The 143327-nt window shown below is 33.7% G+C and overlaps 14 protein-coding genes and 1 pseudogene across 17 annotated transcripts; 5 read left to right on the top strand and 10 right to left on the bottom strand.

Moving 5' to 3' along the window:
• The first annotated feature begins 3741 nt into the window (after window positions 1-3741).
• Window positions 3742-5574, top strand: LOC148578886 (uncharacterized). Its single transcript, XM_088500252.1, has 2 exons — window positions 3742-4504; window positions 4592-5574. The coding sequence occupies exons 1-2, from the start codon at window positions 3742-3744 to the stop codon at window positions 5572-5574; spliced, it is 1746 nt and encodes a 581-aa protein (XP_088356378.1).
• Window positions 5575-14125: 8551 nt separating this feature from the next.
• LOC107642105 (uncharacterized) lies at window positions 14126-15966 on the bottom strand. The gene is made up of 3 exons (XM_016345426.3): window positions 15732-15966; window positions 15523-15652; window positions 14126-15290 (listed from the first exon to the last, which is right to left on the bottom strand). The coding sequence occupies exons 1-3, from the start codon at window positions 15865-15867 to the stop codon at window positions 14342-14344; spliced, it is 1215 nt and encodes a 404-aa protein (XP_016200912.1). The 5' UTR covers window positions 15868-15966; the 3' UTR covers window positions 14126-14341.
• Window positions 15967-22500: 6534 nt separating this feature from the next.
• LOC107642117 (kinase superfamily with octicosapeptide/Phox/Bem1p domain-containing protein) lies at window positions 22501-28472 on the bottom strand. 2 transcript variants are annotated; one of them, XM_088502270.1, is made up of 10 exons: window positions 27910-28428; window positions 25383-27705; window positions 25132-25236; window positions 24850-25002; window positions 24315-24478; window positions 24066-24213; window positions 23737-23859; window positions 23553-23640; window positions 22839-23359; window positions 22501-22698 (listed from the first exon to the last, which is right to left on the bottom strand). In XM_088502270.1, the coding sequence occupies exons 2-9, from the start codon at window positions 27639-27641 to the stop codon at window positions 23193-23195; spliced, it is 3207 nt and encodes a 1068-aa protein (XP_088358396.1). In that variant the 5' UTR covers window positions 27642-27705; window positions 27910-28428; the 3' UTR covers window positions 22501-22698; window positions 22839-23192. The 2 variants fall into 2 exon arrangements, with proteins under 2 accessions (XP_088358396.1, XP_016200919.1); XM_016345433.3 differs by having other exon boundaries at window positions 25383-28472.
• Window positions 28473-29217: 745 nt separating this feature from the next.
• Window positions 29218-36239, bottom strand: LOC107642135 (FGGY family of carbohydrate kinase). 2 transcript variants are annotated; one of them, XR_002350780.2, is made up of 15 exons: window positions 35859-36186; window positions 35485-35564; window positions 35087-35204; window positions 34826-35004; window positions 34250-34332; window positions 33951-34135; window positions 33584-33645; window positions 33268-33370; window positions 33061-33180; window positions 32014-32133; window positions 31362-31482; window positions 31086-31276; window positions 30609-30681; window positions 29879-30006; window positions 29218-29646 (listed from the first exon to the last, which is right to left on the bottom strand). XR_002350780.2 is itself a non-coding variant. In XM_016345447.3 (15 exons), the coding sequence occupies exons 1-15, from the start codon at window positions 36013-36015 to the stop codon at window positions 29524-29526; spliced, it is 1809 nt and encodes a 602-aa protein (XP_016200933.1). In that variant the 5' UTR covers window positions 36016-36239; the 3' UTR covers window positions 29218-29523. The 2 variants fall into 2 exon arrangements, 1 of the variants encoding a protein (XP_016200933.1); XM_016345447.3 differs by having other exon boundaries at window positions 31120-31276; window positions 35859-36239.
• An 11170-nt stretch (window positions 36240-47409) lies between these two features.
• Window positions 47410-48305, bottom strand: LOC107615652 (uncharacterized). Its single transcript, XM_016317700.1, has 3 exons — window positions 48226-48305; window positions 48042-48136; window positions 47410-47879 (listed from the first exon to the last, which is right to left on the bottom strand). Exons 1-3 carry the CDS (start codon window positions 48303-48305, stop codon window positions 47410-47412), a joined length of 645 nt encoding a protein of 214 aa, XP_016173186.1.
• Window positions 48306-53560: 5255 nt separating this feature from the next.
• On the top strand, window positions 53561-59661 carry BIO1 (adenosylmethionine-8-amino-7-oxononanoate transaminase). Its single transcript, XM_016345462.3, has 14 exons — window positions 53561-54266; window positions 54587-54757; window positions 54927-55188; window positions 55501-55581; window positions 55880-56000; window positions 56330-56478; window positions 56796-56890; window positions 57173-57288; window positions 57364-57501; window positions 57904-58037; window positions 58133-58264; window positions 58502-58636; window positions 58806-58918; window positions 59173-59661. Exons 1-14 carry the CDS (start codon window positions 53602-53604, stop codon window positions 59351-59353), a joined length of 2493 nt encoding a protein of 830 aa, XP_016200948.1. The 5' UTR covers window positions 53561-53601; the 3' UTR covers window positions 59354-59661.
• A 533-nt stretch (window positions 59662-60194) lies between these two features.
• On the top strand, window positions 60195-65267 carry LOC107642175 (Calmodulin-binding protein). 2 transcript variants are annotated; one of them, XM_088502271.1, is made up of 9 exons: window positions 60195-60694; window positions 61002-61153; window positions 61669-61744; window positions 62208-62269; window positions 62681-63174; window positions 63281-63441; window positions 63514-63717; window positions 63953-64187; window positions 64349-65267. In XM_088502271.1, exons 2-9 carry the CDS (start codon window positions 61056-61058, stop codon window positions 64921-64923), a joined length of 1905 nt encoding a protein of 634 aa, XP_088358397.1. In that variant the 5' UTR covers window positions 60195-60694; window positions 61002-61055; the 3' UTR covers window positions 64924-65267. The 2 variants fall into 2 exon arrangements, with proteins under 2 accessions (XP_088358397.1, XP_088358398.1); XM_088502272.1 differs by having other exon boundaries at window positions 60350-60694; window positions 61011-61153.
• Window positions 65268-65602: 335 nt separating this feature from the next.
• Window positions 65603-67247, bottom strand: LOC107642164 (xyloglucan endotransglucosylase/hydrolase protein 22). The gene is made up of 3 exons (XM_016345472.3): window positions 66795-67247; window positions 66514-66707; window positions 65603-66182 (listed from the first exon to the last, which is right to left on the bottom strand). The coding sequence occupies exons 1-3, from the start codon at window positions 67056-67058 to the stop codon at window positions 65783-65785; spliced, it is 858 nt and encodes a 285-aa protein (XP_016200958.1). The 5' UTR covers window positions 67059-67247; the 3' UTR covers window positions 65603-65782.
• Window positions 67248-69574: 2327 nt separating this feature from the next.
• LOC107642186 (putative xyloglucan endotransglucosylase/hydrolase protein 23) lies at window positions 69575-71096 on the bottom strand. Its single transcript, XM_016345491.3, has 3 exons — window positions 70703-71096; window positions 70431-70624; window positions 69575-70198 (listed from the first exon to the last, which is right to left on the bottom strand). The coding sequence occupies exons 1-3, from the start codon at window positions 70976-70978 to the stop codon at window positions 69817-69819; spliced, it is 852 nt and encodes a 283-aa protein (XP_016200977.1). The 5' UTR covers window positions 70979-71096; the 3' UTR covers window positions 69575-69816.
• A 2231-nt stretch (window positions 71097-73327) lies between these two features.
• On the bottom strand, window positions 73328-74578 carry LOC107642196 (putative xyloglucan endotransglucosylase/hydrolase protein 23; annotated as a pseudogene).
• Window positions 74579-80924: 6346 nt separating this feature from the next.
• On the bottom strand, window positions 80925-82152 carry LOC107642218 (xyloglucan endotransglucosylase/hydrolase protein 24). The gene is made up of 3 exons (XM_016345516.3): window positions 81736-82152; window positions 81446-81639; window positions 80925-81356 (listed from the first exon to the last, which is right to left on the bottom strand). The coding sequence occupies exons 1-3, from the start codon at window positions 82009-82011 to the stop codon at window positions 80936-80938; spliced, it is 891 nt and encodes a 296-aa protein (XP_016201002.1). The 5' UTR covers window positions 82012-82152; the 3' UTR covers window positions 80925-80935.
• A 1044-nt stretch (window positions 82153-83196) lies between these two features.
• LOC107642206 (xyloglucan endotransglucosylase/hydrolase protein 22) lies at window positions 83197-85274 on the top strand. The gene is made up of 3 exons (XM_016345510.3): window positions 83197-83529; window positions 83614-83807; window positions 84760-85274. Exons 1-3 carry the CDS (start codon window positions 83236-83238, stop codon window positions 85163-85165), a joined length of 894 nt encoding a protein of 297 aa, XP_016200996.1. The 5' UTR covers window positions 83197-83235; the 3' UTR covers window positions 85166-85274.
• Window positions 85275-94478: 9204 nt separating this feature from the next.
• Window positions 94479-96295, top strand: LOC107642230 (CASP-like protein 2C1). Its single transcript, XM_016345527.3, has 3 exons — window positions 94479-95011; window positions 95113-95254; window positions 95830-96295. The coding sequence occupies exons 1-3, from the start codon at window positions 94848-94850 to the stop codon at window positions 96079-96081; spliced, it is 558 nt and encodes a 185-aa protein (XP_016201013.1). The 5' UTR covers window positions 94479-94847; the 3' UTR covers window positions 96082-96295.
• Window positions 96296-119078: 22783 nt separating this feature from the next.
• Window positions 119079-120177, bottom strand: ZFP2 (zinc finger protein 2). The gene has a single exon (XM_016322588.3). The coding sequence runs from the start codon at window positions 120128-120130 to the stop codon at window positions 119579-119581; it is 552 nt and encodes a 183-aa protein (XP_016178074.1). The 5' UTR covers window positions 120131-120177; the 3' UTR covers window positions 119079-119578.
• A 16013-nt stretch (window positions 120178-136190) lies between these two features.
• Window positions 136191-141140, bottom strand: LOC107642241 (4-coumarate--CoA ligase CCL1). Its single transcript, XM_016345535.3, has 4 exons — window positions 139872-141140; window positions 138470-138665; window positions 136904-137117; window positions 136191-136608 (listed from the first exon to the last, which is right to left on the bottom strand). The coding sequence occupies exons 1-4, from the start codon at window positions 140994-140996 to the stop codon at window positions 136383-136385; spliced, it is 1761 nt and encodes a 586-aa protein (XP_016201021.2). The 5' UTR covers window positions 140997-141140; the 3' UTR covers window positions 136191-136382.
• Between the last annotated feature and the right edge of the window lie 2187 nt (window positions 141141-143327).

Here is a 143327-nt window from a genome sequence, read left to right on the forward strand (position 1 = left end):
TCTATGTGTGAAGACTATGAAAATAAAAACTGTTTCTTGTGAGGATATGATTCTTCTTTCTTTTCTTTCCTCTTTCGGAAAAAATGCTGAGACTAAAACTGCTATCTTTTTGTTGTTTTGCAAAAAAGAAAAACGTTTGCTTTGAACTGTGTTGTTTCTTACTGTCGTCGTGGGTGTTATTGCCCCCCCAGATGGTGTCGTTGTTATGCGACGATGTTGCATATAAGGGACACCATTTGATTGTTTCAGAGAAAATGTGAAGAGAATGGATTTCGTTGATTTTGTTGACTTTGCTCGACTTACTTTGGACGAGGTTCGACTTCTTTTAGTAATAATTTTTTACTTTGCATCTATAGGTATTCGCTCTATCCTTTCGAGAATGTCGACCAAAGTCCCTCCTAGTCTTCGAGTTTGGGTAGATACTACTGTCCTTTCTTGTGTCCCTGTAACCAAGAGAGAGTATTGTCAGGAGTTCCGTAGGCATCATAGTATATGCAAGAACAAGGAAGACGAGAGAAACTATGAATTAGTGGCGCCCGATCCAGAAAAGAGGGTGTGTTTCTCCCCCTTAGAGGACTCTGAGCGACCTTTCTTTTATGTCTACGACTGTTTCTTTACCCAGCTAGGTATCCGATTTTCTTTTACCGCTTTTGAAATTAATGTACTGTGGTCTTGCAACCTCGCCCCTTCTCAGTTGCACCCTAACTCTTGGGCCTTCCTGAAAATATGTCAGCTCCTATGTCGGGAGATGGATGTCCAACTTTCTATGAATGTATTCTTTTATCTTTTTGTTGCGACCAAACCCTATAGTTCCACAAAGAAGTCGGGTTGGATATCCTTCTGAGTTGTTCAAGGTTGAAAAGTTTTTGCCATTTTTGATGATTCTTTTCACGACTTTAAGAATCAATTTTTCAAAGTCCGGGATGTTGAGGGAGTCCGTCCTTTCTTTTTAGGTGAAAACCACGAGCCTCATTTCCCCCTGTACTGGCAGGATACACTAGTTGCCCTTAAGCCCGATATAAGTGATTTAGATGAACTTGAGAAGAGTGTAGTGGATTTCTTTCTGGACACTTGGGGCTAGCTCCTTACTTGAATACGAAAAGATTTTTAGGAGACCCTAACCTTCTGAAGTCCGAGCTGGGTAGCTCTCTTTCTTTTTGCTTTTTTGAATTTGATTAACCTTATTGCTGTCTTAACTTTTTTCTTTGTTTCTGTAGAGAGTATGGCTCAGAAATCTGCTCATATGAGAACACTTAGAAACGCAAAAAAGAGTGTGGTAGCTCAGAACCTCCAGTTGCAGAAAGAACTCGGATCCTCCTCCGCCCGATCTTCTCCGAAGAAGTCAGAGTCGAACCCCTCAGATTCAAAGATAATCATCCCGACCCCTGCTTTCTGGCTTATACCCCATGACCTTTTTCCTCAGTCTCCCTCTTCTCCGCAGCTCTCGTTCTGCTTTTCATTGTCGCTCAGCCTCGTGTTCGAGTTGTTCCAGTCGATCTCCCTGACCATGAACTAGGTCCAGGATCTCGGTTGTATGAGGGGAATCTTCGTCTTCAGGATGGTGGATTTCGGAATGGATCCTCCTTGGGTGGAGATTTCTAGACGTCCCTTTCCCATGAGGCCCTTGAGCAGGTGGTGGCAGTGGAGAAAGCACAATGGCTTGACCTTTCGGCTGGGCCTCAGGTTTAGATTCCGATGCAGTATGACCATCTTTATACTAGTGGTCAGCCATTATCGAGAAGTGAGTCCCAGGACCCCGGCAACGGCGCCAATGTTTCGATGGTTACCTGAAACGTTGATTTAGGTTTGAACGTGGGGTCCAGATCCCTTTAGGTGGTAGCATCCGACTTGTTTGGTGCTGAGGTGCTGCCTGTCCGAGTTTCTCGTGAGGATGTGGGGGTAGTACCTGCAAGAGACTCTGATGCTTAAGTTAGAAAGGGCTTTAGGTAGAATTTTAGTAGATTAGAACGTGAATATACCTAAGAGGTGTCAGCGTATTTATAGTATAGCTAATAAGTACCTTTGTTAGAGTAGTTCCATCTTTATTGATGGATGACCGTTCCCTTTATCTTAGGAGTCTATTAAGATCTCCCTTCTAGATGTAGTGGAAAGATTTGCGGGGGCAGTTACTTGTTTGGACAAGTAGGATTGGACCCCTCTATTGGTGTCCGACTTCTTTAAAGAGATCGGACATGGGATAGAGACCACCTTTTAAGGTTGGGACTTTTATCCTTATCATTGGGCTTGACTTTATGTTTTGGATCAGAGTATGAGCAGTTATTTTTATCATAAAAGTACATTTTAATATTATAATAATATTTTTTAATTTTTTGATGTATTCAACATATTAAAAATAGGCCAATGAGTTATAACTCAAATAACATAATTTTTCCATACTCATTTAAGAGGTCGCAGGTTCGAATCTTCCTTATAAAAAAAATATTAGAAATAGTGTAAAAGGTTCTTTTTTTAGTAAAATATTTATTTTCTTTTATAGTAATGGTAAAATGTGTTCTTAAAACACATATTAGAAGACCTTGAGTTCATAGTTATAAATTGAATGTAATAAAATTGAATAATGTTATATGAATCCTATTTGTATTCATCGCTCTTGGTATTAAAGTCATTAATAAAAAATGAAACAAAATAAAAAACTTATTGTTACGGTGGGTAACCGAAGATGAATGGGCCGGATGGCGTTGGTTGGCCCAAACGTATGAAGGAGGTGGCTTTCGAGTGGACCTGGTACTCGGTGTTCCTCCGTCCGACTTGTATGTGAGAGAGAATGGGGGGTGGTACCTGCAAAGACACTCCGATGTCTAAGTTAGCAAGAGTGTGAGCAGGTTAGAGAGTATTGGAACTTAGTGATACCTGAATGATGTCAGTGTATTTATAGTGGTGAACCAATAACCACCGCTGAAGTAGTGCCACCTTTTTAGGTGGATAACCGTTCCCATATCTTAGGGAGGTTAAGATATGGCTCTATGAAGTGGTTAGAGAGTTTCTAGGGGCAGTTACTCATTCGAATGAGTGTTATCTGCCAGCTAACCCTCGTATCCGACTTCTTTGGAGCAGGTCGTGTTCAGTACCGACTTCTGGGGATGAAGGCTGGTACTGGGTGAGGGCCAACCCTTTGGGTTGGGCCTTTTTGCTTGGATCCTGGACCTTTATTATTGGGCCAGGGTATGAACAGTGCCCCTACTCGAGCCCAATTTCTTTTTAGGATTTGGGTTCGAGTATTCAACTCGGGGTCGTAGCCGATTTTCAAGAGGACCGACGTGATGGTTTAAGAACCGACGTGATTTTTCTTGACCTTTCGGTTCTGACAGTTACGTCTAATCAAGCGTCGTGTCCGTTAGGGGTGTGCGTAAGGATTTAATGGCCTTGGTATCGGTACATCTTCATTAATGATTGCCCCAATTTTACCATTATGCCCCTAACGTTCTTATAAATACTTTCCCTCTCTTTCGTTGTTTCGTTTCTGCGATCTTTCAAATTTCCCTTGCATTCGTTCGTGCTGCATTCTTGCGTTTCGAAGGCTTTTACTTCCTCCAGTCTTGATTTCAGACTTAAAGGTTAGCTTTTTTTTCCCTTCTGTAACATGCTTTCTATTTGCGTGCCTTTATTTTGTAGGTAGACTGGTTTGTAGGCTTTAGTTCCGTACCCCCTCCCTTTAGAGACCGTGTGTTGATTTTCCTTTTCTTTTTGTAGGTTTCTTGTCACCCCTTTTAAGAAAAGAAAATGGCTTCCGTAGATGTTCTTTCTCAGTGGGTTGATGTCACGGTCCTAGGGGAGGAGCCTTCAGTCGATACCGAGTTTATCACCCACCTTCGTACTCACCATAGAATTTGTACTTCTGAAGAGGATGAGCCGAAGTATGAGTTGGTAGTCCCGGGTTCAGAAGACCGGGTTTGCTTCGGGAGGGCCGACGAGGCGGCCCCTCATTTCTTTTTTATGTATGAGAGTATGGTCACCCGTTTGGGCGTTTTTCTTCCATTTTCAGAGTTTGAAATGTCTGTGTTACGTCATTGCCGGGTTGCTCCCACCCAGCTTCACCACAACTCTTGGGGTTTTTTGAAAATTTACCAATTTATCAGCCAGGCCTTAGAGTTCCCGACTTCTCTGAGGATTTTCTTCTATCTCTTCCATATGACCAAGCCCTTCAGTGGGCTAAATAATAAGCAACAGTGGGTGTCCTTCCGAGCCATACAAGGTCGGAGGCTTTTTACCCTTTTTGACGAATCCTTTCACGATTTTAAAAGCTATTTTTTCAAAGTTCAAGCAGTAGAGGGTCACCACCCCTTTTTCTTAGATGAGAGTTCTTCTCCTCGCTTTCCTCTATACTGGTTAGAGGCCTCCCCCTGTGAGAAATATGGTCTGGACGACCTGGACGAAGTGGAGGCGGCCATCGTAGGGTTCCTCCGAGAAGTGTGGGGGAGGGACCCATACTATGATACTAAAAAATTTCTCCAGGGGTCGCCGGCCTTTGTCCAGTCACAACTAGGTAGCTTTTTGCGTTTCTCACTTATTTCCGACTTGCAATTTCTTTTACCGACTTGTCTGACTTTTAGCTACCAATTTGTTTTTGCAGAGATGGCAAAGAAAAACGCTCAAGAGTCTTACCAGAGGGTTCAGGAAGCCAAGGCAAAGTCTCGTGCCAAATCTGGTGGTGCTAGGGCGGTTGTCTCTCCTCCTCCTCCTCCTCGGAACGTTGGGACTCCCTCCCAACCTATTGTAATTTCTTCCTCTGCTTCCTCTCTGACACCCCCTTCTGTCCGACCTACTCCTGAACCAGAGCCGAAGAAGCGCAAGACCTTAGAGTCTGGCGCTTCTGGTGAGGCGGACGCTCTTGCGTTCGTCCGAAAGAACATTTATCCTCATGCTCGTATGAGTATGGATGATGTTTCTGTTCGGCACTACCTCACCACTATGGTTGAGGAGAGTCTCAAGACGGCGGGGGTTTGTGGCAAACTCTTAGATATATTTGAGAAGACTCCTATCAGCTCTTTAGGGACGACCTCGAGGGTCGAGGAGCTGGAAGGCAGGCTTCGCATATATCAGGAGCATGAGAGGGAGTTGGAGGGGGAAGTTGCCAAGCTGAAGGAGGAGAGGGACAGCCTCCGGGAGAAGGAGAAGAAGTTGCAAGCCCAATGCAACATGGAGGTGGATTTGAGGAAAGCAGCACAAGCCAGCTACAACAGTTTATTTGCTGATCTTGTGTCTGTAAAGAATGACTTGCTGAATGCTCGGAAGGCCTATACCGAGTTGGAGGACTCTATTGCGGATGGTGCTGATGAGGCTTGGAGGGTTTTTAAGGAGCAGGTCGGAGTTATTGCTCCTGACTTGGACCTTTCTCCTTTGGACCCTGATAAGATTGTTATTGATGGTGCCATCGTGGATCCTCCTGTCCCCGTGGTGGAGTCTGAGTCTGATTTGAAGACTCGGGGGCAGAGGATCATAGAGTCCCCTCCTCGCTCTAAGGACGCTCCGAGTTCTTCTGCCGCTCCTCCGACTTTCTCTCCAACTCCTGGTCCTGGTGGTGGTGATCCTTCTACTCCTCTTGCTAAGAAGTGATTTTGGCTATTGGGGCCCGGCCTGTAGGCCCCTCTTTTTAAACTCTTTTATATTTATTTGTTGATGTTTGCAACAATTTTTTGCCCTTTCAGGGCCGTAAACAAAACAAATTTTCGATACCCTTTTTAATAAGGGTTTAATTTAGCGTTTAAATAAATGCCCTTTTTTTGGATAAGGGTTTTGAGTTACCTTATGCGCGCATGCTTTTCTGTTCGTGGTTCTTTTGACTCTTTGATCTTTTCTGGAAAAAACCTTTTCTTTGGGGCTTGCCTGCTTTTCTGAATCTCTTTGATCCTCAAGGCAGCCTTACAACTTTTTCTTAGTTTTTTCCTATCTCTTTTTGTTATTCCTAGTACTCAATTTTGTTTTATTGAGTTTTTCGTGACTTAGGCTACTTTTGCGATTCATTTTAATTTTACTCGGTTTCGCATTCCGACTTATGAGTCGGACTGCTCCCGAGTTTATCATGATCGACTTCTATAGCCTCTTTACGCCGACTTGTACCTCGTCGTTTTATCCTGACGACCATCTAGGTCGGTTCATGGGATTTTCACGTTTTGTCGAGCTTAAATTGGCGCGTTTCGTAGAAAGAGAATAAAAAGGAAATTTAAAAGAGATATTTAAACTGAAAGAGATCTTTATTAATTGAGGAGGTACCTTATTGCTGCTAAGGGCTTTTGATAATTTATTTTCCCTTAGCCCCTACTATGATGCCTCGTTAAAAACCCTTTTCAGAAAAAACCCTTTGATTTCGGGAAAAAATCATGAAATTGGGAAAAGAGTACATCAGGGAGTAGGGTTCGCTTTTAGCTGTAGTACCTTTTCATATTACAAGCATGCCATGATCTTGGTAACTCGTTGCCGTCGAAGTCGGTTACCCTATAATAGCCCTTTCCTAAGACCTCGTTGATCTTGTATGGTTCTTTCCAATTAGCAGCGAGCTTTCCTTCCCCTGATTTGTTGACTCCAATATCGTTTCTGATTAGGACCAAGTCATCTGGGGTGAAACTCCTTCGAATGACTTTTTTGTTGTATCTCGCGGTCATCCTTTGCTTCAACGCTGCTTCTCTTATCTGGGCTTCTTCTCGGATTTCGGGGAGCAAGTCGAGCTCCTCTTTGTGCCCCTGTATATTCCCGATCTCGTCGTGGAAAATCACTCTTGGGCTTTGCTCATTGACCTCTATTGGGATCATGGCTTCTACGCCATAAACTAGTCGGAAGGGTGTTTCTCCAGTGGCGGATTGGGGGGTTGTTCTGTAAGCCCATAGTACTTGTTGGAGCTCTTCAGCCCAAGCTCCTTTCGCATCTTGTAATCTTTTCTTCAGCCCTGCCAGTATGACTTTGTTGGCTGCTTCGGCTTGCCCATTGGCTTGTGGGTGTTCCACTGAGGTGAACTGGTGTTTGATGTTCATACTGGCTACTAGGCTTCTAAAGGTGGAGTCGGTGAACTGGGTTCCGTTATCTGTGGTAATGGAATGAGGTATCCCATACCTTGTGATTATATTTTTGTAGAGGAACCTCCGACTTCTTTGTGCAGTGATGGTGGCCAGTGGTTCTGCTTCTATCCACTTTGTGAAATAATCTATTCCCACTATTAGGTATTTGACTTGTCCTGGCGCCTGGAGAAAAGGACCTAACAAATCCATTCCCCATTTTGTAAAGGGCCATGGGGAGGTGATACTGATGAGCTCCTCTGGGGGGGCCACGTGGAAATTTGCATGCATTTGACACGGTTGGCATTTTTTCACAAAGTCTGTGGCATCTTTCTGCAAGGTTGGCCAGTAGAATCCAGCTCGGATCACCTTTCTGGCTAATGACCTTGCTCCGAGATGGTTCCCGCAGATTCCACTATGTACCTCCTCTAATACCTCGGTGGCTCTTGAGGTCGGTACACACTTTAATAATGGTGTTGATATCCCCCTTCTATAGAGAATATTTTTCACCAAGGTATAGTGTTGTGCTTCCCTTCGGATCTTCTTGGCCTCCTTTTCCTCCTTGGGGAGGATGTCGAATTTCAGGTATTCGACCAAGGGGTTCATCCATCCGAGATTTAATCCGACCACTTCGAAGACTTCTTGTTTGTCTTCCATTTTTACCACTGAAGGTTCCTGGAGAGTTTCTTGGATCAGGCTTCTGTTATTTCCTCCTGGCTTGGTACTTGCTAACTTGGATAGGGCGTCTGCTCTGCTATTTAGGTCCCGAGTTATGTGCGTGACCTTGGTTTTTGCAAAACGCCCAAGGTGCTCCAGAGTTTTTTCCAAGTATCTCTTCATATTTGGGTCTTTTGCCTGATATTCTCCACTTATTTGGGAGGTCACCACTTGAGAGTCACTGTATACCATTACCTTTGTAGCACCGACTTCTTCTGCCAGCTTCAATCCTGCAATCAAGGCTTCATATTCTGCCTGATTGTTTGAAGCTGGGAATTCAAACTTGAGGGAGACCTCTATCTGGGTTCCCCTTTCATCTACCAATATTATGCCTGCGCCGCTTCCTGTTTTATTGGAGGATCCATCTACGTAGAGTTCCCATGTAGTTGGTTTATCCTCTTGATCCCCTGCATATTCTGTAATGAAGTCGGCGAGGCACTGGGCTTTAATCGCCGTCCGAGTTTCGTACTTCAAGTCGAACTCGGAGAGCTCTATTGCCCATTGAACCATTCTTCCTGCAACATCCGTCTTTTGGAGGATTTGCTTCATGGGTTGGTTCGTGCGGACTCTTATTGTGTGAGCTTGAAAGTAAGGCCGTAGCCTTCGAGAGGCTATCACTAAGGAGTAGGCAAACTTCTCTAATTTGTGATACCTTAGCTCAGGGCCCTGTAGAACTTTACTGATGAAATAGATTGGGTGTTGACCGTCCTCGTCTTCTCTTATCAAGGCTGCTGAGACAGCCTTGTCTGCCACGGATAGGTATAGGACGAGGTCTTTTCCGGCTACAGGTCGGGTCAAAATAGGAGGTTGGCTCAAAAACTTTTTGAACTCCTGGAACGCCTCCTCGCATTCGGGAGTCCATTCAAATTGGTGTCCCTTTCTCAATAGGGAGAACAGTGGAAGGGATCTTAGTGCTGATCCTGCCAAAAATCTGGAGAGAGCTGCTAGTCGGCCATTCAGCTGTTGGACCTCTCTCAAACAAGTCGGGCTTTTCATTTCTAGGATAGCTCTACACTTGTCGGGATTGGCTTCGATCCCTCTTTGTGTTAGCATGAATCCTAGAAATTTTCCTGCCTCCACCGCGAAGGCGCACTTTGCAGGATTTAGTCTCATCTCGTGCAACCTTATGGTGTCAAAGACTTGTGAAAGGTCAGACAAGAGGTCGACTTCTTTCTTGGTCTTTACCAGCATATCGTCGACGTACACTTCCATTAAGCTCCCTAGGTGAGGGGCAAACACCTTATTCATCAGCCTCTGATATGTGGCCCCTGCATTTTTCAATCCAAATGGCATGACCACGTAGCAAAAGTTAGCTCTGGGCGTGATGAATGATGTTTTTTCCTGGTCTGGTTCATACATGGGGATTTGGTTATACCCTGAGTAGGCGTCCATGAACGACAAGTATTGATACCCCGAGCTAGAGTCTACTAGGGCGTCAATGCTTGGTAGTGGATAAGGGTCCTTGGGACATGCCTTATTTAAGTCGGTATAGTCGACGCACATTCTCCATTTACCATTTTGTTTTTTGACTAGCACTACCTTGGCTAGCCATGTTGGATACTTGACTTCTCTGATGAAACCGGCTTCTAGGAGCGCTTGTACTTGCTCCTCTACTATTAGAGCTCGTTCTGGGCCGAGCTTGCGTCTTCGTTGTTGTACAGGTCGAGATCCCGAGTAGACCGAGAGCTTGTGGGACATGAGTTCTGGATCTATCCCAGGCATGTCGGAGGCCTTCCAGGCGAAGAGATCGGAATTATCTCTTAGGAGCTTAGTCAATTCTTGTCTTAGGGTTTCCCCCAGGTTGGTTCCTATGTGAGTGTTTTTTCCTTCCTCTTCTCCGACCTGAATCTCCTCGGTTTTTCCTCCGGGTCGTGGTCGCAGCTCTTCTTTAATCCTTGTTCCACCGAGCTCTATTGTGTGAACTTCTTTGCCTTTTCCTCTCAGGTTTAGGCTTTCATTGTAGCATTTCCTTGCCAGCTTCTGATCTCCCCTCACCGTTGCTATCCCCGCTGAGGTCGGGAATTTCATGCAGAGGTGGGGTGTCGATACCACCGCTCCGAGTCGATTAAGGGTAGCTCTGCCGATTAGAGCATTATAGGCCGACCCCACGTCGATGACTATGAAGTCTATACTCAGAGTCTTTGATTTCTCCCCCTTTCCAAAGGTGGTGTGGAGGGGCAAAAATCCTAGTGGCTTTATTGGCGTGTCGCCTAATCCGTACAAGGTGTCGGGGTAGGCTCTTAACTCTTTCTCATCTAACCCTAGTTTGTCGAAAGCGGGCTTAAAGAGGATGTCCGCTGAGCTTCCTTGGTCTACTAGTGTTCTGTGTAGATGGGCATTTGCCAGGATCATGGTAATTACCACTGGGTCGTCGTGCCCAGGGATTATTCCTCGCCCATCTTCCTTTGTGAATGAAATGGTTGGAAGGTCGGAGGACCCCTCTTCGACCTGGTAAACTCTCTTGAGATGTCTTTTACGAGAGGATTTTGTGAGTCCCCCTCCCGCAAACCCTCCTGAGATCATATGGATATGTCTCTCCGGAGTTTGTGGTGGTGGGTCTCTTCTATCCATATCATCTCGCTTTCTTTTTCCATGATTGTCCGACCTTTCTATGAGATATCTGTCAAGCCGACCTTCTCTGGCCAGTTTTTCTATCACATTTTTAAGGTCGTAACAGTCGTTTGTGGAGTGCCCATATATTTTATGGTACTCACAGTAATCACCGCGGCTCCCTCCTCTTTTATTTTTAATGGGCCTGGGAGGAGGCAGCCTTTCGGTATTGCAAATTTCTCTGTATACATCCACTACAGGAACTTTCAGTGGAGTATAAGAGTGATATTTTCTTGGCCTATCGAGGCCGAGTTCTTCCTTCTTCTTAGCTTCCCTCTCCCTCTCTTTCGTTGAGGGAGGGTGACCGGGTCGCAAACTCGGGTCTCTTAGCCTAGCATTTTCTTCCATATTGATGTACTTTTCAGCTCTTTCCTGTACATCACTTAAAGAGGCGGGGTATCTTTTTGATATGGACTGTGAGAAGGGACCTTCTCTAAGACCATTGACTAGCCCCATGATGACTGCCTCGGTGGGCAGGTCTTGAATCTCCAAACATGCTTTGTTGAACCTTTCCATATAGGCCCGTAAGGACTCCCCGATCTCCTGTTTTATTCCCAGGAGACTTGGTGCATGTTTTACTTTGTCTTTCTTGATGGAGAACCTCATCAAGAACTTTCTTGAGAGGTCTTCAAAACTGGTAATTGACCTCGGAGGGAGGCTGTCGAACCACTTCATCGCTGTTTTTGACAAGGTTGTCGGAAAAGCTTTGCATCGCGTAGCGTCAGAGGCGTCAGCCAGATACATCCGACTTTTAAAGTTGCTCAGATGATGCTTTGGATCAGTGGTTCCGTCATAGAGGTCCATATCGGGGCTTCTAAAGTTTCTCGGAACTTTTGCCCTCATTATGTCCTCGCTAAAAGGATCTTTCTCTCCTAAAGGCGAATCTTCTCTACCGTCGTGGGAGTTCTAACCTTTGAGGGAGGATTCTAACTTTAAGAGTTTTCTTTCTAACTCTTTTCGTCGCTCCATCTCCTCTTTTAGGTTCTTTTCGGTTTCCTTTTGTCGTTCCCGTTCCTGTTCTAGCTGCTCGAGGCGACTGTGGACTAATCCCATGAGCTCAATTGCGTGGGATGGTCCTTCTTTTTCTGATTCGCGCCCCTCCGAGGAATTTACCTTCGGGTTTTTGATTCCGGAGGTGCCTTCCCTGTGTTGATCATTGGCTTCCTGGTGAAGGGTCTGGTCTGCCTCATTGTTTCCAGTGTTCAGATTCTCTTGTTCAGAATCTGTCTCCACATGACCCTCTTCAGGGGATCTATCTGCCATCACTGGTTGATCTCTCGGGTCCCCGGCAACGGCGCCAATGTTACGGTGGGTAACCGGAGATGAATGGGTCGGATGGCGTTGGTTGGCCCAAACGTATGAAGGAGGTGGCTTTCGAGTGGACCTGGTACTCGGTGTTCCTCCGTCCGACTTGTATGTGAGAGAGAATGGGGGGTGGTACCTGCAAAGACACTCCGATGTCTAAGTTAGCAAGAGTGTGAGCAGGTTAGAGAGTATTGGAACTTAGTGATACCTGAATGATGTCAGTGTATTTATAGTGGTGAACCAATAACCACCGCTGAAGTAGTGCCACCTTTTTAGGTGGATAACCGTTCCCATATCTTAGGGAGGTTAAGATATGGCTCTATGAAGTGGTTAGAGAGTTTCTAGGGGCAGTTACTCATTCGAATGAGTGTTATCTGCCAGCTAACCCTCGTATCCGACTTCTTTGGAGCAGGTCGTGTTCAGTACCGACTTCTGGGGATGAAGGCTGGTACTGGGTGAGGGCCAACCCTTTGGGTTGGGCCTTTTTGCTTGGATCCTAGACCTTTATTATTGGGCCAGGGTATGAACACTTATCTTTTATATTATAAAAATAATATGAAATGTATACACCAAAAATTATGCAGAATATACATTTCTATTTTAATGTATAAATATCATTTAAGTTGTATGAGTTTTGTTTTTTGTTTTAAAGTCGGGATTTTATATGGTATATTTTTTATTTTTTATAGCAGAAGTTGCTAGTATGTAAGACTATTTATAATAACTTGATTTTTGGTCTGAGACTCTGAAATAAACTTCAGCCCATTACCAAGACCCAAAACACCTGCCCATTAGGTAATAAATAGTTCATGGGCTTACATAATTACATTTCCATTTTACTAAAAGAAAAAGAAGAAAAGTAGAGTCTATTACTAAACCAAAATAATAATAATAATAATAATAATAATAACTAATTATGACAAGTAATCTAAACCACATTCTAGCACATAGATAAAACAGTTTAACTTTAACGTCTACTCTTGTCTAGTTCGAGATCAAATAGTAGAAAAAAAAGTACATTAATTATAACAAGAAAACTAAATGAATGGACATGTTTGTCAAAAAGTTACAGAGACTAAGAGACAGAAAGACTGAGAATTGAGAGACAGAGACTAAGAGATAGAGATTGAAATAAATTTCAGTATTTTGTTTGGTGTAAAATAGGAGACAGAAATTGAAACAAGAATGAAACTCTAATTTAATTTGCATAAAGGATAAAATTAGAATTAATTAATTGAAATGAAAGTATTTTAGGTATAAAATGTTATTAAAGTTTCAGTCTCCATCTTTAAAAATTTTAGTCCCATGTGTCCCTACTTTTTGAAGGTACTGAAATACTGGAATTTTGGAGACAGAAATAGAAATTTTAATACCAGTCTCTGAACTAACAAACATAATACTGAGTCTCAGTCTCTCAATCTCTGTCTCAGTACCTCAAAACAAACGCTAGACGAGAGAAAATGAATTTGTATAAAACAAATATCATTTTCATTATTGAATTCTTCTAACGTCTATTGAAGGCAGCAAAGCTAGCAAGCTACAATATAATTGACCAACAACAAAAGCTTCTCGTAGGTAACGCCAAAAATGGATAGTTAGGCTACGTTATAACATGACCTACAATATAAGAAGGGCCATTTTCAGCTTCATGAATTATTCTTCGGTCATGTTCAAGTTGTACTAGAAAAAGAAAATGTTTACTCAACACGCTAGCTTACATTTCTAGCGATGATGATGAAAAATTGCTATAATGAGAGTCATGTTTAAATATCTTTGATTTTCAGTGAGAGTTCACATTAATTTGGTGACGTTTGTTTTTTCACATTATGTAAAACAAAGAGAATATATTGACTTTTGGATCCACGAAAAACGCATAGCTTTTAATTTGTAGCTTTCAACTTTTTATTACTATGTATATATATATATATATATATATATATATAGATCATAAATTCCAATTTCTATATATTCTTTTATATTATATATAAAAATTCATCATGAGTGATTGAGTGTATTAAACCTATAACAAATGGAGTTTACGATCTTTCTTTTTGCATGAGGAAAGGAATCCTTTTGTACAAATGAAATTTTCGAAAGGCTATACAGAAATATGTATATAGATTTGTTACGTATTTATATTGAAATACTATTTCAATTCATTAATTAATACACTATTCGAAATCCCTATTTTTAAATCCTTATATCACAAATAGAAAGATGTATTACAAATGAAAGATGTGAATCAAATCAATTCCACATGCATTTATAGTAGGAACCTAGAATAATGAAATACAGTAGTTACATATGTTTGGTTACAACATGGATTAACTAATTAAAATCTTCATATAAAGTTGCAGCAAATTCAGCTCATTTACAGATTATTAATTACATAGTTTCTTCTGCTACTTGTAAACAGTATACATTTTCATTATTAAAGATACACGAGATGATAGTATAATATACTTATCAAGTTCTGTTCCAGTTAATTTAGGAACAAAATGAAACTAGGAATTTAATTTATACATTACTGAAACAGTAATTTACTTACATATTATTATTACAATATTACATGCATATATTCACGATGTTGTTTACACAAGACCTATTATATTACTCAGTTTTCTCTCTTTAATTACCTTATGCCCACCACCCAACAAATTAGGAACATTCAAACAGTCAAATCATTGATAACAATGTGATGACTATAAAGTGTAACCTAGTTCATAATCTTGGAACATCCCTTCTGGCAGAAGAACTGGAGTGGATGACATTGACTCCCAAGAATTTGAGGATGCTGATTTGGTATCAGCAGAAGAATCATTGGACCACCAAATCAAGTTACTATTACTGTCCTTTGAATTACCATTGTTGTTATTATTACTATTCATCTCTCTCAAACAGTCAAACTCATCATCAGCCATCTGTTGAATCTGATCCTCCTCCTCTTCTTCCTCCTCCTCCTGTGGAATGTAACACATTCTTCTGTTGCTGCTATTGAGATTCAAAATCTCATCAAGCTCACTTTCGATAGCACAAACCTGCTGAATTCCCTCAACACCATCTCCTCTTGGTGCAATAATGGCATCACTTGATGAGTGCAATAATGGATTACTATTATTGAAGAGAACTGATGAACAGCCATTATTATTATTAAGCGGATTCTCCAAAAGATCAACCTTTGAATTCTTGGTATCCTTTTCCCCTTCTTCTTGATTCAGCACATGATGATGATGAGGAGAAGGCAAAGCATTATTAGTATTCTGCATCAAAGGGTTATTGGAGTTGGAGCCATGACTGTTAAGATTATGAGATTGGTGCTGCTGCTGCTGCTGCAGATTCTGGTGAATCATCTTTTCTTGAAAAGGATGCAACTTTGGCCAGAGGGCAGGGTTGGTGTAGAAAGAGAAAGGGTTTTGGAGGCTCTGAAGCTGCATATGAAGTTGAAGCCTCTCAAGAGCTGAAGTGCTTAGGGCATTAGTATTGTTATTGGAACTTGATGTGTCATCTTGCATCCCAATATTGGAGTCCTTGGAGCTGTTGAAGCTGGATTGTTTGCGCCTTCCCAGCAGTTTCTTCTTCAATCTAGTGTTCCAGTAGTTCTTGATGTCGTTATCTGTCCTTCCAGGTAGCTGTGCCGCAATAATGGACCACCTACACAGATCAACTTAGTAGGGATTCACAGTTCCAAGGAATAATAAACAAACAAAGGAAGAACATGTGTTGGGATAGATCTCAAGAGATTCTGGTGACAAAGAAATAGGACAAAGAGTTATTGTTCAAATACTATACACCACAATGCAAGCAGTAGAATCAAATTAAATCAAGCAAATAATAAGATTATTATTGAAGTTCATGATATGATCATCACTTAATTCTGACTCACCTGCTTCCAATGCTAATGTAAAGGCTGCAGATGATGTTGTCTTCTTCTTCAGTAAATCCACCATGCTTGATGTTAGGTCTTAAATAGTTTAACCATCTAAGCCTGCAACTTTTTCCACATCTCTTCAGCCCTGCAATTAAATTAATTAACTTTCCATTAATCCATGACTATATATTAATTGATTATACTAAAATAATATATATAAATACCAATTTTCTGAGGAAGAGCAATCCAATTGCCTCCAGTTCCATTCTTTTCTATGTAGGCTTTGAGAGCAGCATCTTCTTCAGGGGACCATGGTCCTTTCTTCACGTTGGCCTTGTCACAGCATGGTGCTCTTCCCATCTTTGTTGTTGCTTGAAGGAAGAAGAAGAGAATTTGAGATGGAATTAAGGGTTTTGTTGTTGGGGAAACTAGGAAGAAGGAAGAGGAAGATTTATAGGCAGAAAGAAAGAGATGATGTGAAGGGTTAAAAGGACAAAAACTCTAACACCTCATCAATAACCCTCTCACTCTAATTCTCTATTCTCTATTCAACTCAATATTATTTTTTTCTTCTTCATTTCTAGGGTTTCATATATTCATCTATCTCTTTCTCTTTCATCCTTTTTGGTTTAGTTCGATCATCCTTGCTTAATTATGCATGCAACTCGACAAATACGTAACATAAATAATTATAGTTTCTTCTTCTTTTTGATATATTACTAAAAAAATGTGACTGCTTTTTCAATTGTTCCATTTGTTTATTACTTGAACACGGTGCTACAGCATTTGATCAAAAGAAGTCTCTATCCTCTTAGTTTGTCGGCATTATCCTCGAAAATGTTCCATTCTCTATATATTAATGTACATAATTACTGCTCTCTTATCCTATTGGTAATTCATTATATTGTTAATTACATGGGAATTCTCATGGTAAATGTAGCAACAGTGAAACTTCTAGGAAGGACATAGTAAACCAATTACATACTTTGATCCAGTCAATTACATGGATTTGGAATTATTCAGCGAAGCCTTATTATTATTTTCAAAAACTAGCTCAATGAACAAGTTCAGTTGTTAAGCAATTATAGAAAGGAAAAGTAATTAAACAAAATTATATTAATTTAATTTTTTTTAATTTATAATATTTGTTATTAATTGTTGTTTAATTAAAATCAACTTTTGAGTAATATCTTTCCAAATCTGCTCCTAGGATCACGGCGCAGAATCAAGCTCGTTTCTTCACACCTCACACTCGAAGTTAATACAAAAAAATTCGAAAAATATATAAAAGAATATCCATTTAGTATGAAAAAGAAACATTCTGATATTTAGCGGAAGAAACATCCATATATATTAACTCGTAGAGATTTTGAATTCACCTAGAGATATTTGACTGATTTTTGGCTAATACCCTATTGATTCCCTAGCATTGTTGTTATAGAAAATATCATGATAATAATATCCTGAAAAAATGACCATGTTGTTATTAGAAAAAATAAAAAAGAAATTACAAAAAAAGCTTTCTGATTATGTCAATAGATTTATAACAAAACACAAATATTAAAATAAAAATCCTATTTACATACTAAAAACAATAGTTATATATTTGTGTGTAAATATATATAGTTTAATATATTTTTAGTATGTATTTTGTATTTTTATATGTGGCTGCCAGCTGATTTAGTGATTAATTTTAATATACACAAAATGGTAAAAATTCAAATACAATTGTCTTCATGTAAAATTAATAGTTGAGAGTCGTTTGATAATTTAATAGATTTAACTAAATTATAATCTAACGACTTTTAATTATTAACATTACAGTAAAACGACTGCAAGTAAATTTTCACCTTTAAAAATATAAAATTTTTATTTTCCAAATAATACTGTGGCACATGCATTTAGGGGAAGAATGACGCACTTGTATGTGTTAGCAAACCAAAGGATGTGCATGTGATCTTGCAGAACAACATATCCTAGCCTCTTGCTGTTGAACCTTGTTGGAACATGGTTTTTTTTTTTTTTTTTTTTTTTTAATTATAAACCGGTCGCCTTGAATATATCAGATATTAATTGTGTGACACATGATTATAAAATTGAATGTATTGTGACAAATTGGTCCAAGATGTGGATGTACGAAAGTACATTTTTTCTCTTGAAATGGAACACATGTGACAGCGAGTAAGGTCTTCTGAATATCTAAGCTATACATAAGTAGTAATATATTTTCCATATTTAAGGCCTGAGTACAATATATAATAAGAATTGAAATTGAAATCTTTGTTAGAAACCATCCAATATCTGTTGACGAGATTGTGATGAAAGCTACAAAAACCAATAATCAAATATGCATTGAAAATGTCTCTCTTGTGTCCTTGGTTGCTTTCACCACAAAATCATAACCAACTGATTCTTATTTGAAATCATATCAATGAAAACTTGTATCTTGTTCGTCGTGAGTAGGTATTACCCGCCGTACCAAAGTGAATTTCATTGTCTTTGACTCCTCTATTTCTTCTCAACCGGCCTATCAAAACCGAAGCTTCACCGTGAAACCTTGACATGACATTAATTATGATATATATCAGGTGGAACTCAGGTGCAGTCGACTTGACGTGAAATTGATACCTGAGAGACGTTAAATGATTTGATTGATTTAACTAAATTTTCATCTAACGGCTCTTAGGTATCAACTTCACGTAAAATCGACTTCACCTGAGTTTTTACCTATATATAAAAGATACCAAATTGTTCTTTTAACGATAACTAAATGGGGTTTTGGTAGTGTAGTAGTAGTATTTTAAGGCTGTGTTTGGTAATTTAGACATATATAAATATAGAAATATATTAAACAAAATGCTTTACATATCAAATTCAGAAAAGTACAAAATTTTTAGAAATTTGTGTCATGAGGCACACTATCTTATACCTATCTTCATATTTAAACATGAAAAAAAATAGTCACTGTATATAAAAATATATATCTTTTATTCTCTAAAAAAATTATTACACTATTTAAAACAAATGTGATTATTTATTTATTATATGTTTTATTATTTTACTACGACAGATTTAATTATTTTGATAACTTATTATTTAGTTAAAAAAATATAAATCAATGCATTTGTATAAATATATGCATATATATAATAATTAATTAGTAACTAACTTTTAATTTATACAAAGTAATTTTGAAGATAAATATTTTTATTTAAAAAAAATCTATATCATTTATACATAATTTTTAAAAAATAATCTAAATTTTTCTTATTTAATATTCATTAATTCTAATAATAATTAATAAATATTAGATAAGATAAGTTCTAATTATTTTTTATTTTTTTTTATTAAATTACGTGGTTGGGACTATACTTTTCTACCACCCTTATTTCAATTGAGATTTTTCACAAAGAGCTCTTTAGTTTGTTAAGCATTGGAGTAGGGATTGGTTGGTTGTGCAATAATGCAGCTACGAGATTATAAAATAAAGAAGAAAATGAAAAAAGTCAAACATTTGTTAAATAATCGACTTGCCCTAATTCCATTTATTTCTTCTTTTTTGTGCTAGGAATTATTAGTTGGGTTGTATATTATGATCAATAATTAAGCAAGATTAAACTCCATTTAGTTTATGTTTATTTATTTATTTTTCTTATTTTGTTTTTGACAAGTTGTGTGTAGGACATGTTAAAGAGAATAGGAAACAGTTTCCGAACAAGAAAAGAAGTAAAAACCAAACAGAAAGGTGTTTGTAATTCCATAATTTTCAAATAAAGAGCACCACTCATCATTGACCTTGGTTTCCTAATTTAATATTATAGTGCATTTTTTTAATGAAGAAGCATGAAAATAAAGGCCCCGGAACCACAACCACATAGAAATAACAAGGGGAAACTATCAAATTTCAAAAAGCACTTAGCTCTCAAATTTATAAACATTAATATCTTTATCATATCAAAGACTCAGATCACTGGGGCGAGAAAAAAACAAGTTTCTGCTTGTCTTTCTCCTTAAGTAAGAATCTTCTCATTGACGATGTATTTTCTTTTTCTTCAATTAAAAGTTTAATGGATTGGGAAAAAGAACAGTGCATTTCATCATCAAGAAGACCCACGATTAATTAGTGTAACTGCTGGGGAACACAGTTCTGATGAAATTTAAATTACACTACCATTAATTGTATTTAATTAAAAAAACATATCGGTATATAATTACTTAAAAAAGTTTAAATTACTTAAAATAACGTAAAATATTTCATATAGCCGTTCAGTTATATACATTATTTTAAATGATTATTTACATTTTTAATATATAAAAAATAGTTATTTTTGTTAATATAACATTATATAATTAGATGAACAATCTATTAAAATTAATTTTTTTAAGAAAATGTCTTAAAATAAATATATTTTCCGTCCTACTAAAATAAACACTTTTGTTTTTCTCTTAGTCTTTGAGGATAAATTTTTCGGAAAACTCTTGTGTTTTAATCATTATGAATTTATTATTCACTCATTCAATGTTCAACACCAATTATTTGATTTGGGTAATCACGCATGCTTAGATTATAGCGAATTAGACTTGATATATACATTTAAATCCGTATAAATGGGATGATGATTAGAATACAGATTTCAACTTTGTCAACGAGCTCATTTTTCATCCGGTGTTAAATTGTATCTTAGTCGCATATTATCTTTAATTGGAGTTAAACTCCAAAATGGTCTCTCAAATTGGCGTGGTGCATTAAAATCGTCTTTAAAATTTTAATTGCACTAATTATGTCCCTAAAATTGAAAAAAGGGCACCATATTAGTCTCTGGCCTATTTTTCATTAACAACGTGATGACGTGGCATGATGACGTGTACTGTAAGTGACATGTGTCACTTCATGATTCGTCCACGTGTAATGGTGATGATGTGGTGACCAGTGACACGTGATATGCTGATATGGATGGTTGTGCCACGTGTCACAATGTTATTTGACCACGTGTCTATTTGTCTCACATGTCATCCATTATGTCATCGTTATATATGCACCAAATTAGTTCCTCACTTTACATTAAGTGACTCATTTTAGTCCCTGAAATTGAATGTCGTGCACCAAACTAATCATTTCACCAGTTTTTTTCTCATTTTTTTCAATACATAATTAGTGCAATTAAAATCTCATAAACGATTTTAGTTTATTACGCCAATTTCAAAGGCCATTTTAGAGTTTAACTCTAATTGCTTCTATTAGTTAGGTGTTGTTGTTTTAATGCTTTTGGTACACAATATTATACACTATGTTTTTTTTTTAATGCCGAAAAATATAAAAACTTGTTATCGTGGTTTTTTTTTTTTAATGCTGAAAAATATAAAAACTTTGTTATCGTGACACCTGGAATTCCATTCTGTTTAAATTAGTATTTTAATTTTCAAAATTAAGATAAGCATGATCAAATTAAATAAAAAGTCGTTTAGAAACAAAAAATAGCCAGCAATTTCGCAGAAGGATCAGACACTCTTTGTATATGTCGTCACTAGGGTTGACAAAGATGCTGCTAGTAGACTTTGGAGTTTGGACGCCAATTTTATTTTGTGCTACAAATTAAAGGGTACACTATATATTAATAAGTATTAATACTTGTTTAAATACGTGTTACTCATACTAAATAAATTAATTAAATGGACTGTTATGTTCTGTGTGTCTCATGCACTTTTTGAAAATTAAAATAATACAAAGTCGAGACACTGTTAACAGATCCAGTTACGCTATTGAGCCACTCAAGTTGTTCTTTAACCTCATTTTCAAGTTACCCCCCCATACAGATGTCAATTCATGCCAAACTCTTAGATACTTGTTTCAATAATACTGGTAACAAACTCTAATCTGGTTTGTAATTCAATTTATTATATACACAATTGTTGACTCTTAAAATCCTCAAAAGCTAGATGCATATTATATATAGAATTTAATTTTAATATACTATCGGTGTAAAATCGTTTTATACGTATATTTAATCACATAACGCTATATTAACAAAAATAATTATATTTTATATTGACGGTGTAAATGATTATTCAAGAGAACGATTGTGATTGCACGACTGTAAAATATTTTACATTATCAGTGCATTAAAATTAAATTCATTATATTATTAAGTTTATCCCTTTATCTCCTTGGAGAAACCAACTTTTATAATTTGTTTTTAGCAAAATAATAACATCATAGTTTTCACCAAAAATAGTGTTATTCACTATACCATTGTTTCTAGAACAATAGTTCTTAGCATACGAAGTAATTCAGTTAGTACTACCATGGCAAATTGGCAACAGAAGCAGCTTCTTTCATATAGTTGGTGATTCACGATATAGATTAGAGATTATAGACATCTGTACAAAGTCAACCTAGTTTGACTTTAGTACAAAAGTCTAAGCCGTGTGTTAGGTATGAGACATGAGACATAGAAGAAGGACATGGATTGTAGAGGGACAAAGGGAGTAGATGATGATTGTGTCACTCAAATTGACCTTGTGGATTTTTCTTCAATTTCAGAGTTGGTGATGCCACACCATCTTATCTTACTTCATCTTTCATTATACAATCATTGGGAAACCATTAATATCTCCAAATTGAAACCAAGGATATCTACTTTAATTTAGATAAGATAAAAGACAGACAACATTAGTTTTAATGCAGAAAACTTAATGGGGTTCCTAATATTATCTTGTTTTATACTAGATTACTAGAATACTACCAGCATCCCTCCAAAACATGGTGGTTCTGTTTTATTTGCTCCACTTTGGAAAAACACTGTTTTAATTGCTTGGTCACTATAGGTTATGGTTCCCCAACTCATTAAAATGTTAAATCAGTACCTCAACTACCATTAATTTGGACAAATCTTCATTGAATGAATAATCACACCTCAAAGGCACTTAACATTCATATTTGAGAAAAGTGGCAGGCAAAACAAACTTACTAGGTAATTAAGCAGAATGTTATTATTGAGAGAACATATATCATATTTGATATAATATAAAAAATAATGTCAAATAAAATTTTGATGACAAATTGAATTTATTACATTTGCATAGAAATAAAGGAGACATGTTGGTTAAATTTATGTACACATCCCTCCAGAGAGAAGGCATGGTTCCTCCACAGGCCACCAAAACCTGATCACTTTCAAAACTGCAAAAGCCCTGCACCCATTAATATCACTCATTAACAGAGGGAAGAAAAAAAAATAGTAGTAACGTTTTGGCAACTACATAACTACTATTCACATTCCATCCTATCAATAATAAATCATTGATACATGTCTATTAATAAAATCACTCACTGTGATATATTGATATTCCACATGTAGCTCTCTTCAGATCACCATGCCGCTTCTGAGAGAAAATCCATCATGCTATAGTGCAACTATATGCACTAATCTAAAATACCATTCAAGGCAACACTATAAAAGATCTTTTAGACTAAACCAAGGCATGATATTACAGTACAAGCTTGGATAAGATTGAATAACAGGGGAGTTAAGATATCCCCCACTCCCTCCCTTCTCTTCTCTTTTAAGTTAAGCATCATGATTCTTGAACTGGAAGAAACATGCTTCACCTTATTTCCCTCCTTTTACCAACCCTATGCTACATACAATGGGAGAAGGGTAACAACCTGTTTCAAGATCAATAGACTATTTGACATTCATTGCAGCAGCCATACTCCTCAGCTTCTTTGAAATTTCTGAAAAAGATGGCCTTTCTGCAGGATCAGAAGCCCAACAACTTTCCATTAGAGACTTCCACTCAGGATCACACCATGTCGGGATTTGAGGACGTAAAGTGTTGTTCACAATTCCTCCTACAAAACAAAAACAAGAAACTAGTGCATATATGTATAAAAAAAGTCAACAGTGACTTCCTTAGCAAAATATAAGATAGCCAATACTCTTCCAACTTCCAAGCACATTGTTGACAAGAATATAGACCACAAAGAGCATATTATGTAGCAAAACAAATCGCTCTATGTATTTTGCTTCTTACTTGGTTCTCACCTATTATTGAAGCACAATGCATATCAGCATAGGGTTCATTCCCTGTGAGCAATTCCCACATGACTATCCCAAATGAATAAACATCAATCTACAGAACAAGCAACCAAGGTCAGAAAGAAAGATCATTAGCGATGGCGAAACAGTTATAAGAAATGTAAAAGCCAAACAGCTATGCCAAGAATACCTTCTCCGATACCATATTACTTTTCCCACTAAGAAGTTCAGGTGCCATCCATGGCAATGTTCCACGTACCCCTCCTGACACTAGTGTGTGCTGTTTAACCTTTGATAAACCTAAATCACCAATCTGAAAATTTATGAAATCATCATTTTAACTCTGCTAGAAAGGTTTTCCATTAAAATATTTTCGAACAGGAAAAAGAAGTTATTGCATTGCTTTAAGCATCTCAATTTGAAGTTTACACAGTTGTTGTCATAGAATTTTATCTTAATTGAAGTTTCCACAATGCTTAGTAGGACAAGGCTTAGTTATTGGTTGTTTTAAGGGGATACCTTGCAGACAGGACGTTGTGGATCTCTCATATTGACCAATAGATTCTCACATTTCAAATCAAAATGCACAATATTCTTTCCATGCAAATATTCCATCCCAAATGCAGCATCCATAGCTATGATGAGCCTCTTCCGACGATCTATCGTTCTGTCAATTGCCCACAATAAAGCATAAGTTGATCAAAACAGTCAGACAGGTAGGGTGGTGCAGTCCTAGAAAGCACGTCAAGGCCTGATGAATTAAATTACCTATCCTTCTTATGCAAGAACTGTTTCAAAGATCCATTAACCATGAATTCCGTCACAGTTGCTAAAGAACCATCAGGGCCATCACGAACAATGCCATAGAAAGAGACAACATTTGGATGATGCAATGAACTCAGCATCAATGCCTCTTTCCAGAAATCTGCAATCTGGAACAAAAATATAAAGAGATAAAAATGAAGTCACTAATTATTTTGATGTATTCAAAACTACTTGCGCAAGTTTAATAAAATCGCTATATTCCTAGGTCTAATAATTTGTATACAAACTACTTGTGTGAATTTATAATTGCTCTAGTTTTCCTCCTTTCTAACCAGGCTAGCAAACAACATCTCAATCTCAGCTTACAGCCAATATTTCAGCCTTTTCATTTAGAAAAGCTTTTGAACAAGAAATTGAAAATTCATGACATACAGAGCAAAAGAAGAATAATAATAAAAAAAAAATCATTCCACAAATTTGAATCAATAGTCATTTGAAAGAAAGTATAAATAAATAAAATACCAAATCTGAATATTACCAATCTAGCCCTTTCGGACGGTCTTCCAGCAAAACAGCTGGCTTTTATTCTCTTAATAGCAACATCAGAACCTTTCCACTTCCCATGATAAACAGCCCCATAAGTTCCAGAACCTAGTTCACGGATTTCCTCCAAATCATCATTTTTTATTGTCTGAAATTTTAGTAGTCTACCATCAAAACCAAAACACGGAGGAAAGAAAAGCCATAAAAATATCTCAACCGGAAAAGAGAACAAAGTAACATGCAGAACAAAATGGATTTGACTAGATGACAAGAAAACCTGCAATCCCCTAGCGATTGCTTCTTCCTCAGCTTCAGTAGGCTCAATTTTAGAAGTATCTACGTGGTCAATTTCAGCATCCAATTCTAGATCACCATGAGCATTCTACAAGAAAGTAAGGACATACTGTAAGGCTTTAAACAAAGAAAAAGATACTTTAAGGCAACATAATCACAAGCAAAATCTACACCCCACTCTAGAGGTATTTCGCCTCATTTTGAAAGAAGAAATCAAAATCACTTCATCCTCACCACTGGTTCAACTTCATTTGTTGTGTCTTCATTAGGAGGTGAATTCTGTATCTGAGAATCAGGATTCATGCAACCTGTAGTTTTCACCTCCTCAGCAACTTCTAATGCAGCCTTTTTGACAGAAGCCATCAACTCGGGCAAAAAGCTGAATTGATCGACCAAATCCTTAGCATCTTCTGGAACAGGTGGGTCCTTATTACTCAGTTTTTCAACATTTGCAACCTCTTCTGCAGGTTTTGCGTTTGAATTATTAGACTCAACAGGATTAGCAGCTCCGCTTACATTCTCAGAAGTTTTATTCTGCACTGCAAAAGATATCTTCTGCAAGTGTGCAGCACAGTTTTCAACTATATCCTCGGATTTCTCCTCCTTTCCTTCACGCAAACTTCGAGATAGCAAACTCATTGCCTCTGTCATATGAATATCATTTCTTAAAACCTCTTGGTTCAGAACCATATTAAGAGGTGATTTTAGCAGCTGCACATGTTCTGTGTAGATACCAGAATTTTTGTCCTGTGGGGGATGAAGACTATCTACTGGAAGTGGGTGTTTCTGCGCTTGTGCAGAAGGGTGTTCTGGGATGTCTAACCCATCATGACCTGACAATTTCTGTGAGGGATCCACCCAAGCATTTTGACCATCTGATCCAATGAAAAATCCAGGACTGCCCTCCCCCCTGATTAATCCAGCATTTATAATGCCATTAGGTGGAGCAGTTGCCTCATATGATGGTCCAATATGAACTGGAGTTGGAGTGTTCCTCCAGAAAGGATGCCCAGGCACATGTCCACGAGGCACAGCATAATGATTATCTGTTCCAAAGGAAGAAGATGGGTTGCTGTACTGCATACCGTGCTCTTCCAGAGAAGGAAGTTTCAGATGTGGTATAGCAGCTGCAGTTTGGTCAGGGAAAAGTTCAGCCCCTAATTCAGGTCCAGCTCGTTGATGAATATAATTAGAAGATAAGTTATGTCCATCAGACACACTACCATGCCCAATGGAGAAATTTGTAACAGGAACAGGAACAGGAACAGGAACATCACCGCCATAATGATCATTCACTCTTCCTGAGCCCGAGGCATGTCCTCTTGACTCCTCATTGGGATAGATTCCAGGATGAAACTTTGCATCCGCATTCACTGCAAAATTGTCCCTGTTTGATTGGCATTCCGCACATGGATGTGGTTGACCATATCTACTGTTCCCATCCATGACATGGGCACCATGAAGAATGTTGCCTGGAAAACCTGACTTCTCACCAGTAGGCATCCAAACTACATTTTCGGAATATTGCTGTTGATTCTCATAGATAGGATGTTGACTCACATGAATTCGAGCATACTCTTCCTGCACTCTATCGATGCTCTTATCCGGCATCTCAGGAAATTGTACACGGTACCTTGTACCAGTGGGAGAAGATGGATATTCCACCAACGATCTTGAGTCATGGAGAGCATGATGCCTAGGAGAGAAATAGGAAGGATTCCATGGAGCATCCATTTCATTATACCTCTGTCCCATAGATTGCTGCTGCTGCTGCTGCATTGCAAGATGATGCAAATTATACTGAGACATAGATAGTTCCCCATTTCTGTGGCCAAGCATCCCACTCTCCACACTAAGTGGACTAAAGAACTGTTCAGGTACATGGATATCTTCCACAGGGCTCATCATAGTGAACTCTGATTGTTGCAACTTCCTACCGAAATCATCGTTTAAACTATTCAATGCATCAACATACCTCCTCTCAGTGTCGTCCCCATCAATAAAGTGTGAGGAACCATCCTGCTCGAATTGCGAAAACAAGAAAATCCTAAGCCTAGTGAACCCATCTCCAGACCCCAACTTGTCGTACTCCTCCATCATGTTAACTACATCATCATCATTCACAACAGAGACAAGTGCATCAAGATCCTCATCAGGCTGCTGATACTTCAACACAGCAGCACCTTCATATAGTTCCCTCATCCTCCCCATCAACTCCTCGTAGCTAACATCTCTTGGAACACTCACAATACGCGTCTCTCCACCAACATACCGCAGCTTCCCATCTTGTGGGCGAGGCATTATGCTCCCCAGGAAGCTGCACAGGAACTTCACACGCCGGCTATCATCGTTGAGGCTCGATGCCGGCGGTGATTGAGCCACAGTGAGGCTATCCATGAAATTATAGTGTAGCTGCTGTTGTTGTGGTGGATGTGGATGATTGATTAGATTCTCAGACTCGCTCAGGAAACATTGAAATCCTTTATTACACATGAGAACAACTCACAATTCACATCATAGAACTCTTGCGTGTCACGATTCAGAATGAGGTTGAAGACTAGAAAAAAGGCATCAAATTCCCGAGAAGAATAGCAACGAGTCAAGAAGGTGGTAATTTATCAACAAAAATGGTAACTTTCATTGAAGGTAATCAAGACGAAACAATAATAAATAATAATACCAAAAAAGGAAAAAGAATCAACAAAGGGTTCGTGTGCAGTGCAGATAGATCCAAATCTATAGGAGAAGTTATTAGCGATACCTGGAATGGCGAATTAGAGGGTATCCGATATAGATAGATAATAGATAATAAAAATTGGAAATTTGGGAGTGGGAACGCGACCCAATTAGGTTAGATTTTTGAGCAGCGTTAGTTGGCTCTGAGCGCTCTCTTCCGGTCTTCCACCTCTATCGCACACTATTGCTTTCGGTTTTTCTTTTTGTCTGTGTTTGGATCAGAGATTAAGGAATTGAAAAGAAGAGGAGGCAGAAGAAGAGGAAGAAGGAGGAGGAGGAGGCGATAGTGATGGTGATGGTGATGGTGATGGTGATGGGGAAGGAGCGCCATAGGCAGAGGAAGAGGAGGGAGGAAGTGGGGGATGTGGTTGAAGGATGTTCCAAGATGCGATGCCTGCTTGCCATGTAGCGTGACACGTGGCACTCTCTCGTAACGGTATTCCTTTTCGCATATTATTTATCTCTCTAGCATATGCTCTTTTTCCTCATTCTCCTACGTGAACGTCAACTCAACACTGCATTTTCACTTCCACTTCCACTTCTCACTCTTCAGGAGGTGAGATTATGATAGTGGTAAAATACATATTTAGAATACGGATCAGTCTCTGACGAAGACATTTGGACGAATTAGTCCCTGACGGAGGTATTTGGAGGGAGGAACTGATCCATCTAAGTTTTGTGAAGGTTAGGAACTTAAAAGTATTTTTTAATAGTTAAAGACGAAAATATCCGCAGGACAAAAGGTTAGGGACCTATTTATTCTTTTCTCTAATTCAAATTATATCTTTTTTTTCCTCTCCCACAAAAAGTTAGTTAAATTTCTGAGTCTGGTGTTTTTGTTTGCAAACCGGAATCATGTAAATCTATTAGTTATTGATGATGAATTGAGGGGTTATTTATGAATTACTGTTTAAATATTTGATCGTATGAATTAGTATGAGTTGAGATAAATAATTGAATGCTTAATTGCTTAGCGTGTCAGCATGATTTGTCCTGCCGAGAGAATAAGTCAAAACCACTTGGAATATTTCTCTTGTCTCTTAAACCAATTAAAGGCTCACAAGAACAAAAAAGGGCTGGATGGGTATCAGAACCTATTTGATATTGAAATATGCCTTCCAAGCCAGCAAGTGCAGATCTAATTAAATCAGAGACTATACTTGCATATGATGCTGCCAGCTGCATAGTTACTCTGGACAAGGGACTTACTGAGCGAGCCTAGGGTTCTCATTTACCAAAACAATGTTGTTTTGAATATCGAAAAGCATATTATTAGTACTAGACACCAGTTAAACTAGTCTACTGACTTAATTTAACGACAAAATACCATAAATTAGACGTTTAAATTTTTTTTTCTTCTTTTTGAAGGGAAAGAATAAGATGCCCCATTAATATGTACATAGACCTTAAGATCCCCCTTACCTTTTCCAAAAAAAAAATAAATTTAGTTTTCTTCAAACCGTGTCTAACCTATGCCACAAGAGAACCTTTAAAAGATACGTTCATGAACCTATTAACATACAAGACGTGATTTCTTTCACGAGGACAACAATCTCGACCGTATAAAGAGGCTGCTTCTGAAATAGCACCTAATCGAACAGAGTTTGGGTTGAAGCAGAGCAGCATGCAAACTGCGAAGCTATGCCAAGGCTTGAGCCATGATGGAACGATTAGAAAGCTGCTGTTCATAGAGGCCACGGAAGATCTTATACTTGGCATCATGGTACTTCTTAACCCTTGGATCATTTGATGGATGAATCACCTGCCAAAAGTTACAAACATTTTAAATTTGAACTCATGTTATGTCATTATGCTAGTCTGAGCAGACATGTCAGTTCTTATACTTCAAATGTTGTTGATACAGCTTTAAGAACTACTTGGAATGTGCCATCCCTACATGTATATGAAATTGACCTTAATTTTCGATCTGATAATAGAAATTACTCTTTTTTTTCCCTCTAAATGTTTCATGACAGAAAGAATGGCATCCCCACCTGACCCGGTGCATTCAGGGCTTTCATGGCATCACTAAGGCTATGATATTTCCTTGTAGCAACAGCTCCCAGAATAGCAGCACCCAATAGCACAGATTCACTTTCCCTTGGAAGAATTATAGGGTAACCTGGGAAAATGATAACCATAATTCATCATTTCAACTTCTTTTTATTTTAAAGAACTAAATATAAAATAATGCCTCAATGGCAGTTCAATGACCGTATATGTCATTGCATACAATTAGAGTGCACATGAATTTCAGTCAATGTTTTATGGACAATAAAATACAGATCACGGAACAATTTCAACTTTATTTTAGCAAGGAACTCCATAGGATCCAAATCCCTTAACTTGTGTTAATGACAAAATTTGAGATACTAGGAGTGACCTTAAACACCCAAATTAAAGAGGATAACCAACCAAGGTTTAGTTTGGTTTGATTTAATTTGACAAATAAAATAGTGTATGGTTATTGTGTTAAATGGTTGAACCAAAGTATACCATGTAGACATGTTTAAAACGTAAAGTTAGATGAAAAGATTCACGTATATAGTGCATTTGCATAGAATTGAAGTTGCTTATTTATTATCCTGCATTTCAACAGTTGGATTACTGCAATTTTCTGCTTCACACAGACAGAGTCGTATCGAATATGTAGCAGAGAGAAAATAGTATATGGTGTGCAATTCTTATGCATACACTCCCACAACCCTATTCGTCAATACATACCGATGATATCAGCATGTTCCTGAATGAATATAGGGTTCTTTGAAAGGCCACCGCATGCAAGTAGAGTGTTGATCTGCAAGCAAAGGCAGTACAATCATGAAATTAAAAGCCACCAACTCTGCATCAGCAACCAAGAGTAATGACTTGGCAACATAACAGGGCTATAGAAGAATAACTCACTAAAAGAAAATTACTGCTAGTGTGGTTACACTATCATAATGCACAAAAAAATTAGCAAACAAAATATCTCATTGCCTAGGCTTTTGAAGTTATACAATCAAATCTTAGGCAGTTACTTAATCAAATCTCATAAGTACAAAAGAATATAGTTGTAATCATGACATATTGTCATGACGGTTTAACTTCTTTGCTTCTGGATTTAAAGTCATCCTCAGCCTAAAGGATGATGGATGCTAGCAACACAAACAAGGTGTGACTCAATGGATGCAGGTGTGAACATGGATGAATATTAATAACCTCAAATAGGTGTGATGGCATTGTGCATCCTTACTTTGTGGCCATGGGCATTGCAATGCTCTACAATGTGACGTGTGCCATATGCAATGCCCTGCATAGTTGCCAGGTATAGAAGAGCCAACTGTTTCTCACTTGTGTCAAGTGTCATACCATGGACAACTCCCTTTGATTTTGGGTCTGCAATGGGAGACCTGCACCATAATATATAGAAGCCTATTATTTGGATGTCACTTTGGCAATTGGAATATAACGGGAAAGATTATATTGGTCGCATACCTGTTCCCATGGAAGTCGGGTAGAACGTGTAAATCTTCAGTCAAGGCAGCAACAAAGGATTTATTCTGCTCAATCATCAATGTCTCCAAGTGATTGTTCAGAAGCTCAAACACAGAAATCTCTGAAACATTGTTTAAAACATAAAACAATTAACCTCGTTAAGGCATTATAAATGGTGCTGAATTTGACTAGTTGAGTAATTTATATATGGGTAAAGTATACTTTTTGTCCCTGAAATTTGACAAAAGTTTCAAAAATACTCCTAAGTTTTATTTTGTTTCAATTTTGTCCCAAAAGTTTTCAATTTGCATCAAATATACTCCTGGCGGCTAATTTTTCAAAAAATTTAAGGCCAATTCAACAACAATTTCATACAAACAACCCTCAACACAAGCAAATCAAGCATAATTTTCATGCATTATTGTTAAATTGGTCTTAAATTTTTTTTAAATTTAGCCATCGAGGGGTATATTTGATGCAAATCGAAAACTTTTGGGACAAAATTGAAACAAAATAAAACTTAGGGGTATTTTTGAAACTTTTGACAAACTTTAGGGACAAAAAATATATATATTTAGTATACTTTAAGAGAGAAAAAGGGGGAAAGGGAAAGAGAGAAGAGGGGGAGGGGGAGGGGGAGGGGGATCCTTACTTTGTGAAGCAGCTCTATTTGCAAGGAGCGGAGAAGCAGCATGGTTTTGAATTATATGATCCAATAATGCACCTGTAGCACTCTGTCCACCTTCAGTCAGCCAATATTCAGGTACCATTGCTGAATGTCCAGAAAAAAGGAAAAACAGGTGAAGACATAGATGCAAGAGAACCAATACTGAAAATTAAACAGGGTATCCATCACATGATCCTGTCAAAGATAACCTTCAATTACATTAATCTCTTACGTTTTAAAGAAATATACGTTAGTGATTTAAATCAGAACAGAGTCACAAAAGGAATGTTAGCATGAGAAAAACAGCTCACCTAAAATGAATATCTTTCAGATGCAAGTTCCAATCAAAACAGATTTACCCATGAATTTTCAAACACAAAGAAGCATGCAACGCTACTTAAAATTGTTACCAAAAAAAAGGAAACTCCAATTGTCAAATGAAAGAAACAATAACTTTCAGATGTATAGATATTAACAACTGTTCTGCATGGTTGGGTAGCCAGCTCATTAGTGACTCTTGATTATTACAACGCTATGATAAAGACTCGAGATTTAGTTCTTTAAGAGGACGTTTATTTCAAGGTTAATAAATATATTCCAAGGAATATTATGTCTAGGAATATTATACCCGAGTACTACAAATGGTTGGGAATTATTTTTAATATTCCAGAATAAATTAGGATATGTTTGTTTTATTATACATATTCCTAGAAATAGATTCGTAACTTTCAAATAACCTCAATACTAATAAAAGGAGGACTTCTTTGACAAGAAGCATAATAATTAAGGGATATAATAATAATTATTCTTAATTTTTATTCCCTTGACATGGGAATATCAAATATCCATCCGTTTGGATGGGGATAAAATGTCATATTTTAGGCAATAAATTATTCCTGGGAATAATTTATTTCTAGGTGTTAGAATTTAAAACTTCAAAGAAACATAATATATTTCTATGGCCAATTCCCGGAAATAAATTGAAATTCCTTGAAACAAATGCTTTATTTAAGAGAAAACAGCATAGCATACCTGACCAAAATGGACCCCAGACCCCAGGAATGAATAATTTGCTTCGGGATATGGCCATATGGCATGTAGAAGTTCCACAAACTAACACCATCCGGTTGCAAATTGCTTCCTCATCATGTTCTGAGATATACAAGTTCTTTTAGATGCAAAATGCTACCAACTTAGCCAAAAAATTGATAATCACGGGTATAAGGTATGGACAACAACCTCCAGCTTCTGTTGGAGGCACACTTTCTATTACCCCCACACCACCAGCATGAGCATCAATTAGTGATGTGCCAACGGGAATTCCTGGTAAGAGACCCAGTTCCTGAAAATTTCAACCCATCAGAAGTTTTAAAAAGCAGCTGAATTATTAGAGTCTATCACATCAAGCTGAATTAATAACCGCAGAAGAGGGAGTCTGTACAATATTTTCCCATTAAGCAAGATAGTTTTGTTTGATTAATGAACTTCACCAAAGTAAAAGTTCAAACTTCAAAGTAATGTGGAAAACTTAAACGTTGAGTGAAAGATTTCTTGCCTTTGCTGCAGTAGGAGTAAGGCCAGAACCCAAAGGATGTCCAGGGAAAGCAACACTTTTTCCTGTTATTTTGATTCATTATCAAGTTGAGAAGTGAGAATACAGAACAGAAAAGAATGGAACAAAAAGCAGATTTTGACTGTCAGCCTACTCAAGCTTATTCCACAGTGTTCATTGAATCAAGCATGAAAAAGACAAGAACTTTTCAAAAAATAATTACCAACTTTCAAACTTAATAATAACAATAAATATTGCACTATGTGTAAAAGAAAAATATATCTTCATATCTTGCACTCAATCCTCGTAGATAGTCTCACAGCTTATGACATATCAACATAAGCAGGGCAATGTTAGTCGGATGTGATACCTATCTTAGCATGATGTCCTTCAACAAGATCACCCAAACCAATTTCCTCCCAAAAGTCATCGTCCCATCCACAAGCTTCCATATCCCGGGAGTCTTTATCATTGATATGCTGCATGTGAGCATGACCAAGATATGTCCATTTGCAAACTGTGGTGCACAAACTGCGAGTATCATCTCCAGTTGCCCTAAAGAAGTACCAGAAATAAATCAAGGCTAAACACCACTTGACTCCAACATAGAATGACATTGAACATCAAGAATAACAAAATAAATAAATAGATAAATACATAAGTAAGTACCTGTATGACAACCAATCACTCAAGTCCATCCACCTGAAAACCAAAGACCAAGACTCTTGCAAGTTTTCTTTAACCCATAGAAGCTGAAAAGTTTAGAATGCTTTGGAAAATGAGTTCATAAAAGAGAGCATGATTCTCAAAACTATAGATGATGTAACAACCAACTGCATGGAGCAAAATGTAACCAGTTTAGTAGCTTGGATCGGTAAAGACTATGTAACATAATTTTCCGATAGACAAGCACACATTTAATTAATCCCCATGCTCCAAGTTTCTTTTCATTAAAGAATAATTTGTATATATATTCTACAAATCTGTTAGTCAGGTTATTGAGCTTAGTCTAAAAAGATAAGAAGACCCCGCCCCAGTTGCAGACATGGTGTTTAAAAACACATTCAATGTTCATTTCCATCAATAGCCATTGCCATAAAGAGTATGAATTGCACTGCACTTAAAATTTTTTTTAACAAAATAGCATCTACGGAGAAAAATGCCTAAAAGAATAAAAGATAATTTAGCATAGCATATTATGTATGCTGACCAGTGACTAAATAATGGGATTAGTTCAGATGGTACCTTTGGTGGCTGCATTTCAGGTGAAACAGCTCCACCGCAATACTGTAATACAGGTGAGTTAGAGGAATTGATCCTTTCAGCTTGTTCTACAGCTCTATGATCCATCCATACTATGACATTTCTTCTTGAATCACCAGTCAAAGAAACCGAAACAGGTGCGCTATCGGCATCCACTGCAACTGTTATATAGTTCATAAACAATCAGTTAGAGTCACTATATAAACAAATTAAATCAATCATGTAAAGAGAAATGTTACATACCCAGAGAACAAGTAGCTGCAAATCCTAGACTTCTTACTTCTGTAGGTGCAACTTTTGCTTGAGAGCAAGCTGCTTTTACGGCTGCACAGATTGCAAGCCATATATCTGTGGAGGATTGCTGTTTAGCACAAAAAGATGAATCTACATTATAAAATATAAACATAAATTTAAAAAAAATTAAAGTGAAAAGCACCACATATATCTAACTCAGGGAACTAAAGTGAAAACTTCAAAACCATCCCTTCCCCATTCGTAAGATCAACAAAATACATAACCAGGACTGTTTTTAAAAATCCCAAATATTGCATACTGGCTTCATCCATCAATGTATAATGATAATAATTAATAAATGAAACCTAGGTATTTTCCATTGAAAATTAAAAATAAATAAAAGATACCTCAACAAAAGCACCATCTTTCCATATCTGAATTGGGCTGCTAGAAGAACCAAGAAGCTTTCCTTTCTCATCAAACAGCCCTGCAAAACCCATAAAAAAGGACTAAATCAAATTAGTACCAGTTTGACGCATCTTTCAAGTCTACTACCATGAACAAAACTTAGCTGAAAAGCTTCATTATCATTAACGACTATCTAAGCAATTTCTGAAAGCAGAAATATCGAGAGGCGCGCGAACACATATAAAACAGCGACTCCACCTCATCGAGCATCAAACACAATGTGATAATTGGATTCAGAACAAGAATGCAGAGCAATATCGGAAATGAAGGAAAAAAAAAGGCGGAGGTCAAATAGGATTGATTACAGAAATACCTGCGCGGGCGCTGCCGGTGCCGACGTCAACGCCGAGGAATACAGTCCGAGAAGGCTCGTCGGAAGTAGCGGCGGAGGCCATCTCGACGGAGAGTGTATGACGGAGTGGCTCTGTATTATTCTTATACCACCCTCCTAATATTTTTTTGCCTGACATTCAATATCTTATTTTCTTTTTTATTATATATATACTTTTTACAATTTTTTCTTTTGATTTGATTCGCTATGCTTTCGTTACCAAATATTTTTTGGAACTTTATCATCACCAAAATTTCATTGTTGCCTCAATATTATGTGACTCGTATGGCTTTCCAAAGTATAGTATTGTAGATTTGCAGGTTTGGAGATGGAAAATATTTTAGATTAGGTTCACACCATTGCAGGCTCTAATTTTAATAATAATAATAATATAATATTTGTGGGCTTGTTGGTAACGAAATGATAGTATATTATCATAAGATTATAAGTCAATATTATTTAATTTTTTTTCTCGTTGATAATTTATAAGGAGACAAAATTTAAGGCGAGTTTGATTTGAATTTTATTTTTTGTTTTAATTTTGGTATTTTTTACTTTTAGTATTTTGTGAAAAAGAAAAAATACTTTTATTAAAAGTTAGACTAATTTAAAAAGGTCACACTAATTCTAACGTATTTTTTTTTCTTAACCAAGTGTGAGTGTGTGACTATAACATCTTCACTGAACTCAATTTGAGAGGGTTCAATTTAGATGGTATTCATAATATTTGGATTATTAAATAATTATAATAATAAAATATATTTTTTATATATTTTATTAATTATTAAATAATTATTTTAAATTTTATTTAAAATAAAATATTATTTTAATTTTTAATATTTAAATTAAATTTTATTTCAGTCTTAATATTTTAATTATTTTATTTTTGTTTTAAAAAATTTTAAATGAATTTAATATTATTTTATCATTTAAATTTTCACAAATAATTAAGAGAATAAGTAATATAAATGTTATAATATTATTGTTAAGTTATATCTTTTTTTTTTGTGTTATAGAAACATAACTAAAAATTTTTTATAATACTTCTTTTTTTCAATTTCGTTCTTGTAAAAAAAAGTTTAAAATCCTATTAATCAATCATTAACGTTTAATTTCTTAGTAATTGAATTGGATTTTGTTATTAATTTTATGAAAAAATACTATCTACTTACTCACCCCTTATTCCTCTTGTAGTTTTTTTTTTTTTTTTTTGGACGTGCCTCTTGTAGTTGATATTGGCATTCTTTTTTTTTAGTATATAAATGGGCCTAAGCCCAAAAAGAAGAACTAAACAACTATGTTTCGAGGTAAATTAACCTCTCTACAATCATCATCAATTATCAAACTAAGAGAACTAAAAGGAAGATCAATAAAATGGCATCCGGCACTAGCTATTGTACCTTCTCTCGCAAGGTGATCTGCGCACCTATTACCTTCTCTATGAATATGCTGAAACATGAGCTCCCAACTTCTATCTATATACCTTGCTATATGTCTTGTAATGCTATTCGGGTTGCACAAGAGTTTATATCTATTACGGAGCATAGCAATAGCCGCACTGGAATCCGATTCTATAATAACATTTCTTAAGTCTAGCTCCCAATGTAACACCCTACCACACAGAACCTTACGCTTAAGTTGTAAAGTAGAGGTGGCAAGATATTACGACTTTTAAAAAAAAAGGATATATACATAAATATAGTAGATAAAATCATATCAATGAGCCTTGAAGATTAAGCTAAACAAAAACGATAAACAGAAAATCGTCACACTCGCATGGATATTCGTAGAACGGACAAGTAAAATCAAAAGAAAACTGAAAACATATGTATATATTAGTTCCGAAACTCAAATAGCAAGCTCCAGGCTCGACTTGCGAAGTTAAGGCCGACCAGAGTATATAATCAGTGACGGATCCATAAAATTTTGATAGTGGGGCAAAATATATATAATATAATAAAAAATTTTATAATAAAAACATTAACTATATATAAAAATCAATTATCAAATTTTTCATTAATCGTTAGATATTTATATATAAATATATGTATTTGTAATTTATTTTAAATTTATTTTTTATTTCAATATGTATACATGTGATTATTTTTTATGTACATATAATATGATTAGTCTTTAAAATATATAATTTACAAATTAAAACACTAAAATAGTAATTTAAATGATAACATATAATTTAAAATTGGGTAAAGTATACTTTTTATCCCTAAAATTTGACAAAAGTTTCAAAAATACCCTTAAGTTTTATTTTGTTTCAGTTTTGTCCCAAAAGTTTTTTATTTGCATCAAATATATCCTTGACGGCTAAATTTTCAAAAAATTTTGGACTAATCTAACAATAATGCATGAAAATTATACTTGATTTGCTTGTGTTGAGAGTTGTTCTTATGAAATTGTTGTTGAATTAGTCTTAAATTTTTTGAAAAATTAGCCGTCAGGGGATATATATTTGATGCAAATCAAAAACTTTTGGAATAAAATTGAAACAAAATAAAACTTAAGGGTATTTTTGAAATTTTTGTCAATCTTCAAGGACAAAAAATATACTTTACCCTTTAAAATTTTATTATTTAGGTTTTATATTTTAAAAAAATTGAATAATCTTTTTCTTAATAATACAATTGAAATATCTCTCCTTTTATGTAGAATAATACTACATATTCAAATTTTTTGTTAACTAAGTCCAACCAAATTAGTATAAGATAACAAAAATCAGTTATGACTAACATTATTCAAAGTTTTATTGTTTAACTTGATTAGACTTAGTTTATAAAAAGACTTAAATGTGTAGTATTATATATATATATATATATATATATATATATATATATATATATATATACTTTTCATACAATTAGAAGCTAATTTTTTATTAAAATTTATAGTTGAAAAAGTTCTTTTCATTAATGCAGTTGTTACAGAAAAAAAAAATAAAACTAATATAAAAAAAGATAAATAATGCTCTTTCGAGTCGATTTCTAAGAAAAAACACAAATTTCATTTAAATTGAGAATTGATCATTCTAACAATATCTAATATAAAATTTTTAAATTGACTATGAAGTACCAAAAATTGAGTAAAAAATTATTGTGGGGTCAAATTCAATAATTTAGTGGGGGCAAATAAATTTTATTATCATATACTACTCAAAAAAATTTCAAATTATAGTGGGGGCGCTTGTGCCCACACTTATACACATGCATCCGTCCCTGTATATAATTATATATATTTATATACAACCCAAAATAAAACTCAAACTACAAAATAAACACCTATATCTCCAAGACAACCTCTAGGAGGGACAAAACACAAAATGTACATGCGAAGATTCTATAAACATATATATATAGCTTAAAACAAAATATGACAGTCCAAAAGATAGTTTTTCCCTTGTAAGGAGGCTCTCCAGAAGCTCAACGAGGTGCCTCTCAACCTGCATATGAAAAACAACAAAATATATATGGAATGAGAATCGGAGGTTCTCAGCATGGTAAAAGTGCCCGCATAGTTAATATAAAAGGTCCCGAGAGAGCCAGAGGCATTCCTAGAACTTCGACACTCAGATTTCAGCTTAAGGGTTCAACTAAACCAGAAATTAGGTAAGTTATCTAAGGTATTAAAGTTCTAAATCTAACTTTAACTTAACACTTCACTTTCTGACTCTTCCAATCTTTCGAGACACTAGTGGAACACCTCCCTCCCTCACACCTCCGTCAAGAGGGATTTCTCAGAAAACATACACATACAATTCAAGTAAGGAAAACACAGATAGAGAAGAATTTACAGCAAGTAGAACAAGTAGCAGATAAGCAGAATTAAGCAGTTAAGCAAACTAAAACAATGCACACTCAAACAAAGCAAACAAAGCAAACAAATGCATATGATGTATGTCTGTCCTATGGCTGATGAGTCTCATCTGTCGGTTATACAGCCAACCCGACATGTCGTGGTAGTTAACCATTGGACAGTCCCTTTGTGCGCGCATCCCCAAACTCAATAATATAGTATTCCATGGAGTCAAACTCCAAGCTCAGTAATATTCCATGGAGTTAAACTCCAAACTCAATAATATTCCATGGAGTTAAACTCCAAGCTCAAATATAATATTCAATATTCGTATATATATACATGCCTATGGGGGAATCTGGGGAGTTAAAGTGCCCGGTCACATCTTGCGACAGAGGGTCAACAAATAGTCTCAAATACACAAGCCATATAATAATCTCTTTCCTTTTTAAAATAACACTTCAAATCAAAACTCCAATTCTTATAGAAATTTTGGCAGTATTTCCTCTAAAACTCGAATTTCTGCCACCCTTCAAGGGTCCCAACTACCAAACCAAATACCCCTCAGTCATTCAAATCATTTCCAGTAACAAATTATTTCAAAATCAACCAAATACCAATATTAGATCTTTCCCCAAACCAACCAACTTCAACAACAAATTATTAATAACAGCTAAACCACATATTTTATATCATATACACAATCCATCAATTATACATTCAGTTCATTCCTATCTTAAGGTCTTCTAGTCTAAGTTTTCACGTGACATTAAACATTAACTACGAGAAACCAAAACTGTACCTTCGTACGGAATCAAAATATTCGAAGCTCTGGTGAAGCTTTTTGACCGAGCTATCGAAAAAGAAGACGTCCAGAATCGTCTGTGCCTCCTAGAACTCCCGTTGGCCGAACTCAAGAGGTAGAGGAGCTACGTCACCGTCAACTTCTACCGACAAAAAGTGGTGCCAACGTGTAGAAAAAGAAGATACAAATATTTTTATCAGATTAGATTTTTAATTGGGGTTACGGATTGCAAAAAATCGAAACCAAAAAGTTAGAGGAGGTTTATGTTCGCACACTTCTTTCTCTCTATCACTGTTCTCTCTCGCCACTCATTCCTTCGCGCGTGTATATATATATATATAAAGCTAATGATATAATAAAGCTAGTGATACTCATAACTATATATTACATATATGTATATGTATACAACGGCTTTTCATTAGGTAAATGGCTGTCGCCTTTTTTATATATATATGCGTACATGCATAATAATAATAATAATAATAATAATAATAATAATAAAATTAGAATAATACTATTATATATAAAGCCAATGATATAATAAAGCTAATGATAATCATTATTATATATTACATATAGGAAAAGTCTAGGGGCCAGCAACTTTGTTAAATTCTAACCAGCATGTAACCAGCAAAGAAAAATGAACCATTCGATGAAATCTTACACCCATCTCATACCATTAAAACCATCATTGATGGCTATTTGATGGCTACAAATTACAAAGTTACTAGCCCCTAGCATTCCTCTTACATATATGTATATGTATACAACGGTTTTCCATTAGGTAAATGGCTGCCGCCTTTTTTATATATATATGCGCACATGCATAATAATAATAATAATAATAATTAGAATATATGCAACGTAATGCATAATCGAAGCGCCTTTTGTTTATGTGCTTTATGAATAATAATAATAATAATAATAATAATAATAATAATAATAATAATAATAATAATAATAATAATAATAATAATAATAATATATAAAGTTGAATGTATATGAGTTACTAATATAAATGATATTAGTAACTTAGGTAGCGTTTATTTTCGGGGGCAGGACACGGAGACATGGACAATACTTGTTTAAAAAGTGTTTGTAAGCAGAGACATGGACAATGGACATATTGTCTCCGAGACAGTTTTTTATACTTTTGTGTCCACTCTTTCACAAAGGACAATGATGGACACGGGATTTGGAAGAGTGGACACGGACAATTTTATAAATTTTGTTTTTCTTTTTTTTCACTATTACCTCTTCTTATTTTTCCTATTGCGTTGTTCAGAGATACTTTTTTCTTTCTGTTCTTCCTCTATCTCTTTCTTTTTCAGGTACTCACTCTCTCATTTCTGTAGAATTTTTTATTGGGGTAGATAATTCTTTTCTTTTTATCGTTTTACTTCAATACCATTTTAACCTTATATTATATTATTTGATTTGTAATAAAAATAATAACAAAAATAATTAATCTTGAAACTTTTAAAAGATAAATATTAGCAAAAGTAAAATTAATCTTTTAAAATGTTAAAAAATAATTTATAAATTGTAATTGATTTTATATAATTTAAAGAAAAATCAGTTTTTTATAAAGAAAAATCAATTTTTAAATAAAAAAAATTAGTTTTTTTAAATAAAAATAGATTTTTATATACAAAAACTAATTGTTTTTCATGTAAAAATGGATTTTTTTTAAATTAATTTTTTATTTAAAATTAATTTGGCTTATTAACTTAAACAAAATTTTTTATTAATCAAATTTAAATTTATTTATTTTTTGTTAATCTTAACCATATGTATTCCTACATATTAATAATAAATTTTAAAATAAAATAATTATATTTATAAATTTTATTTTAATATAAATACTAATATATATTTTTATTAAAATTTTTTGTCTCTTCAAATATTTTTTTTAAGTTTCGTCTGTATTCCTACGTACTCTCATTTTTTATTAAATTAATTTGTATTGATGTAGAAAATTTAGAATCACAGGGCTATTTTAGTCATTTCATATAATATTTTAGTCTTGTCCATGTGTATCCAAACATAATACTAGACATTACATTAGTGTCTTGTCCATCGTATCCAAACACAATATACAAAAGATAATTTTTAGTGTCTCCATCCTATTGTCTCCGTTTCAGTGTCATGTTCTGTCCTGTCTCTAAAAACAAACGCAGCTTTAAGGATAAAAGATATTTAGTGAAGCATTAGCAAAGCTAAGCTCACCAAAGAGTACCGATATATACTCATATCGGCAGATATCGAACTCGATAATAATATTATTAACTAAACTCTATTTTTAAATTAAAATATCAATTACTCAAATTAAGATATAGATATAAGTTTCATTACTTATAAGTTACTAGAATTATAGTTTTAATTATGTAAAATATTTCATCATAATATATATATATATATATATATATATATATAAAAGAATATGAATTTGATTGAATTCAAATTGTTATGAAATTAGTTCAATTACTGATAGTAAAATAATTTTCTAAAAATAAGGAATTCTAATTTTACAAAATAAATTATAACTTATTTATATTTATATTTTTTTAAAATTGAAGGTCGCTACACTCAAGCTGTTCGGAGTCCATTGAGAATCCTCATAGCTCTGCTCTATAGGCTATGCAATATCCCAAATTAGCTTTGTAGCCTGCAATCCATCTTCTGTGACTATCTCTAATAATTCCACCACAACTCGTCTTCCCTTGATTGTTTTCTGCTGCACCATCAGAATTAACCTTAACCCAACCCAGTGGTGGCAGAATCCGTCTTATATGAGCTTCAATTCTTGTTGATCTCATTCCATAAAGATTAAAAATCTTGCAGGCCTCTTCCACATTCTTGATATAGGAGAATATAACCATAGAAGCATCTTTCGATCGCTTAAAAGGAGGGGAGAAAATCTCTTTATTTCTCCATCACCACATCCACCAACACGTTACCATGAACACTGATTGTCATGGCATCTATTTGGAGTGACCTAAATCCGATGCTAAATTCCAACGGATCCATGCATCAAAGGGAGCTCTAAAGAAAGATTGAAGGTGAAAGGGGCATGATTTTGGCCCAAAAAGTGGAGACTGCTTGGCAATCTCGAAGGACATGACTCATATTTTTCTCCGTATTACTGCAGATATGACAGGAAGAGCTTGCTCCAAACAATCTGTCTCTTCTTTGAGACGTCATCAGTTTTTTGTGAGCTACCATCTACATGAAACTCTTAATTCTTTGTGGTCCTTTCCACTTCCAAATCAAATTCCAAATTTGGTCTTGGGTCTCACCAAATCCCTTCAACTCTGTATAAGCATTTTTTTAGGGATGGCAATTTCTCCTGGCAGGACGGGTATCCACGGAAATTTACCCACTGGGGGACATATTTGGGGAAAAAATTTTTTCCGTGGGTGGCGGGTACAGGTCCCCGTTTAATAAACGGGGCGAGGTACCCGTCCCGTGGAAATTCGTTTATATAAATTTACGTAAATGTCCTCATATATATATTAATCTAAAACCTAATTTTCACTACTCCAGCGCCTCCCTCTTCATTTCCTCATCCCCTCACCCAGCCACTCTCCTTGCCTCACCCAGACACTTTTCTTTCCTCTCTTCCTCTCAAACAAACTAGTGTGTCGCCGATGAGGCTCCAGCCGCGTCACTGCCCTACCCATGTCTCTGTCTTCACCCCGCTTTTGTCTTCACTCGCGCCTCATTCTCTTCCTCTCAAACCACCTGGTGTGTCACTAGAGAGGCTCCAGCCGCGTCGCCGCACCTACCCGTGCCTCTATCTCCACCCGCGACCTTCTCTCTTTGTCTCAAACCACCTGGTGCGTCGCTGGCGAGGCTCCAGCCGCGTCGCCGCCCCCACTTGCGCCTCTATCTTCACTTGCGCCGCTGCTCCACCTCCACCTCCACAGGCGTCGCCGCCTCACAATCCAGTGTATTAACCTGCTCAGGTTTTGATTCTTTCTTTCTTTCTTTCTTTTTCAGTATTTGAATTCATTGCAGGCTCTGTTCTTATTACTCATCAAATCTGGGTGTCAAAGAATAACAAAGAATTAATGAAACTAATTTTATATTTGATGAAATTGATTAGATTGGAAACAGATATGTGAAATTGGTATAAGATTTGTGTAATAATAGATGTTTGTTATTAAAATGAACAGATATGTGGTGGATTAAATGTTGCGGTGACCATTGGACACAATGTTTTGGAGAGGCTAGGGTTTCAGTTTGAAAATTTTGAATTTTGAATTTGGAAATTAGAAATAGATGAAGATGAGTTAAATTCATTGTATATTTGAAGAAGATTTAATAATTCTGTGAGATGAAAACAGTTGAATTTGTATATGTATTGAATTGAATTTGTATTATAATTGAATTGAATTCTAAACTTGTTTGCTTGCTGTGAATTTATTTTTTAATTTTTTGATTTTTTTCAAATCTGTGGGTATCCGTGGAGACCCCGATCCCCGGCGGATACGGGGTCCCCGTTACCCGTTGCGGGGACGGAGCGGAGATGGGGACAGATTATAGGTGGCGGGGGCGGGGGGCATGTCCCGCCCCCATAGGGACCCGTTGCCATGCCTAACACTTTTAACAGTGAATATTCCATCTTGAGAAAGATACCATAGCACTTTGTCCTATTCCACCTCCTCACAAGGAGGGGGTATACCTCTTATCTTGTTGATAGTTGTTTCTTGTAAGTGATGAGCTAAAAAGTTGAAATCTCATTCTCCATTTATGTTCACAGCTTCTATTACTCTGGCCTTTAAATCAATCTCCTGATGGAGATTATTTTTGGATTGCAAGAGGTTTGGTTCTCCTATAATCCACCTATTCTGCCACAAATTAGTCTTTCTTCTATTTCCAATTGAGAAAGAGATATGCCGCCTACAGAACTCCGCAGCCTTTGCTATTCCTTTCCACAAATTCGAGTCACCTGTCTTTATGCAAGGTGAGTGAAACAAATCCAAATTTCTGCCATATTTGTTTCAGAGGGTTTGCACCCAAAGAGCATCATCCTCTTGAAGCATTCTCCAAAAAAATTTTTGTAAGAAAGCTTCATTCATGATTTGGAGGTCTTTGAAACCTAAACTTCCCAAGTGTTTTGGTTTGCATAATGTTTCCCAGCAAATAGCATGCATTTTTCTTCCCCCCCCCCCTCTTCACCCCAAATGAAGCTTCTTTAGATTTTCTCTATCTCATTACAAATTTCTTTTGAGACACGAGAGTACATCATATCAAAATTAAGGATTGAAGATATCACTGACTGAGCAAGAGTCACTATCCCAACAAAGGATAAATAATTTATTTTCCAACCTTTAAGCTTACCTTTCACCCGAACAATAGCATTTGTATACACTTTTTTGCCTCTTTTGCTGTTTGTAAAAAACGCACCCAGATATCTGTCTAGCTGGTTAACTTTTTTATATCCACTAATATGAGAAATTTTCTCCTTCAGGTTAAAGTTAATATTTTTAGAGAAGAAGATGAAAGTTTTAGCAATGCTTACTTTCAAACCATAAGCTTTATTAAAAGACTCCAACATCTTATTGATATATTGCATTTGCTCAACCGATGCTTCAGCAAAAAGGAGTAGGTCATCCTCGAAGAGAAGATGAGAGATATCTGGTCCTGCTCTGCCCGCCCTCATAGGCTTCCAGCTTCCCAAATCCACACTTTGCTCAATCATTTGAAACAGTTTATCAATAGCAATCACAAAAAGGTAGGGGAAGATGGGGTCCCCTGCCTTATACCTCTTTGGGGAACGAACTCATTAGATTGGCAACCATTCCAAAGAACCCTGGATTTAACAGATGAGATACAGGCCATGACGATATCTATGAAATGCTGGGGGAACCCGAAATCAATCAGACTCTTCTTGAGAAAATTCCAGTTCAACCTATCATACGCCTTTTCGAAATCGATCTTCACTGCCATGAATCTTTTTGTTCCTTTCATCCTCTTCATGCTGTGGATCATTTCTTTGGCAATGATGATGTTGTCATAAATAATTCTACCCAGAATGAAACTAGATTGATTGGGGGCAATTCTCTTAGGCAAAAGTGGTTTAATTCTTGCAACAATAATTTTTGTAATACACTTGTATGCAACATTACATAGCGCAATGGGACGAAATTGGGAGATGAATTCGGGTTGAGAGATCTTTAGTATGAGGGCAATGAGAGTCTGGTTGATGTCACTAATAAAATCAGGGGAGAGCCAAAGGGTCTAGATAAAAGAGCAAAAATCATCAGCCAGAAGGTTCCAGTTTTCCTTGAAGAAAAGAACAGGGAAACCATCTTGTCTCGGGGATTTCAAGGAGCCTATCCCAAACACTGCCTCTTTTATCTCTGTCATATAAGTAGAGGGGACAAGAGACTTACTTTGAGTTTCACTCAAGGGAGGGTAATGATGCTGAATGCTCAAATCAAGTCTGTTATTCTCCTCTTCTTTGTAAAGATCTTGGAACAAATCAAGAGCCATGTCTTTAAGGAAATCTTGGTCTTCACACCAGCTGCCATAAGGTTTTCTCAGCTTGTAAATCTTGTTTTTCCTTCTTTTGATCAAGGTCTTTGTATGGTAGAATCTTGTGTTCTTATCTCCATCTGCAAGCCACTGTTGTCTAGATTTTTGGAGCCAAAAAATTTTCTCTTATTCCAAAATAGTGTCCAACTCTTTGTTAAGCTCTTTTTCAAGCTCATCTAAGAATTGGTCCCTTCCATAGGATGGCGCACACTGAATCCCCTTCAGTCTATTCATGATTCTTTTTTTTTTCTTGAATATGTCACCAAACAAATTTTTATTCCAACTCTTAAGACTGTTGGTGAGGTAAGTTAGGGCACTGGCGAAGGGTTCATGTTTTCTCTAGTTCTGGAGAAGGAAAATTTTGAAGGATGGGTGGGTTTCCTACATTACTTCGAAACAAGACAGTTTATGACCTCTGTCCACTCTATCAGGGTTGGTGGTAAGACAAAGAGGGTGGTGGTCTGAATTAATGCGAGTAAGTACTTCCAATTTTGCTTCCGGATTTACTAACCTCCAAATTGGATTAGCAAGCCCTCTGTCAAGACGTTTAAAGACTCTTTTCCTACTCTCCCGAATTCCACCTTTCCAAGTGAACCTAGATCCCAAGTATCCCATGTCAATCAGGCCACAACTCTCTATGTTATTTGTAAATCTTCTACAAGCTTGGGCATCCACTGGAGCACCCCCCTTCTTCTCCCTTGCATCTTTGATATTATTGAAATCTCCCATTAGGAGCCAGGGGATAGATTGGTTGGTGGCAATACAACGCATTTGATACCAAAACTCCCTTCTCTCATTTTTAATAGGGCTAGCATAAACCGCTGTTAAATTCCATTTATGATCTCCTTCTTCTATGACCTCCAAATGAACGAACTATTTCTAAGACTTAATCTTGTTAATTGAAAGGTTATCATCATTTAAAAGGACCCAGATTCCTCCTGAGAACCCCTATGCCTCCTCTACTATTGAATGTCTAAAATCAATCTGTCTAATTAATTCTCTAGCTCTGTCACCGCTACAACGGGTTTCAAACAAAAGCATAATATCCGGGTTATGAACTCTTCTAAAATCAATCAGTGAGCGAATTATAGTACTATTCGCAGCACCTCTAACATTCCAGGAAAAAAATAATCATTAAAATAGAGAAAGAAAAAGGATCACAAGCCTGGAAAGATGAGGCCCAAGCCTCAAGCACACAACATCTCCTCCTCTGACTGAGGAGGGATAGCTTCATCCATATCATTTTCCTGGTTCTGATTTTCTTCAAAAACCTCCATCGCTGCAACTAATTCTTCTAAGTTTCCTGCAACAAAATCTTGCTTTTTCACTTCCACTTCTGAACCATTGGGGAGATTAGGAGGCTTATATCTTTGATCTTTCGTACAGGTGGGTCATATAGCTTCCACATCTTGGGTTTCCATATCCAGTGAAGGGTTTGCCCAATTCTCCTCGTGGTGAACATGGTTAGCATGGGGAGGGTCAGGTGTCACGGGGGGTTGTTTAGATGGGTTGGTGGGAGGTGAAATAAGGAGAAGGGGTTGAGATTCTGTTGGGTGAAGGATTGGGTTGGTGTTGTTTGCCTTTGATATGGTACAAAGTTTTTGGTGGATCTTAGACATAGCTTCATATTGAGAGCATAATGTAACACCCTAATATTCAAATCCTTATACTTGAGTCATAAGTCAATGATAATAAGGTGGTACAACTCTCAAGGTGGATTTTTATTAAATAAATATAAGTATAATAGAAGGGGGTATTAATCAAGAAGCCTGAAAAGAATAAAAATAAAATCACGAAGTCGTATCACTCCCGTAACGACAACTAAAAGATAAAGCGTGAAGTCGAAAGTATTATAAGGAAAAAGACATAAAGGAGTAAGAGAAAGACAGTATATAGATATATAACATAAGTAAATAGCCACTAGTCGCGACCCTCGAAGTTTAGGCCGGCTAGGATACAGTATAACAGTAGTTGACCACAGAATCTCCTAATCTCTCCCAAAAGAAACATAAGAGCCTCTATAGGCAAGTTCAAAAGAGTTCAATACATAATATAAGCTTTTCAAAGTTAAGGTGGAGAGATTCTAAGCAAAATATAAAGTAAAGAATATAAAGATATTCGCCATCTCTCAGATGAACCACAGCTCACATTTGAGCACCTGGACTTGTATCTGAAAAATAAGAGATATATACGGAATGAGAACCCCCGACCCATGGGTTCCCAGTACGGTAAAAGTGCCAAATAAATACAATGCATTGCAATAAAAACTCACTAAGCATCCTAAACTTCCTTTCACCAAATATTCACCCTATGTTCTCACTAGTCCATAAACAGGCAACTGTCATAAGGGAATGCTAAATCTAATTCATATCTTTCATGCTTCCCAACTTTCTAACTCTCCAACAAATCAGAATCAGAATCATAAGCCAAACCATCACCAGTTATTTTGTCTCAGCAATTCTATAGCGTTACCTCTTATCCTCACCTGGAGCAAGTGAAATCACATCACTGCGTCTACCCAGGGAGCTTAAATTATCTCATTATCAACCTAGAGCAGTAAAATCACTTCACTGCGTCTATCCAGGAAACTCAAATTATCCCACTCTCTACCTGGAGCAAGTGAAATTACTTCACTGCGTCTACCCAGGTAGGTATGTCTCACCACATCCCAGAGCAAGTGGATCAATGCCACTGCATCTACCCAGGCAGGTATATCTCACCACATCCCGGAACAAGTGGATCAATGCCACTGCATCTACCCAGGTAGGTGTCTAAAAGTTCAACCTGGAGTGAGTGGAGTCACCACTATTGCCGCTACTACCCAGGCATCACAATCTCTGACCTGGAGCAAGTGGGACGAACCATAACCCTTGCGTCCATCCGGGGAGCCTCTATACTAACCAACCTGGAGCAAGTGGGGCGCAACCACAACCCTTGCATCTACCCAGGAGGTACGTTCTCATATGCCCAGGAGGAACCAATGAGGGGATCCTAACCTCCCACCATTTCATTGGGGGCGATTTTACAATACCAGGAGGAACAAGGAAGGGGATCCTCACCTTCCTTCATCTCTCTGGGGTTGCACTTTCGAGAAAGAGAGCTCAAGATAAAACAATCATTCAAAGCCATATTTTCATTTCCAGCCATAATCAATATTTATCATAGCCACCCGGCTCATAACATAACCCATAACCAGCCAATAATCATTATTAAATACAGCCCTTTGACTCACGGCATACACCGCACTTCCATCATCACCCTCAGTAACTCATACAATCATCATTACTCATCATTCATCATTGATTCTCACTTTACTTCCTCCACAAGTTACCACATGTCCTAGCTTCTTTTCATTACTAGGCATATTATAAGGCTTTAAGACTTAAAGGGTGAGAATAGAGGCTTAAAAGTCTGAAATTCGGCTTTAAAAAACTCAAAATTAACTTTTGTTGAAAATAGGGTCACGCGTGCGCGTCGTCCACGCGCGCGCGTGGAAGTCAGAAAAGCAAAGTGATGCGTGCGCGTCAGCCCTAATAGGGTAGAAGGGTTTAGTGTTAGATTGTTTTGTGATAAGAGTAGAAGGGTTTTGGGGCTGGGATTGGGCTTTAAGTTTGCTAGCTCTAATAGGGACAGGGCTAGTTTTGTTACCGTTATAGTTTCTCTCATAGGTACCACTACAAAAGGCATTTGGGCTAACATTTGTTGGACTAGTAGAAACATTCGGGTTGGGGTCAAATTGAATTGGCTGAGTGGGAGGTCTAAATGTTTTGTCCGATGTATCTTTTCATTTGATTCTTCCACATTAGTGATATCATTTTTTTCACATGCTAGATCTTGTAGAGCAGCAAACCTCGACGCATAAAACTAATTCAGTTGCGGATAACTTCGCTAAAAAAGGCATGATCTATCCTTGGGTCTCCATGTTTTGGAAGCAGTATCTTTTGATGCTTTAAGTTTTTTTATGTAAGATGTTTTTGGAGTGCCTCTCATGAAAATGTTTAGTTAGTTGTTTTTCTTCTTGTTGGGTTTTTGACCCTTCTCCCACAAAAAAAAAAAAAAATCAACGTTTTAAAATAAAAAGAAAGACATTTATGTTGGTAATCATTAATAGATCGATTTTAATTACATGCTAAAATAAAATATTATTGACTCTTAAATGTTAATTGTTCATTTTAAATTTAATAATAGAACAACATTGAATCAATTTAAAACATTTTGAGATTTAAATAATATGTTTGAAACCTTTTGAAAATAAAATAAGACGTTTGAAATATTACGAATCCTATTAGGATTTCACCCAAACATTATAGACTAAAATAATACTTTATTATTTTATTTTTTAATTAGTTTTTTTATATATTATTTAATTCTAAAATCTACTATCTATTTTTTATTATTCATTGTTCATCTATTTTTTATTTTGAGTTTGGACCTAATATTATCTTTTCAATCTTAATATTAATAATTTATAATTTATCATTAATTTGTTTTTAATTGTCCAATTTCTACAATTGTAATTATTTATAAATCTCTTTTTAATGTGACTATCGGTTTGTTGTAATGATTTTGTGATCATCGTTTATCAATTGTCAGATATGCATTCTTTGAAATCGCAAAAATTACAATTTACAAAAAAATGATCAATTTTTTCATTCAAGTAATAATTGGTTTGTCATTGAAAATCACTTTTCTTTAAAACAATTAATTGTTTTACAGAGAGCAAAAGTTCAATTTTTTTTTCTAGTCAATTGATTTTATTGTTTATCCAGTTAATTAGTTAAGGAATCCAATTGAGTAGACAACTTATTCAATTGATTGGATGAAAAAACAATTGATTGAAACTCTTAAATATGTTATTTTTGTATACAAACAACAATCAATTAAGGAAACATATAACTCATTCTATCAATCGATTTTTAACTCAAAGAAATCGATTTTTTTATGCATACAATCGATTTGAGTTAATCCATTTAGAATCAAATTCATTATTTACTAATCGATTGGTATTTTATTCAATCGATTGTATTCACAAAAAATACATTTTTGCGATCCTTTACACCATCAAATAAATTAAACATATTTTATTGTATGACTTTTTCTTCTCGAATGATTCAAATTGTTTCTTCTTATTATTTCAGTAATAATTTAATTTAAAAGAAGTATTTTTTTTTTTATCAAAGATAGGAGACTCGAACTCACAACCTCTTAATTGAATATGTAGAGACTATGCTATTTGAGCTATAACTCATTAGCAATTTAAAAGAAGGTTGAATCTCAATGATACAATATAACACATGACTTTCAAAAATTAAATCAGTAAAAATTATTCCTACATCATTGAATTTATAGTTGTATTCATAAAACATACCATGCTAGAATTTAAGTCACTATTGATAAATGATCTATTTTTGTATAGTTCTAAATTGTTATTAATAAAATTATTAAATAAAATAAAATATATGAATAATGAATAACAAAATAATAAATAAAAAATAAAAAATAAATTTTAAAATTAAATAATATATGAAAGACTAGTTAATAAATAAACTTAAAAATAGCTGTTTGACAATTATTAAAAAAATTAAAAAAAAATATGTTTTGATACTAAAATCACTTAATAATCCAAATATTTTGAGATTATTGTCCTTTTAGAACAAACAACTCTAAATAAAAATAAATAATCACTTTGTTTTGTTGAGTTATTTTATTATCTAGGGTTTATCAGTTTTTAACAATTTTAATTAGTATTTAGTTATTATATACTAAATTATTTTTAATAAATAAATTTTATTAATTTATATATATAAATTTTGATAAATATAAATATATATTATATTAATTTATGTGTATAAATTTTAATAAATATAAGTATAGACTATATTTTTTTAATCTCTAAACTCTCTAACACTATGTTTGTTTGAGAGGAAAATGGAAGGAAAGAGAATGGAAGAAAGAAAATAGGAAAGAAAATGATTATTTTCCTTTGTTTGGTTAAGAAGGAAAATTAAAGAGGAAAGAAAATGGATAAAAAAAAAACTGGTGGGGCCATCAATTTTTTTTCTCTCCAACATTGAAAAGAAAATGGAGAGAAAACTAATGTTTCTCTCTCTACTTCCAATACTACCCTTTCACTTTTTCAATATATTTTATAATATAGTGCTAAATTGTCTTTTTATAACATTTCTTTCCTTCTTATTTTTCTTCCATCCAAACACATCTAAAGAAAATAAAAATCCACTCAATTTCTTTTCTTTCTATTTTCTTCCTCTCTATTTCTTTCTTTCCAACCAAACATAGCCTAAATATAAATGCAAAGTATTGGACGAAAATAATAATATTTGGTAATTGAAAAAGTCTAGGGCCAGCAACTTTGAAATAAAATTTTACACTAATTTCACATCATTAAAATTATCATTGATAATTATTTGATGGCTAGAAATCACAAAAGTTGCTGCTCCTAGCATTCCTCTTTAGTAATTATGTAGTATTACTTTTCTCTCCTTTTAAACCCACACTCCCCGCCAGTCCTTTTGTTGGCAACAAGTTCAGTCTCCAGTCCCCGCTTCTTCTGCCATGTTCCGCTTTCACTCTCTCCTTCTCTTTCGCCGTCTCCGCCGCCACCGCCGCCAATTCTCCTCCGCTACATCTCACCCGCTCGAGCTACCGCTTTCCCACCCAATCTACATCATATGGGGATCTAACACCGGCATCGGCAAAACCCTCGTCTCCACCGGCATCGCAGCCTCATCCCTCCTCTCCTCCCCTTCATATTTCCACTACCTCAAGCCCCTCCAGACCGGCTTCCCCTCCGACTCCGACTCCCGCTTCCTCCTCACGAAGCTCCGCCACCTCTTCCTCCGCAGCACCGGCCCCCGCCCTTCCCTCTCCGCCTCACATGTCCTCCTCAATGCCTCCTCCGCTGTTACGGGGAACCGTGGCAACGATGCTAGGTTTCCGGAGGAAGAGAACGTGGTCGGCGGCGAGGGGATTGGGTCTTCGCGGTTGTTTTGCAAGACGCTGTACGCGTGGGAAGAGGCTGTGTCGCCGCATTTGGCGGCAGAGAGGGAAAGTGGAGCTGTGGAGGACTCGGTGGTGCTGGAAACATTGCAGAGGTGTTTCAGGGAGGTGGTGGAAAGTGGGGTTGGTAAGGAGAAATCAGAGGTTATGTGTGTGGTGGAAACTGCAGGTGGAGTTGCGAGTCCCGGTGCTTCTGGATCACTTCAATGTGACTTATATAGGTGAATTTGGTGCTCCAGAATTTCGGTACTTTAGTTACAATTTCAATTTCAAATGAATATTTGTCTCAATTTATATGTTAATGCAAAAGGCTTGCACATTTTTCTAGGTCCGCTATTTGAACCTTGCTAATGTTTTTGAGATTGTAGCCATGGGAATTTTATGGTCAAACTGTTAATGTTTTGGCAGAGTGAAAAGTGTGGTACATGTATTTTCAGGAAGTGATAATAAACCTGTGGTGCATGTTGTGGCATAGATGTGCTGTGCTGTATTCATGGATTTTTTCCCGTGAATTATGTTTCTTGTGTCATTTTTCTGGCAGGCCCTTCCGTATTCCGGCAATTCTGGTTGGAGATGGGAGGCTGGGAGGTATTTCTGGAACAATTTCTGCTTATGAGAGCTTGACTCTTCGAGGTTATGATGTTGTTGCTGTTGTTTTTGAAGATCACGGCCTTCTAAACGAGGGTCCAATAATGTCTTATATGCGTAACAAGTAAGCTTGATCATACTAGTTGCTATATTGCTTTCTGCTTGTGGCATTACATAAAGAGAAATCTTCATACTCTTGAAGGATAAGCTATGTTCCTTATTTTTGTCTCGGTTTTTCTTCTGTTTTTCAGTATGATCTTTACTTATATACTGTTGTTCACTTCTTCATGCAGGCTTCCTGTTCTAGTGCTACCCCCTGTTCCAAAAGATCCATCGAATGACCTAATGGAATGGTTTGAAGGTTCTCATAATTTATTTAGTAATCTAAGGGAAATAATGGTCTCTGCTTATCTAGAGAGAGTTAAAAAGTTTCATGACATGCCAAGGAAGGCAAGGGATATCATCTGGTGGCCTTTCACTCAACACAAGCTTGTACCAGAGGGAGCGGTAACAGTAATTGATTCACGTTGTGGTGAGAACTTTGCAGTCTTTAAGGTTTGTTTCGAGTGGAATATTTGGTTTCATCCTCAAAACTTTTTTGATTAATTGCCATTTGTCTTTTATCTTTTGTTATTACTATATTTATCTATTTAGTTACTTTTAATAATGTTTCTTAAATCTATGAATTTTTATTTTGCAATACTACATGGAATATCTTAGGAGACCGAACTATCTTGAACTTGCTGCACTTAGTGTTTATTTTAGAATTAGAGTCATGAATTCTATATAATTACTACAGGTGTCATTATATGGTGATAAGTGATAACTTGTTACTACATGATTCTAATTTGTTGGGGTTTTTTAAAGGCTCAGAGCACAGAAGTTGTAGCTCCGCTATTTGATGCATGTGCTAGCTGGTGGACTCAAGGACCTAATGCTATATTGCAGGTCATCCCCTCTTCTCTCTCTCTCTCTCTCTCTCTCTCTCTCTCTCTCCAGCTGGTTATTCTGAAATATGTTCTTTAAGTCTTTCTTTTATTGTTGGATGGGATTGTAAAATTGTTGGCTGATAGTGGGAAAAGGCTTGGTGGTTATTTTGCTTGTAGTAGTGTACTTAGACTTTCTAGGTATCTTGCTATTATATGCCAAATGTTTGCAAAGCTTATTAAGAGTTGGATGCACCTTATCAAAAGCATCTCTGAAGTTTTCCTTTCATGTATATATATTTCCGTTTAGGTGATTTCAGGCTGAGCTTGCTAGGGAGATGGGATATGCTGCTGCAAGATTTGGACATGTTATGTTTCCTGAGAATGTTCATGAACCAGCGTTAAATTGTGCTGAGCTTTTGCTTGATGGTGTGGGAAAAGGTTAGGATGTCCTTTCCTCACGTTCATGTTTGAACCACTCTCCCCTCACCTCCTCTATCCTCTCTTAATAATAAGAATATTATATAGTTGCATGTAATTAATATTTATTCTATCATCTGATACTATGATTCTCATCCTAAGATATACTAGGGTTTAGAATGTTACCTTTCAGTACAGTCCTACTGCCTACACAAACAATTTTACTATTCATCAGAATTATCCATTGGATGGTGATAATTATTATGTTAGAAGCAGCTTTAAATTCTTCATATAGTTGCTGAAAATGTTCCATTTTCCATATAGTTTTTCATGGGCTAGTGTTCATGTAGGTTGGGCTTCTCGAGCATATTTTTCTGACAATGGATCCACTGCAATTGAAATTGCACTCAAGATGGCATTTCGTAAATTTTCTGTTGATCATGGACTTGTTCGCAATTGTCTTGAGGATACCACTAATGAGAGATCTACTGAGCTCATGGTTGGTACCTTTTGTCTTTTAATTAATCTGCTGCAGCTTTTGCATGATTATATTGAGTTTAAGAGGTATGAGGTTGATATTCTAGAAAGGTACTATCATCGTATGATTAGTTTACATGATGGTGGAAAATGGTATCATCAGATATATTATGTTCAAACTTCAAACTCTAGTTTGCCATTAGGTGCTTGTGTATTTGTTCACTATCTTCTTCAAATACCTGGTATAAATTATAATGAGAAGGAACTTCTTCCACTTTATTTTTAATTATTATATAAAGTACATATATCTGTTAATTATTGCGATTTTAATTATTTCAGGTCCTCGCACTTCAGAGATCTTATCATGGTGACACATTGGGTGCTATGGAAGCACAAGCCCCATCATCTTATACAGGCTTCCTGCAGCAACCATGGTATAGACATTTTCTTCTACTACATATGTGGGGAATAAAAGTGAACTGTATTTTATCAAGGAGATATGCGATAAATATTAAATTAGAGTGAACTCAGCTACATGGGCTCCTTAGTTTTGGCATCCAGTTAACATGGGCTCTTGGCCAATGTTGCAGTATTAAAGGTGTTGGAAGCTGATAAATGCTTGGAGCTTGTTTTCGAGATTGCTCTCCTGTACTATTGTTTTCTAAACTAGTTTATACTTCTGAAACCCTTCTAAGTTTCAATTCTTAATTTCATAGGTACACAGGAAGAGGTCTTTTTGTGGATCCTCCTTCTGTCTTCATGAGCAACAATACGTGGAGTCTTTCATTGCCTGAAGGGTTTCAGATTGAAAATCTGAAACTTGGTAACATCAGTAAGCTTCAAAATTTCAACACTAATTCCTTTCTTGTTTAGAATATCGTCATATTCTTTGTTGACACTTTCACAGCCTTTGCTTCACGTGACGAAATATTTCTCAAGGGCAGGGATACTTCTGAGCTTGCTGCAGTCTATTCATCTTACATATCAAAACTGTTATCTGGATATAGAGGGTCCAATAATATTGGAGCATTGATTATGGAACCAGGCAAGAATTTTATGAGCTTGCATAATTTGAAGTGTCATTTTAATTCCAAACTCTCCTCCTTTCCCTCTAATGATCTTACCTGTTGATATTACTTTCTCCAATGAATAAATATGAATGAGAAAAACAGAACAAGAATCATTTACTCACTTAACACACATCAACGTGATATATGTTAGAGCTATGCTCACAGTAATGCAATTTCCTGTGTAAGGAAAATATTGCATATGGTCTCTACTCTCTAGATCTTCCAAAAATCAAAAGTTTCTTGCTTTTCTGTCTTGGTTTCTTAAGACGTTTTCATTCTTTAGTTGTTCCATTGTCTATTTAGATTTCTAAATTAAAATAGTTGCACCTACTTCCCTAAATTTCTATAATCTCATTTGGACCCGAACTTTTCTTTAGTTATACAAGGTGCTGGAGGAATGCATATGGTTGATCCATTGTTTCAGCGAGTACTTGTTAACGAGTGTCGGAGTAGAAACATTCCGGTTATCTTTGATGAGATTTTTACAGGTTTTTGGCGTTTGGGAGTAGAGGTGATTTACCTTGATAACCTCTCATTTCTCTTATTTACAAAAAGAAAACTGTCTTTCTTTTCGTTTACTTGATTAGCAATTTTATTTCATTTCAGACTGCAGTGGATCTAATCCATTGTGTACCAGATATAGCCTGCTTTGGGAAGCTGATGACAGGTGGAATTATACCACTGGCTGCCACCTTGGCAACAAATGCTGTGTTTGATTCATTTATTGGAGAATCAAAGGTTTATTTTTCCCCACATTCTTTTTATATATATATTTTTATTATTTTTATTTTTCAGTGCTTCTGGATGCAACAAATCATGGCTTTACTATTTTTAAGTTCCAAATTTTTATGAATATTTGATATTTGATTTAGCCATATAGCTTTTAGTGCTAGTATTTCGTGTTTATGGAAAGCCATGTTCCTCAACAGTGTCTTGATGTCATATTAATGTGATATGTCCTCTTGTTCTGGTTAGCTCAAGGCTCTCTTGCATGGACATTCTTACTCTGCACATGCTTTGGGTTGCATGGCTGCTGTTAAATCAATCCAATGGTTTAAAGATCCTTGTTCCAACCCTAATGCCACATCCGGAGGAAGATTACTTAAGGAGGTATGATTAAGTGCAGTTTTTTTTCTTTGAACTAGTTTGTTTGTATGATTTCCTTAAAATTATGAGATCTGATAGTGACATCATTTTGGTTTATATTATATACCCACTCGAGTTTATCATTGTTCACTATAAAGTTATGTTCATTTGATATTGTGTTGTGTATTTTCAGTTATGGGATGATAAAATGGTTCACAAGATCTCGTCACATCCTGCAGTTGAAAGAGTAGTTGCATTGGGGACTCTTTGTGCCTTGGAGTTAAAAGCAGAAGGACGTAATGCTGGGTATTATTTTCATCCCATTTCTCCCTTAGATCCCCATTCCAATAATTTTGAACACCTCAAATTTCAGTATTATTGTTATACCTGTGGTTTTTTTTGTTTCTCAAATTTCAAACTTGTTTTCTCATCATCTCCTGGGTAAAATGTACAAATAAATCTTCAATTTTGATCATTTTGATGATCCACCTATTCGATTTGTGGGAACAAAGGTGGGCATGAGTTGAATAGATTTTGCTAAAATATATATTTTCCCACAGGTATGCCTCCTTGTATGCAAGATCCTTACTTCAGAATCTTCGGGAAGATGGAATTTACATGAGGCCTCTTGGTAATGTCATATATCTCTTGTGTGGACCCTGCACGTCTACAGATATTTGTAATCAGATACTTGTCAAACTTTATAAGAGGCTTGAAGAATTTAGTGGAAGCAATAATTGAGATCCTCGACAAGTTTAATGTTTGCTCGACAAGATTGGTGTTTTATTCTTTTGATTTTGGCCTACCCTAGGTCAAGGGGGTTGGAGAAGCACCTGAGGAGATTCCAAATCCATATTATTCTTTTCTGTGATGTCAATTGTAAACCATAATAATAGTAATTTGAAGATAAGTATATTCAATTAGTAGGGAATCAATGTCGTTAGTTTTCTCTTTCCGTTAATTTCGTTGTAAGGTTTCAATATTCAGCACATTACTTTATTGCCGGTTAATTTTAGTTAGCATGAGTACTTCAGGACTTGCTATCCTTAGATCTTGAGCTCGAGTATAATAAATTGGAAAAAAAAAATAGAATATACTGATTTTTTTTTTTTTTTTGGTGTCTAGAATATGCTGATTTTTCTTTCGTTGTCTATAATATACTGAAATTTAAATATCCCTTACTAGTTTTAAAAATATTATTTATACACTAAAATTAATTATTAATATATTTGTATATAAATATATATATTATTTAATTTATTTTTAATATATATTTATATTTTAATATATATTTTATATTAATAGCTGATTTTAATATATACCTTGTGATTTTCACTTTTCATATGAATAAATTGAAAATAAATTTCATAAGATTTGAATTTAGTAAAATCTCCATATGAGGACGTAGCTAATTACTTGGAGTATGCTGTTGTACAATTAGTTTTGTTTAGTTCATGTAAGAAATAGGAGTATGAACAAGATGGGAGGATGTCAGCCAATTATCATGACGGTGACGTCATCCGAGCAAACTACAAGGCTACAAGCACAAGGTGTCGTCAGTGACGTGGCAAGTGCCCGCCCCATTGTGGTTGTTATCTCATCCAACTAACGTACGGCTACGATCGCTCCCGTTCCTCTTCTACGACAGCGACCCACCGAATCCGTAAACAATCATGCTCCGCTCATCAAACCCACGCGCCACCGCGGAGAAGAATAAACGACTAGGATTATCCCTATTTGGGTAAGTGTAGGAAGAGAGCAGGGTGTTCCTTAACGCAGGAGATGAGTGCTCCTCCCCCACTGAGCTGAGAGACAAAGTCGCCAGTGTTGACCACAATTATACGAGCCTACGAAAACTGAATGACTTCTTTTACATTTCAACAACGCCAACACCCCCCTCCCTTTTTTCCTTATTTAGTTTTTCGATTCTCTCTCTTTCTCTCTCTCTCACCAAACTCTCTCTCTCTCTCTCTCTCTCTCTCTCTCTGGAGCAGCAACAGTAACACCTTAAGCATCATCCAGTTTAGTTTCCCGGGTTCCGTTCTTCAACTTCCACTTCTGCAACCAGCAGAGGCTTTCTTGGTGAGTTCAGCTCCTTTCTAGTTCTTTTTTTTCCCTTTTCCTGAAATTTTTCGTGGAATTTGGCGGTCGAGATTGCTCGTTTGGGGGATTGGAGTTTGGCAAGCTTGGAATTTGAAGATTTTAGTGAAATTCCCGGTTTTATTTGTTTGTATTGTTATGGTATTCTAGATCTGTTCTAGCTTTCCTTTGCTATTGTTGCTAGGGTTTCTCTGTTTTGTTTATTATTAATAATAATTAATAATTAATACTATGATAATTTTGTGGCGTGTATTGCATAATGGTGATTGACTTTAGTGGTTTTCTGAAGTTGTTGCAGATTTGGTAACTTAGGGTATTATTATTAGAAGTGAGTGAGTGTGAAATGCAGAGGGCAGCTGGGGACGCAAAAAGCATGGGGAAGAGGTCTCTTGAAGGTGGAGAAGATGACCAGCCTGAACGAAAGAGGCCTGCTCTTGCCAGGTGCTTCTTCCTTACCCTCTCATCTTCCATCATTTTATTTTTTTTACAATCATCACTTCATAGCGTTTGGTAATTTATATTTTGAGAAGATAGTCTTTTTTGCTAGGCCTTTTTGTTTTTATGGTGTGTGTGTGGGTAGGGAGTAATTAATCTAAATTTATTTTTGGGCATATCGCACTGCTAGTTCTTTAACCAGCAAGCCGCCTACCTACTAATTTTCCCGTTGGAAGCTTGTGAAAGGAATACCAAAGTTTGATTGAACCCCCTGCATACCACTTAAAGATATACTTTTTAGAATTAGTTATCTCTTCTGTATTTATTTTTTTTGTTGGCTCTCAAACTTATCTGGTAGTTGAAATAGAATATGCGCTATCACAAGAAGAGCCTGTTATCCCTAAGTTGAAGTTGTGGTTGTACTTTATGTGCTAACCTGAGATTAGTCTTCACCCATATGCATATTTGTTTTATGTTTCTTTATCTATTTTCCTATTCTTGATAGACATTGCCTTTTGCAGTGTTATTGTGGAAGCTCTCAAGGTGGACAGTTTGCAGAAACTTTGCTCATCATTAGAACCTATTCTTCGTAGAGTTGTAAGAAATTCTTCATTCTGCTCTCCAATATTTAGATTTCTGTTTGGTGTGTTTGTTTTCCACTTCTTTTTGGCGGGTGGCACAATGGTTCTATATTCTAAAAGGTTATTTACCTTTTACTTGTTTTTCAAGCAATATTTGGATATTCCATCATAGATTAGGATTATCCATGCTGACCATGCATGATGCATCATTGATTTAGATATTCTCTTGGCTACTGGCATTGTTTAATCAGAAATTAGTTTACCTACTAATTTTGCTAGAATCAGGAGACCTTTTTAGTTTACAGCATATTGTATGTTTACTTTAAGTAATGCAATTACTTATTCCCTTGATATGTCTTTGTTAGTTGGATCATATGTTAAAAAACATCACTTTGCCATGTGATCTTTTATGATGTGATTCCTTATTCTTCTAATTTTCTACACTAGGTTATAATTTGCTTAATGTACTTGTTAAACAGGTGAGTGAAGAAGTGGAGCGTGCTCTTGTGAAGTTGGGTCCTGCAAGAATTAGTGGTGGAAGGTATCAGAATTATTTAAAATTTGAAGAAATTAATTTCTAAATATTTTCCCATAATCTATAGGAATGTTTTTTTCCTGTTCCTGCATTTGTATGTTGATCATGCAAAGATAGAATCGGATGCCAGGAAGTTATAAATAGACAGTTCTATATTCTTACTTTTTAGTCCTTTTTTTCTGTAGTAGACCAAATTATTTGGCGTTGAAGATGAGATCCTTTCTCTTTATTTGGAAACTATCTTATGGTGGTGGACTGCAATATGATGAAGCAATAGGATGACACTTAATAATTTCATGTCATGGTGGCTATTTATATGATTATATACTCAGACCTGCCCCAAAAAAGAGTTATTGGCTGATTTCTAAATGAAAGTGATTTATCTAGTACTTTTTTCTTATATGTGAAAATTTCCAGGTCTTCTCCAAAAATGATTGAAGGTCCGGATGGCAGGAACCTGCAGCTGCATTTTAGGTCCCGGCTGTCTCTTCCCCTATTCACTGGAGGAAAAGTGGAAGGCGAGCAGGGGGCTCCAATCCATGTTGTTCTTATTGATGCCAATACTGGAAGTGTTGTGACATCTGGTCCAGAAGCCTGTATGAAACTTGATGTTGTTGTCCTTGAGGGTGATTTTAATAATGAGGATGATGAAGGTTGGACTCAAGAGGAATTTGAAAGCCATGTGGTGAAGGAACGTGAAGGAAAGAGACCCCTGTTGACTGGGGAGCTGCAAGTGACACTCAAAGAAGGAGTTGGGACATTGGGGGAACTGACGTTCACAGATAATTCAAGCTGGATAAGGAGCCGGAAATTCAGGCTTGGGTTGAAGGTTGCGCAAGGTTTTTCCGAGTCTGTGCGCATCCGTGAAGCTAAAACAGAGGCTTTTACAGTCAAAGATCATAGAGGAGAATGTAGGGACATGATTTTGCATCTTTTAATTTTCTTTAGCATCAGTGATCTGCTTGCTCCTACACCGTGATAGCATCTTCAAATTTTAATAGTTTGTCGTCTTTACAGTATATAAGAAGCATTATCCTCCGGCATTGACTGATGATGTATGGAGACTGGAGAAGATAGGCAAGGATGGGTCATTTCACAAGAAGCTGAATAATGCTGGAATATTCACTGTTGAAGACTTTCTTCGTCTTGTGGTTAAAGATCAACAGAAATTGCGGAATGTAAGTTTAGATTTGTGTCTTAATCTTGAAGTTAGGTGTTTCCAGGCAGTTTCTCATATCATTCAAATGTAGATCCTTGGAAGTGGTATGTCAAACAAGATGTGGGAAGCTCTCTTAGAGCATGCAAAGACTTGTGTCCTAAGTGGGAAGCTCTATGTTTATTACCCAGAAGATACGAGAAATGTTGGTGTTATTTTTAACCACATCTATGAGCTGCGTGGTCTTATAACAGGAGAGCAATTCTTTCCTGCTGATTCTCTCACTGATAGCCAGAAGGTTAGTCTGTGCTCTATTTTTCTTTCTGAGATTATTAGATGCTGCAACTAAATATTTTCATGTGTTTGTTGAGATGATTATTTGTTTTTCTCTAAAAGTTGGGAATGCCTTTCTGTTGGTGGAAATAATATAATTGTTTTCACAATGCTCTGTATATGTTTTTCCCTCCCTCATGCATATACCACCATAACACAGCTAAACTTATGATACCGTTAAAATACCTTTGCAAGTCCAGGTTTATGTGGATTCGTTGGTGAAGAAGGCATATGAGAATTGGGAGCAGGTTGTAGAGTATGATGGGAAAACACTTGTGGGTGCTGCACAAAATGATAGGCCGGATACACCTGAAAATGAACTTCCGATGGAGTCAATCAATTACACTACTGGTTTAGATCATCAGCTGCAATCACAATCCCTTCCAGTGTCTGTTCCATCTCAACATCAAATGAATTCAGGGATGCTGGTTGGAGGTAAGCATCCTCAACCTCCAATTTAACCTGGTTTCTTCTGGGTTGGGGCTGTCATCTCTCCTGAGTATTATTTCTTGTTATGGCTTTCTGATTTGTGTGTGTGTGTGTGTGTCTTTTTGTTCCCCTTAGAGTACGCACATGCTAACTTTATGCACTTTCAGGTTATAATGATAATTTGGTAACAAGATACCCAAACCAGCCACTGATAGCAAACTCCAACTCCCGGAGCCAGTTTGACAGTTCATTATACCTGTCTAGTGACCAATTAATGAACAATGCGCACCAAAGCCAGAACACGAGAAATGATCATAGCACGGTTGGGTTAGCTCTTGGTCCTCCTCAATCATCATCAGGGTTCCACGCTGGTAGCTCCTCTGTCCAGCCATCTACTCTAAATCCATTCGATGACTGGTCACACAACAGGGACAGGGGTGTTGATGAATTCTTTTCAGAGGAAGAAATCCGCTTAAGAAGTCACGAGATGCTAGAGAATGAGGACATGCAGCACTTGCTTCGCCTGTTCAGCATGGGAGGTCATGCCCCCACGAATACTGACGATAGCTTCTCATTCCCATCATTTATGCAAACGCCAATGCCAAACTTTGATGAGGATCGCGCTCGTCCAGGCAGAGCAGTTGTGGGATGGCTAAAGATCAAGGCAGCAATGAGGTGGGGCTTCTTTATCCGGAAGATAGCAGCTGAGAAGCGGGCACAGATAGAGGAGTTAGATGATTAGGTTGTTTGACAAGAATTGCAAGCTTAACAGCAGCCTTAAGATCTCACTGATATTTTGCAAATTTAGTTGTCTTCGTCAGTGCCAACTAGATATTGATTAATGCATGTGTATTTTATTTGACGGCACCTTGTACAGTACAATGTCCTGTACAGTATGTTGATGCTTAGGAAAAACCTCGATTGCCATTTGTTCTGTCTTTCATTCTGATTTTGATGTTGCTGCTCTACTCGTCTTATTTTCTTTCCATTGGCTTTGGGATTCTAGGGTCGAATGTTTATGGATCACTTTGTATTTTAACTAAGATTTATCAACTCAGTTGATTAATGTATAAATGAGCTTACCTACTTGTATCGAGTTATTTTGTCATGTGTCTACTAGGGTGCTCTTTCTTTTTTTAATTATTTTTTAGGCATAAAATTTGAGTTGTTTAACTGTACATCGGTTCTGCTGATTATGCTTAGCTGTATTAGAAACATTAAAGGTTCTTACAAGAAGTTATTCTGGCTATTCGTCTGATACTGGATCTACCCCTAGGATAATTGGCCATGGTGGAACCGAATATATTTTTATCACATTGCAAGGTACCTTATAAATTTGCTTTGATTGTTCCACGGCACCTTATTTTTGTTATCGCGGCCATGAGAAATTACAAAAGTGAAAAGACACAAGATATATCATATAACACAGAAAAAGAATATATATATTTCATACATAAAAGAATACATAATCAGTATCGTAGTGGTGACAAAATTGAAAATGAATGAAAGAATGAAAATTACAATAACAATAGCTGCATCAATAAAATGATAGTGGAATCCGAAACTAGAGTAGCTAGAATGGCACTATATTTTGTCTGTTTTTAAGAGGTTCTGCATTCTGGAGGAAAACCCTGTGGAAATCTCTTTGCATCTGTGCAGTAATTGTATATCATATAGTTCTTCTGCACCCATCTTAGCCTCTCTTGTGCTGTAGTGTCCAACTCTTGTGAAAGCCATGAACTGCTAGTAGAGGAAGAACCTGAACCAGAACCACAAGATGAAGCTCCATTAGACCATATGCAAGCATCAGCATTGAAGTTCCTGTATGAAGCTGTGAATGGAGCATTTGTCCAATCTGTCTTCACAAGTCCACCTCTTGTTGCCCAGTCATCTGCATTCCACAAACTTGAATATATTCTCATTGGCTGGCTCTTTGGGAAGGGGACACCCATGCTCTCTGAGTTCTTGAACTCTCTGATTGGAGTTCCATCCACTGAGAATCTGAATCAAGATTGAAACAAATAAATATATGGTCAGTCTCCATAAATAGAATTAGTATATACACATAGCTTATGCAATTAATAATTGTTACCTAGATTATTTCTTTATCAATAATAGGCTTACTATTGTAATTATTTTTTAGTTAGAGTATATGGTATATAAGGTGTAATAACTCAACAAATATTTTTTAAGGGGATTTTTCATTCTCTTCAACAATGAGAAAAACTTATTTCTCTCTCTCTTTTAATCCCTTCTGGTTCATCAAACCATCAACATTACAGTTTGAACAGCTTACGGCATGAGATTTTCTTCAATAATAATGAGGACTTACATAATCCTTTGGGGGTTCCAAGTGATGGAGTAAGTGTGGAAATCAGCAGTAGGATCAAACCATAGATAGAATTGTTGTTCCCTGTTTCCTTTGCCTTGGCTGAAAACATTGGTGTGAAGAATGTATGGATCTCCGCTCAAATTCCCAAGGAATTCATAGTCTATCTCATCCCAAGTTGTTCCTTTTGAAGATAACTGCACACACAGTAACTCACATTTATCAAAACTTCAATCACAATGCATGCACAACATTATATAATATCAACAATGACAATAACTTACATAATAGGCAGTTACAGTGCCAGCAGAGTTCCCAGGAACAAGCTTGAGCTGCATGTCAATCTTGCCAAAGAGATACTCGTTCTTGGATTGGAAGCCAGAACCAGAGGCTTTGTCAAGTGACAATGTGAGTAGCTCCCCATTGTTGAGCATCTTGGCTCGCCCATCGCCCCATGTAATGTCAAATTCTTGGTCTAAGTTACCAGCATATGCAACAACCATCAGAAGAGGGATTAGAAGCAAGTAGGAGAGAGTTGAAGCAGCCATGTGTATGGCTTTGAAAGAATGCAATAACAATAGTAATAAGTGAGTAGCAGTGTTGATATTAGAGAAGGTTGAGTAGTACTTGTGTTGTGAAGGAGAGAAGGCAATGTTGGTATTTATACCAACCAAGTTAGAGATGATATGAAATGAGGAAAGACGTGCGAAATTGCATTGAGTTAAGCCTAATAAGCTGGACACAGTTGTTGATATCTTAGGACTATAATAATAATAATATCTAGGTTAGATATAACAACATATTTGACGCGTTTGGGTTCTTAATAATTAAATTTGAAAAACAGTGGTGGAAGGCGCATTAAAGTTAAAATGAGTAGAGAGTATCTATCAAGTTGTGGGGATGCAGTTGTCAAGAAGAAGGTATTTGGGTAAGGTGACATAGGCAAGTGCCAACCCAGCATGGAACATTTACAGCTAAATAAATAAATAAAACTTTAAAGAAGGGGTCTTTCAGCACCGCCACTGGTTCATTTCAACCAAGTGGGACAAGACCTCTTCTTATGGCTAACATATTTTTAACATAATGCTCACGTGCTGCCTCCACCCCACTTTCGTTTGCTTTGCTTTCTTTGTTTCTTACTATAATTTTCAGTATTATATCAATTTTTTTACCTAGTTCTCAACCTGTTATTTTCGGTATTCCTTATTGGCGGATACTAATAATAATTTCGTGGGAAGATTATGTCTAAATTAAAATTTTATTTTAGTTGGACAACTCAAAATAAAATTCTTAACTGCCATTGAGGGTGTGTTTGAATTTGTGTTGGAGAAGAGAGAAGTGATTTCTGTCTTCAACCACGTTTACTAAAAGCTAAAAATTCTAGCTTTTTGATTCGTTGAATTGAACTTTATGCTTTATGTACCAATTATGTCCTTTATTATTCATATGTTTATTGTTTTTTTTATAATACTTTTTTCTAATACTCTCTTATGTATATTATTATTTTTTATAAAACTTCTGTTTTTTTATATGAGTTCTTTTATTGTTATTGTTATTTTTTTTTGTATGAAATATTTTTTTTACTTTGTATTATGATTCTATTAATTCTATTAGAGTACTAAAGAATATTAAGAGTACTAACAAAATATTAAAATTTATTTAAATATTTAAAATAAAATTATAAGATAATATAAAATAATTATTTAAATTTATGTCTTTTTTTGTAATTTTTTTATCTAAAAGGGATTTTATATAATGTAATCTAAACAATATTTAGTTCACTATAATCTATTTTAAATAAAAATTACCACATATAAACCACGTTAATACTAACTCACTTTTGATCAAAATCAATTCTACAAAATCAATTTTATACAAACTTCCGTTTGCAAACCATAATTCAAACGCACACTCATAAGGTACTGCGTTCGTTTTAGTTTCAACAATGTTCAAGAATCATCGAGTATAATAATGATAATTGATTACGTCGACACATATAACTGGATTGTCTGGGATGTTCGTATATCGTGATGTATGTAAGTATGTGACACTACTTTCAATTTTTCCATGATGATGAAATTCTTATGACTACTTTGATTTGCAATATATGCCGAAGATTTTGTGTCAGAATGGTAGGAGTTAACCTCTTCAAATCAACGGGCTCGTGTTCTTTCGTTGCTTTAAAAGTAGTTCAAATACTTCAAACTATATCAATCTTTTTGTATATTACAAAATTTAAAACTTAGATAAATTGTGTTATTAAAGTATGATTCGGTGTAGAAACATCCTATATTAATGCACCAAATCCAAAAATTAAGAAAAAGAAGTTGGGAATCAAATTTTTGGAGATCAATATATTTTTTTCCCTTTTTTTTATCTCTTTATTATGGTCTTTCTTGTTAGCCAAAAAAATTGTATTTAAATTTTGAAAAAAAATATAAAAAACTGATTTTTAAGTAGCTAATATTAGATCATTTTTATTATAAAAGTATTTTTTAACTTTATTTTTAGATAATCTAAGCTATAGAATTTAAGAATTATAATATAGTGTCTAAAATTTAGAATATAGATTTCAAAACTAAAAAAGTTGGTTGATATTGACTGAAAAAATCAACTATTTAATATATTTTAAAAGTTCAATTTTGATGTATAGACATTTTAAAAATGTTTTAGACAATTATTCAATTACATCTATTGTTTTAGATTAATCCTTTATATAATTAATAATATAGTATTACATAATTAGATGTAATAAAATTTATTCCATATTAATAATGTATTAAAATTAAATTTATATTTTAATAACATTATAAAAATTATGAAGAAAGTTGATGTAATTATATTTTATTTATTTGTAAATGGCTCACATTAAGTTTCTTTTTTATTTGTCATGGATTTTGTACCTTTTATAAGTTTTCTTTTTCTTCAATTGATGATATTCTTTTCAGAGCTTCATTTAATTAAAACCAAACTTTCTCTTTATCATATTTAAAATGAGAAATTGATGTGTACCGAAGGATCGGAAAAGGTATAATAATTTAAGACCACATGTGGTGCTAGTAGCTAGTAGTAATTTAATTCATTATTATTAATCAGTAGTATAGTACAGTACAATAGTATAAAGTTTGGATATAAAGACCCACTTGTACACGTGATACATATTTTTTACATCTTATAAAAAGAAAAGAAAAAGAGAACAACAAGTAGCAGCGATTAACGACTTAACGTAAATACAAATTAAAGAACTATATAAAAGAATAAAAGAATAATAATAATAAGAGCATGCAACATGATACATATGATGATCTAAGAGCGGTTGCATTCGATAGGAAATCCTCGAGGGAACCTCTTCTTGTCCGTACAGTAATTATAAATCATGTAGTTCTTCTGCACCCATCTCAGCCTCTGCAAACCCGTTGAATCAAGCTCCTGTGACAGCCATGACGAGGAACTCTTGCATGATGATCTTCCATTCTTCCATATGCATGCATTGTTGGCATTGAAGTTTCTGTAGGAAGCAGTGAATGGAGCTTTGGACCAATCAGTCTTAACAAGTCCACCTCTTGTAGCCCAATCATCTGCGTTCCACAGACTTGAATAGATTCTCATTGGTTGATTCTTTGGAAATGGAACACCAGCTGATTCCAAGTTCTTGAATTCCCTTATAGGGGTTCCATCCACAGAGAATCTGTAATAACAATAATAATAACCACAAATTATTAAACCTCGCTTAGTTAGTAACCTAATAACAATAATAATACGATAATACTAAGTATACACAAAAATTAGCCATTAAAGTCAGCCACCACCACTATAAATATATATTAAAGATAAATTAAACTATACATATATTTATATACAAATATATTAGTGACTGATTTTAGTGTAAGAACCTCATTTTTTATAACATTGGTGCTTACACAATGCGTTGAGGATTCCAGAGAATAGAATAAGTGTGAAAATCTGCGGTTGGGTCAAACCAAAGGTAGAATTGTTGTTCCCTGTTACCCTTGCCTTGGCTGAAGACATTGGTGTGAAGGATGTAAGGGTCGCCACTCAAATTCCCCAAGAACTCGAAGTCAATCTCATCCCATGTTGCTCCTTTTGATGATAGCTGAAAAAGGAGAAGATTTGTTAATATTAGAACGAAGCAACGGCATGATCACTAATAGAAATAGTAGTTGTTACATACATAATAGGCAGTGACGGTGCCAGCGGAGTTTCCAGGGACAAGTTTGAGTTGCATGTCGATCTTGCCAAACAGATACTCGTTGGTGGACTGGAAACCGGAGCCAGAGGCTTTGTCAAGGGACAGGGTCAACAGATTCCCGTTGTTGAGTATCTTAGCACGACCATCGCCCCACGTTATCTGAAAGTCTTTATTGAAGTTACCACCCCAACATGACACCATGCAAAAGCTCATCACAAGTAAGGGAACAACAAGCACTACTACTTTTGATGAAGCCATGTATATATATATGGAGAATTAATAGATGAATTGAAAGAGTTTGATAGTAATATGAGAGAAGAGAAGAGAAGATGGTTGTGTTGTGGAGTGAAGGGGGTATATATAGTGGGAAATAAGCGTGTGATCATTATGGATAACGAAGCTAAGTAGGAAAAGTAAAAGGGAAAGGAAAAGGGTCGGGAAGGTCCCGTGACGTGGCTAAGCTGTTCATAGTTGTAAAAACTTTTGTACAATGGTAACAAAGCTGGCAAAAGCTCATTTCATATCATAATACCGCAACAAAAACTATGTCTTATTTATTTAACTATCGATCTTAATTTGTTAATAATAAAAAAATTCTTAAAATTAATAATTTTTAGTATTTTTTGTTATTTAATTTATAAATACTAAATATATAAAATTTTAATAAATATATGTGCAAATTATATATTTTTGATGTATAGGTCAAAAATAATAATATTAATTTGTCATATAATATTGTTCAATAATAAATACTCTCAAAATATTATTACAAATTCAAAAGAAATAAAATAATGACAATAAAAAAATAAGTAAATTATTTTATTAAATTTCATAGAGTTTCAATTTTTTAATTATTTAATGAATGTGTTTAAGAAGTTAATTATTATTATTATTATTGCGAGGGCGGGTGATATTGGTGGAGGGTTGAACGCGGTTTTACTTTACTTATTACATGGGGCATTATTGGGACCCTAATGGCTGATGCTGTCGCTGTCCTCAGGTAAGTGGCTACCGTCTAATTCTAAACTCAATGCTTTACTTTTATACTACTAAGTGCGTCAAACTGGATAAGATTTAACAATTGGATATGGTCAACCATTTCCATGGCGGTGACACCACCCTTGACCTACTACCCCCTCCCCAACGATATTCACAAGCCCACCCAATGTTTACTCGCCATTTATATTTATATATTATTTATATTTGACCTATTAACATTGTCCAAATATGTGTGCATATATTGAGCTGTATAGCAGTTTTTTTGTTACTCATGTTCCCTCTCATCACATCGACTCTACAGGGTCTCCGAGGCATCCATATATAAATTAAAGATCCCGCTAGGGAGACAATGGATTACAATGCGCTATTGAGTTACAAAATAAACATCTCCCATACAATCTAGAATAATCATCCGAGTACTAGCGATAATAAACATCTTCCCAAAAGTTTAAACTAATTTTGGAATTCACCAAAGCTCAAACTCTTGACCTTTCGGATTAATACCATGCATGATACCACTCATCCCAAAAGCTTCAACTGATGGAAAAGGGTAACACTAATGATTATATCTCTAATATTCTCTAAATTTCCATTGTTCACATTGTATAAATATTCCATTGACTCCTCATACTTTCCCATAAATTAAAAGTTTATAAATAGGATTCAGAAAAAAGCTCAAAATCGTGGAGTCAAGGAGAAGAATTATTTTCACTACTCTTGGTAACATCAACGTTTAAAGCATTATTAAGCGGCGTACGTTTATCAAAATGCTTTTTTCAGAGAAATATAACTATTTTTCATCCAATCGGAAAGAAATATCCTGAATGAGATAAATATATTGCAACTTAATGGACAGTTATTCCTTAAATAAACAGTCGTTAAATCAACGAGAATGAATAACAGAATAGTAACAAGTAAGAACCATATCATAGGGTATTTTGTTCCTTTTTTTATAAGATGTATTTATTTATTTATTTCTGTAGCCTGAGTAGTATAGATGAAGTTGGTCACTTATAATTGCTAATGATTTGGTAAGAACAAAATCATCACTTAATAATTAGTAGTAATAGTGATTTTCCATAAAAATTATTAGCTAGTTATTCGATATTTAATTTCCCTATATTACACACACCAATAATCCAAAAAGAAGATTAATTAAATTTACCGATTAACATATACAGCCTCCTAAAATAATGGTTTATGGGGAACTCATCCGTTTAATTAAAATTACCGGTTAACATAGGTGAATGGCATTTATACTTGCGTTCCTTAATTTGTTGCCTCTTTCGGTCAATCGCATTCACACTTTGTCCCTTTAATTTGTTGCCTCTTTAGGTGGTATGTATAGACTACAACACGTGCAGCGGCGACGAGTTGATAAATTCGGCCACGACTTATAACAAAAGACGCATTCATATGTTACATTTAATTACTCTGTCTTAATGTAACAAAGTCAAAGAAAGAAACCCATACCACTGAACCACACCGTAGTTTACTTACTTGACGTACATGTATATGTAGGTATATAAAAGAATTAATGAATTGACCAAAAAAAAAAAAAACACCTTATAAGTCAAACATAAACATCTAGAAGCTAATGATTATGCATTAACTGCACTCAGGGGGAAGACCTTGAGGAAATCTTTTGACGTCGCTGCAATAATTGTAGATCATGTAATTCTTCTGCACCCAACGCAGCCTCTCTTGCCCTGTTGTGTCCAACTCTTCTGAGAGCCATGATGAAGTACTGCATGATGATGAAGAATGAACGCATGCATTTGCATTGAAGTTTCTTTAAGAAGCAGTGAAGGGTGCTTGGGTCCAATCTGTCTTGACAAGACCACCCCTTGTGGCCCAATCATCCGCATTCCAGAGGCTGGTGTAGATTCTCAGGGTGTGTGTGGTTGGAGGAATTATAAATAATTCATAGGAATTTTAAGATGGAAATATCATATTCCCATGTTTGGTTCAAAGTTTGAAAAATTATTTTTAAGCAAGTTTGATTTCAGGGAATTAGAATACCATTATTTCAATTCCCACCTTTTCCTTGGGTATCTTTGATTCTTCTGGGAATAGAATCTTTGTAACAAAGTAATACTTGAACCACACACACCCTTATTGGTTGTGACTTTGGGAATGGAACTCCCTTTGATTCCATGTTCTTGAACTCCCTTATTGCCTTATTGGACTACTATCCACGGAAAACCTGACATCATCATAATCAATTAAAGGTGTGTTATTAGCAAAACATGCACATTACATTATTAAATAACATTTCTAAAGGATGCTTGCTTAATGCTTACATAATGAGCTGAGGATTCCAAAGAATGGAGTAGGTGTGGAAATCAGTAGTGGGGTCGAACCTGAGATAGAACTGTTGCTCTCTATTGCCTTTGCCATTGCTGAACACATTGGTGTGCAGAATGTAAGGCTCTCCACTCACATTTCCCAAGAATTCAAAGTCAATTTCATCCCAATTCGATCCCTTTGATGATAACTGCATACCATACCATATACATATATAAATCAATCAATCAATGAGCACTGTTAACTAATAAAAACATCGTGAGGAGATAGAGTTATAGACTTACATAGTAGGCAGTGACAGTGCCTGCTGAGTTTCCGGAAACAAGCTTGAGCTGCATGTCAATCTTGTCAAAGAGAAATTCGTTCTTAGATTGGAAACCGAAACAAGAGGCTTTGTCAAGTGACAATGTGAGTAGCTCTCCATTGTTGAGCATCTTGGCCCGCCCATCACCCCATGTGATGTCAAATTCTTGGTCTAACAGCTGAAGCTGATACCAGCAATGCATAGAGGACACAAATACTTACTGTTAATGAACAATGAAGAGATGCCATTTCAATAATGTAGAGTGTTAGTAATACTTGAGAGTCAGGGAATTGTTTCTTTGGCAGAGAAGTAGGATTCATAGGTATTTATAGTTGTGCTATGGAACTGTGGAAGGAATTGAAGGAGCAGGGAAGGTGCAATGGAGAATATTTGTAACAAATAAAATAATAAAAAAGAAAAAAAAAGGGAATGGTGGAATTGGCTAGCATGCTTTCTTGCAAGAATGGTTGGGTGTGGATGTACCTTCCTTCTTAAGATGCACATTTGGTTTTTTTAGTGTAAACAAAATAATATAGTAGATATCCTTTTCTATTATGCAATATCACACTGTTTAAACTTTTTCTTTTTGAACCGAGTACATGTCTTATTTTTTTTTTCCAAAGATAAATATTATTTTATTAATATAAAATAAAAGTGTTTCCATAAGGAAGTATAAAAGAATTGGGTATTCTCATTTATCATCAGCTGTGACTGAAAGACTAGGAGTTTAAAGAAGAGTAAAGTAAGAGTAAAGAAAAAGTAGCATCTATCAGGTATGGTTCACGAGTTCACGCACTAAATTGCTAGCTTCTTTCACTATCTCTGGTGCTGGGCTTATTACCTTCTCAAAACACACCGATTCCTCGCTTTCCAAGTGCTCCAACACAACGCCGCTATGAGGGGGGTCTTTTGTCTACCGTCGAATTGAGCCACTGCCCAGGATAAGACTCGTTGCCACCAATTGAAAAAAGTTTCTTCTTCTCTCATCCATAGGTCATGGGTTATTAAGCTTAGGCTCCATATTATTGAAGACAGGGGGCATTGGAACAAAGCATGAGAAATTGATTCAGCTTTCAACATGCATCTTGGACAAGTGGCAGGAGTGGATGCGAACCGGTTGTGAACTTGTTGCAACACCGGAAGCTTTTCATGAAGACTTTTCCATAGAAAAATCTTAATTTTATGTGGTAATTTCAACTCCCAAATGCTATTCCAGACTCTGTTGTGTATGTTCTGGGACCTCAATGAAGTAGGAGAATGAAAGAATCCATAAGCAATTTTGTATCCTGACCCAACTTCATATATACCAGATTTCGTCCAGCACCAATTAACTTCATCCTCCTCCTCTGTTGGTTTGATTGAAAAAATTTTATTGCATATATCAACTGAAAAAATCGACTCAATCAGATTTTTATTCCAACTTCTATCAGGATTTAGTAACGCACTAACGTAATACACTTGCATATTTGGCGGGATTGTGAGTGCATTTTGAGGGACATTAAGGGGCACTGGTGGTGGGAGCCAGGGGTCATGGAAGATGCGAACATTAGTGCCAGAGCCTATTTTCCATAACAAGCCTTTCTCGATCACCTTGCGCCCTTCAAGAACACTTCTCCAACCCCACGACGGTACGCTTCCTATCTCTGCATGTAGGAAATCTGTATATCTGAAATATTTAGCTTTGAGCATTCTTGATATAGTAGAATTAGGGTATTTCATTAGACGCCAACATTGCTTGCCCAATAAAGCCAAATTTTGCGCCCTTAGATCCTTGATCCCTAGCCCTCCATCTTTCTTTGGTCTCGTCATTGTGTCCCATTTAATCCAAACCATTCTTCGTTCTGCGCCTTTTTGACCCCACCAAAATTACGAGAGCATGCTATGAATCTCAGTCAACAGCGTGTCCAGGAGCTTGAAACAAGAGAGTGTATAAATAGGAATCGCCTCCCCCACCGCTCTCAATAGCGTGTGCCTGCCACCTGATGACAATATACTTCTTTTCTAACCCATAATCCTCTTCTGAACTTTATCCTTGATAGCTCCAAAGGTTGCTTTCTTTGATTTTTGAACTATAGAGGGCAGTCCCAAGTATTTGTCTTGTGCTCCGATATGTTCAATATTTAGTGTCTGAGCAACTGCTAGTCTTGTGTTCTGAGGAGTGTTGTGACTGAAAAAGATAGCCGACTTATTCAAATTGACTTTTTGCCCACTAAAACCCTCATAGGTCTCTAGCAATTCTAGAATGCTTTGGCTTGTATTAGGTGCGCTCTTGCAAAAAAGGATTGAATCATCAGCAAACAAAAGGTGATTAATTGTTTGGCATCTCCGATTAACTTGAACTCCTTGAATTAATCTGTTTTGCTCTGCCTTGTGTAGCAAGAAGGAAAGTCCTTCTGCACAAAAAAGAAAGAGATATGGAGATAGGGGGTCACCCTGTCGGATGCCCCTATTTGGCCTAAAATAGCCAAATGGTTGACCTTCCACAACAACAAAGTAAGAAACAGTCGTTACCAATTCCTTAGTCCAGTTAATCCATTTAGCATCAAACCCCAGCTTATCCATAATATACCATAAAAAATGCCATTCAACCCTATCATAAGCCTTGCTCATGTCTAGTTTAATAGCCATCTCATGCTCTGCCCCACTTCTCTTATTTTTCAAATAGTGCATACATTCGTGGGCAATTAGAATATTATCTGAAATGAGTCTTCCTTTGAGAAACGCACTCTGATTTGGACTTATAATTTTATTCATAATACCTTGTAATCGGTGCACCATAACTTTAGAAATAATTTTATACATAACTGAAGACAAACTGATCGGTCGTACCTGAGTCATGTCACTGGCATCTGGCACCTTTGGAATCAAACAAATTTGAGTATGATTGAAGCTTTTTAAAATTCTGCCACTGTGAAAGAAACTTCTCACTGCCTTAAAAACGTCACCTCCAACTATATCCCAGAAAAAGTGAAAAAACTTAGCTGTAAACCCGTCATCACCAGGAGCACTCTGAGCATGAACACTAAATGTAGCTCTTTTGACCTCGTTCATAGTTACTGGCCTTTGGAGCCTACGGTTCATGGAAGTTGTAACCTTAGACTCCAAATCCTCTAAGTATGGATTCGGATCAGCCGAACAAGAAGAAGTAAAAATATCGCAAAAGTAGTCCTCAGCTACCTTTGCAATATCCTCCGGTTTCGATGCAATCTCATTGTCCCTCCCCACTAATCTCCAAATTATGTTCCTTCGCATCCTTGATTGAAATTTATGGTGAAAGAATCTAGTGTTCTGATCTCCTTCTTTTAGCCACTTGATTCTAGATTTTTCTCGCCAATAGCTCTCTTCTTTCAAATATGCCAGCTCCAACTTCTCTTCCAAACTGGTAACCTCCTCTCCCTCATTGATTCCAGCCACCCGCAACTCCTCTAGTTTAGCTTGAAGGTCCTCAATTTCTTTCCGGGAGTTTGCTTTGTGAGTTTTCTGCCATTGAACTAGTCTATGTCTACAAACTTTCAACTTTTGGGCCAAGGAGAACATAGCCGAGCCTACAACTTCCATTCTCCACACTTCACTGACAATTCTCTTGACATCCTCTTCTCCACACCAACGTTCCTGGTATTTAAACCGCCTTTTACTATGCCAGGATTGAGGTTCGGTATCCATCAAAATTGGAGCATGATCCGAGCCTGACTCTGTGAGCCTGTGCACCACTGCATTCGGAAACTTCAACTTCCATTCCATCCCAACTAAATAGCGGTCAAGCCTCTCCTTCACCAAATCCTCTCCTTGTCTTCGATTTGTCCACGTGAAAGGGTGTCCCACCATTCCAATATCCACCAATTCGTTACTGTCAATAAAATTAGTGAATGTTGCAATGGTGGTTGCTGATTTTTGGCCTCCACCCTCCTTTTCCGCTTGGCTTGTTATAGCATTAAAATCGCCTGCTATTACCACTTTTCCTTCCATGTGTTGGCTCATTGTTATAAGCTCCTCAAACTGTAAGGATCGAATTTGTTCTGAATAACTCAAATGGACACCAATGAACACCCATACCTCACTGCTTCCGACTTCCTTAATTTCGGCTGCCACAAAAAATTCTCCACTGCTAATAATTTGAACACTGATACTGTCCTTCCAAGCTAGCACAAGTCCTCCTGCCACTCCTGCCGGGTTAACAATATGCCAGTTTTCGTAGCCGCATACCCGAAGTTTTGCTTCCACTTGTCGAGATTGGTTCTTTGTTTCACTTATAAACACAATCTCGGGGGAGTGGGATTTACAGATCCCTTTTAAGGTGTGAATTGTCAGGGGTCTCCCCAAACCCCGACAATTCCAAACTATAGTTCTCATGGCGCCTTGGGTGCCATTTGTAGGCTGGCACCCTCCACCATCTGTTCAACTGCATTTTCATCCTCTGTTCTTGCTTTCTTTGTAGTTACTTCAGCTATACCACTCATCAACCTTTTTTTGGGTTCACTTTTAGTATCTGACTCTGCAGCACCTTGTCTTGCTAACCTTTTCCACTTCCTACCTTTTTCTGTGGTGAGACACTCCTCAATAGCAAATTGCATAAGCTGCCCTTCATCCTCCTTGGTATTGGACTGACCAGCTATGATAACCTCCATGCATTCTGTTCTAGAATTGGCTGATTGAGGTGACTCAGGTGCTGCCCTGTTACCAGTGTCTTGTGGTTTCAAACTTTGTTTCCCTTCTTGCATTGACATCCCTGCAAATTCTTCCAATAAGCAGTTTAAGACCGATTTTTTCTTACGTTGAGTGGCCTTATTCTGGTTTTGGGTTGAGTTGTTGAATGTTCTTTCTCCTTCAGAGTAGATTCGCGTTCCCACTTGGCTAGCTTTAACCCATTCGCCAATGTCATCCTCTTTTACCATCTCACTCTCTGTGTCCTTCAGCAGATCATGGCAGTTTTTCACCTCGTGCCCCAATTTTGCACAATAGGTACAGAACTTTCCAAGTCTCTCATAGCGCAGTGCCACTTCTACCTCCTTTTTATTAGGTCATGCCACTATTAACTGATCTCTCACTTGCCTGGTAGCATCGATATTGATTTTGGCTTTCACAATCCTAGTTTCTCTACCTCGCATCTGAAATTTACCTACCTCCAACACTGTGCCCAGATTCTCTCCCAATTTACGTCCAACTTCGAGGGTTTTAAACGATTCTGGCAAACCCCAAAATTGAACCCAAACTGGAAAATTGGAAATAATCTCTTCATCACAGATCTGATCTTCCTTCCATCTCTTGACATGGAGTACATAATCTTTGAATAGCCATGGAGAATCACGTTCAACACGCAAGACATCCACTTCTTTATTAAAAAAGAATTGGAAGGAATTATCCCCTTTGTCACTCACGCTAAATCCTTCCGGATTTCCCCATATAGCCTTTAAAGCATTCCCCATGGTTCCAATTGAGAAGGTTTTGGAAGCAAAGAGTCTGCCATAGAGACTATTGGAGCAAGCGTTAATACCTTTTGATATGTCTGCCTCTTTCAGTAGAATCACATTCCTACCTCTTTTCAGGTTGTCTTCCTCGATCCGATCTTCATCCCTCGTTGTCTCAGCCATGCAAATTACGTAGACTTGTATTGAGATTTAATTGATCTTGACAATGTAGCCTTGACGGCACTAGGAACTCCGTTAAGAAACCCTAACAGAGCACTAAGAAACCCTAACAGTAACACCAAGTACCTGTCTTATAGATAAAATACTTTTTAAACAATTATTCTTTTTGTCAATGTATTCTAATGTGATCATGTTATTAATATGCTTATATAATTTAAGAGTGCATAACACACTAATTTGATTACTAGGAGTTTTAAATTAATACTGAACTACATTTCAAATGTTGTTTAGGTATTCAACTGGCAATATAATGTAATGTTACATATTTAATGTTAAGATTAGAGATTAACCTACAAATGAGGGCTTAGTGCTCATAAATATGGGAATGTAACAACTAACTCATTAAGTATAAAAATAAGAGAATAATGTTATGGAAAAAATTAATATATGATTTTTAAAGTACTACTAACATTAATATTGGTTATAATATCTACTACAAATACTAATATCCGAGTCACTTGAAGTTACTAATATAGAAGTCACTAAAAGTTGTACAAAAAACAAAAGATATTGCACAAAAAAACATATATAATAACTATGTATAAAGATCACTTCATATTAAATAATATTATCATTTTTTTTCTTTCTTTTACCATTGTGGTACCATCAACTTGGTACCCCCACCTCATGGAAGTGGAAGTGTAATCATGCATCTATTTTGGTTGTTGACCTTAAATTATTCCTTTTAATTTAAAATCTGCTGGCAACATTTTTATATATTTAAAGTACTCTTAACAAAAATCAATCCTAGAATCAATTAATTAAATTATTAACTATTTTGAATATTTTGCAAAATGAAATGTATATTTTTTTTGGTGACTTTGCATTTTTTTGTGGTGACTAAAATGAAATGTATATATTAAAGAACATAAGAACTTATTATTTTCTTTCTTTATATATATATATATATATATACTACTGCTGTTGCATTACACCATGAAGATCTTAATTATGACATTGTTAGTTTATTTTACATTCTAGTGGCAATCCTTGAGGGAAGCGTTTTAAGTCTGAACAATAGTTATAGACCATGAAATTCTTGTGCACCCAGTTGAGTTTGTCCACTTCAGAGGGCTTCAACTCTTGTGTGATCCATTTTTCACCAACGGAATTATGATTGTTATTCTTTTTGTTTAGGTGTGTGCAAGAAGACTTAATAGAAGGAGGAGTAGACTCAACACAAGCGTTGACAAAAAAATTTTTAAAATATGCAATGAATGGAGCTGCACTCCAATTTGTCTTGATTACACCACCCTTTGTAGCCCAATCTTCAGCATCCCATAAGCTTCCATACATTCTCATTGGTTTCTTCATTGGAAATGATATATTCCTTGATTCGTAGTTCTTGAATTCTCTAATAGGAATGCCATCTACGTATAAGCTGAGTACACAAATTATTAGTTAGATGAAACAAATAAACATGCATGGCTTTAGATTGATTAATTAATTAATTAAGGAATTGATACATACATGACGCATAGTGGATTCCACAGAATTGAGTAAGTGTGAAAATCAGAAGTGGGATCAAACCATAGATAGAATTGTTGCTCCCTGCCACCTTTACCTTGTGTGATTACATTAGTGTGAAGAATATATGGGTTGCCACTCAGATTTCCAAGGAATTCAAAGTCTATTTCATCCCAAGTTGATCCCTCTGATTGTAACTACATTAGTAAACATTCTATCTAGTTAATTAAAAAATTAATTAGCATAATAATATGAAGAAAATTGAAAGAGATTGGAAGGAGGAGTGAATATACATAGAAAGAAGTGACAGTGCCTGCAGAATTTCCAGGAACAAGTTTGAGTTGAATTTGGAAGTGGCCAAAAAGATAGTGATCCTTGGATTGGAATCCAGAGCCAGAGGCAGCGTCAAGGGACACAGTAAGAAGCTGGCCATTGTTGAGCATCTGGGCACGCCCGTTACCCCATGTTATGTCAATTTTCTTATGCAAATCACCACCACACAACATCATCATCATCGTCATACTGAATAGTGCCACCATAACAACACTAGTGGGATAAGGCAGAAGCATGTTGTTCTTGTGAATTTAGGAGAGAAAAAGAAGAGGATGAATGATATGATGATGAGAGATTCAATGAATAAAGAGAATGTATCTGAGTGTGAGGTGATAGTGGAAACAGATGTCAGTTATAACAGGGGTGGTTTAGACGGTGAAACAGCCATGCCTTACTACAAGTGTATAAGTATGTCAATTATATTTGGCATTTTGTCAATTATCCATTGTGTTTTTTTTTTTTTTGTTCAAATTTATAGTAAATCTTGCAATTGATATGATATAATAATTAATATTCAGTGCAGGTTGTATTTGCTAGAATTCATTTTGAGGGTAGCGGTGAAATGCAATAACAACCAGTTAATTAAAAAAAACTACTCTTAAAGCCCAACTCAATTTATGAATAAAAGCACAATCACCCAAACACTTGGAGCCCCAACATTTGGTCAAACAGATATATCGGAGTTCTTCATCTTCCTTCAAATAATAACTACTTTTCTTCTAACAAAATCTATAACTGCATTTGAATTGAAGTTTTTAAATGTGAATTTGTCTAAAATTAATTTTGATAAATATGAAATAGTGTTAACTTGATTTATATTTGAAAACTTTTATATCAAAATAGATTGTAATAAATTAAATATTATTTAGATTACATTATTTAAAATTATATTTAGATAAAATTATTAAAAAATAAATTTATATCATTGAAATCATGCCGCTTAAAATATGAAGACGTGAGATATTATAATATTCTTAATTTATAAAGTCTATAGAAAATTAGAAAGTGTCTCTAGAATTTACATTAACATAAAAGAATTATCAAATAGAAACACATAATATGTCTCTAGAGCTGACTCAACAAAGATAATAATAAAATAGGTTCTCTGAAACATATCAGAACACCGAAACTTTTAACATAGTCCATTTTGAATCAGAAGAATTGATTGAATGAGCCAAAAAAAATTTTTGGTTTTCCACACAGACCACCACCGTTCTATTAATAATTTAATAGACCACTGAAACAAAATAAAAAATGACACAAACTAAATTTGCTATCCAACTGTCATCTTCCCACCTTATTTTACTACCAACTAATTTTTATTATTCTTATTTTTTCAAATTCTAACACATTACCAATGTTGTCACTATAAATATTGTAGCACACCAATTTACTTCTCATCACAAATAAATACGAATTATTCTGTTGTGTCTCACATAAATAAAAACCTGTTTTGTCCAATGGTTGCTTCTTGTGTGAACAATAATAATGATGCATTGATTGTAATTGTCATAACATTGTTCCTAATATTGCCTCCTTCTTCTATGGCTGGTAGCAATTTCAACCAACAAGTTGATATCACTTGGGGCGACGGTAGAGGTAAGATTCTCAATAGTGGCAAGATTCTTACCCTGTCTCTAGACAGGGCTTCTGGCTCTGGCTTCCAGTCCAAGAATCAGTATCTGTATGGCAAGATTGACATGCAAATCAAGCTTGTCCCTGGAAATTCTGCTGGCACTGTCACTGCTTATTACGTAAGTCATTTGCTTATTTCTTATTTCCTCCATTTATATTCATTTAGTTATGTATGATTATTTGTGAACAAACTGTGCATGTAGTTACGTTCAGATGGAATATCATGGGATGAAATAGACTTTGAGTTCTTGGGAAATCTTAGTGGTGATCCTTACGTAGTTCATACAAATGTGTATACACAAGGAACAGGTGGCAGAGAGCAACAATTTTATCTCTGGTTTGATCCAACCGCAAATCTTCACACCTATTCCATTCTCTGGAATCCTGCACACATTGTGTGAGTAATATTAACATTAACATACGTGAGATATATTTTGAAAATGGAGAAGTATAGACAAATCATTCTTAACTAGCTAATTTTAAACAACTGCAATTAATAATTATTAATTTTTTATTTTTTAAAAATAAAAATTAAATAATCACTAATTGATGATAATTAATTAGTATAGAGTATAATTTAAAAGCTTTTATTAATTTATTGTTGGCTAGATTTCTATTGGTTACTTAACGAAATTATTTTAAAATATGTGAAAAGTTATGTTTTAAAAATTATATCTCTTTATGTAATTATAATTTATTTAAAAGATTGTAACTTGAATAGTTATATTTTTTTAAATAAATATTTTTAACTTTTTATTTATTCTTGAGTACGTTGGTACTCAATGCATATAAATTCTCCTCGTTTTATTATTTTGGAATAATTCATGTCAATATTTTTTGTATGCAAAAGAAAAAATATCGAATATTGTTCTGTGAATTATGATTTGTGAGTATAAAAATAAGTCGTGTTTTTTATCTTATCTTTAAAAAATTTGTCATTAACCTATTCATAATAAATTAACGAGGGTAATTAAACTAAAAAAAAAATGTTTGTAACACGTTTTCTTATTATATTCTCTCTCATGGCAAAGACTGCAATGAGAACTATTTCTCCCCAAGTGGAGCTTCCATTGCCTTGAAAGGAGTTTGAGAGTAATATTCAGCGGGACTGCCTTTCTTAAGCAGTTTCTTATTTTTTTTTTCTTTCTTAGTTTTTGTTTATTTTCTTTTAAGTCACAAAAAAAAAAAAATTCTCTCTCAGTTTTCTTGTTACGTGTTCTTTTATTGTTGTCATTTTCTAAATCTCAAGTATTGCATATACAGAAGTTCACAACATAAACATTAATTTTTCATTGAAATAATATTAGAGTAATAACCTACTCAGACTAATTCAAAATTCAACCTAACAGGTTTTATATTGATGGGAGAGCAATAAGGGAGTTCAAGAACTTAGAGGGTGTTGGTATTCCCTACCCAAAGAACCAACCAATGAAACTGTATTCAAGCCTGTGGAACGCTGATGATTGGGCAACAAGAGGAGGGCTTGTGAAGACAGATTGGAGCCAAGCTCCATTCACAGCTTCCTTCAGGAACTTGAAAGCCAATGGTTGTGTTTGGTCCAATGGTGTTTCTTCATGCAACTTATCATCAAACTCCTCTGATAATAACAACTCTTGGCTCTCTCAACAGCTTGATTCAAACGGTCAGAGGAAGCTCAAATGGGTGCAGAAGAATTACATGATTTATAATTACTGCTCAGACATTAACCGATTCCCTCAGGGCCTCCCTCTTGAATGCACGCTCCTAACCACCTGATTTCAAATTCCGTGTTCCCCATATTCATTCTGCAGTTTAAAATTATTTGTATAATGTTCCAGTATAATAATAATACCTTTTTTTTTTATTAGTAAACAAGACCACTATTGCTGGTGGTTTTATTATTATTATTTAGTGGAGCAGAACGAATGTGCGTGGTTTGTGCACTTATAAGCTAGTGAATCATCGTTTGTTACATGTTTTTTAATTTTTATTCTCGGCAAGCGTTACAAGCAGTGAAGCAGTTTAAGTGGTTGTTGTTTAATGTTTAACAAGTTAACAGAGATTCAGAGAATAAGGACAAAAAAAAGGGTAGCACGAAGAGGCAAGCCACTAGCTATCTACACACTGCCGAACGGCTCTGTCATCATCGTAATGTTTTAATTTGTTTCGGAAAATGTTAGAATAGGCAATTGGTTTTTAAATTTTAACTGGTACTGAATAATTTAATAACTGGTAATAAATAATTTAATAGTGATACACACACAATCCCTTAGTTTATGCAATGAGATGCTTATCTATGCTTTACAAAAAGGAGCTCAGAGAGTAGGTGAATTTTAACCATTCATCCCAGCATTTCATATAGATATAATCAGTATATATATTGAGCTTAGGCATGTGCAAGTCCATTTGCATTATATAATTGCATTTTCAATGAAAGACTATCTAGTGTTAGGGAGCAAGAGAAGATCGAATATGTTACTGCTACGATGCAGGCACTAAGTCGGAAAAAATAAATATACAGAAGAGTGTTACACATACAAGTTATTTTTGTTTACAAGTCTTACAAGTTGGACTTAACACGCGCGTTACTGAACTATCTTCGCGTGTTTCATCTTCGTTTTCTTTTTTACAAAGAAGAAGAAGAGGAAGCACGGAGAAAGAAGAAGAAGAAAAAGAAGCACAAAAAAAACGTGAAAACGTTCTCTCTTTGCCTTCGATCTCCTTCTATTTTTTTTTATTTTCATGATTTCTGAAATCAAGCTTTGAAATTGTTTTGAAGATGATGGAACTTCAGAAATACACTCGAACAATTACAAAAATACACCCAAACGATTACAGAAATACATCTAAAGGATTACAGAAATACACCCAAACAATTACAGAAATAAACCAAACAATTACAGAAATACACCTAAAGGATTACAGAAATACATCCAAAGGATTTAAGAAATACGCCCAAAGAATTTAAGAAATATACCCATTATATAGGGGGAGACAGTATATTTCTTCTTGAAATCTTTTAATGTTTTGCTGGTTAAGGATTAGGCACATGACAGAAACAATCTAGAAAAAAAATCTAGAAGAACAGTAAAACAGTATCTTGAATAATGTTTTTTCATTTTTTCTTGTGATTTTGATGAAGGAGAAAGAGAAAACGAAAAGAGGAGAAGAAATTTCAATAAAAAAATATGGAGGAAGAGGTGGTGTTGATGACGATGATAACGAGAGAGAAAAATTACGAAAAAGAAGAAAAAGAGACACGGAGAAAGAAGAAGAGGAAGAGGAAGAGGAAGCACGGAGAAAGAAGGAGAAGAAAGAGGCACAAAAAAAAACGTGAAACGGCGTGAATATAAATGACTTGTATGACTTGTATTGAAAATCACTTGTATGTGCAGAATTACTCAAATATAAAAGCATGCATATATTATTTTGCAAGGTAGAATGTGAAGTTAGAGTCGTATAATATTTGACTTCATCACTCACTTTTATTAAAAGAAAAAAAAAACTAACTAGAGGATGCAATTAAAAAAAAAAAACAATTTCAGCTATAAAGCAAACGTAATCACTCAGAAAATTTTTTCTAATTATTTAATTTATTTTTCTATCCCTAATTTTAAAAACAATAAGAGAATAAAGTACTTGTGAATCCAATACCTCTGAATAAAGATGAAAAGATTATGTCATTTAAATTATAATTTATTGTCCGTAAAATTTTTATTATTAACTAAAAACAAAGACGATATTAACACCCAAAAAATTTATTACAAATTACCTAAGCCAAGCTTTTTCTCCTCATTCCAATAATGCATCATATTGTCTCAAACTTCATTCTCTAGCAATTCTAATTCCTATTTGTGTTGTTCTTTTCTTTCTTTTGGATTTAGTGCTTAAACTAATTTCTCTCGTAGCATTCTTCTCATCCAAATCATGTTTGATACAATTTACAATAATCTTATTGTCATAACAAGTCAGATCGAATTGTGATCCAATTCTCCATGTTCTAATAGCAAAACTATCAGATTTATGCTCTTCACTTTCATTAGATACCTCCTTTATATTTGACTCGCTTCTCTTCTTCTTTATTATTTTTTTGATTTTTTGTTTTATTATTCTCACATCTTTTGAGTTTTTATTTTTTATTAAACTATTTTTTATTGGACTCATCTTCTTTAATAACTCTTTTTTCTTATAACTTGTTTTTACTTTATTTTTAGATGTTGATTGACTCTCTTTTTCTCTCACTTTATTCTTTTTGATACTTCTCTTTTTCACTTGTGTTAGCATTTTCTTTTCTTAACTAGATTGAGTCAAATTTTTTTGATAATATCTTCACAATCTAGTGAAAAATAAGGTTAGAAACAAATTCATTTCTTTCTCATCATGACCCTCATAACTATTTATTCCTCCATTCACGGTAGCTTCCTTGAATTAGCCATATTTGTTAGAATATAATTAGGATCAATTAGCATTATTTAGCATATTTGAATATTTATTATAAGATATTACGTTTTTATTATTCCGATTCTCTTAACACCTATAAATATCCTTCTATATTGTATCATTCAAGGCAACTTGAATACAACTCAATAATACACAAATCTTTTTTCCAATTTAGTCTCTTATTTCTAATATGGTATCAGAGCCATGGTATCCACCTTGAGGAGGATAGGTTGATTTTCTTTTGACGAAATCACTGTACTTTTCATACTTTTCTTCCATGCCATTTTTTTCCTTCTCTTTTGTCAATGTTTTTATGCTTTTCATACCTCACCGATTAGCTCATTCACTACTTACTTATTCTCATGAAAAAATCATATATTTTTCGTCACCTTCCAATAGTTTGCCATCTCTTCGCACTTTATCACTTTTCAGCAGTTTTCCAACAGTTCACACCTTTTCAACAGTTTTTTAGCAGTTGACTACTTTTTGCGGCAGTTCCGTCTGTGTTTTCTTCCAGCAGTTTTGTCTGCGTTTCCTTGTGGTAGTTTCATATGCGCTTTCCTTGTGACAGTTCCGTCTGTGTTTTCTTGTGGCAGTTCCATCTGTGTTTTCTTGTGGCAGTTCTGTCTGTACTTCCTTCCGGCAGTTTCATCTGCACTTTCTTTCGGTAGCAATTCCTTGCGCTTTTTTTTGGCCATTTCATCTATATCTGTTCTATCAGTTTATGCATTTTTTTTTCTTTATTTCTTTGTTTTAAATAAGTTTCAAACTCAAGTTGTCACTTGAGTTTGAGGAGAGATGTTAGAATATAATTAAGATCAATTCGATGTTGCCCCAACACTTTACTTAGAGCTTTTACGTGATATGGCAACTTCTCAAAATAAGAATAAGTAGCCAAATATAGACTTTCTTGTGTTAGCACATCCACCAAAATCTGAATTTGAATAACCAATTACTTCTAATTGGCTAGACCTTTTGTACATGAGCATATAATTCCTTGTACCTTAAAGATATCTTAAAACATTATTTGCAACTTTCCAATGATCCATTCCAGGATTACTTTAATTTGTTACCTTCCTATAATTCCTACTACAAAGCTAATGTCCGATCTTGTGCAAGTTTGCGCATACATAAACTTCCTACTATAGAACTATATGGAATTCCTTCCATTCGCTTCTGTTCTATATCATGTTTTGTGCATTGCATAAGACTAAATTTGTCACGTTTTGAATTGGTGCAATTTCTGTGGAACACTTTTTCAATTATCCATTTCAAGATTACTTTGATACCTTCCTAGCATTCCTACGACAAAGCTAATGTCCGATCTTGTGCAAGTTTGCACATACATAAGACTTCTTACTACAGAACTATATGAAATTCATTCCATTCGCTTCCGTTCTATATCCTTTTTTGTGCATTGCATAAGACTAAATTTGTCACCTTTTGAATTGGTGCAATTCTGTGAAATACTTTTTCATATCGAACCTCTCTAGAACTTTATTTATATAGGCCTTCTGAGACAATCCTAACAATCTTTGTGATTTATCACGAAAATTTTCAATTTCTATCACATACGATGCCTTCTCCATATCTTTCATTTCAAAGTTTCTAAAAAGATATTCTTTAGTCTCACGCAATATTCCTAAATTATTTATTGCAAGCAAAATATCATCAACATATAAGACTAGAAAGACGAACTTACTCCCACGTATATGTATACATCAACAACATTTTTTTCAAAATCGAAAGAAAGAATGGTATTATTAAACTTAATATACCATTGTCGTGAGGCTTGTTTTAGTCCATATATTGATTTCTTAAGTTTACATACCATACGACATTTTTCTTCAGTTGAAAAACCTTCAAGTTGATCTATATAAACCTCTTCATCAAGATTACCATTCAGAAAGACAGCTTTCACATCCATTTGATGTAACTCTAAGTCATAATGAGCCACAAGTGCTATAATAATATGCAATGAATCTTTCTTAGAAACAGGTAAAAATGTTTCTTTATAATCAACACCATTCTTTTGAGTAAATCCCTTAACAACAAGTCTAGCTTTATATTGTTCAACATTGCCATTTGAGTCTCGCTTAACTTTGAAGACCCATTTGTAAACAATACATTTAGCACCTTTTGGCAATGTAACAATATCCCAAACTTTGTTATCTTCTATGGATTTTAACTCTTCTTTCATGGCATCAATCCATTTTTTTGAATCATCACTATTTATGACTTGTGTAAATGAAACTGGATCTTTAGATATTTCAATATCTTCTCTTCCTTAAGTAGAACACTTCTGAGTATATATATGTGTATAAATATTCTCCGGGTAGCCTTAGCTTCGCGGGTTGAGTTAGGAGAATGTTATTTTGTATCATTGGCTCTATATTCCTACTTTTATTATCTTGTGTTTGATAGTTATAGTTTTCTCCACACGCAAGATAGTCCGTTTTCGGAGCGTTGCGCTTTTCGTTTCGCGATTTTGTTTTACCCATCTTTCAAGACTCCTAGTTTATTATATTCTTCTTACTATTATATGTATGTGTTTTAATTTTAGAAGTCGTAGCACCTCGCCACCTCTATTTTACATCCTAGGTGTAAGGCTCCGTGTGATAGGGTGTTACAAAATTATCTTTTGTAAATAACTAACATGTATTTTAATTTATATATACTCTTTTTGAATCGGGATAATATTATTATCATTATTTTTTGAACTATATTTTTCTGATAATATATAAACCACTTTATCGTGTGCTTTTATAATTTAAGATTTTAAAAAATTTTTATAGTAATTTTAAGGTAAAAAAATATATAAATAAGATAATGTTAATATTAAAATAATAAAAAAATATTTATCTAATAAATTTAAAAAATAAATAATACATTAACAAAAAATAAAATTGATTTTTTTAAAATAATAAAAAAGCAGTGAGAATTAAATTACAAAAAATAACAAAATAAAGTACAATGAATAAACTAATTTTTAAAAATATTTTTGCAATTTTAATGGAAAAAATCTTCATTATATTATTAATTTGTTGTAATAAATTTAAAAAATTAAATTAAAAATATTATAAATTAATAGACAATATTCAAAGTTTTTAAAAAAATACAACAAACATTATCATTCTGAAAATACTCTTTATATATTTCAGTATGGTTGAGAATAAAAATCTACTTTATCGAATATTTTATCTCATATATTACCTAAAACTTTAAACTATAAATTTTATATTACCTCTTCATTGTGTGTTTTTATAATTTAATATTTAAAATATTTTTTATAATAATTTTAATTTTAAAAATATAATATAAATAAAATTATGTCAATAATAAAATAAAAAAATATTTATTTAATAAATTAAAAAATAAATAGTATATTAATAAAAAAATAAAATTAATTTCTTAAAAATAATAAAAATACATGTTCAGCCGCTAGTCTAATATAACCGTATTAAAAATCGATGGCGTGATGGCGTCCATGACTCCATGTTGTGGCAACTATAACTCTGACCGAATTAAAATGATTTTTTTTAATACTACAATTTCAATTCATTTACTGGCGGTCACCGTCATCCACCAATACTGCATAAACTAATATTGGTTATCCGGACTTTTTAATATAAAATTGTTGTATTGATTGAAAAAGAAATGAACTCATTTGTTGAACCCAAACCTGTGTGCTATATACTATTTATATAAGTGTTAATGCAGGCTATGCTAGACTAGAGCATTAAGAAGATAAGCATCAAGAGATTAATGGCTGCACCGAACCTTATCATCAGCAACACCTATATAAATAGAAGTCATCAATTAATTTAATTAAAGACTAGCCCCTTACATGCCACACATAAATTTTCTCTCCTCAATTCTCAATTATATATATATGATGACCCAACCACTTGTATTATTGATTTATTGCGTTGCACTTGCATGCACCTCATCATCATGTGCCAAACTACTACATATTATTAGAAAAAGTATACATAGATAATAAAGATACTAAACAATATAAATAATAAGAAAAAGTATAGGGTACTAACATATTATCTGTCAACTTCTGTTAACTCTTATTTATAATTGTATTTCATGGAAGTGTGTTCGTAGATGTGTCTAATAATTAATATATTTTAAATACATATATAAAGAGACACATCCAGAAAATATATCTATAAAGACACTTCTATTAAACATAGTTATAAAAAAGACATTTTTATTAGACACATCCACAAATACACTTTCATAAAACACAATTATAAATAAGAGTTGGCAAAAGTTGACAGATATACTATTGGTAACGAAACCAAAATAATAAATATATCATATAGATATTTATTTTATTAGGTGTTTGAATAGTTATTTTAATATTAAAATTTAGATAAATAATTTAAAAATATAATATATTTTAATTTAATTAATAATTATTCATATTATTCAAAAAAATTATTAATTACTTAATATTCCCCGTATTATTACTGTGCGCCGAGTTCCCACTACTGCATACCCCATATCATGTTATATAAAAATGTTATTTACAACCAGTTATTATATTTTACATATAAATATATTTATAGTTTAATTTATTTTTAACGTATATTTTATATTTTAATATATATATATATATATAATTCTAATAATTAATTTTAGTAATTAATTTTGATTTATTATTCTCCACTCTTAATCGAACCCAGATTAGTAGATTTCCGGCCCAACATGCATCTTACTCTTTTTGAAATGCAAATTAAATCATCAGATCATTAATAATCAAGCTTAATTAATTAATTCGATATATTTTTCCTCTAATCCATCTGCTCTCTTTAGGTTTTATTATTTATCACAGCATGCATGGATGGACGCGTGTATTTAATTGCAGTTGTCTCACAACATGACTCTTCCCTCAGTGAAGGACACTTGAAAGTTGCAAGTTAAGTACTGAATGACAGCATCAGAGAAAGACAAAATATAATTTCAAATTTTATACGTATACGATCCATTGAGCCGGGATAACATCGTCATTTCTCATTAAATACATATCATTATAGTGTTCAAATAACATACATAGCTTCAAACAATAAATTAAAACGCATGCATATGGACAATGAAATGAAGTCCGATCCCACTTTAATTTATTGCGACGATGTTTAAGTACAACTGAATGATCTTACTCAAGGAAATCCATCCACTTCGTATTGTTTTAATTTATTATCTTTTTCTTCTTCAAATTAAATTTATCATCATCATAAACCATGCTCAAACAGATCTTATTAATTACTTCTCTAAATTAAAGGAATTTATATAAAATATCGAAAAAGTGAAAAATAATCACAATGCAATTATACATGTTTTAATTTCTTTAGCATAGTAGAATAAGTATCACCGTATATGACATTAATTATGCAATTGAAGATACGTGTGTGTGTATATAAGGCAAATCTGAATAATTCAAGATGTGTATATAATTTATATGATTTATAAGGAAACAAATTAAAAATCTAGATAACATATTCACATCATATAATTATGAAAGAAAACGACTAAAGCGGGAATAGTTGACTCCTTTGGATGCGAGTAATTTATGGCAAGTAGCAATCTTTGGTCACTTTCAATCTTTCATTACGTCTTTGCGTCGGTTGTGCATGTACGTGAAACCCACCACTAGATTATATATTGCACATACACATTATTATTGGATTATTTATTTAACCAATTAACAATACAAGTTTCTAAAGGTATTTTATTAATAAAAATTAAATTAAATTAAAAATAAGTCACTAATAAAAGTTTCTCCTTCAACTAACCTTAACTACTATGAATAACGTTGCAACAAACCATTTATGAAGTCAAATAGAAATTAATTGCTACTATGTAATACTATATAGGCAGTGAAATCAGACCATATAGTATATATGTGGCTACAATTTAATGAGGATTGCTTCTTAAGTGTATAGGAAACTGTACCGCCCTTTCTAATTAACTTCGTCCCACATGCGTGTGCATGTGTGTGTATATATGGCCATGTTCGTGTTGTACTAAGCAAATTAAAGTAATTAAAGATAGAAAACCAACCTTTCAACTAACACATTTTTTTATAGATACGGAGAGAAAAATAGTGTAGAACACAGTTATGGAGTATATGGGTATTTTACGCAACTGTGATGTCAGGAACAAAAATTGGACCGTCAGACCTTTCGATTTGTGTTTAAATAATTAAAAAAATTTAGTCAAAATTCAAATTCTCTCCCACACAACTCGAACTATCCGACTAGAAGGCAAATTTTTTTTAACAAAGAAATCGAATAGTCCAATTTCTCTTTTTACTGTTTCAAAACAAACTGTCCCACATTCATGTCTAATACCTATATTCTTCACATCCACGCACAATACATACGCTGCTGCCATATCGAAAAAAAAATGAGCCTCCAGCTAACCAATTTTCACAGCACAAAGAAAATATACTATTACGCACATTGCTAAATTTGAAAAAGCAATACCACACTACCACACTACCTTTCATTAAAGATTAGGCCTAAGCTATATATGTACGTACTTGTCTCAAAGAAATATAGCAGCATGGTCATTAATATTTTAAAAAATATATATTACATAATATGTATAAATAAACCAGAAAATAAAGAGAACAGGTATGGTGTTACTTCTGACAAAATGAATTAAGTGCGTCACTATTAGCTACAAGAAACAAGATAGGGATCCATTGAGATTCAAATCATAATAAGTTGGTAGAAGCTAGCTAGTAAGTTAGATGCAGTACAATATAATAATGAATAATAATAATAAAGGAACTCGGTTAGGTGTTGGTTGAGATTATTAATTTCGATCCATATTACTATGTATGTTCTAAGAAAAAGGAAAAAAAGAAATCCCACTTGCTCGTGGACATTTCTCTACCATGAGTATCAAATCAAATCAACCACTATAATAATCAAGTAAACAGAGAGTATAGTACTTGTATGTATGCACACACGCGTGCATATTCACTAGATTCATTCAATTCATGACGATGGAGTTAAGAATGGCGAGAGGGGAAACATCTTTGAGGATCTCAGCAATTGTGATGTTGGTTCTAACTGCTTGTTTAGTTGCTTTTGACACTCAAACAAAGGTTATCATGCTGAGTATTGAGAAGAAAGCTACCTACAAAGACATGAAAGCTCTCAAGTAATTAATTAAAACCTTTGTCTTCTGATCTTCCATTCTTTGTATCTATCTCTGTTTGTTCTGCAATTGCCCTGCTTTTAACTTATTATTATTATTATTAGGATGTTGGTGTATGTAACATCTGCGGCTGCTGGTTATAACGTGCTTCGGTTATGCAAACACACCACTACTGTCTCTTGTTCAGAAAAAATCAATAAAGGGTCTAATATATACTTGGCTTGGATCTTGTTCTTATTGGATCAGGTAGAGTAGTTTATTCAATTGAAGAGGAGTAGTAGTAGTAAATTACATGAAAGTGATATTTATTAATGGGTAATGTTATGAAGACAAAAAACAGTCGAAATTTATTTTATTTAACTTTTATTAATTATTATTAGAATTAATAAATGAAAAAGTTTAGGGACCAGTAATTTTGTTAAATTTTGGCTCGTTTGTAACCAGCAAAGAAAAGTGAGCTATTGGATGAAATCTCATACCAATCTCACACCATTAAAACCATCATTGATGGTTACTTGATGGCTACAAATCACAAAAGTTGCTGGCCCCTAGCATTCCTCTTAATAAATACTAAATAAAATAAATTTTAACGATTTTTTATTGATTTTTGAGTGAATACCCCACCCGACCCTGACAATTATCTCGAAAGGACAACGAGGCCTCCAAGAAAAAAAAAAACACTCAATCCGACCCCTAATATATTTTTTGGTACTGATTAACTTCTATGCCAAAAACAACAACATTGACTTTTTGAGCTATTTTGAGTTTTTTTTTTTTGTTATCAAATATTTTTTATTAATTAGAACAAAAATGTGAAACAGATGACAGTGTATGTGACATTCGGTACAAACTGTGCAACACTAGAAGGTTCGATGCTAGCATTAACAGGATCAGAGGCGTTACAGTGGCTCAAGGTATGTAACAGGTTCACAAGATTCTGCGACCAAATAGGAGCGGCTGTGTTGTGTGGCTACGCTGCGTCGATTCTGATGGCTCTGATATCATCCGTCTCTGCCTACAAAGTCATGAGGATGTACTCACCTCAACGGTTTCTCAGCTTGAAGATCAGATGACCATTTTCGTCATTTACTCTGCTATTATTATGTTATTATTACTCTTTGTTTCGTGTCATGTTCATAAATAATTAACACCGCAAAATGCAAATTGTTGCAATGTCAGTGGGGTTTTGCTTCTGTTCTGCCCTTCTAGAGTGTGGAACAACTCTTTATTAAGTGAAATTATAATTATACGAAAATTATTAAAATGATCCTTAAAATTTATTATTTATTATTATTTTTTTTAATTATTAATCGAATTTTTTTAATTTAATAATCCAACAATATACTTTAACTAATACTTTTAAATATTAATGATTAGTTGATAAAAACTAATAAATTTAAATTCAATTTCTTACATTTCTCTAATTATATTAGAATTTAGATTTTGGCTTCACTTTGGTGTGAGAAACTGTTATAACATGAATATCCATTATTTAATAAGTCGTGATTCTTTCAACCATTCAAAACAATTTGGGTGGCTCAAATTTTTAAAAGTCGCGGCAGCTTAAAATTTGTATGGTCAACTCAATTTTAAGGAGGTTGGGAAAAAGATAAATTTATACATGCATAAATAGGATCGTATGGTATGAGGGACAAGACAATCACAGTAAAAACAAAATATACTTATACTCTCATAAATAATATATGTGCATGAAATAATAATATATTATTGAAAAATAGATATAGAATCTCTATTTGGTAATGCTAGAAAAAAAAATACTTGTTTTATTAATAAATATAAAATAAAATAAGTTATTACTAGTTTTGATTAATTCTTTTTAGTTATTAAATATTCTATCAATTTTATTTATTTATTTATTTTACAACACTTATTTCTTTTGTATTTATTCTTTTCTCAAAGTAACATTTAAAAAAAAAAAAATTGCGACGATATCTCCTAATTCGATAGGTCAAAGACTGTCGTGGATCTGAACTCCATTTAAGGGGTTAATCAATTGATTGTTATAAGTATAAGGCGAAATTCGAACTCCCAATACTTATTTAAGCAGACGAATGAGTTGAGCACTCGATCAACTTAAGTTGATTTTCAAAAAAACCTTATAATTTGTTATTACTAGGTACCAATTAATTCAATACGGAGCTTAGTTACAATTTTGATGAGACTTTTGGAATTTTGGCTCTCCTGGCCTCGGCGACTTGTCAATCTTACATTTGTATCTTGGAATGGGTTGATTTTTTTCTTTTTTGGGTATGAGTGTATGACTATATGAGAGTTTATGTAGTGGAGTTATTAGTTGGTTTTTTTGTTCCAAATAAATTGGACAGTTTTTCAATTTTAGGGATTATATCACAAATTTACATATATTTACATGTACAAATAAGATTTTTTTTTTTTTTTGTATTTAAACGAGGCTAAAACGCCCAAAAGAAAAAAACAAGAAACTAAATACAGATAGAACGGGATAAGATAGCCCCTCTCATCCTCCTGGAAAATGCTAACTAACTCTGGGAATGGATAATCCCATAACAAAAACCCAAAATCAAGATCAATACTCTTCCTGGCCAGGCAATCTGCACACTTGTTGCCTTCCCTATAGTTATGTACAAAAAAAAATTCTCCAATCAAGCTTTTTCAGTTCACTAATCCTTCTAATCAAAGAATTAGGGTGCCTTTCTAACTTTCTTTCCCCATTCAATAACTTCACCACTCCCTCTGAGTCACATTCTACCATTATCTTCTTCATCCCTAATCTCCTTGTCAGGTTCAGCCCTTGTACAACACCCCACAGTTCAGCGATGAAAGCAGAGCAGTTTCAATCGTGTGAGTGAAGCCTGCAACCCACTTTCCGTTCTCATCCCGCAGGAGGCCGCCGCAACCCGCCTTGCCCGCATTCCCTACCAACGCTCCATCGACGTTAAGCTTCAGCCAGCCCTTCGGCGGGGGTTTCCATCCCACCCGGCCCAGTCTTCTCACCCGCACCTTTCTCACCAGGTAAGCTTTTTTAAAAGTTTTGTTAATTTCCTGAATTTCTTTGATGATTTCTCTATATGGCTGGATTGGTCTTCTGTAATTGTCCTCATGATTTTCCTTATTTCTCCAAAACCAGATTTTTGAGCATGTAACTATGTATATATCCTTCTAATCTATATTTTGGTTATGTCCCAATTATTTTCTTAGGTTAACTTCCACCCAATCTTCCCAATTAAGACTAAAGAATTTATGCAATTCCATAGGATTAAGAAAATTAACCCAAATTGTTGACGCTTTAGGACAATCTCTGAATAGGTGTAGAAGATCTTCTTGCACTCCTTAAAAAATCTTGCAATCTCCATTTCCACCAAACAATCTTGCTATTCTATGGTTTGCATGAGTTTTCTTATGCATAACAGTCCACATGAAAACCTTGACTTTTTGGGGGGCCTTTCCAGCTCCATAGGTGACTCCAAATAGTTTTATTAGGTTTGCTTCAATTGTTTAGAACTCTATAGGTCGATGCAATCGAGAAATCTTCATTCTCATTATGCTTCCACCCTTTTCTATCCTCATCTGCCTCAAAATGAGGAGGGTATGTTGCTATAATTTTTTGGAAATCTCTTCTGGCAGATAGGTATTGAGTTTTCTCCGGTTCCATTCTCCATTCTCTTCCACCCATTCTGAGACAAGGCTATTGCTATCTGAAATCTGTGTTTTGGCACTCTCCTGAAGTGCTCCTGCCCCTTCAAGCCAGTGATCATGCCAAAATCTAGTACGCTTCTCATTCCCAATAAACTTAACAGTGTTTGATTGAAAAGTTAGCCAAATTTCGAGAACTTCTCTCCAGAAGCTCGAATATGTGTTTCTACCTTTCGTGTCGTCATCAATTAGGTTCCCATCACAGTATTTGTGCTTAAGAACTTTCACCCACATCTGCTCTGGGTTTTCATCCATTTGCCATAAAATTTTTATAAGGAAAGCATCATTCCTGGATGATAGCTTCCTGAACCCCAATCCTCCTTCGTGTCTTGGCAGGCACATAGTCTTCCATCCAATCAGGTGCAATCTTTTTTTATTTGGTTCGTCTCTCCATATGAAGTTTCTCTGAAGTCTTTCCACCTCCCTACAAACTCCTTTAGGTATCCTTTCATGCTGCATCTGGTAGTTCAGAATCGGACTAATAGTTGATTGTGCAAGTGTTAATCTTCCTGCCAAAGAAAGACACTTAGTCTTCTAACCTTTAAGTTTTCTTTAAACCCTTCTCACTATGTCCTTATACCTCTCCTTTCCTTCCCTTTTGTCAGAGATGCGCGCTCCCAAGTATTTGCCTAACTCTTTCTGTTCTTTAAATTTAGACAAATTTAGAATCTCCTCCTTTGTACTTCCAACCGTATTCTTAGAGAACACAATGGCAGTCTTATCTTCATTTATTTTCAATCCCGAAGTATTACAAAAAGTTTCTAATACACCTTTTATTCTTTCCATTTGGTCTTGTGTTGCTTCCGCAAAAAGAAGGTCGTCCGCAAACATAAGATGGGATATTTTTGGTCCATCCCTACTCACCCCAATTGGCTTCCATTCTCCGTCCAGCACATTCTGTTCTATGAGGTGTGAGAGCTTGTCCATGCACATAACGAACAAGTAGGGCGAAATGGAATCCCCTTGTCGCAATCCTTTTTTTGGAATGAATTCTTCCGTCTTATTCCCATTCCAAATAACATTGAACGATACCGTACTCGCGCATTGCATTATAATCTCGACCATCTTATCTGACAATCTGAATTCTTCTAATCTAGTCTTGAGAAAATCCCAACTCATCCTGTCATAGACTTTTTCGAAGTCTATTTTGATCGCTATGAACCGTTTTCTCCCCTTCATTCTCTTCATAGTATGAATAAGCTCCTTTGCAATGATAATGTTGTCCTGAATTTTTCTTTCCAGTATGAAACTTGACTGGTACGCCGCTATTCTATCATTCAAGTGTGGTTTTAACCTTTCCACTAGCATTTTTATTATGACCTTATAGCACACATTGCATAGTGCTATAAGCCTGAACTGGTTAATCAGCTCTCGGTTGTTGATCTTAGACACCAAAGCAATGGGTTGTTGGTCAAGGAAGGATTTCATTTAGGGGGTTTTGACCTTTTGGGTCAAATAGACAAATACATGAGGTTTTTTGGGTCATAGCGTCACATGACACATAGATTCACAAGTGTAATCGTGTAAAGAACCATAGAAAATATTTGGGGAACAAAAAGACCAAAGAGTGAGAGAGATGACCAAAAGTACATCTACTTAGGCCCAACAAGACCCAAACAAAAGCAGGCCCAACATTTTTTCATTTGTTCAAAATACAATTAAAAATAGCTCTTCATTAATATTCTTTTTCAATTTCATTTTTCTAAATATTTATTTAAATAAAACATAAAAAATAATTAAATATGTAATTAATATTTACCTTTTTATTTCACAGTGCAAACAATTTATTTTTAAATAACAGAGAAATTAAAAATTATTTTTCATTATAGGCCACCGCCTTTCAATTCTGATATAGAATAATTTGATATTTGAAGATGAAATGGAGAGAATTATTGTCAACCACCAACTCTCTTAAAAGGTTCATTTCTTTTAAACATTAAGCTTTAATTTTGATTGGAAAGAGATGGCAAGAAGATCAAGATGCTTGGATGAAACAAGTGATGGTGGAAAGAATAGGATGATGTATCGCACCCAAAAATGATATTGGGCCATAAGAATTTTTTATTTTTCGTCGTTAATTAGTTATTAATATTTAAAAATATAGAATAAATATATGTTATTAAATTACTAGATAAATAAATTAGACTAAAAAAATTAAATTAATAATTAATTAATAATTAAAAATAATAAATTATAATGCTCCTAACATTTTTCGTATTTGCATTTCACCAAAAAGCATGATAGATCTGACCGAAAATATATAAACCATTAACCATATCTTTAAAGGAAACGAAATAATTAATAAAGAAAAGTGTTCGGTAGGTCGGATACCGTACGGGTCGGGTGAGTATCTCGGTTAACAAGGGGGAATCGACTGGACGTTCGTCTCTGGATTGGGGGGTAAGCGAGGTCGCGAGCTCTTCAGATGTAAAAGGGGGTGTCACCTGCAAAGATACTCCGACGCACAAGTCAGTAAAATGTGCAGGCGAAAAAAGGGGGTAGAGTCATGTGACGTGTCTTGGGGGAAGGGTAAAAACCTTCCCCTTATATACTGTATCAGAGGTGGGCTCTGCAAGAACAGGCCCACTTTTTCCGAGGCGTTCTCCTCACAGCTGTAGATGAGCTGTCGGGGACGCGCGTCCGGGTCGGCTGTGGAGCGCCTTACCCCTGACCGTTAGGATCGGGTGGTGCTTGGGTCGGGCCAACCCGTAGAAGATTTGGACTAGGCCGTAACAAAAAGGAAAACACAAAATTTATGGAACTTAAAAGAGGACATATATATTTATAATGCAAAGTTATCTCCACACGAAGAAACCACTTTAATTTGCCATGGCTCGCTTTATTACTTCTACTTATTGGATGCAGCTCTCTTTTTACTTTTTAGTGTTTACTCCAACTTAAGCCACACCTTTGTTTATTTTGTGATGAAAAAGCAAAGGGTTGTGAATTGTGATCTAGCTTTTTAGTGTTCAATACGTGTTAAATTGTTTCGCTGTATTTTCACCGATGAATACCCTATAGATTCTAAATCTTTTAAACCACTTTGGAGTGAAAATGCCACACCCCCAGTATGGTGTTGCAGTAATGAGAACATTATCCTTAGCTAGCTATTTCTTCCCATGTTATATGGTCTACGCTATTTGGACATAAAATTCAAACTCCTATCTTGTTTCTTCAGTTTCTAAATTTATGTTTGTACTAATTGAATTTAAAACAGTGAACTTTGAATGAGTCAAACATGCTTAATCTATTGATGTAACACTTATATATAATTAAATATTGGAGGCGACTCAGATAAAGACGCCTAAAACGTCTTTTTTTAAAGATGTTTTTATGTTGTGTTTTAATTGGTTTCTGTATAATTTATTCGGTGTTACTCATCACATATTATTAAATTTCTCAAAAGATTTTCTTTCCAGAAACAATAAAAAACATTTAATTTGGACTAAAACAAAAAAGGTAATAAATTAACTATTAGATTTTTTTTAAAAGAATATTTACATAAAAAAATATATCGCATTCATCAAAATATATATATATATAACAAGTTCTTAAAATTTTTATAAATAAAAAAATAATTAATTTATATTCGTACAATATATAAAATAATTACTATATTATTATTATATTATATATTAAGATTCACTAATTTAAATTTTTTTTTATTTTTAATATAAGCATTAGAAATAAATAAAATTTTCATAACTAAATGTAGTGTAACAAAATATATATAATATTAATTAGTTCTTAAAAAATTTTAAAAAAAATAGTTTCTTTCATTTTAGTAAAATAACTATTTATTAAAGTAGACAAATTAATTATTTTCTTCTCATATACAATTTTTTTAAGATATAAAAGTAATTAATTAGGACATTGGTTAAGATAATTAAAGTCACTATTTCATTAAACTTTTAATTTAAAGAAAAATCCTAGTTAATTTTGGTATAGAAATTTCGAATTTGAAAACATTGATAAAAATTATGTTGAATTTTGATTTATTTGATTCTCATTTAAATTAATCACTACATAAGTTAAAGTTCTGTTTTGAAGTTATATTCGAGCTTTAATCTGATTTTTAAAGTTTCAATTTACTTAGTTTGATTTTTTAACTTAGGTATCCGTGACTCATATTAGGGTTTTAAGTGTTTAGTTGAAAAAAAATAAGGTAAAAAAATTTCAATTGTCACATCAAACAGTCGCTAGAATGTATAATGTAACAGTCGTTAGTCCATCTCAGTATGTTATTAACGATTTTGTAAGACAGTGACAAAAATAATATTAGAAACCAATGTGAGTCATAACTATTAAGTTGGGAGACTAAATTGAGTAAATCGAAATTTTTGAAATTAGATTGAAACATAGTTGTTAGAACGAACCAGTGATCGAACCGGTCAAGCTACTGGTTCACTGGTTTATTGGTTCAACTGATAAATCACTGGTTGAACCGATAAAACCGGTCTCACGTAAATATAAAATATAAAATAGTTAAAAACTTAAAATTAAAATTTGAAATACATATCTTCACTAACATTTTATGAAGAATCAAGTCTCAACTTCTAAAAATAACTAATATAAAAAAATTATAAAATTTTAATACTACAATAGTATCTTATTTTGACACAATAAAAAAAATAATTAATTCACAAAGCCTATCATCTAACTATAATATCAGTAGATTTTAACACTAACATCAAAACAAATAACCTTAATCACAATACTAGCAATAAAATAGATCAAGTAAATTAATAAATTTTTAGTGAAATTTATATTTATATTAATAATGGTATATAATTAAAATATAATTAATTTTAAAAATAGAAAAAACAAAAATTAAATTAAATTAGATATTTATCTATACTATATAATTAGTATTTGTCAAATATAATACTTAGAAGTGCAATGGCTAAGTGGCAAGTAGATGTTGCTTTTACTCAAAGGTTCTTGGTTCGAGACCTTGTGGAGATATTTTAAAAAATTTTTCAAGCAGACCAGTTTGGTTAGACCGGTTCTTACCGGTTCACACCGGTTTTATTCCTTAAACGGTCCAAGGAGTAAACCGAACTGAACTAAGATTCGGTTCTGGTCCGGTTCACTAGTTTTTCGGTCGAACCAGCTGATCCAGTTCGGTTTTTACAACTATGAATTCAAATACGAACATAATTTCAGAGACCAATAAGTATTATCTCTTTGTTGACAATTAAGTTGTTTTAATGGTAATTAAGATCTAATAATGGTTTATAATAAAATAAGCATTCTTTTGTAACAATGAACCTATAGTAGTAGTTAGGGGTGTTCATAGATTAGATCATATCCATATAAATCCACAGTATTGAGGATATGATCTGATCTGTAAGATGATCGGATTGGATCAAATCGGATCCACACTCTAATCAGATAGAAGTAAATATGTTAACAAAAGTAAACAAAAAAAATTATTGACCTTTTTTATAAAAATAAAATTTTTTAATATTTTTTATTTTATGGATATATTTGATATCTGATCCAAACATAAAAAGTGCGAATATCGAATTGATCTAATGAGTTTAGTGCGGATTAGATCGAAATTTCAGCCATATCTCATCTGTAAACACCTCTAGCAATAATAACTAAAAAATTATAATGATTATATTTTTAACTAAGAAGAAGTGCCAAAAAAAAAGTACTAAATATAAGAACATTTAATCAAATATTAAAAGAAAATTTTACTTTAAAACAGTTGGACTTTTTTGCTCATATATATATATATATATATATATATATATATATATATATATATATATAATAATAATAATAATAATATGATAATTATTTTATATATCACACAAATATAAACGTTTTCTTTCTATGATCTTAAGAAAGGTTTTGTAAGTCCCTAACATTGTTATCGATTTTTGTAGTGTTAGCCCTCATATTATCAATTTGATTCATATATAATTCGGATGATAAATTATTTGGTGACGTGCTTCTTTTTTTACCGTGATATACTTGTTTATTATTATTATTATTATTATTATTATTATTATTATTATTATTATTATTATTATTATTATTATGTACATTAAAAAATAACAGGCCAAATTATTGCCATAACATAATAGAAGTATGAAAGTTTATCATTCTTCTCTAATGGAGGAAACAAAATTCTTTTCAATAGTTTATTTAACGTTTAGTAGAATAAAAATAAATTTTATTAGAGTAAATTTTAGTACGAGTTTAATATTTTTATTCATCATAAAATATTTATAGAATTACTCGTAGCTAAATTTTGGAAAAAAGAAAAAAACATGATTTTTAATTTTATTTTTAAATAAACTTTATTTTTAATTTTAAAATAAATTTTAATTTTATCTTTTAATAATATTAACTTTTTACCGTATATAATTATTCAATTATTTTTTAATCATATATAAATAAATTACTCTTAATAAGACTTTTTTGTGTTATTCAATTATCTTTTTTAAAAAATAATTAATTATTAAAATAATTAAACTTTTCACAACAAAAATAATAAAAAAATTATAAACGAAAAAAATTAACTATCCTGATAATTTTTTGTATTTTTATTCATATTTTAATTATAAATATAAATATAATTTAATTATATTATTTATGAAATGTGACTATAGATGTAAATAAAATTTAGTTATATTACTTATATATAGTTTTATTGTATTGTATTACTTATAAAGTTAGATTATAATTATGACAATAGAATTGTTCTTGTATTTTTATATGTATGACTAATTGGTGGTGTTAAAATATTACTCTTAATTATAAATAAGGTCTATAATTTAAAAAATCAAAGACTCAATTAAAAAAATACGAAAAAAATGATGTTAAAATATTCTAACTCTTTAAAATAAAAATATTCGAAATTCAACTAAAAATTATTTAAAATTTAAAATCAATAAAAATTTATATTCAATGTGTTTTGTATTAAATATATTTAATAACCTATTATATCATATTGGTTGAAATTAGTTTTTATAATGTTAATTTTTTAATAACACTTTATTAGAAAAAATCATCTTTTCAGAATTTTTTAAAAACTAATTAATATTATATATATTTTGTTACATTACATCTTGTTATAAAAAATTTATTTATTTCTAATGCTTATATTAAAAATAAAAACAAAATTTAAATTAATAAATTTTAATCTATAATATAATAATAATATAGTAATTATTTTATATATTATACGAATAAAAATTAAATTATTTTTTTATTTATAAAAATTTTAAGAGCTTGTTATATATATATATATGATGAATGTGATATATTTTTTTATGTAAATAATCTTTTAAAAAAAAATCTAATAGTTAATCTATTACCTTTTTTGTTTTAGTCTAAATTAAATGTTTTTTATTATTTTTGGAAAGAAAATCTTTTGAGAAATTTAATAATATGTGATGAGGAACACCGAATAAATTATACAAAAACTAATTAAAACACAACATAAAAATATCTTTAAAAAAAGACGTTTTAGGCGTCTTTATCTGAGTGGCCTCCTTAAATATTTATATATATTCCTTTACTTTGGAGTAAAATACAACGAATTAATTAAGACAAACTACAAATATAAGATCCTTGGCTCTAGAATTTCACTTCCATAAATATTTTAATAACAATACAATATAATCTTAATATAATTTTCTCTTAATAATAACATAATCATATATTAAGAAAAAAAAACAATACTACAATAATAATATATATCTTTATTATCTCTCTTAATAGAGAGAAAATAAGGTCATATCTAAGGTATTGGTTCGGAGGATGCGGACGGTGATGCCAAGTTTAGTAGGAAAGACTCAGAGTAATTTTGTGAAGGGTAGAAAAATATATGATGGGGCTCTAATTGCCTGTGAAACTGTGCAGTAGCTGTAAGTCCAAAAAGAAGAGTGCAGCGATAATTAAACTGGATCTTCAAAAGATTTATGATAGGGTCAAGTGGAGTTTTGTGGATATTATACTATACAAGATGGGTTTTGGCCTTAGGCGGAGGAGCTGGATCAAGGCGTGTGTTTGCTCTACATCTATGTCGGTTCTTATAAATGGGGTTTCCTCTAAGCCCTTCAAGATAGAAAGGGGTCTACGGCAAGGAGACCTACTATCCCCCTTTCTGTTTGTGTTAGATGTTGATGTTCTTCATAGAATGATTGGGGATGTGGTGAGGAATGGGCGTATATCTCCACTTCTGGTTGGACGGGATAACATCGAGTTGTCTCACTTGCAGTTTACGGATGATACTATTTTGTTCTGTCCTACTAAGGAGGAGACTATCAGGAATTACCAACGGTTGTTGCGATGTTTTGAGATGATGGCTGGGTTGAGTATTAATTTTGAGAAGTCCACCTTTATTCTGATTGATTTTGAGTGGCATTGGACACTAAAGATGTGTAATTTGTTGGGATGTAAGGAGGCATCGTTACCATTTAGATACCTGGGCATTTCTCTGGGAGCAAATTCGAGGCTTGTTAAGACATGGAAACCAATGATTGACAAGGTGGAAGAAAAGCTTAGTCTGTGGAAAGCAAAGACACTCAATAAGGCGGGTAAGCTGGTTCTCATTAAGTCTGTTCTTAATAGTCTGCCAATTTACTATCTCAGTTTATACAAGTTGCCAAAGACAGTAGCGGAGAAGTTGATCTCCCTACAAAGACAGTTCTTGTGGAGTAAAGGGGACGGAAGGAACGGGATGCCGCTAGTGAAGTGGGAACTAGTAATGGCTCCAAAAAAGGCAGGTGGGTTGGGAGTTGGTGATACAGTGGTTCGGAACACTGCTCTACTGTTCAAGTGGTGGTGGAGATTTTTCGAAAGAGGACTGTCCCTTATGGAAAAAAGTTGTTTGCTCTTGTAATAATATGAATCTTGTTGAGATGCTGAGTGGTCAGCCGATACCTACAAGAGAGGGTCCCTAGAAGGACATCTGTCAACTACAAATCAGGGAGCCACATGTGAGAGAAAAGATGATTCGAGACTTGTCTATGGAGTTAGGGCATGGCAGAACAATCGGGTTCTGGGAGGATAGCTGGTTGCCTAGTGGTGTGTTGAAAGATATGTTTTCAAGACTTTTTTCGATCTCAAACCTTAAAGGATCTGTGATAGGGGATTGTGAGTTTTGGGATGGGATGAAATGGATTTGGAGTTTCCAATGGAGGAGAGAGTTATTCCACTGGGAGTTGGAGCTAGTAAACCAACTGCATGAGAATTTACAATCAGTTAAGCTGAAAACTGAGAGAGAGGATAGAGTGGTTTGGAAGTTTGATAGATCAGATATTTTTTCAACTAACTCTTTTGTACAAGTGTTGCAAGCGGAAGCTCTTCCGAAGAAAATCACAAGCTATAGCTTCACTAGTGCTATTTGGGGAGGTTTTGTCTCATCGAGGATTGAGCTGTTTTCTTGGTTTGTGTTAGTCGGCAAGGTGAATACTAAGGATAGATTGTGTATATTAGGTGTTATTGACCAGAATGAGAATATGTATGTTTTATGTTTTATGTTGTAAGTCTGTCTGCCTATCATTTGTTTATTGGATGTGAGCTCACTTGACAGGTGTGGTGTGCTTGGCTATTCGCTCTTAGAAAGATTTGGACAATGCCAAGTTCTTTGAAGCAACACTTTAAAAGTTGGACGAAAAGTTCAACAAGAAAAGATGAGATAAAGCAGTGGTTTGTTGGATTCTTTGCTGTTATTTGGACAATTTGGTTAAAAAAAAATAATAGAATCTTCAAAAATCGAGCTTCAAGTGTGGTGAAAATTATGAACATGTCTTTTACTTTTTCTAATGATTGGTTTGGTGGTGAACCCTTTGATTATTAATGGCAATGCCAAAAATGACTAGGGATTGATATGTACTTTGAGTTGTCAGATGTTTATGATTTTTGTATTTTTTAAAGCTCCATATTGTATTGAGCTCCCTTTACTTAAAAAAAAAATAAATAAATAAATACTCTCAATTTAAATTCATATTTTTCATAAACTTCACTTAAATGATACAATTGTATATGATGCTTATTTAATTTATAGACTTAAATATGCTAATTTTCTTAATTACTAAGTCATTCCTAATCACTCTAACTATTATGATCTCTACAAAGTTCTAATATAGTAAATTAGCAACTTTTTTATTACTTGATAAACATATTAACATAGGTGGAACTAGAAAATTATTTTTAAGAGAGACCAACATAAAAAAAATATAAATTAAAAAGAGAGAAAAATTTAAAATTAAAAAGAGACTAAAATAAAAAATTAGAGACTTAATTAATATTATAAATTATTAATTTAGGGGAGTCATTACCGCCTTGCTTTTCTATCATGGTAGCTCCGTTACTATTAATATATGATTGATATAATTCTCTTGACACAAACTTTGATTTTTTTTTTTTTGTAATTTGACTAATTTTGACTTGTTAAACTGATACAACTTCTATCATCTTTTATAATTTTTCGCTCTTATGAATGTTAATGAATTCAATTTGCATTTCTCTTTGAACAATCAAGTATGAATTGTCATATTAAAATGTCTATAATCTTCTAGAATGCATAATTTGCCCATAGACACAATTTATGGAGAATTAATCAACCTTTCTAATTTCATAGAAAAATACATTACAATTGGTAAATAATTGTTTGAACTAGTACGAGTGAAATATGGATCAGCATCTTCTAGTGAGAAAAGAAGAAATATTTGCGAAAGAAGTGATATAAAGAGGGTAAAGTCGCATATATATAGGGGAACTGGAAGAAGAAGAAAGAGATAGATAGAGTGAAATTTTTATTCCGTTATAGCCAAACCGGTAAAAAAAGGAGGAGTCCATGGCAAGCTGGGTATCTACCTTAAACAATGAAAGGGTGCGTGATAAGTGATAAGTGATGATTTGATGGAGGAAGAAAGAGAGTATTAGTGGCATGGACCACATTGAAAAATTAGATCATAATGACGGTGGATTATGTGCTACTTAGGGGCATGAACTCATGGATTACAACATCAAACAAGCTATAAGGTACTACCCTAATAAGATGATGATGGCCCCCTCATTCTACTTGTTATGGCCGACCATATCGGACACACACATAGAGATAGACTTTTCAAATGGGTAATGTTAGAGAGACAAAAAAAAACAGTCAAAAATTGTCTTATTTAACATTTATTAATTGTCACAACAATTAATAAATACTAAATAAAGTAAGTTATGACTGTTTTTGTCTGATTTTCTTTGATTATTAAATATTTCTTATTATATGCTTCTCAATTCACCCATTCAGTCCTCCAATAAGTCCAAACCTTTTTGACGTTTCACATCCGTGCAAATATGCTTCCACCCCCCTCCTATTATAATTTCTTTTACCATTATATCAATTAAGTATTAACACTCTCTATTCAACATAAATTATATATGACACAGTACACACTTGAGTTCATTATTGTGCATCATCTATCAATGTGCTTTCTATATATTTTTCCTAGTCACCATTAAGAGCAATAGTATAGTCATCACTTTCGCATTAATAGGATACCTTATAACCAATGAACATCCCACTGTACATCTATTTATGACTGTTAGGAAATAAATAGAGTAATGCGAGAGCAGAAGCCAAAAAACAAAATTGACACGAGAAATCAGGAAAAAATGAATGACAAAAATATTCTTTTATAAATTGAGACACATAACAAAGGTTGATCCTAATCATAAATGAAAGCTAGATGAGCATAATTCTTTAGAAAAATCAAATAATAATTGATCCGTCACCTTATAACTCGATTTTTATTGTGCATTATAAGTTACTCGGTTTTAATTATCATTCATTCTGTAATCGACATCTTCATTATCGACTTAATGTCTTTTAATGGTCATACCATCAACTCTATTCATCAATTCTATGTCTATAAAAGGCACAAATTTTTATATACACCGGACATTCTAGATATATTCTATATACATTCTATATTCATAGAATTATTATAATATACAACACATGATAACTTCTATTTCATGTTTTATATTTTATATTCATAGAATTATTCTTATACCTCTTAAACACTTACTGACTTGAGCGTCGGAGTGTCTTTTGCAAGTACCCACACTCTTGTTCTCTCCTTGCCAACGTATAACTCATCCCGACGAGAAGCTTGAAAATATTCATCGACAGACGAACTATACACCAACCAAACTCAGCAAGAACAATGCCTATTAGTATATTTTAAATCTTCTACCTATACAATTGGGAGATATATACATGGTTAGTTGGTCTGAATAAAAAAATACCATTTATATATTAAAATTAGTCATCAAATTATAATTATTGTTTAGTTTATTTTTAATATATATTTTATATTTCAATATATATTTTATATTAATAGCAGGCTGCGTTTAAAAAAAAAAATAAATGTATTGTGTTTACTGTAAAATATACAAAATTAAATTATATCTCAATATTCTGTTTGATTTAAAATAAAATTAACCACCGAATTATCTAAATTTACTAAAATACCTCTAATTAAAAAAATTACGTAAAATATGTGAAATAATATCGCGACCCACATATGTTTTTTTCGTACCTCTCTTCACTTGGAAAGTAAGACGTTTTATCCATTCTTCAGAATATACAGAAAAGTCTAGGAGGCCAACAACTTTATTAAATTTTGGCCAGTATGTAACAAGTAAAACAAAAATAAATAATTTCACACCATTTGATAAAATCTCACACCATTAAAAACATCATTGATGACTATTTGATGATTACAAATTACAAAAATTGCTGGTCTTCTATCACTTCTCTACGAAGAATACATTCTTTTTACTTCTTTCTCCGAACATTCTATTTGAGGGACATTAGCAAAGTCTTTCTCATTTTTGAACATTTTACCAAATATATTATCAGTTTCTCAGATTGTGTCAGCATCAACTTATTTAATTTTTTTAAACTAAATCAGATTAATAGAAAATGCATCCAAAAATCCAAGGCAAGGACTCCATGTGCCATTAACATAAAATTGTGCTCGAACTTTGAAAGCCAAGAAAGGATGGAAAATTTTCAGGAGCAACGAAACAACATGGAGAAAAATGCGAACAGAGAATTTAAGTTTAAGTTTGATGATCTAACTAGTTTTGATACTATCTCACCTAACTAGTTTTGATGAATCGAGCTTAGCTAAAAGCTTTATATATATAGTAGACTAATTCACCTTAATGATTCAGAGTAATTAAGGTCTAGTGGTCTTCAAGTAACGTGAATAGACCAAAAAAATTACGGTAGTTTATAATTACGTGATGGAAGGAGGATGGCTACCAGTCACTTTTCTTCTTTTATTTCATTTTATTTTTAAAGGTGCTTTTAGAGTTCATGGGCCTACAAACATCATTCTCGTTATCATAGTCATCAAATACATCAATCCACGTAAAATCAAGTTCAAATACATCAATCCACGTAAAATCAAGTTCTTAAAGATAAAGTATTGAGGGGAAGCAGGAAGGCCTATTGTAATGAAATCTGATGCATATCAAGCCACATATGTCACGGCTAAATATTAGGAATTATTAGAAAACAAATTCCTTTCAGTTTTTAGTTGATTTGGTGTATCCCGTTTTATTAGCTGTAAATATCTTGCATTACCATAATTAGGAAATCAGGTAGCTAATTGTTAGGTAGAGTACTGTATATATAATTGATATGCTATTCAATAAAACACAAGGCAATTTGGCATGGTATCAGAGCTAGGTTGGCTCTGATAATCATCACACAAAAGAAACCTCCGCCGCTGAAATGGCTGGAGTAGGTGTGACTCCTCCAAAAAGAGAGGATTCAAAGAAGGACGAAGATGGATCCAACAAAGGACCATCGCCTTATGATCTGAGCGTTAGCGACAATCCTGGAAACGTAATCACACAAGTGCAATTACGAGGAGAGAACTACGAAGAATGGGCTCGAGCTGTGAAGGTGTCGCTACGTGCTAGGAGAAAATGGGGGTTTCTAAATGGAACTCACAAGAAGCCACGAGAAGGGGCATCTGAAATGGAGGATTGGTGGACGGTTCAATCCATGCTTGTCTCATGGGTGATGAATACGATTGAGCCACGGCTGCGCTCCACCATCTCATACGCTGAAGATGCAAAGGATCTCTGGGAAGAAATCAAGGAGCGATTTTCCATCGTGAATGGTCCTAGAATTCAACAATTGAAAGCTGAACTTGCCGAGTGCAAACAACAAGGACTGGCTATGGTGGAATACTATGGAAAACTGAAGACTCTTTGGGATGAGTTGGCAAACCATGAACCAGTGCTTAGATGCTCTTGCGGAGGCTGCAAGTGTGACATTGGGTCACGATTAGATAAGAGAAGGGAAGAAGAAAAGGTGCATCAATTTCTAATGGGGTTAGAAGACGTAAGCTATGGCACAGTGCGATCTAATATTCTCGCAACGGATCCTCTACCTTCTCTCAACAGGGTGTATGCAACTTTGGTACAGGAAGAGAGAATGAAGATGATCAGCAGAACCAAGGAAGACAAAGGAAGCTTAATGGGACTGGCAGTACACACTGGGTACAAGCACAAAAGCCGAAATGAAATAAAGCCACTCGTATGTTCTCACTGCGGAAGAACAGGACACGAGATCAAGGGGTGCTTTCAACTGATTGGGTATCCGGAATGGTGGGGAGATCGATCTCGAGACGAAAAGGGAAGCAACACCAAGACCTCGCATAAGCAGGGAGGACGCTTGCGAGGGGGGGCTGTCATACGTGCCAACACAGCACAAGCCACAACAGAAAAATCAAGTAACCATGAAGAAGAAATAGGAGGAAGCGCAGTGACTGGACTTAGCCAAAAACAATGGCAGACGCTGTTAGAAATGCTAAATGGCAACAACGGAAGTAGAACTGAAAGCATGACTGGTAAGGAAGGATATGTTGTGTGGATTATAGATAGTGGAGCCTCTAACCATATGACAGGGAATTCAAGAGATCTAAGGGGTCTAGAGCGTATTGAAGGATGCACGGTGGGGCTACCAAACGGAGAAGAAGTTCTTGCTAATACAAAGGGAACGGTGACTCTTGATGGAGGACTTAAATTGACCAATGTTTTATATGTGCCAAAACTAAGATGCAATTTGATTTCAGTATCACAATTAACAAAGGATGCAAATTGTACTGTACTATTTACTCATGAGCTTTGTGCTATGCAGGACCTCATTTCGAGGATGCTGATTGGAGCGGGTGAACAAAGAGATGGGCTCTACATGTACCGTGGTGTTCGCAAATTCACAGCATGTCAAACCCAAGAGAAGAGTAGTATTGATCTTTGGCACAAGCGAATGGGACATCCTTCCTATAAAGTGGTACAAATGTTGCCGAATTTGAATGGTGGTTGTAAATCTGAAGAGAATAATAAATTATGTGAAGTTTGTGAAAAATCTAAACAAACACGAGATAAATTTCCATCAAGTGATTTTCATGCAACACATCCTTTTGATTTAATACATTGTGATTTATGGGGACCTTATCGTACCCCCTCTTCTTGCGGAGCATCTTATTTTTTAACAATTGTTGATGATTATTCAAGAGCAGTTTGGATCTATTTGTTGTGTGAAAAGCGGGAAGTGTCAAGTGTGATGATTAATTTCTTTGCTCTTATTGAAAGACAGTTTAATAAACAAGTCAAAGAAGTACGCAGTGATAATGGGACCGAGTTCATCTGTATGCGTCCATATTTTTTGCAGCATGGAATTATTCATCAAACATCTTGCGCTGGGACACCCCAACAAAATGGAAGGGTGGAGAGAAAACATAGACATATCCTTAATGTAGCTCGTGCACTGAGATTTCAAGGATCTTTGCCCATTCGATTCTGGGGAGAATGTGTTTTATCTGCGGGACACTTGATCAACCTAACACCATCATCTGTTCTTAACGGAAAAACTCCTTTTGAAATGATACATGGAAAACCACCTGACTATAATCATCTTAGAGTTTTTGGCTCATTGTGTTATGCGCACAATCAACAAACCAAGGGTGATAAATTTGCCAGCCGAACTCGTACATGCACATTTGTGGGATACCCATTTGGAAAGAAAGGATGGAAACTTTATGATATGGAAAGAAATATTTTCTTTATATCTCGTGATGTCAAATTTGTAGAAACCGAGTTCCCGTTTGCGTGTTTGGCCCAAGAAAATTTGGTTTCCACTTCTTTAGTGCATGAGGAGAAATTTTTGGAGCCCGTTAATAATAAGTCCACACTTGATCACGAGGAGGTCCTTCCTCAGACTAATTCCAATGACGAGTCCATTGTTGTTGTTGGGGGAGGTGAATCTCCACATACAGACCCAACAAGGACAGCTTCACCCCTCATCGAAACCAGCAGCCCCTCACCAACTGTCTCAGATGATGTGCCTCTTTCTACCGACACCACCACGCTCTCTGAACTTCCTCTGGGTCGTGGACACCGAGTAAAGCAACCTTCGATCAAGCTGCGTGATTTTGTCACCAACACCATCATCGTAAACCCGTCCATCTCTTCACCCTCTCCATCACATTCCTCAGGTCCACTCTATCCCTTATCTCAATATATGTCATGCGATAAATTTTCTGTGCAACACCGTACTTTCCTCGCAGCAATAAGCGAAGAACGTGAACCCACAAATTTTCATGAGGCAATAGGTGATGCTCGATGGAGAGAAGCCATGAGCGTTGAAATTAAAGCTCTTCAGGACAATGGTACTTGGCACCTTACACATCTACCACCGCAGAAGAAGGCTCTGGGGTGTAAATGGATTTATCGCATCAAATATCGTTCGGACGGGCAAGTTGAAAGGTTTAAGGCACGCCTCGTCATTCTTGGTAATCATCAAATTGAAGGGTTGGATTATAATGAAACCTTCGCCCCGGTCGCAAAAATGGTAACTATTCGCACTATTTTAGCTGTGGCCGCTGCTAAGGATTGGGAACTCCATCAAATGGATGTTCACAATGCCTTCCTTCATGGGGATCTTGAGGAGGATGTTTATATGAAATTGCCACCGGGGTTTCATGTCCCTACTCCTGGCATGGTGTGCAAACTTCAAAAATCCCTTTACGGACTCCGCCAAGCTCCGCGCTGCTGGTTCTCTAAACTTTCTGTTGCCCTCCTTCAATACGGGTTTCAGCAGTGTGCCTCCGATCACTCATTGTTTGTCTCTCATCATCACAATATTCAACTTGTGGTGCTCGTTTATGTTGATGACCTTATCGTGGCTGGTAATAATTCTCTTGCTATTCGCCAGTTCAAGGACTACTTAAATCAATGCTTCCACATGAAAGACTTGGGGAAACTAAAATACTTTCTAGGGGTGGAAGTGGCTCGCTCTCCTACTGGCATTTTTCTTAACCAACGCAAATACGCGTTAGATATTATCATGGAGACTGGCATGCTTGGCTCTCGGCCTGTGTCTACACCTATTGAAGAAAATCATCGTCTTGCATTGGCTGAAGGACCTTTGCTCTCTGATGCAGCCCAGTATCGTCGTTTGGTTGGTCGTCTCATTTATTTGTGCTTCACTCGCCCGGAACTCTCATACAGTGTTCACATTCTTTCTCAGTTCATGCACCAGCCTCATGAAGAACACTGGCAGGCTGCCTTACGAGTTGTTCGCTATCTAAAAGGCCGGCCTGGGCAAGGTGTTTTATTGCGCCGGGAAAACGATTTTACCTTGCATGCTTGGTGTGATTCTGATTGGGCGGGTTGCCCTCTTACTCGTCGGTCTCTCACTGGCTGGGTTATTCTCCTTGGCAACTCACCAATTTCATGGAAAACAAAGAAACAACATACAGTGTCACGGTCCTCTGCAGAAGCCGAGTATCGCTCCATGGCTAATACCACTTGTGAACTCAAATGGTTAAAGGAACTGCTCTTGAGTCTCGGGATCTCCCACACACAACCCATACCTCTCTCATGCGATAGCCAGGCAGCACTTCATATTGCTAAGAACCCTGTTTTTCATGAGCGTACTAAGCATATTGAGGTTGATTGTCATCTTGTTCGTGATGCTGTCATCCAGGGCCTCATCCTTCCCTCCTATGTCCCAACAAAATCTCAGGTTGCCGATATCTTGACTAAAGCTCTGAGCTCCCATTCATTCGCATCAATGTTGGACAAGTTGGGCATTAGTAACTTACATGCCCCAACTTGAGGGGGGGTAATGAAATCTGATGCATATCAAGCCACATATGTCACGGCTAAATATTAGGAATTATTAGAAAACAAATTCCTTTCAGTTTTTAGTTGATTTGGTGTATCCCGTTTTATTAGCTGTAAATATCTTGCATTACCATAATTAGGAAATCAGGTAGCTAATTGTTAGGTAGAGTACTGTATATATAATTGATATGCTATTCAATAAAACACAAGGCAATTTGGCATATTGCCTCAACAATTTTGACTTATATATACACGTAGTATCGCATCGTAAAAGTTTTATGATATAATATATTTTATGTTACGTATACATCATGTGTAGTGGTATTTATTTTTTTCCGACTTCCATTTAAAAATTTACTCTTGGTCGATAATTTGCTATATATATATATATATATATATATATATATATATATATGGTAATATTTAAATTTTTAATATTTATTAAAATAAAGGAGTGAATTAATCAAAATTGATTATACATGAGTCTATTATGATTTATAAGAATTAATTTTGTTACTCTTTATAGTATTAAATTAAAAGACCCTAGTTTTAGTGGGAAAAAACCAAAATCTTATACTAATATTGATTTCATATTGCCAACTTTCAGAATTAGTTTTTTAAATTCTTAAATTTTTTAATTTTACATATTTTAATTTTTATTTTAATTATACTAAGTATCCTCCCTTCTTTCTTTTTATTTTTTTTGGGGAGATGTATTTGCTTCTATTAAGCAAAATACTCAGTTTGGATAAACAATTTAATTAAATTTTTTTAAAAAAAGAGTTTAAATCATAATGACTTATATTAAAAATAGTTTATAAATAAATTATTTTATGGTTGGTTTTTTAGTCACAAAAATACTTATTTAAAAAAATGATAAAAATTTTTTATTATAAAAGATTATTTTTTAATTTTTCTATAAACATTTTAAATAACATTTTAGAAAGTCACAAATTAATCTTAAAAATTATACTAAATATTAATATCATAATTTTTCTTAAAATAAAAGTTAAAAAAAAATATTTATGGACATATATCTAAATCATCGACACCAGTCATTTGCATTGAATTGACGGCAATCCCCAATATGACATGCTTCTTTCATACGTACTACTACCACTATATATGTGATGTAATGGGGTTGTGACTATTGATTATTAGTCACAGACGTGCACCAAGAACACAAATGGTCTCCTTCTACTGATGAAGTGATTATATAATCCATGAATTTTGAAAATCAATATTGCAAATAGTATTTCTCTTCTTAATTGTTTGTACCAATTTTCAAACACATCTAAATTTGAGAAGTACGATATTTTCCAGACATCAAACTTTACTCTAACTACCAAAATAAATATTAATAATTTCGTTTGTGCCTTAGTAGATGCCAGCAATTTAGAGTACTATAGTACATAATCTTGTGAACCATGCATTTTTATTGAGAGCAATATTTCCAAACAATATGTATAGCAATATAACCAATAATTTATTCTCAAAAGGTCTCTCTCTTGGAAACAATTGAATGTTATGCAAGTAGTTCATGCTCGTTTTTTTTGCTTAAAGTATCTCTCAACTTAGCAATTTAAAGACTAATTTATTATGAATTGAAATTTTATTCAAAACTTTACTGGTAGTTAACAAATAATTACATGTACAAAACAACATTTAAAATTTTGAACACTTATTTAATGAACTAACTACTGAACTAATTAAATTAAGTTGGTTTTCTTTTCCATTGTTATTAGACTCTTTTGGTGAATGGATTGTTGGGAAAACTAAAGGAGAGGAACATATACATCTTAGTCTTTCTAAATTAAATTCAAGAATGAAATTGAATTTCATGTATGTACGAGAGCAGTAACCATAAAAAGCACTGTGAAAAGGAGACATTACTTTGTGTTGTTAATAATTCGCATATATATAAACTTGTTGTGTGCTAGTTTTCCCACTAACAACAACACCAGCATGTGAAAAAGTTTCAGAAAACCTTGTACATATTCAGACTGCATGTTAAAGCGCAGAGAAAAGTAGAGTATTAATTAAAGGGCACTTCACTTGCTTGCTTTGCTGCATAAAATCACAAGCTAAAACTACTATGCTGTCAGAAGTGGCATTGCATAACATCATGACGAGAGCATCACAAACTATACCATTAATGTGAGCTCAAGATTTTAATTAATTAATTATGATGAGTGTACTCTTTATTAATTTCAGGTTAAATATATGAAGATTGACTAGCAGTGTGGCTGCACATACATACACCAATGTTGCACTTAGCCTCTGATGGGACCTTGTGTTGCACCATTTTTGTTTTACCAAACTTCATTCCTCCTCCTCTCTAGAAAGTAGTACTGTCTCAGATTTCAACCATATAGATGATAACTTGTGACAAATTAAAGTTTTACACATACACAGTACAAAAAAGAAAACACAAATAAAAGCAAGAACATTAAAATTGCAGTAGAGCTATGTAGTCATGAATATGGTAACCTATGTAACCTGAAATCCAGCCTCTCATTATTTACCTTGTAAAGAAAAAGTGGCAGTGGTACATCAACAACTTGGATCGATCTTTTAAGCATGATTTTTGCTTCCCCCACTTACATCCTCCTATCTACGGCCACATTATATTATTGTTCATCATTCATAATCAGAAAAATCCAGAATTTTTCTTGTTCATCATGTTCATCATCATAAGTTTCAAAGCCTTAATGACAAGTCAAGTTGGCTAATATCTTCCTGATGAACATTTTCAGAAGTAGTAGTAGTGTAACCACGGGACCAAGAAGCAGCCACACCTAATTGTTTTGAACCGCCGTAGCTGAAGCTATTGTTATCTCTTCTTCCTCCAGCACCATGGACATGGTTCTCAAGAACACCAAAAGCATGATGTGATGTAGTAGTAGTAGTAGAATTGATGAAGTTTGATCTGTGATCTTGCATGGATGAAGTGATCTCCCTGGTCTTCTTGGCCAGCGTCCTTTCAAGCTTGTGAGCGTTCTGGTGTCCTCCCAAGGCCTGAGAGCTGTAGAACTTTCTTTGGCAGTAGTTGCATGAGAATACCCTTGCCTCTGTCATATTATTATAATTATTACCACCACCACCACCACTAAGAGGTGAAGATGAAGAAGTTGAAGAAGAAGAAGGTTCAAGAAGAAGGTCAAGGTTGATTGAATTCTCATCTGCAGTAGGTAAGTGATGATGATGATGATGACTCAGGTGAAGAGAAGTGTTTGGATGGAAATTATTCATGGTACAATAATAGAAAAAGAAAGAGATGAGAGAAAATTAAAAGAAGATGTACTGAGTGGTTCAAAGTGTAATTGTGTGTGTATGTATGTACTATATATATATATATATATATATATTACTAGGTATTCATAAAATTAATAAAGGGTTTGATCACTGCTACTGTTGGTTGCAGAGAGAAACAGTAGTAGTAGTATATTAGAGTGAAAAAAGAGGATGGTGTTGAGGGACATATATCTGCAACATCAGTGGAGAATCAAAGACCTTGTCGCCTTCATTAATGGGCAGAGTTAGGATCCTTTGTCGGTCGATCACCAATATAATATATATAAGAGTAGATGATGAATGATCATTAATTAATCAACTTGGTTTATATATATTTTGTATTGTAATTGTAATAGTTTCTGTTTTTTTTTTTAATTATATTATTTGGAGAGAATAATAGTATAGGAAGATTTTCAAGTGTACCGTTGTATCAGTGATTTTTAACCGTTAATCTTAATTATATATATTATATATTATATATATTTTTTATAATTAAGATCAACAGTTAAAAATCACTAAAACACCGGTATAACGGTATACTTGAAAATTTTCCAGTAGTATATGTGAAGATTTTGAATCCAAGCGTCTAAATCATGAGACAATATAGTATGTTGTCCTAATTAACCAGTGTTGTTTTGTTTGTGGCCCTTATCAACAAGAAGGTTGATGAGGCTTATTAATCATCATGGAGTGTTCCCATCAAATTTCCAATTTTGGAATTGCAAAGTGACCGAGATAACCCACCTTGACTAGACTAAATTATGCACATGATTGGAGACCATTTTGTTTACAATATACTTATGGTACGTTTCATCATCCATCTGGCCATACGACATTGGACCATATCAATTAGTAATCCCACTTTAATCAATCAACTAGTTTAATTTTATTAATAAATAATAACAATGTTAATGTCCACTTAATTAATATGGATCGATATTAATCAATTAAATAAAAATTACATACACCAAAATAGTGCTTGTTGACAATGAATAATACTATGGTTTGAATAACCAAATTTTTTTTTTCTTAAATGAACTAATTAACACACCAAGATGTTGTCCTTTGCTCAGTCTCTTTTGATTTACGGCATAAACATCATAAACATCTACATCTGTGTACCCATGTATGTAACTGTTCATATAATAAGTACTTAATCATCTTTGTGTGATGGTTTAATTTTTATTTAACCAATGATATAACGTGCATTTTTCGTTTAATGTACCCAACATAATATATATATTAAGTAATTTTTTTTCACAGATATTTTTCAGGTTTCGTGGGGTGGGTATTTCAATCCCACCTCCGTCTCTGTTTATTTGCAGGGGCAAGTCTCTGTTAACTTTTCTGTCACAGATAATTCTTGCAAGTATCTGCGAATGTTATTTTTTTTTTCATTTCCGTTGCTATCTTTTATCCCGACAAGACAAGATTCGTCACAAATTAAAATTTCATTTAAAAATTTGTAACTAACCAATAAATTGTTATATGCACAAAAAATTTAAACATCTAATTATTACTTAGGTGGACTAATAAACTAATTACTAGTCTAAGCTAAGTTGGTTAATGTACCCAACATATATATGGAACATATGAATCGATCGCATTTACTTATTCATATGACCCAAATATATTAAAAGAGTTTTGCTAGGTAGACAATAGGAGTAGAAATGACGTGAATAATAGACTACATTCTAGATCTACTAAAACAAAAAAATATTCTACTCCATTTATTCACCACTATCCTAGTCTCTCACCTTCCATCTTACTTTCCTTTTACCACAGCCGCTTCACTCTTTCTTCCCTGTCGCGTCATCACCAACGCACCTCACTGCCACCGCCACCATCTGAAAAAGCATCGCGCTGCACCATCGCTGCACCTTCTTCTTCCCTGCGTCGCGTCGTCTGCTCTTGACGTCAGGCTGCCCCTGCTCTCCTTGCAAGCGACGCTACCGTTGCACGCCTTCTTCTCCCTTCCGTGACGTCACACCGTCGCTGAGCCAGAGGCCTTGTTCCGCCGCTACTCCAACGCTGTACCTCTATCCTTACTTCTACGCCGCTGTGCCGCTTTGCTTCGTTCACCCAAATGGTATGACCCAAATAAACATCCACATCTTATTAAAAAGAACCATCCACATATATAGTAAAATGAACAAGAGCAGCTGGTGACAGTTGCAGTAAAAATAATTAAAAAAAACTAAAATTATGATGAAACCTAATTAATTTAAAATTTAGTTTTTAAAATTAAAATTAACTTTCATTTTTTAACCTATTATTTAGGTAGTTTGAAAAAAGCTTCCCCTCTACTTTCTCATATTAAAAAGAGTAAAGTATCGTTTTTGTCTCCAACATTTGGGGTAAGTCCCAAAATTGTCCCTAACATTTCAATCGTCCTATTTAAATCCCTAATGTTTCAAAATTAACTCAATGTTGTCCTGCCGTTAGAGATCCGTTAACAGAATTGGCGGTGGGACAAAATTGAGACGATTTTGAAACATTAGGGACTTAAATATGACGAAAACGTTGGGGACAAAAATGATACATAAAAATAAATTTTAATTTTATCCTTCAATAATATCAATTTTTTACTGTACATATATAGTATTCAATTATTTTTTAATCACATCTAAGTAAATTACAGTTAATCACGTTATTTTCATTCTAAATAAATTTATTTTTTTATAATTTTACTCTTAAAGTAATATAATTTTTTTATAAATAAATAAATTTTACACTTTCATTCTAAATAATGTAATTTTACTTTCATTACTTAATCATATTACTTATAATTTTTTTACAATTTTACGCATAAAGTAATGTAATTTTTTATAAATAAATAACTTTTACACTTTTATTCTAAATAATGTAATTTTACTTTCATTACTTAATCACGTTACTTATATATTTTTTTATAATTTTAAACTTTCATTCTAAATAAATTAATTTTTTTATTATTTTATACTTAAAGTAATGTAATTTTTTTATAAATAAATAAATTTTATATTTTCATTCTAAATAATGTAATTTTACTTTCATTACTTAATCACGTTACTTATAATTTTTTTTATAATTTTACACTTTCATTCTAATCACATTACAATATTTATTTAGAATGAAAGTAATATGATTAAATGTAATTTACTCAGATGTGATTAAAAAATAATTGAATACTATATACAGTAAAAAATTGATATTATTGAAAGATAAAATTAAAATTTATTTATATATATTGTTTTTGTCCCCAATATTTTCGTCCTATTTAAGTTCCTAACGTTTCAAAATCGTCTCAATTTTGTCCCGCCGTCAATTCTATTAATAGATCCCTAATAGCAGAACAATATTGAGTCAATTTTGAAACGTTAAGGACTTAAATAGGATGATTGAAACGTTAGGAACAACTTTAGGACTTACCCCAAATATTAGGGACAAAAACGATACTTTACTCTATTAAAAAAAAGTTCACTTAGTGTTCGTTTCAGAATAATGTGTATTATTTATGGAAGTAATTTTTATTTCTTTATATATTTGTTCTAATCAATTAAACTTGTTAGTAGTAGAACAAACACGACGAATATTAACCGAATGTCATAGATGATTGTGTTGGGGTGACGGAAATTAAAACAAAAATTCATTTGACAACAATCAGATATATATAATATAAATAAAATCAACTGTCTCATTAATCATTAGAAAAAAAAAATCATATTTAATCCAAACACAGAAACACACACACACTTGTATATACTATATAGAATTCCAATATAAGGTGAAGTTGGTACTGGTGCTCCCTTGTGAAAGTGCAACCATGTCTTCGTAGTATGTGATGCTCCGGCACCACTATATATACTCGCATTTACAGACCAGACCTGTGACTTTGAATCTGCGTTGATGAGTGTACTATTGTCTTCAATTTCATCAACTATATCCAGTCATAAAGGAAACACCTGCTTATTCAACTCTACTTCATTCTAAACTCTGCTTTCCGCATCATGCGTCCTAATAAAAAATAATTACTTTTAATATATTAAAAACTTAATTTGATATTATCATTAATGTGTGATTAAAAAATCATAATAATATCTTTTTTTTTTTTTTACCAAAGATAGGAGACTTGAATCCGCAACCTCTTAATTGAGTATGGGGAGACTATGTCATTTGAGTTATAACTCCATAATAATATCCTGATACTAACAAAACATGAAAAGAGATATAATGCTATACGGTGATCAAGGTTTGGTTTAGACCTTTAATAAGAAATAAATTGATATTAATGTCAATTAAAAGATATTATTTTATTTGTTTTTATTATAATTAGTGTATAAAAAAATTAAATAATTAACGACAAATCAATATGTGATAGGAGCGTGGGCTTTGAAGGTGTGATGTATGGAATTAGGATTATGCTACGTGTCTATTAAAATTAACTATTCGTATAAAATACATGTTAGAATATAAATATATATTAAAAATAAATCAAACTATATATTTATTTATATACAAATACATTAATAACTGATTTTAGTAACTAATTTTGATATACGAATAACATTTTTGATTGAATTAATATAAACGAAATCAAAATTAATTTTTTTTTATAATTTTAGATTAATATTTTTTTTGTCCCAAATATTTTCCGATCATTATATACTAAAATGAAAAATTATAAACACACATGTGACCTTATGCCACAATAATTGCATGCAATACACGTCACAAAATGATAATGTTTGGTTGAACTAATTCACCTTGTTAGAATATATAGTTTTATCTAATAGTTCAAAAAAAAAGATTGTTAGTTTGATAACACATTTCTATTCCATTTCCATCTTACTTTCTCTCTCGAATTCCATCTCCATTTTTATTTATTTTATTATTGAGTGGACAAAGCACATGCAAGGTGGAATTATAAAATTGTGGCATAGCAGACAAATTAAATTCCAAGAGTCCCCTTATACAGGTATTTGTTACATATAGTAATCCCCATCTCGGGAATATGTAGATAGTTTAATAAGAAATGATGATTGGTGGATCATAATCTTTGTAATCAGCAATGATCGCGGTGTGCATTGTCTGCAAATCACAGACACATATAACGAACCAAGAAACTATGTGTTTATTTTATTTGTTGTTGCCGTATGATCATCACTGGTCAAATTAGTCTTTAAGATTCCAAAGCCAAGAGAAAACATTAATTCTTATGCTAATTAAATCTCTTCTAATCCAAATGCCATGTTTCCTCTTTGTACTTGAACAAACCTACATTAATGTTAACTGCATTCCCTGCATATGCAATCTTCTAAACCTTAATTAATGTTTACAACAAAAATAAACATTATAAAGGTTTAATTTGTCTGGTAAACGTGCTACAGAGCCGTAATGATCTCTACAATTAACTTCACTTCTTTAAAATAATATTAGAACAATAATAAGCAAATAATTTAAAATTACTTTATTTAGCTTAAATACTAGTTTTTTTTTTTCTTGAGGCACGACGTATTAATTACAGAATTGTGTTATATATGTTCATTACTTTAGATTTTGTTTTTGATATTGGAACAGCAACGGTGTTTTTTCAAAATGTAGGTTGATGGGGTGTTATTCTCAAATATAGAACCATTTAATTAGATAAACAAAAATCGAATCATCCGATTTGTGAGAAGTATAGAAATCGAACCGTCTGATTTGTGAGGATACAAAAATCAGACTGAGAGATTTGTGAAATCGGACCGAGAGATTTGTGAGAGAACAGAAATCGGATCGAGAGATTTCTATTAAAAAAAATTAAAATATTTAAAGTATAGAAATCGGATCGATCCTCTGATTTGTGTATCTTCCACACTTTTAAAAAACACTAAAAATTACAATATTAAAGTATATCACCACTTTTATTTCCATATAAAAAAAGAAAAGGAGCCTCATTACTTTTCATGTACACCAATTATTAAAACTTTAAAAGTATAGTATGTATATAAGTGATAAATTGGTGCATTATCTAATGCTTTAGCCAATCCTTCATTAATAACAGAGAGCATAATATAATAGTTGTTAACATTTTTATAGTTGATAATTTAATAGTAAATTATATATAAAAAGGTAACAAATATTGTTTAAAAAAATGAAATGCTAGATGGTCATCAAAATTTATATTTTTTGTCATTAATATTTAAAAGTATGAGATAAAGTATATTGTTAAATTATTAGACTAAAAGAATTGAGTTGATGACTAAATAACTAAATAATAGATAAAAATAATAAATTTTGATAGTTATCTAGTATTTTTGTTTAAAAAAGCCCAAAGTTTCGGATATAAAATAAAACGTGGATAAAGTATATTTTACTTTTAGTTATAAGTGATATTCATCGTTAATAAACATATAATTCAGTATTTAAATAATTGATACTTAAATTTGTATAGAAAAAATCCTCTAAACTAAAAAAATTAATAAAATGAGAAAACGAATGTTTTAATCACTATTGATTATATTATGTGTAAACTCTACTATTTTAATTTAGTTAATGATAATTAAAATTTACTTTATTATTTTACTAATCTTCCTTTCTTAAAGGAGGTTAATTCTAAATTTATTGGTATTTTATTGTTACATCGCGCATGTTTGGGTGTGTGACATTAAAGATATATTAAAAGTAGTTAGATTTAAAAAAAAACTTGAATAAAAGACCCATTAAATTTTTAACATTTTAACACCACAAATAATATTATAAAATTAACATAAGTTATTATTTTTTATCAATAATTAGTTATTAATATTTAAAAATATTAATTAAAAATATAATATTAAATTGATAGACTAAATGTATTAAACTGCCAATAAAAATATTGACTAGTATAAATTAAATTGTTGACCGTATAACTTTTCTCATACTATCCATTCAACTATCATCACCATATACTTCGTATGTCTCGTTTTTGGCTGATTTTCTTTGATTATCAAATATTTTTGATATAGTTATATAGCTAGGAATAAATTGAATATATAATAATAATGAAAGACATTATTACTTGTTTTACTACAAACATATGGATGATGGAGGACCTCTTTTGTGTTCCTCTAATGGAAATATTATATATGGCTCCTCAGCTTTAGACGACTTTAGTTGATGGCATATATATATGGGCTCTGACTTGTGATGAAACGATATCATTATAAGACTTCAAAGTGAACATGCCTCGTCACTTTGCAAACTCATGGAACACTAGTATGTTATTTCTTTTTCATGCCCTTCAATTCACTTTATTTTCATTTTAATTTTGTTCGTATTGCTTCATGGCTGACAATATAGTCAGAGAGTATTCCCATTTTCGGCCTCACAGTACGGCTTTTAATTCAACCTAAAAAGGAACATGAGCACTTGAAGACATATTCCACATACATTTGGTTTTCCATCCTTCTCAAAATTAATGATCAAGAAATAGATCATCAACTATATTTTCCGTCCATCACATTATTATGAATAAGAGTAGTAAAGTATCGTTTTTGTCCTCAACGTTTGGGGTAAGTCTCAAAGTTATCCCTAACATTTCAATCGTCCTATTTAAGTCTCTAACGTTTCAAAACTGACTCAATGTTGTCCTGTCGTTAGGGATCCGTTAGCAGAATTGACGGCGGGACAAAATTGATACGATTTTGAAACGTTAAGAACTTAAATAGGACGAAAACGTTGGAGACAAAAATGATACATAGAAATAAATTTTAATTTTATCTTTCAATAATATCAATTTTTTACTATACATAGTATTCAATTATTTTTTAATCACATCTAAGTAAATTACAGTTAATCATATTACTGTTATTTTAAATAAATTAATTTTTTTATAATTTTACTCTTAAAGATTTTTAGTTATCATGAAATGTTTGTAGAATGACTAGTATATAAACTTGAAGAAAAGAAAAAAATAATATATATACAATAAAATATAAATTATACTTTTTGTCTTTAATGTATCAAAATTCTTTAAAATTATAAAAAATAAATTTATTTAAAATGAAAGTAATATGATTAAGTGTTTTATTTAGATGTAATTGAAAAATAATTGAATACTATGTACAGTAAAAAATTAATATTATTGAAAGATAAAATTAAATTAAAATTATTTTTATGTATCGTTTTTGTCCCTAACGTTTTCGTCCTATTTAAGTCCGATCCCTAACATTTCAAAATCGTCTCAATTTTGTCCCGCCGCCAATTCTGTTAACGGATCCCTAATGGCAAGACAACATTGAGTCAATTTTGAAACGTTAGAGACTTAAATAGGACCATTGAAACGTTAGAAATAACTTTGGGACTTACCCCAAACGTTGAGAACAAAAACGATACTTTACTCTTACGAATAAATACTATACTAGAACTAGTAGTAAATAAATCTGTCATGAATCTACTTTTTTCAAAAGTTTAAACTAATAAAAAAAATATGAATAATTATATCTCTAACACATTCTTTCACACAAAAATTTCTTTTAATTTTACATAAATTTTATTTCATTTTTTATTGGTGCTATTATACTGAACTTTTTTTGGTAACATCGATCTCTAAAATTTTAAATCATAAAATTTTTTATATCATATTATTGAAATTAATAAAAAAATACATCAACAATTATATTTTTAATAAAATTCATCTTATATATATTATGGATGAAAATATAATTTATCTCCAAACTCTAATTTTTTTCATAGCTCATTTTAAATGAAGTTGCTCGTTTCTTTTGTATGGGAAAAGATATATTTTGATAGAGTAAAATACAGAACAATAATGCTATTTATACACTAAAATTAGCCATTAATGTATTTAATTTGTGTATAAATATATGTGTAATTTAATTTATTTTCAATATATATTTATACTCTAGTATATATTTTATATTGGTGGTTGATTTTAGTGTACACGTAGTATAACTCAATACAGAATATATATACTTACAAAAGTTACTCCAACATTTAAATTAACAAAATATTCCATCACAATTCTAAAAAGTAAACCTTTTAAGATTTTTTTCAATCTATCCTTATCTGAAAAGAGATTACCTTATTTAAATAAGAGATTGTTACTGAAGATGTAGTCGTTTTATTAGAATCTTTAGTTATTGAGTTATAAATCGTTATAATAATTAAAAAAAAAAAAATCGTTTATACGTTTCTAGACTACAACGAAAATGTAGTTATTGTAGCTGAAATTATGACCAATTATATGACCAAGTTAAAATAATTGGATCACCATCATTATTTACTGCCAAAAAGGTATGTATTTATCATAACAAAAGTGGCAAAGGGAATATGGAGATAAGTGATTTAATTTCTATTTCAAAGCATCATTCTTAGCTTCTTTTATCTTTTTGAACATAAAATAAAAGGCAGTAGGGCTAACTAGGCTTGCTAGATTACATAAGTAATAATGATTATTGAGTCCTTTTCATTATGTATTTTGGCTATTAATCAATAATTATAGATGCTTAATAATACAAAGCATTCTACGTAACTCTCGTTAAATATTACTGATAATGCTAGAGAAAAAAAATAATAATAAAAATTTATTTTATTTAATATTTATTAATGATTATAATAATTAATGAATGTTAAATAAAATAAATTTTAATTATTTTTAATTAATTTATTTTAATTATCAAATATTTTTGAAGTGTTACAAAACATTATTAATTAAGAGGTGTCGTCATGTATTTGAATTCATTCTTTTTTAAAATATTAGATAACAAAAAAAATTAGCCAAAATCAACTAAAATTTATCTTATTTAATATTTATTAATTATTACAATAATTAATAAATATTAAATAAAATAAATTTTGGCTTTCTTTTTTAGTAATGGTGCTTTTTTTGCCCCCATCTTGGTTTTACATCATTGTTAGCTATAGTTTGGAGGCATGAAAACGGTTAATGCAAATCCCTTTTTAATTAAGGGACAATGATGCGGGAGCATATATTTTTATGTTTGTATTGTTAATTAAAATAATTTAGTTTAGCATATATTATTATATTGTGTTATAAATTAGTCCCACATCGTCCGAGTTATGAAAATTCTTTCTTTTTTTATTAGTATAAATATGCATATGTACCTATTTTATTTATGAGTTGAATTGATTTATATTCTTAACTATTTTTACCATAGTTAAATTGTTAACCTCACCAAAAACCAAACAACGTTCCCGCGTCATTTGCCTTTACTTCATAGCTGATTTTTTGAAGGGGTAAACCTTAGTTTACAATTAACTTGGTTCTCCGAATTTTTTAATCTATATTAACTTCTTATTAGTAAAATAATTTCTTTAATTAGTATAATATTTAATCCATGTAAACTCCTTAGTTTGTATTTATTAATATTGAATTTTTCTATGCTTATTTGAAAACACATAAATAAATTAAATAAGAGATTTTATGTTAAATTATAACTATCAAAATTTTAAAATGATAATATTACAGAATTAAGTGGACTAGATTATTCATACCGACACTACTTAACTATATATTCAAGTGTTATTAGCCGCGAGCAAGTTTTTTTTGCCACAAACATTCTCTGGTCACTTGAATTAAAATCTTTTAGTTTTTTTTTTTTTTTTTTAACATCTTTTTCAAAAATGTCTTTCAATGCAATGTGGTGGGTACAGTCCTATATCTAGCTAGGACTTGAAACTCAAATTCAACCCCTACACAGGACGGTATACATTTAAATCAACGCCTACCTGAAACATATATTTGAGAAATCAATAATGTCAAAGCAAATGGATTATTCTAGTTGAGTGGATTATTCTAGTGAAAATGTGATATTGTTTTTCTCGTAAAACTCACAAGTTAAATGGATTATCTAGTTGAGTGGATATATATGATGAGTTGCTTCATTTATCTCTTTTTTTTAAAAAAAAAAGAAATACATAAACTCTCTTGTTATTATAATATTAATTTATTAATTAAATTTTTAGATTTTAATTGATTTAGTATAAAACAATGTATGATAAAAATTTCTTAACTTATATAAATATTAGCTAAAATGTGCTAAAATTATATAATATATTATTTTTTTTAAGAATAAAAAATAAATAAGTGAATTTATTTAACTCATCAATTGAAATAGAGTCGAATCCAATAAACATTTTTTTAGGGTAAATACTCCTATAATAACATCTTCATATAAAGATAATATTATGGATCATTAAATGAGTTGATATGTTTGACTAAATATATTTAATTAACTATTTAAAAGTTCATAATATCATTTTCATATAAAGATGTCATCATGTGAGTATTCTCCTTTTCTTAGACTCGTGATACTCGAACTATTTGAAATATCTAATAGGACAATAATCATTTTCTTGAGATGGTTGCTTCCATATATATATTTAAACAATACAGAGATACAGAATGAAAGAGAAAAATCAATGAGTCCCTTATTCTTTCTTTTCTTTTTTGGTTCTTCTTTACAATGAAGATATTCTGTATACTGTGCATTTTTTTACTATGTATGTGAATTATATTCCCACCTTCTCTTGATCGTTATTGGTCTCATGATGTTTCATAAGTTGAACATACTTACAGGACATACATTTTGGTACATAGTAAATAAAGTCGTTGAACAAGAGTGCAAAAGTTGTGGACCATATCTATTTGTTTCTGCCAATAGATAGCCACCTACCTACTACTTGATTAGGTCAAGTGCATGTGGACATATTATTAATATTTCTATAGTGGTTGTGGACTTGTGGTTGAGTATAAAAAATATGAAAATTTTTAAATTTATCTGAAATATTGGTGTTTTGGTAATCTTTAATAAGATGTCAATTTTAATTAATATATTTTATATATTTTTTTATAATTAAGATTATGATTAAAATTAGGTTTAATTACTCTGATGGTCTCTATAGTTTCATCAAATTTTTAATTAAGTTCCTATACTTTTTTTCCTTTTAATTTGGTCCCTATACTGCTTTAATTTTGTAATTAAGTCCTTCCTAGTGTAAAAAATATTAGAGTTAACTGAATATTTCTTTACAAATTGAAGATATTTATAATTAAAAACTTAATTAAATCTTTGACCGCATGTATTTTGGTAAAAATATTATCTTAATTTTAACATTTTTAACATGAAAAGGACGTAATTACAAAATTAAAAGCAGTGTAGGGACCCAATTGAAAGGAAAAAAAGTATAGGGATCTAATTAAAAATTTGGTGAAACTATAAGGACCAACAGAGTAATTAAACCTTAAAATTATTAGAATATTGGTATATTTGTTATATTTAAATTTTTTTTAAAATATATTTTTTTAAGATAAATAAATTTTTGAGAATTTATATTTTAGACAGATTAGTCTCTAAAAAAAATATTAATAAAATTTTTTATAATAACAAATATGAACACACTATTTCTAAATTAATTCCTATAATTATAATAGAAAATCTTAATTTAAATTAACTTATACACGTTTATTATTGTGGAGAATTTTATTGATATATTTTTTTAAAATATTAATTTATCCAAAATATAAATTTTAAGTGATTTATTTGTTACTTTACTTCTTTTTTATAAAAGAAAACTTTCAACTGCAGTTAAAGAAGAGACTTTTTACAACTCTAATTCACTATCATCCACACATTATTGTTTGATTGATATGTTTGTAAATATTTACGAGTTATTCCTTATTATTACTAATTATTTTGGCTCTTATTATAATTAGAAAAAATATAGGGTACCAACATATATTATCTGCCAATTTATTGTCAATAATAATTAATTATTATATTTTAAACACATAGAGATACATTTAAAAAATATATCTATAAAGACATTTTTATTAAACACAGCCATAAAAAAGACATTTTTATTAGACACATCCACCAAAAACACTTCTATTAAACACAGTTATAAATAAGAGTTGACAAAAATTGGAAGAAATACTGTTGGTAACGTAACGTGATTGTTATAATTAAGATGGAGCACTTGGGAATGTTTCGAAATAAGGATGGCTAAGGAGAGGGAATTGGGGAAGTAAGTTTATGCGGATTGAGGATGGAAAAGGGCATGTAACGAAAGAATGAATTATTATAGGTGGCAGACAGAGAAGAGTTACACAAGTTGACTCCAAACTAAAGATAGTATGATGGACTATGATATTGGAAAATGAGGTGTTACCACTTAACACTTAACAACTACTACGACACCATTCATCTCTCCCTTTCAACTGCAATGGGGGGTGCTGTTGCAAATTTGTTCCACGTATGAGGCTACATTCATACCAACAACGAACCCAATTATATAGTTGCTACCGGGGAAAAAAGAAAAAAAAAATCACCTTATGAAAATTACAAACAAAAACCATTTAAAAAAAAAAGTACAAACTCAGGTGTAGTTGATTTTACATGAAGTTGATAGTTGAGAGATGTTAGATAATTTGACTGATTTGATTAAATTTTCATCTAAAAGCTTTCAATTATTAACTTCACGTGAAGTCAACTGTACTTGAGTTTTTACCTTAAAAAAACATCGAACACAAAAGCAAATAGTGAAAGTATTCGTCGGTGTCCTTTTCTAGTGCAAGCTTATTGAAAATGTCTAAACTTTTCCAGCATAAGTTTGGAACAATTTAGCGGAAAGATATAGGTTAGAGGTTAGTCTTTACTTTATGGTTTATTGTTTTATGGAAAAAGTAGAGAGACGAAACGATGGAAAGTGGAAACACGAATTACACAATATTTTAGAATTTAAGTCCGTCCTTGTGTTATGTTAGTATTGTACCATCTGATTGTTTTATTTTGATTTTTGAATTCAAAAAATATTAGAAGCTCAACGTTTTTTTATCGATATTAAATATGATGAATGCTATGGTGCCTAAAAAGTGGTGTCTATTTACTAAAAAAAGTTAAAAAGTAATATTTAATTTAAAAGATATAACAATAAATAATTTTTAAAAAATCAAAACTTACTATAAAAGATAAGTTAGGCAAAATTTAGACACCAACTCATAGGTACCATAGAATTGGGCATTAAATATTTAGAGTTAATATTTTATTTTATATTATTAAAATTTTAAATTTAGTATTTGAAATTTAGTCTTTTGTATTTGTTCTTGTATAGATACCTAGAGGGAGAGCTCGGTCTCTGGGAATCGATGCCGAGTTGTTATCTTCGGTGCCGACCTTTGAGCTTTGTGGTAATTTGAGTTTTACTCCAAGGGGATGTCCAATCGCGTAGAGCTTTGAGCAAGAAACAAGGGGAAAGTGTACCTGCAAAGGCACTCCGAAACTTAAGTCAGTATTGAAAATTCAATGTGTCTGTTGAGGATAAAATATCATACCTTTATAGGTGAAGTAAGATAGGTCAATTACATTCCCTATCTGAATTGATGAGCAGTTATTAGGTTTAATAAGTAATAAATACCTGGTCAGACAGTTTTATTCCAAGATGTAGTCCGTTGAGTCCGATTATAACGTGTAACCGCCAAGTTATGACGCAAATTGCCGAGTTATAGTGTATAATACTGAGTTAAGGCATTGAATTTGTAACGGCCGGATCATAACCCCCAAGCTTAGCTTGGGAATATGTTTAATGAAGTAGGTTGAGCTTGTAATGAATCATAAGTCGGCCTCTGAGTGAGTTCATAACTCGATGACTAATATGGCCTTAGAGCCCCCAGTTCAAGTTGCTTTATTAAACGGTTATTTATGCTAAAGAGTGGTATGATGGTAATGTTGAAGAAGAAGATGAAAATGTCGGGTAGATTTTTAGTTATCTCGTGGAATTTGTACGTTTGTTTTGAACTCTTTTACTTTGTTCATTCGACAGATGCTTATCCCTTGTTGTGGTTGTTTAAAATATGTTATTTTTGGTATCTAAACAGTATTTGAAATTGGCTAAATATTGACAAAAAATAATAAATTTTATTGGTCAATAATATTATTTTCTTATAAAAATATTATTTATATATTAAAATTAGTCACTAAAATTAGATATTGTATATTTATGTATAAATATATGTATTATTTAATTTATTTTTAATATATATTTTATATTTTAACATATATTTTATACTAATAGTTGATTTTAGTATATATATAACATAATTAATTTTTTTATATGTGAATATTTAGAATAGTCGAATATTGCAAGTTTATTTAACTCGATCACTTGAAAAGATAGGATTATTTTTAAGACATTGCATTTAAACAATCAAAAATACTATTTACGTACTAAAATTTGGTATTATATATTTGTGTATAAATATATATAATTTAATTTATTTTTAATATGTATGTTATACTTTAATGATGTTTTATATTGGTTGTCACACAGTAATTTTTTTTTGGTAAGATAATGGGTACTAAACCCAAGGAAAAAAACAAATATATGACTTAAAGGTTCTGGGGCAAGGTGGCCCTTTAACATCATCACTCAGTAAGTAACTGAAGAAGATTAAAGGTGAGAAATCTAAGAAGTAAAAGTCGTCTTTGTACTTGATGCTATTTTGAGCTAACCAATGAGCACACAATTTATTGGAGGAGATTAGTTTTGTGACCTTTTTTTTTTTCAACAAGATGAAGTAATCGTAAAAGGTATTTTCTTTTTTGGTCATGATCCTAAAATGTGTTTGTTAAGGTAAAATTCGTAAACAGCATAACTCTTCTTCACAAAGCCATTTTTGTTGAGAGTCTAATTGGGTCTTACACTGGATTAGTCAGCAGGCCTTAACTTTAAATTGGATCTAACCCACGTCCAAACAAAAGAGATTGGTGGTTTTTTTTTATCTTGTTTTTGTCAAGAAAGTTTTTGGTATAGAGTTATGATTTTCAATACTTCACTAACTAAAGATGATGAATTGTTACTGCTAGTGTTTTTTTGTCTCTTGGGCTTGGGCCCCTATTTTATACCAAAAATTAAAAGATGATGAATTGTTATGACAAAAAAAAAATTGATGAATGTACTGTATTACATACATGTGCACAAGCTGGAAGCTGCAATTGGTGTCTTGACATATGCATGTGTTGTTGTAGTCCTTGTATGATAGCGCAACTATGAAATTACCATTATACCATACATATATATATAACTGGATTATAATACAAGATTTGATTATGTGATTGATGATGTCATGAAAATACAAACATACAAACAAAAAGAAATTAATAGGAGGACGGCCTCTTTTGTACGTGGTTACGTTGACCTTGTTTGACCAAGACCAATATATAGCTAGCTAATTGGTCACCAAACCTTCGTTAAGCCTTGCTGTTAATACCTTCCTCAGAATTTTTCCTGACGCTGCTTTTGGAATACTTTCAGTGAAGAACACTCTGTTTATTCTCTTGTAAAATACCACCTGTTTAGAAATATATTTCTTGATTTCATCCTCGGTGATATTAGAACCATTTGATCTCACAACAAATGCAACTGGTACTTCTCCAGCAACTTCATCTTTCAGCCTGAATGTAATGTAATTAGAAAAAGTCAAACAGAGTAGGAGAGTAAGAATTTGTTTGGGTGATCTTCTAAAAAAAATTTTTTTTAGAGTTATTTTTTTTTTAAATTTTATAAAAAATTTAAAATAATTTTATGTTTGAGTATCTCATGTAAAAAGATCTTTTTATTTATCAATTATATTTGAGTATAACGATATAAAAATATTTTTTTGTTTATTTATTACATGCAAAAATAATGACATCCAAACAAGTACTAAAAAGTTTTTAGTGGAGTAGGTACTTAGGGTAACAAACTTACGGTACAACAGCGGCATCAGAGATGTTTGGGTGGGCAATCAACAAAGATTCCAGCTCAGCAGGTGCCACTTGGTATCCTTTGTATTTGATAAGCTCCTTCAAGCGATCAACGATGAATAGCTCATCATCATCATCAATGTAACCAATGTCACCCGTGTGTAACCATCCTTCTTTGTCTATGGTTCTCTCCGTCGCCTCTCGGTCATTCAGGTACCCTAACCAAATTAAATCATATCATTAATTACGTAACAAATTAAAAATAAGACTTTTTTAAGAACTTATGCCATGTGGCATTGGCATATATATAATGATGACGATTGTAAAGACAGGTGGGCCCAAACTACTTAAGATAAGTTAGGTGAGGATGTTGACTTAAAATGGGTTATCCAATCAACACTGCCTTCACCTACAACTTTGAACAAATTCAGCCTTTGACAGCGCTTACACGTTTGGTCTCCTGGATCATCTATTGAGCTATGTTATTAGAAAATGCTAATTATTTCACGAATTATTTAGGGTGAATTATATGATAAAGATATAAATTTATATTTTTTTATAGGATGAAAGAGAAATTAAAAAAATTAAAATTTATATTTAGAATAATAATAAAATAATAAAAAATAATTATAAAAAAAATTTATATATTTTTTTATATAATTTTAATTTGAATAATAAAATATTTTTTTATTTAATTATGAATTTAATTTTTTTAATTTATTAATTTAATAATATAATAATAAAAAATAATAAATTTTAATGGCTTTTTAATATTTTTTTTATAGGAAGTATAGGGAACTAATGGAATATATATACAATGTGTATAATGAAGATTTATGGATGTTCGATTCAGTAGGATATCAGATGTTTATTATCTCTAGTATCTGAATTGTTATTCTAGATAATATGGGTGTATTGTGTTTGAGAAATTAATAGTATTTTATTCTGAATATTTATTTTTTAATTCATATTGAGCCAAATAAACAGTTCATTGTACACATTGTACATAGCTCCTAACGAGATTCTTTTTCTTATTCGAGTGTCTTGAGTATATTGGAAGTACCAATACACAGAAGTTGTGGTTGGTGAGTATGAAAGGTGCTTTACGTGGAAGCCCTCATAACTTGGTATATTACGTACAGTGTTCACGTCCTCAATTTTCTGTTTGTTTTGGTAACCCGTAGCCACTAACATGAAATATTTAATTATTACAATACAAATCCAAACCCACCCACTTTGTTCCACCAAACTTACAACTACCCCACATTAGACTATAGTCTGTATAGTGCGCATCTCCTACTACGAGAAAATGACAACCCCGATAGAGATGCGATGTGACCGCATCACTTATCTCCGACTAAGCTTTTTGTTTCAGTTGTGTTAATTGTTACATATCTAAAGCATTACGTTTGGCCCTTAGGTGGTAAAATATCACATTCTTACCTAATTATTAGAATGCATAGTATGATGATGATTAATTGATTATATAATGGGTTTGCTAGTGTTGTCCATTATATTTGGGTAGAAGCTAAGATGCATGTAGAGATGAATAATAGATAGTATCGTATACCTTTCATGACTTTAGTGCCTCGAATGCAAATTTCACCGGGTTTGTTTGGTGGAAGGGAAGTACCAGTTTCAGTGTCGACGATTTTCATCTCAGCGTTTCTAACGACGGAGCCGCATGCACCTGATTTAACGTTGAATGGTTCCTTTGCAAATGCTAAGCTTATGGCAAGTGGCCCCGCTTCTGTCATCCCATAACCCTGTGTATCATCATAATCAAATAAAATCTATACATTATCCATCATAATCACTCTATTGAAAATATCAAATTCATATTTTCTAGCGAAAACTTTAATTTTATTGTTAGAAGAAATCAGTAGCGTAAATAATGGCATATTATGTACTTAAATAGGGATATCTTCGTGTAAGAATAATGATTAATGTAATTAATGAGTAAAAATGGGTCTAATAATTCAATTAAAAAAATGCTTACTAGAAGTAGAATTTAATATAAATAGAATAATAATTATAGAAACATGAAGTTAGTAATGAATATATTTATTTTTTAAATTTTTTTTAAATAGAATTATTTCTTTTCCTTCTGATTTCTCTTCGGTTGATTAATTATCTTTTATTCTAATTTATTTCCTCTTACAATGGAAATTAATTAACAAATATAGAAAATTAGAATAGAAAATAATTAATCAATAAAAATTAGGGAGATTCAAAAAGGAAAAAAAAATTTCTTTAAAGGAATTCTAAAAAAGGAATATATTCATTACTAATTCTATGCTTCCATAACTCTATCACTACTATTCTATTTGTAAATTTTACTCCTACTAAAAATTTTGTTAATTAGACTATTGAACTTATTACCGTTAACATATTTGAGTTGCCTAAATATACTAAATTATTTAACTGTTTTTAATTTTATTTTAAAATTCTCAATAATTACTCTATTGAAAATATCAAAATCATATCTTTTAGAGAAAACTTTAATTTCATTGTTAGAAGAAATCAGTAGCGTAAATTGTAATTGACCCATTAATTTCATTATTACTATTAATTAATAGAAAAGTATAGGATATTAATATATTATTTGTGAATTTATTACTAATAATTATTAATTATTATATTTTAAAGAAAATCAGTCATAACTTGCCTTATTTAACATTTATTAATTGTTGCGATAATTAATTAATACTAAATAAGGTAAGTTCTGGCTTTTTTTTGTTTACCTAGCTAGCATTACCCATATTTTAAATATATGTATAAAGATACACATCCAAAAAATATATCTATAAAGATATTTCTATTAGACACAATTATAAAATAAACTATTTTTATCAGACACATCCACAAAAATACTTCCATTAAATACCATTATAAATCAGAGTTCACAGAAATTCATAAAAATACTGTTAGTAAAATAGCAAAATTGTAATTAATAATAAATTAATATTAACCTGTCCGAGAATGGCATGGGGAAGCCTAGCCTTGACAGCTTCCTGAAGCTCCATTCCCATGGGAGCGGCACCTGATATCACCCCACGAATCGAAGACAGATCATACCTGTGAGTATCCCCACTCTTCACCACCGCCAACACTATCGGCGGCACCAGAGACGCCACCGTCACCCTGTACTTCTCTATCAACTCCATCAGAGTCGTTATCTCAAACTTCTGCACGATCAGAACCGCCGCACCCGCTCGAATGCCACATAACAAGATCGAGTTCAGTGCGTATATGTGAAACATTGGCAGCACGCAGAGGAGAACGTCCTCGCTGTGCGTGTACTGATGAGGATTCTCGCCGTCAACAAGTTGCGCCACCGTGGTAACCAGGTTGCTGTGCGTTAACATCACCCCCTTTGGCAGCCCCGATGTCCCGGAGGAGAACGGGATCGCCACGAGATCGTCGGTGGTGATGTTAACTTCAGGCTCGTCGTTTTCATTGGAATTTGTGAGAAGGGAAAAGTGCAGAACACTAGTGTCCTGTGATTCTTCAGGGGAACCATCAATGCACATGATCTTGACGTCGTTGTTGTTAGTTTCCAGGTACTCTTTGAATTTCTCTACGTACGCGGATTGCGTTATGATGAGCTTAGTTTTGGTGGCGGTGGCTTGCTTGGCCAGCTCGGCGGGAGTGTAGAAGGGGTTGGCGGTCGTGACAGGGGCGCCGCAGCGGGAGGCGCCAAGGAAAGCGAGGGCGAATTCGGGGCAGTTGCGGAGGACGAGCATGATGACGTCACCCTTGCGGATGCCGATGGAGTGGAGACCGGCGGAGATGCGGCGGGTGGCGAGGTGGACGTCGGCATAGGTTAGGGTGGTGGCGGTTTCGGCGTCGATGAGGCATGGGCGGTCATGGAAGAGTGGAAGATTCTGAAAGCAGTAAGAATGGAGAGGAAGGTGGGTGGGGATGGGAATGTCAGGAAGCTTGGATCGGAAGATGAATTCTTGTTGAGTGGGAGCGGCAGTAGCAGATTCCATTTCCGATGTTTTGTTTGTGTTAGTTTTTTTTTTTGGTTTTTTTTGTTTGTGTTGGTTTGGGATAGTGATAATAGTGCTGTGTGAGTTTATTATATAGCTCATGGGGGAAGGGGGTTGGTGGCTCTTTTGGTATTTTTCAAGGGAAAATATTTTTTAAATCTGTGACAGTGTGAGTGATCAATGAAATGCCATTGAGTATTGAATTAACTACCTGGTCAAAGTATAAGGGAAAGGAAATGCAACCCCTGTTGGAAATATGTAAAATGAGGTAAGAAATATTTACATGGTCATTTAAGAAAAGTTAGTAGAACAGTATCTTAGTGCTTTCTTTGACTCATTGTAAATGGCTGGGTTCCACTCTCAGGCCTCAGCGCCGTCATCATGGACCTCATGGTAGCGTCACTTCTTTTGTCACATATTCTTATAACTTCCCCAACTCATAAACTAATGCAGTAATACGATGAATTCTATGATGCTTGTAATTTAGTGTTTAATTTTTTTAAAAAGTTAAAATTTACTTTTTAAATATTATAAAAATCATAAATAATAATATATTAATGTATTTTTTTAACGGATTATTTATTATAAATTAATAATTAATTTATTACAAATATATGAATTATTGTGTATATAAAATTAAATATAAATTTTTAACATTTATTTAGATGGACGAGAATCTATTATGATCTTCGCTCATCAATATATTGTCCCCTCAAAATTTCATTACTTTTTCAAAAATCAATTGGCAAGTGGCAACTGGCTTTTTTATCCCTAAACTGGTGCTTTTTTATCCGGAAACTGGTGCTTCTACAGTCTACACCAAGCTCAACCACCACAGCCTATATACTATGGCCACATTTTAATTACTTAATTGGTTAGATATGTTTGACTTTTCATTACAAATTTCAACAAATTATATATTTTAGATAAGGTAACTATTTAAAAGAAGATGGTTAAAATATGAAGATATTTTGTTTAAAAGTGTTATTTATTTATTTAATCACACTTTAAATAAAGATAATACTTTTATAAATATTAAAATCTAACTATACAATTCATTATTTAATGGTTAAAAAGAAATATTTTTATATGAAGACAATTATAAAGTCTTTATTGTAATATCCACCTTTAGATAATATATATTTACTTTTTTAAAAAAATTAAGAACATAAAAACTGTAATTTTTATCTGGCCAATTTTAGGGGTGAACGCGATTGGATTGAATTAGATATAGCCAAAATTTCAATTCAATCCACATTAAAATCACCGTATCGGATAAGATCGAATATCGCAGTTTTTAAGCTTCGATCCGATCCGATTCGAACATTTACGGATCGGATATCGGATATATCTATAAAATAAAAAAATATTTTTAAAAGCTTATTTTTATTAAAAAAATATGAATAGAATTCATTTTTCTATTTTTTTAAATATGTTTACTCTTAAAATAATATTAAACATACTTTTCTTAAATAATAAATTAAAATAATACAACATGTATGATAATTATTAGTTGAAATAAAACATTAAAAAAATATTTACTTATTTATTTCTTTATTTTTACGGAAATGCAGATATGCGGATACCTACACAAAATCCGTAATCTGATCCTATTAGTGTGCGAATCCGAACTAATCTGATCCGATAGCCTTGCGGATAAGATCCATATCTGCAATTTTCAGATCAAATTCCGATAAACACCGCGGATATGCAAATCAAATTCAATCCATAAACATCCCTAATCAATTTTAGTATAATTATATTATGGTATCTATGGTGATTATATAAATATTGTTAAAATTAAAGTCATTTTTATATTTTAAAAGTTTTTTATCAATATTTTTTGAAAACATTGTTTAATAATAAAAAAACATTACTTTAATTTCAACAATACTTTTTAAAACATTATAATTACTGTAATCATCTTAACATAGTAATACTAGAATTACACAAGCAATTGCAAAGCCATATAGATGACCCGATATCTTGTTCATCCATTATCTGAGCATCTCTCTTATATTGTGCTGGTTAAGTGGTTATAATTGTTACATATAAATTAAGGCTTAGCAAAATCGAACATTGCGTGACAACTTATACAAAATTGGCACAGCTATGTAAATCCAAAAGGGGGAGAATTGGGAGAAAAAAAAATGCATGAGCCACCTAACTCGAGTTTTTCCTTTCCCATTTATGATTAGTTGTTTACCCTTTCAAGCACTATATGTAGTTTACTACTTTTATCTCTAATATGATAATTCAGGTATTGGTTCTTCATTTAGGTAATGGTATATCCTGTCTTATTTATGACGTAGTCACCGGTCGGCCATTATAATTATTGGTTCATGGAAATGTTTAACGAATGACATTTTGATTTAGAAAAATATCTAGGTTAGGTGAGTTTCTTTTTTTTTTCTTTTTATAATAGTCAGCTAA

This window comes from Arachis ipaensis, chromosome B1, assembly GCF_059453495.1.
Source record: "Arachis ipaensis isolate K30076 ecotype BB chromosome B1, ASM5945349v1, whole genome shotgun sequence".
NCBI classification, from domain to species: Eukaryota; Viridiplantae; Streptophyta; class Magnoliopsida; order Fabales; family Fabaceae; genus Arachis; species Arachis ipaensis.

Excerpts from the sequence above, each read along its gene's own strand:
- LOC148578886 (XM_088500252.1), top strand. The coding sequence starts at position 3,742 with ATGGCTTCCGTAGATGTTCTTTCTCAGTGGGTTGATGTCACGGTCCTA. Across the intron at positions 4,505-4,591 it reads CTTTGTCCAGTCACAACTAG|AGATGGCAAAGAAAAACGCT; the intron begins GTAGCTTTTTGC and ends TTGTTTTTGCAG.
- LOC107642105 (XM_016345426.3), bottom strand. The coding sequence starts at position 15,867 with ATGGGAAGAGCACCATGCTGTGACAAGGCCAACGTGAAGAAAGGACCA. Across the intron at positions 15,653-15,731 it reads TGCTCTTCCTCAGAAAATTG|GGCTGAAGAGATGTGGAAAA; the intron begins GTATTTATATAT and ends ATTTAATTGCAG. Across the intron at positions 15,291-15,522 it reads TACATTAGCATTGGAAGCAG|GTGGTCCATTATTGCGGCAC; the intron begins GTGAGTCAGAAT and ends TGATCTGTGTAG.
- LOC107642117 (XM_016345433.3), bottom strand. The coding sequence starts at position 27,641 with ATGTGTAATAAAGGATTTCAATGTTTCCTGAGCGAGTCTGAGAATCTA. Across the intron at positions 25,003-25,131 it reads CAATCGCTAGGGGATTGCAG|ACAATAAAAAATGATGATTT; the intron begins GTTTTCTTGTCA and ends CTAAAATTTCAG. Across the intron at positions 23,860-24,065 it reads CACAACGTCCTGTCTGCAAG|ATTGGTGATTTAGGTTTATC; the intron begins GTATCCCCTTAA and ends ATAAATTTTCAG.
- LOC107642135 (XM_016345447.3), bottom strand. The coding sequence starts at position 36,015 with ATGTCAGGCAAAAAAATATTAGGAGGGTGGTATAAGAATAATACAGAG. Across the intron at positions 35,005-35,086 it reads TGCAGCTACTTGTTCTCTGG|TTGCAGTGGATGCCGATAGC; the intron begins GTATGTAACATT and ends ACTATATAACAG. Across the intron at positions 31,277-31,361 it reads CCCGACTTCCATGGGAACAG|GTCTCCCATTGCAGACCCAA; the intron begins GTATGCGACCAA and ends ATTATGGTGCAG.
- LOC107615652 (XM_016317700.1), bottom strand. The coding sequence starts at position 48,305 with ATGGAGGTTTTTGAAGAAAATCAGAACCAGGAAAATGATATGGATGAA. Across the intron at positions 48,137-48,225 it reads CAGTCAGAGGAGGAGATGTT|AGGTGCTGCGAATAGTACTA; the intron begins GTGTGCTTGAGG and ends CTGGAATGTTAG. Across the intron at positions 47,880-48,041 it reads GTTTGAAACCCGTTGTAGCG|AAGAAGGAGATCATAAATGG; the intron begins GTGACAGAGCTA and ends TGGAGGTCATAG.
- BIO1 (XM_016345462.3), top strand. The coding sequence starts at position 53,602 with ATGTTCCGCTTTCACTCTCTCCTTCTCTTTCGCCGTCTCCGCCGCCAC. Across the intron at positions 55,189-55,500 it reads AGAACTTTGCAGTCTTTAAG|GCTCAGAGCACAGAAGTTGT; the intron begins GTTTGTTTCGAG and ends GGTTTTTTAAAG. Across the intron at positions 57,502-57,903 it reads AGCATTGATTATGGAACCAG|TTATACAAGGTGCTGGAGGA; the intron begins GCAAGAATTTTA and ends ACTTTTCTTTAG.
- LOC107642175 (XM_088502271.1), top strand. The coding sequence starts at position 61,056 with ATGCAGAGGGCAGCTGGGGACGCAAAAAGCATGGGGAAGAGGTCTCTT. Across the intron at positions 62,270-62,680 it reads GCAAGAATTAGTGGTGGAAG|GTCTTCTCCAAAAATGATTG; the intron begins GTATCAGAATTA and ends GAAAATTTCCAG. Across the intron at positions 63,442-63,513 it reads ATCAACAGAAATTGCGGAAT|ATCCTTGGAAGTGGTATGTC; the intron begins GTAAGTTTAGAT and ends ATTCAAATGTAG.
- LOC107642164 (XM_016345472.3), bottom strand. The coding sequence starts at position 67,058 with ATGGCTGCTTCAACTCTCTCCTACTTGCTTCTAATCCCTCTTCTGATG. Across the intron at positions 66,708-66,794 it reads GCACTGTAACTGCCTATTAT|TTATCTTCAAAAGGAACAAC; the intron begins GTAAGTTATTGT and ends CTGTGTGTGCAG. Across the intron at positions 66,183-66,513 it reads TGGAACCCCCAAAGGATTAT|ATTCTCAGTGGATGGAACTC; the intron begins GTAAGTCCTCAT and ends ATCTTGATTCAG.
- LOC107642186 (XM_016345491.3), bottom strand. The coding sequence starts at position 70,978 with ATGGCTTCATCAAAAGTAGTAGTGCTTGTTGTTCCCTTACTTGTGATG. Across the intron at positions 70,625-70,702 it reads GCACCGTCACTGCCTATTAT|CTATCATCAAAAGGAGCAAC; the intron begins GTATGTAACAAC and ends CTCCTTTTTCAG. Across the intron at positions 70,199-70,430 it reads TGGAATCCTCAACGCATTGT|ATTCTCTGTGGATGGAACCC; the intron begins GTAAGCACCAAT and ends TTGTTATTACAG.
- LOC107642218 (XM_016345516.3), bottom strand. The coding sequence starts at position 82,011 with ATGCTTCTGCCTTATCCCACTAGTGTTGTTATGGTGGCACTATTCAGT. Across the intron at positions 81,640-81,735 it reads GCACTGTCACTTCTTTCTAT|TTACAATCAGAGGGATCAAC; the intron begins GTATATTCACTC and ends TTACTAATGTAG. Across the intron at positions 81,357-81,445 it reads TGGAATCCACTATGCGTCAT|CTTATACGTAGATGGCATTC; the intron begins GTATGTATCAAT and ends TTGTGTACTCAG.
- LOC107642206 (XM_016345510.3), top strand. The coding sequence starts at position 83,236 with ATGGTTGCTTCTTGTGTGAACAATAATAATGATGCATTGATTGTAATT. Across the intron at positions 83,530-83,613 it reads GCACTGTCACTGCTTATTAC|TTACGTTCAGATGGAATATC; the intron begins GTAAGTCATTTG and ends CTGTGCATGTAG. Across the intron at positions 83,808-84,759 it reads TGGAATCCTGCACACATTGT|GTTTTATATTGATGGGAGAG; the intron begins GTGAGTAATATT and ends TCAACCTAACAG.
- LOC107642230 (XM_016345527.3), top strand. The coding sequence starts at position 94,848 with ATGACGATGGAGTTAAGAATGGCGAGAGGGGAAACATCTTTGAGGATC. Across the intron at positions 95,012-95,112 it reads AAAGACATGAAAGCTCTCAA|GATGTTGGTGTATGTAACAT; the intron begins GTAATTAATTAA and ends TATTATTATTAG. Across the intron at positions 95,255-95,829 it reads TCTTGTTCTTATTGGATCAG|ATGACAGTGTATGTGACATT; the intron begins GTAGAGTAGTTT and ends AATGTGAAACAG.
- ZFP2 (XM_016322588.3), bottom strand. The coding sequence starts at position 120,130 with ATGAATAATTTCCATCCAAACACTTCTCTTCACCTGAGTCATCATCAT.
- LOC107642241 (XM_016345535.3), bottom strand. The coding sequence starts at position 140,996 with ATGAGCTATATAATAAACTCACACAGCACTATTATCACTATCCCAAAC. Across the intron at positions 137,118-138,469 it reads AGGCACTAAAGTCATGAAAG|GGTACCTGAATGACCGAGAG; the intron begins GTATACGATACT and ends TAATTTGGTTAG. Across the intron at positions 136,609-136,903 it reads TCTGATGCCGCTGTTGTACC|GCTGAAAGATGAAGTTGCTG; the intron begins GTAAGTTTGTTA and ends CATTACATTCAG.